The sequence below is a fragment of the Lissotriton vulgaris genome, chromosome 1_1 (assembly GCF_964263255.1).
Source record: "Lissotriton vulgaris chromosome 1_1, aLisVul1.2, whole genome shotgun sequence".
NCBI classification, from domain to species: domain Eukaryota; kingdom Metazoa; phylum Chordata; class Amphibia; order Caudata; family Salamandridae; genus Lissotriton; species Lissotriton vulgaris.
This window is the reverse complement of record NC_141685.1, coordinates 2,077,410,131-2,077,554,309: the sequence shown is the minus strand read 5'-3', so window position 1 is coordinate 2,077,554,309 and position 144,179 is coordinate 2,077,410,131. Positions and strand designations below refer to the sequence as shown.

The window sequence follows — 144,179 nt, the reverse complement described above, 5'->3', positions numbered from 1 at the left end:
CATGCACCCCAGCAGATTCTCACTATCAGGAGATGCAAGGCTCATGACATTACATTTGGTTACCCTACCATGTACAAGTCTTTTTCCATCTTCCACTAATTAGGACAGATTATTTCTCTTTGGGGTCCTGAATGATGAATACTAGACACGGGTTACCCTGACTACCAGTGACGTATCATGACGCTCTCTGGGGCGGAGCTCTGACATACGAAGGAGTTCTGTCGTCTCCTCCCCTCTTTGGGCTCGAACACGAATACACTTACTTATTGTAAACCCCTCGTAATACATATATTGGGTTACCTGACTCTGAGCCACAATAACAGTCTATGCACACCATACAATGAATTCACTCGATCTAATAATTTGATTCTAGAATAATGTGATACTAGCATAATTAAGTAATCACTTCATTACTGGTTATAAAAACGGCCTTGTATTTATGGTTGATGAGTTTGAATAGACCAGAATGTTTTGTATATTTACATCATGGTAACAATATAGATGTTACACCATTACAAAATGGCGACATGTTGAAATACTAACAACAGCTAGCTGATTCTAAAGTCCGTCGTTCATGTCTACAGTAATGTGAGAAATGTAAACATAAAAGATGTGTAGTGTCTGGTGCAATTTGTGTGATCAAGCACACCGTGGAGTGCGAAACGCGTCACGTAGATTTATGAAGAAATAAATCTACCTTTTTAGGATTGACGAGTGGATTGTGTTTTGTACGTCCCTAGCCTGTGTGCTCGTGAGGAACTCCGTTGTTTCAAGAATATTAAAAAGCCCGGCTGCTCCGCCGGTTCGAGCCACCCCTACGGAAGGCGAAGGGTTGCTAGCAGGAGCGGTTTATATTATGAAATATTGAAGGAAAGCAACCTACACAGTCTCTGAGCAAGTCCTAACATCAGGAGTATAACGGAATCCCCAGGATACAGCAAAACGGAACCTACACTTTTCGTGGAGAATACTTCTACGGAGGTAAGCGTTTCTGTTTGCATTAAAAGGAATCGATGATGTGTAAGGACTGAATCCTGTAAACTCCCCGTTCATTTACTCAAGCATTATACGGGGACTGTGTACTACGGGTTTTTTTGGCTCAGAAACATGGGGGAACCCTGCATTTAGCGGGGAGGCATTAGGACACGACAACACGAACCACTCAAAAAGTCCAAGGGTAAACAACCATACTTACCCAGTAACATAAGATGGATGATGAGAAAGAGAGGAGGGAAGCAGCCATGTCGATTTTTGCGAGAGCACCGGGGAAAGCATCAACACTCCCGACACCCATTAGGGCAGATAAAACAATAATGGACAGACTACGCAGATACGAAAAACTACATAAACTTGAAGTCTCGAAATGGTGGGAAGCTACATCATTGCAAGATTACCTGGATAAAAATATGATACCAAGAGGCTTAAGAATATACCTAATACCATCCTACAAACGACAGAGGACGAATGATCTGAGCACAGAGAATGACAATATGATCATAGGAGACATTGACAATTTAGTTGCCATTGATGAACTAACGAATGAAGAGGATGAATTAAATCTAATCAGCGAAGCCAGGAGAATCCTGGATGTCTTAGAAATCCAACACAACCATACAGCGGGCACTAATTTTACACCCAAGTCCACCTTCACTCCCAAAATGAATCATGATAATATAGATTCGTTTCAAGATCAGATGGGTAATGACTTATTTGAACTTAGCAGTCAGAACTGGACTAAAACCAAGAAAAAAGTAAAATTTAATATGACTGTAACGCAGAAGAAAGCCATACAAGATCTAGCCAGTGACCAAAGTATACTCATCAGACCCGCGGATAAAGGCGGGAATATTATCATAATGCCTAGAGAAATGTACATTGCTGAGGCTGAAAGACAATTGTATGATGGTAAAACATACAAGACATCCAATCGCACTGAATATAATGACAGCATTAAAGATATATGGGAAGAACTAGGTGAATGGAGAGACAAGGGTTGGCTTGAATGGGAAGAATTCTGCTATCTCAAAAAAGATTATCCCATTTTACCCATTTTATACCTTCTTCACAAGGTACATAAGTGTGTTCAGAATCCCCCTGGAAGACCGATCATCTCTTCCAGAGGATGTGTACTGGAGAACATCTCACGGTACATCGATCATTTCCTCAGAGATTTTGTCATGGGTCTTCCAACGTATGTGAGAGACACAAAGGATTTCCTTGACAAAATTAATAAAGTGAAGATTGATAAAGATTGCCTCCTAATAACTATGGTTGTAAATGCACTTTACACCATAATTGAACATAACCAGGGGATGGAAGCATGTGCCAGATTTCTGAAAAGGAGAGATATAAGATTTCTGGGACATACTACCATGCTGCTTGACATGATTAAACACTGCCTAGAAAACAATTTCTTCAGCTTTAATGGTGAGATCTTCGTGCAAGGCCATGGTACCGCGATGGGTACTTCCTTTGCGCCGAGCCTGGCGAACCTCTTTATGGGAGCATGGGAGGCAGATATCCACAACGACGCCCAATTCAAAATGGACATCGAGAAAGTCCGATTGTGGCTTTGGTATATAGATGACATTTTTGTCATCTGGACAGGAAACAAAACAGAAGCTGCTGAATTCATCAAGAGATTGAATAATAACACCCGTAACATCACACTCACAAGTAATATCAGTGAAAAAGAGGTGGAATATCTAGATACCAAGGTCTTGATTAAGGAAAATACCATCAAAACAGTACTGTTTAGAAAGAACACAGCAGGTAACTCTCTGCTACACGCAGAGAGTAGTCATCCGGACAATCTGAAATGGAGCATCCCCTACGGGGAACTGCTAAGGGTGAAAAGAAACTGCAGTAACAATCTAGACTACTTAGCAGAAGAAAAAGTGATGACACAAAGATTCCTCAACAGAGGATATCCTATGTGGGTGATCAAAAAAGCGAGTGAAAAGGTGACTGAAACTGAAAGAGATGATTTACTAACTGCAAAATCTAACAAAGAGGAGGATCATTCAGGTATCACTAGAGTTATCCTAACCTACAACGGGAACTCTAAACAAATCCATAAAAGTCTAGTTAAAGACTGGAATTTACTGACATCTGATCCTATAATTGGAGACACTCTACCCAAACGCCCCAGTATAACATACAGAAGAGGACGTACTCTGAGGGGCTTACTAGTACACAATGACATAAGCACTAAGACCATCCCCAGAGGCATTAACTTACAGGGCTTCTATCCATGTGGCCACTGCAAAGCTTGTGCTAATAGCCACATGAAAAAAGAATATTGGAATCCTAGCATCAAAAAGATGCAACTGATCAAACAATTCCTCACATGCACTACTCCGTTTGTGATCTATGCCTTAACCTGTCCTTGCGAATTGATATATATAGGCAGCACGACTCATATGGCTAAAAAAAGAGTATTAGAACATACTCGAGCTATCAGCAACTTAGACCAACAATACCCCATAGCACGCCATTTTGAGAGTCATCATTTTTCAGACCCTAAAAAACTTACCTATTATATACTGGAGCAAGTGAACATTGGCCCGAGAGGAGGTAACCGTCTTATGAAATTAAGACAAAAAGAATCTAAATATATAATATGTCTATGCACTCGTTACCCTAGAGGCCATAACATGGACGAGGAGTATAATGTACATTTGCAAGAATGAATATGAGGGTGTTGCACTAACTGTTTATCTTTTTTCTATGAAATGTATGAGTATAATTCCTCCTATTCTATATGTACTAGCTACAGTTTGACTCTGACTCCTCTCTTCTCTCTCCCTGTTCTCCTACAGATATAAAAAGGGAGGGATGTGTCTAAGATAGAATGACACGATCACCCTAAATCTTTCACTGTGGTCTCCTTCTCTCATCCGTCTGAAACGAAAGTACCAACCCTTTTTAATTTTATAATTTGTGCACTTTATGTCATATTTACGTAAAACATTTGCACCTGGTGGCTATACCTATCAAATACAATGTGGTATATCTGTACATAGATGTTAATCATGCCTTTTTACTATTGTCTGTATTACGAGCCCTAGTCCACTAACCAAGAACGGATAAGTGACATGTCATGTACCCTATTGGCCTATATATTGAGGAGATACAGGTTATTATCTTAATTAAGCATGCACCCCAGCAGATTCTCACTATCAGGAGATGCAAGGCTCATGACATTACATTTGGTTACCCTACCATGTACAAGTCTTTTTCCATCTTCCACTAATTAGGACAGATTATTTCTCTTTGGGGTCCTGAATGATGAATACTAGACACGGGTTACCCTGACTACCAGTGACGTATCATGACGCTCTCTGGGGCGGAGCTCTGACATGCGAAGGAGTTCTATCGTCTCCTCCCCTCTTCGGGCTCGAACACGAATACACTTACTTATAGTAAACCCCTCGTAATACATATATTGGGTTACCTGACTCTGAGCCACAATAACAGTCTACACCATACAATGAATTCACTCGATCTAATAATTTGATTCTAGAATAATGTGATACTAGCATATTTAAGTAATCACTTCATTACTGGTTATAAAAACGGCCTCGTATTTATGTTTGATGAGTTTGAATAGACCAGAATGTTTTGTATATTTACATCATAGTAACAATATAGATGTTACACCATTACAAAATGGCGACATGTTGAAATACTAATAACAGCTATCTGATTCTAAAGTCCGTCGTTCATGTCTACAGTAATGTGAGAAATGTAAACTTAAAAGATGTGTAGTGTCTGGTGCAATTTGTGTGATCAAGCACTCCGTGAAGTGCGAAACGCGTTTCGTAGATTTATGAAGAAATAAATCTACCTTTTTAGGATTGACGAGTGGATTGTGTTTTGTACGTCCCTAGCCAGAGTGCTCGTGAGGAACTCCGTTGTTTCAAGAATATTAAAAAGCCCGGCTGCTCCGCCGGTTCGAGCCACCTCTACGGAAGGCGAAGGGTTTATATTATGAAATATTGAAGGAAAGCAACCTACGCGGTCTCTGAGCAAGTCCTAACATCAGGAGTATAACGGAATCCCCAGGATACAGCAAAACGGAACCTACACTTTTCGTGGAGAATACTTCTACGGAGGTAAGCGTTTCTGTTTGCATTAAAAGGAATCGATGATGTGTAAGGACTGAATCCTGTAACCTCCCCGTTCATTTACTCAAGCATTATACGGGGACTGTGGACTACGGATTTTTTTGGCTCAGAAACATGGGGGAACCCTGCATTTAGCGGGGAGGCATTAGGACACAACAACACGAACCACTCAAAAAGTCCAAGGGTAAACAACCATACTTACCCAGTAACATAAGATGGATGATGAGAAAGAGAGGAGGGAAGCAGCCATGTCCCTTTTTGCAAGAGCACCAGGGAAAGCATCAACTCTCCCGACACCCATTAGGGCAGATAAAACAATAATGGACAGACTACGCAGATACGAAAAACTACATAAACTTGAAGTCTTGAAATGGTAGGAAGATACATCATTGCAAGATTACCTGGATAAAAATATGATACCAAGAGGCTTAAGAATATACTTAATACCATCCTACGATTCATTAGACCCACAAATGCTTGAAGACTGGTCAGAAAATGCTACCAACATTTCCAGGGTAATGATGCAAATCCTCATAAAATATGCATGGGCGGATAGAATTAAAATTAAAAAAGAAATTGAAGAAATAACCGATGAACTGAATAAACATGATGACCAAGGAATAATTACCAAATTTCTAGAAGAAATGAAAAAACGTTTGAAAACTCTAGAAGATGATATTAAAAAGAGAAAACAATACAAATTACACCGAGATTGTGGAGACTATGAATCTGGCAGGATACTTACGCACAGCAAGAAATATGACCATTTATATGAAAACCAGACGCAAACTAACCAGACCACGCATACCAATGATGAAATTGCGACTGAGGAGGAAGACAATATTGACTCACTGACCGACATGTCAGATTTAACTATAAGCACGGAGAGTATCAAATCAACTGATGGAAAAGGACCTAAACAGAATAATTTTTTATTGCAATACCGGCTCATGAAACAGAGCCGGGAAGCCACAAGATCATCAACAAGACTCCAGGAGAAAAATCAAGCACAAGCCCCGAATACAAGAGGAAGACCAAGCAATACCAGACAAAGAGGAGGAAGAAACGCAAACAAAGGAACAAACAGAACAGAAAATCAAATGCCAGTGGGAACAAGAAGGGCACGACGGAAGAAGAAATAATTATGGATGACACACAGGTAAACAAAACTATAATCAACCTATCAGACAGACATATAAGTCAGAAGGACAAGAGAACACTTTGCCTAGGTTTATCATTTTGTACTGCTGTTACTATGAATTATGTTGAAGATAAGATAGCGATTTTTCAAATTCTGTAGAATATTAAAATTGAAGAAATGGCACAAATTGAAACCCAAAAGAAACAAACGACAGCGGACGAATGATCTGAGCACAGAGAATGACAATATGATCATAGGAGACATTGACAATTTAGTTGCCATTGATGAACTAACGAATGAAGAGGATGAATTAAATCTAAGCAGCGAAGCCAGGAGAATCCTGGATGTCTTAGAAATCCAACACAACCATACAGCGGGCACTAATTTTAAACCCAAGTCCACCTTCACTCCCAAAATGAATCATGATAATATAGTTTCGTTTCAAGATCAGATGGGTAATGACTTATTTGAACTTAGCAGGCGGAACTGGACTAAAACCAAGAGAAAAATAAAATTTAATATGACTGTAACTCAGAAGAAAGCCATACAAGATCTAGCCAGTGACCAAAGTATACTCATCAGACCCGCGGATAAAGGCGGGAATATTATCATAATGCCTAGAGAAATGTACATTGCTGAGGCTGAAAGACAATTGTATGATGGTAAAACATACAAGACATCCAATCGCACTGAATATAATGACAGCATTAAAGATATATGGGAAAAACTAGGTGAATGGAGAGACAAGGGTTGGCTTGAATGGGAAGAATTCTGCTATCTCAAAAAAGATGATCCCATTTTACCCATTTTATACTTTCTTCCCAAGGTACATAAGTGTGTTCAGAATCCCCCTGGAAGACCGATCATCTCTTCCAGAGGATGTGTACTGGAGAACATCTCACGGTACATCCATCATTTCCTCAGAGATTTTGTCATGGGTCTTCCAACGTATGTGAGAGACACAAAGGATTTCCTTGACAAAATTAATAAAGTGAAGATTGATAAAGATTGCCTCCTAATCACTATGGATGTAAATGCACTTTACACCATAATTGAACATAACCAGGGGATGGAAGCATGTGCCAGATTTCTGAAAAGGAGAGATATAAGATTTCTGGGACATACTACCATGCTGCTTGACATGATTAAAGACTGCCTAGAAAACAATTTCTTCAGCTTTAATGGTGAGATCTTCGTGCAAGGCCATGGTACCGCGATGGGTACTTCCTTTGCGCCGAGCCTGGCGAACCTCTTTATGGGAGCATGGGAGGCAGATATCCACAACGACGCCCAATTCAAAATGGACTTCGAGAAAGTCCGATTGTGGCTTCGTTATATAGATGACATTTTTGTCATCTGGACAGGAAACAAAACAGAAGCTGCTGAATTCATCAAGAGATTGAATAATAACACCCGTAACATCACACTCACAAGTAATATCAGTGAAAAAGAGGTGGAATATCTAGATACCAAGGTCTTGATTAAGGAAAATACCATCAAAACAGTACTGTTTAGAAAGAACACAGCAGGTAACTCTCTGCTACACGCAGAGAGTAGTCATCCGGACAATCTGAAATGGAGCATCCCCTACGGGGAACTGCTAAGGGTGAAACGAAACTGCAGTAACAATCTAGACTACTTAGCAGAAGAAAAAGTGATGACACAAAGATTCCTCAACAGAGGATATCCTATGTGGGTGATCAAAAAAGCGAGTGAAAAGGTGACTGAAACTAAAAGAGATGATTTACTAACTGCAAAATCTAACAAAGAGGAGGATCATTCAGGTATCACTAGAGTTATCCTAACTGGTAGGGTGTTAAAATATCGATTACAAAAATATAGCTGACATAAATATAGTTGCAAAAATATCGTTTACAAAAATATCGACACCCTATACTTAAACAGGTAAGTACATAAATATCGACTCCAAAATATCGTTGTAATTAATATAGACAAAAAATATCGACTTTTTAAAATAATTAAAATTACATTAAATAATAAATAAATATAAGTACTATTAATAAAATACATTACAATACTTTTTAACTATTTAAAACAAATTTACTACACTTTTTAATTATAAACTTAATAAATGTGGACATATAAATTGATTTTACACAGTACTTTATATAACAATAATACATACGTATAATTAAAATATACAATATATTACTAATTAAAACATTTGATAGCATAGGAGTAAAAATTACTATTCCCACTCCAGAGGGTGCAACAGTAGGGAAAGCATTGGATAGAGTAGGGGTAAAAATTACTATTCCCACTCCAGGGGGTGCAACAGTAGGGAAAGCGTTGGATAGCGTAGGGGTAAAAATTACTATTCCCACTCCAGAGGGTGCAACAGTAGGGAAAGCGTTGGATTGCGTGGGGGTAAAAATTAGTATTCCCACTCCAGGGGGTGCAACAGTAGGGAAAGCGTTGGATAGCGTAGGGGTAAAAATTACTATTCCCACTCCAGGGGGTGCAACAGTAGGGAAAGCATTGGATAGCGTAGGGGTGAAAATTACTATTCCCACTCCAGGGGGTGCAACAGTAGGGAAAGCGTTGGATAGCATAGGGGTAAAAATTACTATTCCCACTCCAGGGGGTGCAACAGTAGGGAAAGCGTTGGATAGCGTAGGGGTAACAATTACTAATTGTATTTAATAATTTATAAAATAACAATAATTATTATTTCTTTTCTAATCATTAATTAAATAATTAATAAATTAAATTGTAATTAATTTACTACATTTTCACTAAAAAATTCCTGTACACACACCTAAAATTAATTAAAAAATTAACATAATTAATTACATAATTATTAATAAATTAACTAATTGAAATCAGTGATGTCATCAGTGATGTCACTGACCATGTCATGAATGATGTAATATGTGACATCATCAGCAGTGGATTGCGGGTGCGCGATATATAGTTAGTGCAACTAACTATATATGGAATTTCAATGGTTTTGTGTGAGTAAAATAAGGTTTTGTAAATGCGAATTCCTAACTATATATGGTCTATAACCTATGGTTTTTTCAGTGAATTTTCAAGGTTTTGTAAATGCTAATTCCTAACTATATATGGTCTATAACCTATGGTTTTTTCAGTGAATTTTCAAGGTTTTGTAAATGCTAATTCCTAACTATATATGGTCTATAGCCTATGGTTTTTTCAGTGAATATATATATATACATACATATATAAACATATATCATCTGTATATCTATATAAATACAAACATAAATGCATGCATACATATACTTATATGCATACAGATGCATGTTATTTACATGAAAGTTGAAAAAACACTAATAAAAGCAAAGCTAAAAAGCCACCTCATTACAAACAGAATGGCTTTAACTTAAACGAGGGCGAGATCTATTGCATTTTCAATGCTTGTTTACTTTGGTTCCATCAAGAAGGCATTCAGATGTGTCACACATTTGCCATAAATTCTGAATGTTAGCACTCTAGTTGCACATTAGATCACTGTAGTAAAGCTACTGCTCACCAGGGACGTCTGCTGCTGGTATTCAAAGTGCATGTTTCAGTCTGCATGTCAGAATTTTTTTAATGAAATAGAAGAGGATTTGAGAAGTCACTCAAAATGATCCCTAATTTTTCTTTCTGAAGCACTAATCATACTTTCTATGGCAAAATTAACCCCCTCATGTTGTTCCTTTTTAAATTGAGTGTTTTCAGACTTACCACTTCATTCCAATCAAGATGGCTTCTGGTGTGCCATACTTTTGTCATAAGTAAGACTGTTAGCGCTCTAGTTGTTCTTTAGAACACTCTGGGACATTCTGTCATTGGGCTATACTTGGGGTACATCTGGGTGATATTTGGGCTACATTTAGGCTGTTTTGTCTCTGGTGGCCATCTTGGGAGACTGTATGTCAGAATTTTTTAATGAAATTGAAGAGGGTTTGAGAAGTCACTCAAAATGTGCCCTAATTTTTCTTTCTGCAGCACTAATCATAATTCATATGGCAAAATATACGCCCTCATTTTGTTCCTTTTTAAATTAAATGTTTTAAGAGTTACAACTTTATTCCAATCAAGATGGCTTCAGGTGTGCCATACCTTTGTAATAAGTAGGACTGTTAGCGCTCTAGTTGTTCTTTAGAACACTCTGGGACATTCTGTCATTGGGCTACATCTGGGTGATATTTGGGCTACATTTGGGCTCTTTTGTCTCTGGTGGCCATTTTGGGAGACTGCATGTCAGAATTCTTTAATGAAATAGAAGAGGATTTGAAAAGTCACTCAAAGTGTGCCCTAATTTTTCTTTCTGCAGCACTAATAATACCTTCTATTGCATAATATACCCCCTCATTTTGTTCCTTTTTAAATTAAATGTTTTAAGAGTTACCACTTTATTCCCATCACGATGGCTCCAGGTGTGCTATACCTTTGTAATAAGTAGGACTGTTAGCGCTCTAGTTGTTCTTTAGAACACTCTGGGACATTCTGTCATTGGGCTATACTTGGGCTACATCTGGGTGATATTTGGGCTACATTTGGGCTCTTTTGTCTCTGGTGGCCATTTTGGGAGACTGCATGTCAGAATGTTTTAATGAAATAGAAAAGGATTTGAGAAGTCACTCAAAATGTGCCCTAATTTTTCATTCTGCAGCACTAATCATACTTTCTATGGCAAAATATAGCCCCTCATGTTGTTTCTTTTTAAATTAAATGTTTTAAGAGTTACCACTTTATTCCAATCAAGATGGCTTCAGGTGTGCCATACCTTTGTAATAAGTAGGACTGTTAGCGCTCTAGTTGTTCTTTAGAACACTCTGGGACATTCTGTCATTGGGCTATACTTGGGCTACATCTGGGTGATATTTGGGCTACATTTGGGCTCTTTTGTCTCTGGTGGCCATTTTGGGAGACTGCATGTCAGAATGTTTTAATGAAATAGAAAAGGATTTGAGAAGTCACTCAAAATGTGCCCTAATTTTTCATTCTGCAGCACTAATCATACTTTCTATGGCAAAATATACCCCCTCATGTTGTTTCTTTTTAAATTAAATGTTTTAAGAGTTACCACTTTATTCCAATCAAGATGGCTTCAGGTGTGCCATACCTTTGTAATAAGTAGGACTGTTAGCGCTCTAGTTGTTCTTTAGAACACTCTAGGAGGCTGCAGTAGAACACAAAGGAATCAACTGACAGTCTCTGTCCTTGTTGGATGTACATGTTTTACTGAGAATGTCAGACTTCATTTTCACATGACTGAGAAACATAATGTGAATTTACAGAAAATATGCTTTCAGTTTAGCTTATAGATCCCCTTCCAAACCACTGTGGGAAAATCATGAGATATTAGTTTTCTTTCAAACAATATTCATGATATCACAGCAGAAGGTTTTTTCACATGGTAAAATCACCTTAGAACCCACCACAATTCCTAAAACGAGTGTGGTACCATCAACAAATGATTTATAATGTAACTAAAGTCCTAAAACCCTCTATTAACTACAATGCTTTTTAATGAGGTGCTATCATGTATATTGGTCCCAAGATGGCTGCCAACACTTCTTGGATGAAGTGCTGACAGCCAATCAGATCAGATGTGTGGTTAGGCTCCGCCCAGATATATATCTTTTTTTGAACCTAAATTACTCAAAATCCACTGGAGCACATATATTGAGACCTAGCAAAGGCACATCGGGCTAACAGTCCCTACAATTTTGCCAAGTTTCGTGCAAATCCATTCAGCCGTTCGAGCTAAAAGTGAGGCCAACCGCCCTATGGAAATTAGCATGGGAAAAACGCGTTTTGGGACCCCCCTTTTTTCTCGGCCCCCCCTTGATGAAACCCCCCCAAATTGTCAGGGGCTGCTCAGAAACAAAATGTTCCATTTTCCTGAAAATGTCAGCCAATTCCGTCCACAAACGGCAAAGTTATTAGACATAGAATTTTCAAAAATCCCATAGAGAAAAAATCCTAACTATATATACCTACTGGCGACCGCCAGTAGGTAATATATATATATATAAACTCCAATTCTGACTTTACCTTTCACGTCAGAAAACACACGAACAACTTCTTACTGGAAAAAAGCCTTTTAATGCAGATTCAAAGGCAACAACTCTACGCGTTTCAGGAGCTCACCTCCCTGACCATGTCATGAGTGATGTAATATGTGACATCATCAGCAGTGTATTGCGGGCACGTGAGTTATAGTTAGTACAACTAACTATAACCAGAGAATTTCAATGATTTTGTACAAGTGACATGTCCAACTAACTATAACACCCCTGAAACCTGAGGTTTTTCAGTGAAATTCTGAGGTTTTTTAAATGCTAATTCCTAACTACAACATGTCTGAAACCTATGGTTTTTTCAGTGAATTTCAAAGGTTTTTTAAATGCTAATTGTTAACTATAACATGTCTGAAACCTATGTTTTTCTCAGTGAATTTTAAAGGATTTGTAAATGACAATTTTTAAATATATTTATTCTTATATTTATTTTTTTGATACTGATTTACAATTTCTTTTTAAACAATTTAGTTTTAGATATTTTATTTTTTAAATTACATTACATTGTGTGGCCCCCTTCCTTTCACTTTTTTTGGGCCCTGGTTGCCAATAGTTTCTATTTTCGAATGTTGACAACCACTTGACAGCCAATTAGCCGTCAGCGCATGATTGGAAGGGTGTGCTTATGGTACGAGGACAATAAGCGGAGTATCCGTATTCAATTTTTTATGGGAAGTGGGCTGCGTGGCCCCCCTCCCATGGCCAATTCCGGGCACCGGGGTCCCCAGCCCCTGGGGCATGGCTAATTATATATTATTATTTTATGTAGGAGGGCTGCAAAGCCCCCCTCCTGAAGCCACTTCAAGGCCCCGGGGACCCCATTCCCTGTGGACTGCCTTTTTCTTTTATTTATTTTGGTCATCTCCGTTGGGGACCGTAGGGCGGTCTCCAATTCCCCAACTGTCTCGCCGGCTTCCTGCGGGAGCCGGTGATCTATCGACATCCAAACTCCATCTATGTATGTACCCCCTAGGAGTTGCCTTCACTTTGTGCATGCATGTTTGTGCGTGTTAATGTTACGCATGTGCACAATGCGTCCCACCCTCTGTCTCTGTACCCCTAACGTATTTCATTTTATTTGCACATGATCAATTACAACATGTCAAATCACAGCTCTCACACCCAGTGACATCATGCTGAACCAATCATCCTTCTGCAAAGCATTTTATAAGCTGCCAACCTTCTTGAACTTTTCCTATTCCACAGTCACAGCCATTGAGAGTGTTCATTTCCACTTCTTCGTAGGTGAGCACTTTTTTTAAGAGTAATTAAATCAATGAATCTGAACAATCTTTAAATAAAGCGTAAGTGCAAATTTATGTTCGATTTGACAATGTTGTTTTTAACCCGCTTTTAACCTGCTTTTTTATATTGTTAAAGTTGACATCGTAACTTTTGTTTCTGAGCAAATCACTTAATCCTTGTGCATTTGTTTAATTTGCCAAGCCCCACGTTGCCGCTCTGCAGCAATGTGCAACGTGCTGTTCAAGCGAATGCAATGTAGTTTTTCTCGTGTAAATAGTGCGTCACGTGTCCCATGCATTACGAAAGTGATGTTTTCGGCAATAGTGTATTTTAGCACGGTCTCCAGCTCTTACACCTCAAATATCTTGCCTTAGTAGGCGATGTTTCTGGGCAAATCACTTAATCCTGCCGACTTTCAATATTTAAGTAGTGCGCCACGTGCTGCTTCCTCCCCATACACTGCACAAGTAATCGATTGGTCAATGTTGTATTTTAGCACGCTCTCCATGTTTTTTAATAACGTTAAACTTGATTTATGGAAAGGGGCGACCACTCGGTCCCCCCGAACGTATGGCAGAGTACCTCGATCCCCCCGGGAAGCCATTTTGGGCGGGAGGCGCGTCTCGGCTGGTATGCCCGAAGCGGCGTAGCCGGGGCGCGCTCTTTCCCGCCCTAGAGTGGGCTGGCCTAGACACTGACGCGGCTGGCCACGCCCTCGGGGCAGGCAGGGGCGGGTTTACGCCCGCCCTGAAGACGGATAAAAAGGGACGCAAGACCGGAAGACATCCTCTTGTTCCTGTGCTCTGAAGCTGCACCTCCTCGCTGCACGTGAGCTCGAGACGGAACGAAGAGCCAATTTTGAGCGTTGTAATCTTTCTTTTTGTCTTACAGATACTCTGTCGGAGAAATGCCCAAGAAAGGCGGAAAGAGAATGACGACCGAACAGATGGTTCGGGTCCTCATGAAGGAGATGACTGAGCTGAAGAAGCGGGTAGCGGAGAGAGACGGGGAAGGGGGGCCGGAGCGTCCGTCGGCTGAAGCAGCTCCGGGAGGAAGAGCCAAGAGGCCAAGGAGGGGACCAGCTGGGGGAGACGCCCCGGTTCCCTGTACCCCGCTCGAAGCACCAACCCCAGTACCTGTGGAGGGGAATCCGATTCCTGTGGTGGTCACCCCGGTGTCCAACGAGGATATGCCGCCCGAGCTGGCAGCACAACTTGCAGCGTGGTTGGGCGACAGTAGTGAGGGCGCCACGGCTGCCGAGGCCCAGGCGCTGATGAAGCAATTACGCGAGAAACGGGATGCAGCCAAGGCGTCCGCGCCGGTTGCAGTTGTTGACAAGCCGCAAGGGACGATTGCGACCGCAGATGCAGCGTCCGGTGCAGGTAAGCGGCCATTGCCGATTGCGAGGGATGAGTCAGCACCCTCTCGTAGAGAAAGGTTGGGTCAACATGTGCCTTTGGCAATTAAGGAGAAGATTTGGGCGGGGGAGTACGTGAACATCTTCTCGTTGCTTGTTGATCATTATGAGGTGGAGCATGTTAAGGGTCAGAAAGATCTTATGCATCCGAGTGTTTGGCGCGCAAAAATGGCCGCCTTTAAAGTAAATGAGACTATCGGCAATTGGGGCAATGCATGGGGAATTTTTACGTCAATCTTGGGGGAACGCAGGCCCGAGTTGCTTTCCGAGTTGCCGACCTATCAGTCAAGAATCATGGGGTACTCGACATCGCACCAGGGTAACCATTGGTTCTGTTACGATAATCTTTTTAGAAAGGCAAAAGAGCATAATAAAAGCTTAACCTGGGATTGTTATGATTCTTTGACATGGGATAAAATGAAGGAGACAGGTATGTTGAAAATGCCATTGGTAGGAAGTAATGTTGGCGAATCCTCCCGCCATTATGGGGGGACGCCCTTTCGGTCAGGTACGAGTACCGACGATTACTCGAGACCTGTCCGCAATACAGGAAAAAGGGGGTTCTGCTTCAATTTCAACAAAGGTAAATGTACCAGGCCCCAGGGATCGTGTAAATTTAAACATGAATGTAGTGGGTGCGGGTCGTCCCATCCTGAGTCCACGTGCAGAGCCAAAACGGGTGATAACAGGGGGAGAGGAGGCGCCAAACAGGTCTAACGTAGTCCGAGGGGCGCCTTTACCTACCCCGATTGATACCTTGGCGATGATTCCCTGGCTCAGTGAATACCCGGATCGTACTTCTGCTGGGGTGCTGCGGAACGGATTTTCGAATGGTTTCCGCATCCCGGTAGGGGACTTTCAGGGCGTGGAGAAGTGTAAAAATCAACTTTCCGTCCTGCAACATACGACCGTGGTTCAGGAAAAGATCCGGAAAGAGGTTACTCGAGGTCGGGTCGCCGGCCCATTTAGTGTACCCCCGGTACAGAATTTTGTTTGTTCTCCTTTAGGGGTGGTCCCCAAGAAGGACCCGGGTGAGTTTCGACTGATTCATAATTTGTCAGCTCCACGTGGTCTTTCTGTAAACGATGCAATAGACCCAGAAGTGTGTTCGGTGCGGTACGCATCCTTCGATGAGGCCGTAGCCATTTTGAATCGCCTGGGGCCCGGGGCGCTGATGGCGAAGTCAGATATCGAGTCAGCGTTCCGGTTGCTCCCGGTACACCCGGACGATCAGCGTCTCCTAGGTTTTATGTTTCAGGGTTATTATTACATGGATAAGTGTATGCCGATGGGGTGCTCTATATCTTGTGCTTATTTCGAGAAATTCAGTAGTTTTCTACAATGGGTCTTCACAAAGAAGACGGGTTTCCAACATGTAATGCATTACCTTGATGATTTTCTGTTCCTTGGGGCAGCCGGGGATCTCGAATGTGGCCGGGCCTTGGCCGAATTTTGTGTATTAATGAAGCAGTTTGGTGTGCCATTGGCACCAGGTAAGACGGTGGGTCCTGCGACTTGCCTCGAGTTTCTGGGGATCGAGTTAGACTCCAGAGAAGGTTGTTTTCGTTTGCCACCTGACAAAGTGTGGAAGTTCAGGGCAGCCCTGCAAGTGTGCCTAAATGGATCTAAAGTTACGCTGCATCAGTTACAGCAGTTGGTGGGACAGTTGAATTTTGCCCTGAGAGTTATACCGATGGCCCGCCCCTTTTCTCGTTCAATTGCCCAAGCTATGGTCGGCCTAAAGGAGGGCCATCATCGCACGAGACTATCGGCTGAGGTCCGCCAGGACGTGCGTATTTGGTTAGCATTTCTGGCGGACTTTAATGGTCGAGTCATCTGGAACAAACCAGCCGTATCCTCGGAAGAGCTGGGGCTATGGACAGATTCTGCAGGTAGCATAGGTTTTGGTGCCATCTTCGGCACAAAATGGTCGGCACAAAGGTGGCCGACATGGTGGCATGACAATGGTCTGACAAGTAATATTGCTTTCCTGGAACTTTTTCCCATTTTGGTGGCCCTGAGAACCTGGCCAGAAGGGTTCAAAGATCACTCTGTGATATTTTGGTCTGACAATATGACCGTGGTCGAGTGCATCAATAGTCAGGCAGCACGATGTAAACTGATTTTAAGACTGCTCAAAGAAATTGTTTTACTGTGTATGCAACTGAATGTGCTGTTCAGAGCAAAACATGTCCCAGGGGTACTGAATCAGGCGGCTGATGCACTGACTCGTTTTCATATGCAGGCTTTCTCGGGTTTCCTTCCCTCAGCGGACCCAGAGCCGGCACCCTTCCCCGAAGCTCTCTGGTCTCTCGGTGCCCCGAACTTCGTCACCTCGTGGGAGAGAGTCTAGCACCACGGACGAAGAAAGCATATGAAGGGGCGTTTAGGTCCTATTTAGCCTTTTTGGGGACTGATAGAGAGAGGCTTTGGGGCCACGAGGAATGGGTAGTGAATTTTCTGATGTCCTTACGTAGGGCTGGGAAATCTGTGGCTACGGCCCAGAGGCATCGTGCTGCTATTTCCTTTGTTGCCAGGGCTCATAGTATCCAGGACCCGACAGCGTCTTTCGTTGTACAGAAAGCGCTGCGTGGGTGGCAACGCCTTGAGGGTCGCAGAGTAGATGAGAGGCGCCCGATAGGTTTGGATAGGTTGGCCCAGTTGTTGGCTACACTCCCTGCCACATGTTCATCTCAGTTTGAGGCGGTGTTGTTCCGAGCCGCTTTTACGCTAGCATTTCACGGGGCGATGCGAGTAAGCGAACTGGTGGCAAGGAACAAACAGGATGTGGCAGGGGGTTTGTGCCAAGAACACGTTCAGATCAGAGGAGAGGCAATGACGGTCTCCTTTGTCAGGTCCAAGACCGATCAAGACGGGATGGGTGACTGCATAATCATACGCAGGATCCCCGGGTCCTCCATGTGCCCGGTAAAGTGTTTAGAAGATTACCTAGCACGAAGGGTGGCATTATGGGGGGGGACCTTGTTGAGACACGCGGACGCCACCCCACTGACGAAGTTTCAGTTTCAACGGGTGCTTGCGATGTCAATTGCCGCTGCGGGCTTGAACCCGGGCGAGTTTGGGACCCATTCCTTTCGGATAGGGGCTGCTACGGAAGCTACAGCCAGGGGTCTTAATGTTGAACAAGTGAAACGAGTGGGGCGTTGGTCCTCCAATTGTTATAAGAGGTATGTGCGGTTGCACATGTTGTAAAGCTGTAATGACGTACTCACGCCTCTTGTTTTTGTTTGGTTTTCAGTTGCGCAAGCCTACGAGGCGGGGCGGACTATGCAGTCGACCCAACACCGGGCCAGCGGTCAGACATCACCGGCTGTGAAAAAGGAGGTGTGGGTCGTGGGCCACTCATACGTGAGGCGTGCCGCGGACGTATTCAAAGCAGGTGACATGATTCACGTAGCTGGGGAATACGGGTACAGGGTGTCCTTCTACGGAAGAGGCGGTCTCTGTATTGACCAGTTTCAAGCATATTTTGAGGATTTGTTAGGGCGGACGAGGTCACCGCCGTCTATAGTCATAGTGCATTTAGGGGGCAATGATTTGGTCACCACCGGTAGACGACTTCTCCTGGAGGCAATGCTTTCCACTGTAAGTTGGTTGGCGAGGAGAGTTCCGGGGTGCACGATTGCGTGGTCCCATATGATCCCACGAAAGGTGTGGCGGGGGGCTATTTCTATTCCTGCTTTGAATCAGTCTGTTAGAAAGCTTAATAACAAAGTGAGTAGGTTGTTCCGTTCCGGGACATTGCATACTATTTCGCATGGCTGTATTAATGATGACAGTATGTATTCGGGGGATGGTGTGCATTTGTCTCGGGTGGGGAATGAGTTACTCATAGGAGACTTCTTAGCATGGTTAAAAACGTTAAAGCATGACCTTTAGGTAGGAGCTTTGTGGGGGGTCCGAATAGCCGGTCAACTATCCGGACCTGTGGCGGTAAGGTCATGATCGGTGAGCAGTAATTGGAAGATCCCTATGAGTGGGCGTCACCCAACACGGATGGGAGCGCTCGGGAGAGGTGGCCTTTGGCCCCTCAACGGGGAGGCGGTCCTGTCTAAGGAGAGGCCGCCGGAAGGAAAGGAAAGGCGGTCAAGGCCCCTTCCTGTGTAGGAGGGGTTACAGCCCCCTCCTGGGGAATTTCCCGGGGCCAGTGACGTCTGCGACGGCAGATGTGGTAAGTTGTGTGGGGTTTGGGGGGAGGTCTACGCTACCTTCTAGATACTCACACGAGTCCTCGAACGACCTTTAAGTGGCGTCGAGTTTATTGGGGCCCCCGTCAAGTCAAGGGAAATTGGTAGTTGCACTTGGGGTACGCCTCAGTGCTGTCGCCCCTCCCAAGTGGGGGGGGTATTTCTGGTTAGGGATCTTGACACCGGTTACGACCTTGCCGTTGGCCCTTAAACGTTAGGATGTACAATTTCATTATTTCAAGAAAATGTTTTGTAGGTTGTTAGTTCGGCTAGGAGAACCTCTGTATTAGAGAATCTGTTAAGGTTAGCCAAACATCGCAATGTGGTTATGAAATTGTACATTAATATGAAACTGTTTAACGTTTAATTTTTTGTTTTAATAAATACGGCCGGGGAGGGTCACTCCCTCCCTCTTCCAAAAACTTCAAGAACTGTTTCCGGTTTCCCTCCTTTGGGGATTGTGTTGAGAGGGGGTGGCGGGTATCTCAGCCATATGGAAAGGGGCGACCACTCGGTCCCCCCGAACGTATGGCAGAGTACCTCGATCCCCCCGGGAAGCCATTTTGGGCGGGAGGCGCGTCTCGGCTGGTATGCCCGAAGCGGCGTAGCCGGGGCGCGCTCTTTCCCGCCCTAGAGTGGGCTGGCCTAGACACTGACGCGGCTGGCCACGCCCTCGGGGCAGGCAGGGGCGGGTTTACGCCCGCCCTGAAGACGGATAAAAAGGGACGCAAGACCGGAAGACATCCTCTTGTTCCTGTGCTCTGAAGCTGCACCTCCTCGCTGCACGTGAGCTCGAGACGGAACGAAGAGCCAATTTTGACCCACCCACCAGCCCCTGAGGACAGCCAGTTGTTTTAAAATAGATCGATAATTCTATTTTCGTTTACAGGTTGTGGTATTATCATGTTGATATTGAGTGTGTAATAAAGTTGGTCGATTTTATGTATGTTTTGTGATTAAAGATATTCGGTTTTTAGTGTCCGTTTATAAGCATGCTTATTCTGGTCATAGTGGCCAATGTATTGTTGGTTTAGTTAGCATTGTCGTATTTATTTTGGTCGGGCGGTAAGGTCATGATCGGTGAGCAGTAATTGGAAGATCCCTATGAGTGGGCGTCACCCAACACGGATGGGAGCGCTCGGGAGAGGTGGCCTTTGGACCCTCAACGGGGAGGCGGTCCTGTCTAAGGAGAGGCCGCCGGAAGGAAAGGAAAGGCGGTCAAGGCCCCTTCCTGTGTAGGAGGGGTTACAGCCCCCTCCTGGGGAATTTCCCGGGGCCAGTGACGTCTGCGACGGCAGATGTGGTAAGTTGTGTGGGGTTTGGGGGGAGGTCTACGCTACCTTCTAGATACTCACACGAGTCCTCGAACAACCTTTAAGTGGCGTCGAGTTTATTGGGGCCCCCGTCAAGTCAAGGGAAATTGGTAGTTGCACTTGGGGTACGCCTCAGTGCTGTCGCCCCTCCCAAGTGGGGGGGGTATTTCTGGTTAGGGATCTTGACACCGGTTACGACCTTGCCGTTGGCCCTTAAACGTTAGGATGTACAATTTCATTATTTCAAGAAAATGTTTTGTAGGTTGTTAGTTCGGCTAGGAGAACCTCTGTATTAGAGAATCTGTTAAGGTTAGCCAAACATCGCAATGTGGTTATGAAATTGTACATTAATATGAAACTGTTTAACGTTTAATTTTTTGTTTTAATAAATACGGCCGGGGAGGGTCACTCCCTCCCTCTTCCAAAAACTTCAAGAACTGTTTCCGGTTTCCCTCCTTTGGGGATTGTGTTGAGAGGGGGTGGCGGGTATCTCAGCCATATTATCCTTTGTTCTGTGCAAATCACTTAATCCTGCTGCGTTTCTTTGATTTGCCAAGCGCCACATGGCCGTTCCAGCAGCAGAGTGCTACATGCTGTTCAAGTTATTGCGATGTAGTTTTTCTCGTGTAAGTAGTGAGTCACCTGCCCCATGCATTGCAAAAGTAATGTTTGGGCAATAGTGTATTTTAGCACGGTTTCCAGCTCTCATACCTCAAACATCTTTCCTTAGTAGGTGATGTTTCTGAGCAAATCACTTAATCCTGCCGCCTTTCATTATTTAAGTAGTGTGCCACGTGCTGCTTCCTCCCCATGCACTGCACATGTAATCAATTGGTCAATGTTGTATTTTAGCACAATGTTCATGTTTTTTAATAACGTTAAACTTGATTTCCTATCCATTGTTCTGTGCAAATCACTTAATCCTGCTGCGTTTCTTTTATTTGCCAAGCGCCACATGGCCGTTCCCGCAGCAGTGTGCTACGTGCTGTTCAAGTTAATGCAATGCAGTTTTTCTCGTGTAAGTAGTGCGTCACCTGCCCCATGCATTGCAAAATAATGTTTTTGGCAATAGTGTACCGTAGCACGGTTTCCAGCTCTTATACCTCAAATATCGTGCCCTGGTAGGCGATGTTTCCGGGCAAATCACTTAATCCTGCTGCCTTTATTTTTTAAGTAGTGCGCCACGTGCTGCTTCCTCCCCATGCACTGCACATGTAATTGATTGGTCAATGTTGTATTTTAGGACGCTCTCCATTTTTTAAAATAATATTAAACTTGATTTCTTATCCTTTGTTCTGTGCAAATCACTTAATCCTGCTGCGTTTATTTAATTTGCCAAGCACCACGTGGCCGTTCCCGCAGCTGTGTGCTACGTAATGTTCAAGTTAATGCAATGTCGTTTTTCTGGTGTAAGTAGTGCGTCACGTGCCCCATGCATTGCAAAAGTAATGTTTTCGGCAATAGTGTAGTGTAACACTGTTTCTGGGCAAGTCACTTAATCCTGCCGCCTTTTATTTTTTAAATAGTGCGCACTTCACATACAAAGTGAAAATGTTGTTTTGAATTTTTTTATTAGAAAACGTGTCTTTTAATTTTCCTTGATGTTTATTTCTCAATTTCTACATCATGGAAGTCCAAAAAGGGTTCTATCAGATCAAGCCCAGGAGCTTGTGAATGAAGTGAGTGATCTATCTCGTCCTAACATTTGTCTAATGCAATGCTATTTCCTATTTTATTCGCCAAATATAATTATACCTATTTTTTTTTTAGGTTAATTGAGAGTTATCTAAGCTTTTACAAATAGAACGTTCTGTAAGTGCAACCTATCACCCACAGACAAATGATTTATATAAGTATACTAATATATAAGCCGTACACAATCACAGAAGAAGAGTTAGTACTTCTGACAAATTGCAAGCAAACAATAACATAGAGGTATTTTTGAGCATAAGTTTACTAGACCATATAGTATTGCCGATATGCAAGAAAAGCTTGTAAAACGAGTCAATAATGCTAGCAAAATGCCTTTACGTAAAACTTATAATTTCGACATGTTGAATCAAAAGGAAATATTTACCATAACCATTTGTATGTCTCTAAAAGGTTTTCCTACAGATATTGAAGCGTCCCGAATATGACCAATGGCAGTTAGTGATAGAATCTAACCAAAGGCAACAGGACACCTACAACTGTGGGTTTTTTTGTATTCTGGTAATGATACTTCCATTATGGATGATTGCTTTTCAACCCCAATCCTATTGATAGCAATTGTTTTTATGTACGTTAAATTAAGCTTCGATATTTACATATACATTTTTAACTTTTTTCAGTTTGAAGAATGTTACATAAGTCAGCAGCCAATTGCCGACCTCATTGTACAAATCTTTCAACTATGGGACAAACTGGTTGCCACAGGCTAATTCAAAATTGCAATGGACCTAATTGAATCATCAGGTTTGACTTTAACATTTCATGATAGAAAATTTATAATACCCTAGCAGTCTCATAAACTTCGGATTATTTTGTACTTTCTATTGTCTTTGAATTTTTTTTATAAAGTCTAACAGGTTAACTTTTAAACAGTAAAGTAAGATTTTTCAATTATGTTTGTGAATTTAAAATCATGTTTCTTATCCTGCCATTTGAAATTGTTTTGAACAGATGTGACTGTCCTATGCACTTGACAGGTAAACCCCTGGAAACATGTAGAAAATATTGCAATATTTACAATATTTACCATTGCTGTTATAATGTGCTAATGTACATCTTTTTTACATTTAGAGTCTGATGAAACTTTCTATATTGTATGCAGCCAAAAAGACTCAAATTTTTGAGAATAACTTTAAGGTAAATACTTTTAATGTTACTAGTCGACGAAGTTCAAAAGTAACGGATATAAGTACTTCGAGGGATTTTAGTGGCAAATAATCTCCAATTTACAGTTTCTCCGGATGGGTCTGATGGAATTACAAGGGTCTTTTTTGAGTTGCATCCTCCATATTGGTTCACTGGCTATACACCCTTCCTAGAAATAGAGTCATTACCACTTTGCCAGTGACTGGACTATATTTAGCATGTAAATTAATTAAAGTTAGCAAAACTAAAAACTATTGACCTGTATACAATCCGAACATAATAACAAATCAATTTTCAGTTTTTTCCCAGCAGACAATATGTTAAGAATGCTGCCGATGGGAGTACATTTCATGCATAGAAACAAATATAACATCCTAGTTACCTTATTCAGATTACAAATGTACGAATTGTATGTATTAATAAAAGTTTCTTTCCATGGTAAAGATGAGTTCGCATTCTAGTTGTAAATTTACATACTCTGCATACTCCTGCCATCTAGTGTTCTGTCCAGATTACGATAAGTAGTATTTCTTTCAAGAAGTTTTTCAAGTTGGGAGTAACGTCACTCCTCTTTTTTTAATTAGTCTGCTTGGGCATCGGCTCCATTGTTACATTCTTTTCACACATGAGGTTCATAATGGAGTAAGTAAGTGTAATATAGAGAAGTGAATGCGTATGTAAAATAAATAATAAAATGAAACAACCACAGGTGTTGGTGGATAGGTAGAAGGGCACATGTGAATCAATATTAAACATTCCAAGAATGGAAGCTGACACTGATAATGCCCTAGGCATTGACCCTGTTTGCAGATTCTTACATAAGTCAACAGCCAATGCTTGATTAGTCAATGCTGTATTTTAGTATGCTCTCCATGTTTTTTTAATAACAAAAAGAATAAAGCTAAAGAAGTCTTTCAGAATGCCTACTGTAAGGCTGTTCTATGATGCAAGCAGACCATAACTGTGGTTAATACAAACTTTAGAATAGCTACATGGTCAAACATGAGACATGTACCAAATTGCCTAAAATAGGTTTACACTTTTTACAATAGCAGTTAAGATGTGCTAATGCACATCTTTTTTACATTTACATTCTATTGAACAGGTCTGCGTTGTCTTCAAACTAAAGGTTCTGACATCAACTCAATTGATGCGTTTTGAGTGAACAAAAACAACAATCGTACTCATTTTATGTTCGACACTATTGCTTCTAAGTGCCCTTTCATAGACCCAGAACTTTTTTCCATGGATTTAGATGCATAATCTTTCCCTTCTGTACAACCATCACTAGTTTGATTTTATCACTCACATACATAAAGTCATCAGTCACTCCTTTGGCAGGCATTAACAATCCTGAATGCTGACTGCTAGATTTTCAAAGAGAGGGTGCCTATACATGAGCAAGAGCCCTCATTAGCTTTCACAATCTATTCTGTCATGGTGTACTGTGATGTACATATTACGTGATATAAAGGAAGCGCAGTAGCGCATGACGTCATATGCATATCGGACGCAGTGGGTGCGCAACTCCCGCGATTTTTGTATTGTTTTTAAATTTATTTATACATATTTAATATAAATATTAAGACAAGAGATTATCTGAATATTGTTTAACTTTATTTCAAAGTACATCAATTTTTAATGTAGCTACGCAGGGTGCATCCTACGCGCACATCATGTAACCTCAAAAAGAGATTTGATTGGTTAATTGCATTTCCAATTGAAGGACCCCACCCTTTTGAATCACTCTTCTTTCAATTTTTTTCAGGGAATGACCTCCTGAGAAGATATGCTGCTCTTTGTTTTTAGGATAACAAATTTACTTAAAGATAATATGGCTGCTAATCCACCATCATCCTCTGATTCAGAGAACTCATCACAGCAAGAATTTCTTTCTAAACCTCCACCAAAGGAAAAATATACCAGCATTGTCTGGAAATTTTTCACCTTTCCACCTTACTTAAAAAAGGAGAATGCAATAAAAGTTATTTGCCGCATATGCAAGACTGTGCTTTCAAGAGGAGACCGCAATAAAAAGTACTTGTGTCGAACTGCAAGTATATGGAAAGACTAGCAGACCAAGATTCGGTCTGTCTGCTACTGCTCCCATATCTGCTTGTGACATTTGTTTCCAATTTGGAAAACTTAGAATTACCTGTATAAAATATGGACGGCTAATAGCATATGGAGAGCAGTCAGTAGATCTTTCCAGCAGACTTAAAGAAGGGCTGGTGTTCTATCCATCTGTGAACCCCTATGTATCTCTGTACCCCCCATGTCATGGGGAGCTGATATAGACAGATTCTGTCTGTCTAATGCTGCTCCTGTATCTCATTGTAACAACTAGTACATTCCATAGTTGAGACATCTGTGTAATGAAGTGGGAAGCTGAGATATACTTGCCACCCCCACGGCTGGTATTCAATCTATCTGTGGACCCCTATGTATCTGTGTATCCCCCTATATCACGGGGGAGCTAATATAGACAGATTCTTTCTGTCTAATGCTGCTCCTGTATCTAATTGTGACAACTAGTACATTCCATAGTTGAGACGTCTGTGTAATGAACAGGAAAGCAAAGATATACTTGCCACCCCCCAGAGCTGGTGTTCTATCCGTCTGTGGACCCCTATGTATCTGTGTACCCCCCTATGTCACGGGGGAGCTGATATAGAAAGGTTCTGTCTGTCTGCTGCTGCTCCTGTATCTGCTTGTGACATTCGTTCCCAATTCGGAAAACTTAGAATGACCCGTATAAAATATGAACGGTTAATAGCATATGGAGAGCAGTCAGTAGATCTTTCCACCAGACTTAAAAAAGGGCTGGTGTAGATCTTTCCACCAGCCCCCCGCGGCTGGTGTTCTATCCATCTGTGGACCCCTATGTATCTGCGTACTCCCCTATATCACGGGAGAGCTGATATAGACAGTTTCTGTCGGTCTAATGCTGCTCCTGTATCTAACTGTGACGACTAGTACATTCCATAGTTGAGATGTCTGTGTAATGAACTTTTTCAAGGCTTCAAAGAAAAGGTGGTCAAATTCAAATATTGCATCTAATTTGATGGATCCAAGCAACAAGAAGTCTGGATACGGTAGTCCAGAACAAGAAATATTGGGGCTTGGTAATGTGAATCACGTCCGCACGTCGGTTTTCTTCATATTCAAAATTCAATAACGAAGCGAAGTAGAATGTTTCCTGTCACAATGGCCTCAGAATCAAGTCTTTATACGTATAGTGCCGAATGCACGCTCTCTTGAGCAGATTGACCTCTTGTTGCTTGGATCCATCAAATTAGATGCGATATTTGAATTTGACCACATTTTCTTAGAAGCCTTGAAAAAGTTGCGAATGGCGACGAAACACGTGTCGGCTGTAGCTGTATCAATGTTGTAACTACAGAACAACTGTCACAAAGATCGCTTGCTGAACAGAATTTACTCCATGAATTTTGTATTCAAATAATTCTGCTGGTTGGGACCAATCAGCTGTTTACTTATTTTGTGTTGTGCTCTTTCTATGTTTCTAAGTTGATTAATATATTAGGAGATATCCGTTATGTATTAGGTGATACTGTGGGTGGCACGGTATGATGACATAGAGCACGCTTTAAAAGAAAGAGGTACAAACAGACTTTAATGCAAACATAGCCGAGGTACTGGCTGTCTGGAATGTTCCACTGCCACCATTTCTTTTTCTATTAACATTGTGACTATGTACATCACCATTGAAATAAAATACTCTATTAAATATCATAAGAACTAGGAACATAGTAAAAAAACTGAATAAAAAAGTTAAAAAGATACAAAAGGTACAGGTAATAGGTGAACAGGACGCGTGCATCATACTTCAGGAGAAACTAGACAGAAAAGTGTCAACAAGATGTATTTTTGATAAATGTCCAGTGCCTGCGCCACATACTTCAGGAGGGAGTAGGCAGAGAAATATCAATGGGAAGTGATTTTGATAAATGACCAGCGCCTGCGCCACATAGCATGCAGAAAACGAGAAACTGAAAATACAACAGGCGTGGAGGTGTCACATTTTAATATTGTAAAGGTCTGATGATAATGTTTGAACCCCTAGTTTCTACACAGTTGGATAGGCCAAAGCTGCCTAAAAGGCTTATAGCATGGGCAAAAGAAAACAACATGGGGCTCAGACTCCTCCTGGACACCACACGCTGGGCATTCTAGTAGCTTAAAATGGGCCCATTTATGGGAAAAAAACCTAAGAGAGAGTGTACCGTGTCTGAATTGTACATAAGGTTTCCTTGCTCCACTAGGTAAGATGTTGTCCAAGAATGGCTCTAATTTGTACTCCTCTTTAATACTAAAAAGCTCTGTGGTTAAAAGACCCAACGTAGAGTGACTGAGGATATCGCCATCTGTTGATTACGATAAAATGTCACCAGGTCAGCGCGTGACAACTCAGCACAGGCAACTTCAGGGTTGCTCCATAAATCCGGATTACCTAGCCTCTTGCTCTCACTTTTTATATAAGCAAAAGACTGGAGTTTTTCAGTCCCAGGAAGGCCCATAAGTTCTTTAGCTTCAGATCTAAAATGCTTCAGCTCTGGTGTTACCCACAGTCTGCGCCACTATATTAGAGGGCGCATGCAAATTTCTTCATCTATTGGTCTACTTCCTAAATCCATTCTCAAAGGGGTAAGGGGAGTACTAACAGGGAGAGCCAATAAAGATCTCAAAAAACAATTTTCTGCCTTGAGAATATATTCAGTCGAGCAGTGTCCCCAAAGTTCCGCCCCATATATTGTAGCTCCCTTTGCTTGTGCTTGGTAGATTTCTACAATGGAGGCAACTGGTTTAGAGGTGGATTCCCTGTGCAATTTTAGGACACCTCCCATAGTCTGTACCAACCTAAGTTTGGCCTTGGCAATCTGGCGACCCTACACCATATTATCTGTCAGGATGACACCCAAATATTCAAATACAGTTACCCTTTCCAGAATGATGCCATTTAAAGTAGGGTTGAGATGGGTGGTCTTTGGTGGATTACAAATCATATACTTCGTCTTTCTGTGTGTTGATCTCCAACCCCCTTTTCTTACAAAAGCTAGCAAAGCTGTCTAGGGCACGCTGTATTCCCATCGGGGATTTTGACAATAGAAGAGTGTCATCAGCAAACATTAATGCCACTACCTGTTCATTTCTTATTTTCGGGGCATCGATGTCTTTAACCCCCATAAGGTGGGCAATTAAGGCATTGATGAAAAGACAAAAAAGTGTTGGGGCCAGCACACACCCCTGTCTCACTCCTCTATTGACCGAAAACCTAGGTGTCAAAACACCCCTTTTGCCACTCTTAAGTTGGGCACAATTTTTTGAGTGAAGTCTCCTGATGATGTCAAGGAGGTAGGTAGGAATCCCCAAATCCGCCAATACCGCCCACAGGATGTCCCGAGGTACCAGATCAAAGGCTGTCTTAAGGTCAACAAAAACTAAGTAGAGGCTGCCACCCTGCACTTTCACCGTTTTCCAGTATAAAAATTGCAGTCTGAGAAGTTGGTCTACGGTGGATGCCTTTTCCCAAATTCCGGCTTGATATGGGCTCAGTATCTCATATTCCTCCATCCAGGTCTGAAGCTGATCGAGGATAATCCGCGCAAAACGTTTTTGTCTAATGTCGATCAAGCTGATCGGACGATAATTTGCAGGGAGTAATGAAGAGCCTTTTTTAAACACTGGTACAATCTCTGCCCCCAACCAGGTTTCAGGTATAGGGGAGCCTTGGAGTATAGCATTAAACAACAGGCAGAAGTATAGAATCCATACTACTGGTTGATCCCTAAAGAGATCCCCGGGCATTTTATCAAGACACGGCGCTTTTATTAATCGCACCTTTCACCTCCAACAATGTTATCCTAGTACCAACATCCGTTTTAATTCTGGGCAGTGTGAAAACATTTTCGAGGCTGTATCGAAAGTCGATACGTTCTTTCTGAGAGATTGTCTGCAATACGGAAGTAACCACTTCAGTCGAATATTACACCCAAAAATGTTCCATACACTTCTCAGGAGCAATATTCGGCTCATCTGCCACTTGGCCACTCCCACTTCTCACTATTGCCCAAAATTCCTGCATATTCCTATTCCCCAAAGCACCTTTTATACTGTCCCATTTACTATTTTCCCAGTGCTGTTTAGCCTCTGTAATAACCTGCTTATACTCCTGCCTCTTGAGTTTTATTTGCCACCTGTCCAGGGCTTTAATTGACTCAATTAATACTGACTGTGCCTTCTTACACTTATGATCAAACCACAATTGGGTCCTCTGGTTCGACCTGGATTTAGTCACTATTGGATTAAGTAAATCTGCCAGGTCAGCCACCAGCCCCGCGTGTAATTTATAGATTTTGTTTTACATCACTTCCTGTCCGTGCTCAATGAGACCACTTACCTCCACAAAAAACATATGAACAACTAAATATAAAGCACTCATTTTATATGGGGACTGTTTTTATCATGGGCCATTTAAGCCTTCTTCTGTCATTAGAGAAAAGCAAAACACTTTCCTTACTAGTTTTTTCCCCGGGGCGATGCCTGTCTCAGGAAGTCTTAGGTTTAAGACCACAGCATTATGATCACTGTAATGGCGTGGAAAAACCTTAAAATCAAGGAGCCAAGACCATGTTCTCGTCTCTACCAAGATATAATCTGATCGGGAGGACTGGCCAAAGCGATTAAACGTGGCATTCCCTTCCTGATCTGAGTGGGCAAGTCCATTACAGGCTCTCAAAGAATGAGCCATAGTTATAGAATTCAATTGGAGAACCAGTGGTGACCAAGCCTTGATAGGAGTGATCTGAAGCTCTGGAATAGACCATTGCTCATCTTCTTCATTAGTAAGTGAATTTCCAATGCCAGGTAAAGGCTCATATTGACAATTAAAATATCCAACAATAATCAAGCTACTCTCTCCAGAGATAGTGGAGATAAAAGTGTCCAGCAGGGCCAAAGTAGGGGATTCTTTCCCCAGCCTAACCGGGCAAAAATAAACATTAATAAAAGTCACCCTTAGTTTAGACAGGAACTTGAGTGTAATGCATTGAAGGTCTATAGTTGGAGTATTAAATTGTATCACCCTACCACCCAAGTGCGAGGTTACCAATATGGATAATCCCCCATAAGGTCTACCCCTTTCTCCTATAGAGGCCATGTTGTTTGTTATATGACGCAAAACCCAGCCTTACAATCTCTTCCCTTGGCCATGTCTCCTGGCAGGCATCATACTGATCTATAATAAAAACCCAATCAGGGCAGGCTAATTTGTTAGATAAGCCTGCCACATTCCAGGACAGAACTTTGAGGTTGTTCACCAGGAAAGGCTCCCCCCCCCTCCCCCCGTCCCGGTGAGACAGAGTGCACAGGGACTGGGCCAACGGGAGAAATAATGCTCTTTCCACCCCTGGTAGATTTATTCTCAGCGTGTAACCCTATAGATTTATAAGAAACCATTAGGGCAGGTCCATCAATATCGAGTAGCCCATTGGACATCTTGCAGAAAGGAATATCCCAATTTTGTATGTCCAATCCAGTCCTGCTCTTCATTGGGAAATGTGGGTAGGCCTGACTAGTATGCAGTGGTGCATCAGGGGCCATTGAGCCAATATTATCTTGTTTAGGGACTTGAGGCCCTCCCAGTCAATCTACATCCTCCAAAATCCCAAATCGATTTGAAACCGGAATATTAAAAGAGGAAGAGTAGTGGGAAGGAGTTATAGGAGTTTTATGAGATTCCATTCACCATCTGCAGCAATCCAAGGCGGTATAGGCTTCACCCACTCTACGGGAGGAGGGATCAAAGAAATCCAGAGTAAACACTCTAATCGCCGTTTGTTGTTCCAGGGTGCAAAAAGGTTGGGTTACTAACCTATGTACAACTTCTGGGTGCTTAAAATTAACAATCACACAGTACCCTTGTATTGTTTTTCTTGTAGGACCCACCCAAGCCACCCTACGAACCATCAGAATCTCACCAGCCCTATTGTAAGGAAATTGTTTGTGTCTTGCCATCCAAAACAAGATCCTATTTCTGAGATCAAGCTGTGATTCCTTCTGCCCGTTCTTAAGTTCAGGGATTCCAACCAAGGTGATTAAATAGGAGGCCGCCACTGGGGGTAAATTTATAGTTGGGAGGGACAATGTTTGAGCTTCTCTGGCTAAAGGGCCACCACCTCCATTCCATTCTTTGGTTTTGGTGCCCATAGCAGCATTACTAGTTAAATGTATCCCTGTACGCTGCATTTGGGCCTCCCTCCCTAGGTGAGGGTTAGATTCTGTCAAAACTTGATGTCCTGATTGAACTTGCCCTTCTAATACAGGAGTGTTCTTTTCTACAACTTTGATATTACAAATTGCATTGTTACAACTAGCTTGGTCTAGGGGCGAGATGATTTCTGTATTTGATTGGGTTTGCCGGGTCTCAGATGAATTCTGGTGAATCGGGGGCCTCATATTTTGACAACTAGATGATGTACTAGGGATGACCTTCTGTTGGGAAATTGCCTGTACTTTATCCACGCTAGCTGCTATCTTTTGAATATAGTCAAAAATAGGAGCAACCTCTTCCTTCACAATGATTCTACATTGGGTAAGAAGATCTAATAGCAATCTTTTGGCCCAAGATGGATAAGGTTGAGCTAACAAGGAAGCATGTTTATTAACCGAGGGTATTCCTAGACTGGGTGTATTTGGTATGCCTTTCGCATTCCCACCCTCTGTCTTTTTTCCCTTGGGGCCCCCACTGTTCCCTTGCTTTCTCTTCCTAGCTTTCCTAGTCACAGCAGCAATACCCTCTCTATTGGTTTTTGTACTAAGTGCAGGAATTTGCACATAGTCATGTAAAGGGGCGCTTTCATATAGAGTAAGTTCAGGGGAATTCATAACATTTACTAGAGTAGGTGATACCAAGGGAGAGAAGTCAGGGGTAATAGATAATCGTCTTTCTGTAAGTTCGATTTCTGAGGTGACTGCCCCAATCGCCTTTTGAACCATTAAATCAATAGCTGTGGGCAAAGTTGGTGAAGGGCGATTTGGCTGTAGACGGGGCCGTTTTGCCACACATTCACATTTCCCCTGAATACGTGCTGTGAGATTTTAGGATTTTTTTACAGGATTTGACTATTTGGTCTTCCGATATCTGGTATTTGAGACCATTTGGCCAAAATTCCTTGGTGTTGAAATTCAATTGTGAGACATTCCCCCTTCTCTTTATATGATATGTGGGTAGCTCGTGCTTAACCCTTTAAAGAAATGTTTCCACAAATGGTATCCAGGCCACATTTGCACACTTTTTTTCCTGCACATTTGGGATGCTACAATTACTCAAGGTTAGTGGATTACCATGGAGGACACTGGGAAAATAATCAAATGTAGCCAACAAAAATTATGGGGGGGGGATGGAGAAAATATGCTGTGCTAGAAGATGTGCCTTTTATTGATCTAAAAACTGTAATAACAAAATTCTCCCAAGAATACACTCCTCCCAACTTTCAGGAAAATCACAGAGTTACAAAAACTGGTTTTGCCCCACTTTTCACAATTTTTTAAGTTGAAGGCTTTTCCAATTTTTGTAATTTCTACCGACTTCCTTTTTGTGGCGGAAACAGAGGTGAAACCCATGGTTGAATCAGAAAAGTTATAACATTTTTAAATGTGAAAAAATTCAGAATATAACTAGGGTCATTTGTGTAGATCACCAATAGCTTTCCCAAATAAACGATTTGTTAAAATCAAAAATTAGTTGAAGAAAGAAGGAAAAAAATTTAAAAAGGTGCCAATACTTTCATCTGTAATTTTTTGCCCTGATGACTGAGCCACAAAAGTAATAGAACATAACGTCCTTTCGACTCTTATGGTCACAGGGATATATTGCGTTTCTTGGGTGTCCAAAAACATGTGAAACCGAATTCAGAGTAATCAGAGAGAGGATGTGGCCTAATGGCTAGGGCGGTCAACCTCAAATCTGGCGAACCAGGTTCAAGTCTCAGCAACAATGTTTAGCATACTGTTAATTTAATCTCCCTGCACCTTACAAAAATTAATGTAAGACAGCTGGTGCTCATGTAAATCACTCTGATAGCTGATGCCTTCGGGTCAAGTTTGCGCTGTATAAAACGTAGAAAAAAACTGAGCTGTAACTTCAAATGATTTTTCATTTTTGTGCCTACCATGCACCTAAAAATTTTGCAAAATATAATGAAAAATTGGCATGGAGAAAACTGATACATCTTTAAATGTGGCCAATATAATGGGTTTAGATGAAATGGTGGTAATTAGTACCACTCTGAATTTGGGGTTGCTCATAAAATCATGTAATTCAGGGGGCACTTTATAAAATGTTTTTTTCTTGTAAACTGACTTAGATTTGGAGGTCACAAATGAGAGAAATTCAATTGATAACAACACATGTTCGATTATTCTGTATTTCCACACTTCTCCTAGTATAATGGTACCCCTTTTTGTGGGGATGGGCATATCGTCCTTGCAAGAGATTGGGTTATTGTTTGACTGGGGAGTGAGCTCTGGTCATGCACCAACCACAATCCTTTTCTGGGTGAGGCACAAACCAACCCTAAATTAACCCTCTGGTAGCTTGGCACAGAACAGTCATTATCAACTTAGAGGCAATGTGTAAAGTAATTGTTCAACACTTCAAACAGTAATAAAGTGAAAAACACCACACAAAAAGGACTTGACATCAATAAGACAAATATAACTTTCTTTAACAAATAAAAGAAGACCTAAACAACAAAAATACAATTAGTAGAATCAGAGATATGCAATTATAAAGATCTTAGTGGAAATAGTGCCAAAAAGTACAAAGCTCCAACTGCAGATATAAGTCTGTGCCGGACCAGAAGAAAGTCACAAGTGCAGGCCAACAAAGATAGAGCTACAGGGACCCAGCTAGGCCAGTTGAACAAAGTACTTTAAATCCTGGTTTGTGAAGCATTGAGAGAATCTGCATCGAAGATGTCTCATGCAGCTGAAGCGATGTATTGGTTCTGAGGCTGCACTGCGAGACCAGCTTCATGGATGCTGATACCATCGATGGGGCTTGCGATGTGAAGTCTGGCATCGAGGATGCGTCGTGCAGTTGGGCAATGCATTAGTTCCAAGGAGCCGCAAGACTGTGATGCAGATTCCAGCATCATCATAGGGGCTGCTATCAATGACAGAAGTGAGGGCCTGCTCCAAGGATGTGTCACACAGCATCAGTTACGATAGGGCTGCGAAAGCAATGCAGGTATTTGTGGCTGGTCCAATCCATGCAACAGTGGCAATGCTGCACATCTGCTCAGGTTTGCATTGCACAGCAGAGGAGATGCTCCAGTCCTGCTGGATCCACAGAGTCTGGGAGAGCACCTTAAGCCCACTTCCAATGTTCCTGAACTGGGATGGTACCACTTAGCAGGACAGACTCACAGATAGCTGAGTCCTGGTGCAGGTGCAAGGTGGAGGTCAACTAGCCCTTGCAGTAACTCTGGGTTCTGGGTTCAAGAGAAGCCGGACCAGTCCTTTTCATTCATGCAAGAGGGCAGCAGGTCAGCACAGATTAGCTCCAGATTAGCAGTCCAGCAGAGTGGCAGTCATTTCAGCAGCACAACAGTCTTTCCTCCTGGCAGAGTAGAGTTAGTGTCTGAGGCTCAGTATTGATACTCAATTGTGCCTTTAAAGTGGGGGAGAATCTTCTAGTGCCATGCCTTTGAAGTGCACATGTGCCCTGCCTTACTAGCACTGGCCCCAAGGCTAACTGCAAGAGGTCTGCAGCCCTTTGAGTAAAGATAGGATACAGCCTATTTAAGTGTAAGTGGGGCAGGGTCCTGCTCCTACCTCCTATCCTCTCACTGATGGCCTCTCCAGTCACACATAAGTTCCATATTGTGTGTGGCTGTCTAGGAGGAATACACAAAACTCCACTGTCAACCACACCCAGGCATGTGACTCAGAGACAGACCAAATGCCAAAAGCAAGAAAATGCCAACTTTCTAAAAATTGTGTTTTCAAAATTACAATGTAAAATCCGACTTGACCATAAGTCAGAATTTTTCATTACAATTCCAGAGACACAAAACTTGAACTAGATACCTGTTCCCATTTGGAAATTACACTTATAAAATATAATATGTTATCTCCAATGTTGTCCTTTGGGAGAGATAGCCCTTGCAGTAGTGAAAAACAAATTCATTTTAAGAGTTTTTCACTACCAGGATATATAATATTACAAACACACATCCTACTTTTTAAATACATTGCATCCTGCCCTCTGGGGTGTACCTGGCCTACCCTTGGGTAACTTTATGTATTAAAAAGGAAGGTTTGGGCCTGGCAAAAGGGTGATTTTGCAAGATCAACATGGCAGTTTAAATACTACACACAAACGCTTCAATGGCAGGCCTGAACCGTGTTTAAAATGATACGTATCTGGGTGGCACAATCAGTGCTGCAGGCCCGCTAGTGACATTTAATTTACAGGCTCTGGGCATGGGCAGAGCCGCTTTACTCTGGACTCACAAGTAAACTATATATGCCTATTGGGTGCAAACCAATTCAACCATATTTTAAGGAAAGAGCACAAGAACTTTAGCACTGTTTAGCAGTGGTAAAGTCCTAAAGCCAGCAAAAACACAAGAGGGCTGAAGGCAAAACGTTATGGGAAAACCAGGCCAACAATGACAGGTCTAACAATTCATAGCTTGAAAGGTCCCAAGTCACAACAAGGAAACGTCAAGATATTTATCCTTTGAAATACATTCATTCTGGTGATGTGAGTAGCTGTGGTATTGGGGTCCAGGCTTGGTTGACATACAAGCAATCCTACCTAGCTTTCTGCTCTCATACTGAGAGGGAGAGCTGACACCATGCTGATAGTGGCTCACTGAGAACCCCTTTTAACCGTGGTGTGCTTTTTCCAGCCAGTGCGGATCTGTAAAGAGCTGTGACTAAAAGGTGAGATGAAGGCAACCATTGTCCTCACCTTACTCTTGTCTAAGAAAACCCAGGGAAGCAGTGGATGGTGATCAGTACGAGCATAGGCGTCAGGACCCACCATCAATTGAGTGTACAAAAAATTAAAAACACCCTACAATCATCTAGTCATCTAACGGCACCACACAAGTAAAAGCCAGCTATCACTAGACAAGTTTCTTTTGTCATTCTATAGTCTATCTTCTATCCATCCATCATTCCATGCATCCTTTCTTCTATTCATCCTTTCAAACTGAGAGCCAATCATCATTTTATTCATCCTTACACTCCTTCATGCCTCCAACAATCCTTTTCAATCTCTCTATCCTTTCACCCATCCATCTATCCATCAATCCTTTCACCCATTCGTCTATCCATCCCTTCACCCATCCATCCATCTATCCTCCAATAATCCTTTCACCCATTCATCTATTAGTTCACCAATTCATGTTTTAACCTTTTCTTTAAAACCTGGCGCCAACTATCCTTTCACCCTTCTACCCAGCTCTCAATATTTACCACAATCAATGCATCAACATATCCATTCACTCTAACATCTATCTGTCCTTCATTATTACATTTGTTCATTGTTACTTCTTCTATCATTTTATCTTCCCTGACATCATCCCTTTTTACTAATCATCTTTCCTTACTTTGTCCACCCTTACCTTCTCCTTATATTCTCCTTTTTAGGTCACCGACTATTGCTAAAGCGATCATGGGGACATTAAGAAAGTTGACCTAGGAATGAATTCCGCCCACTGCATACGATTGGCTTTGAGGTTTGTAACACACACTTTGAGGTTTGTAACACACACTTTCTGGCTTTCTATTGCTGACTTTATTTGCTGTAGGCTGTCTGACCCGAGTTCTTCCTTCCCGTTTCCCAAACGTTGTTTACAAGCTTGCTTTCTGTAAACCGGTCGTTAATACTTGTTCTTATCTTGTCATATTTACTGTGCATTCAATGACAGAGGTTAAATGTCAGGCTGCGTCTTCCAGGGAACTTGGTGTTTATTTTATTTTTCTGACTTCAAAGTGCAAGGATTTATGTGACAATCATGCTGCCTCTGGAGAAGTGCATGAGGAAGGCTTTAGATGTTATTTGGTTTTCTAGCACACATCAAAATGTAAATGTCTGTAAATGAACTGTGCTGACGATCAAACCAATACACTCGGTGGTGACATTTCCACACATTGTTTGTGCACTGTATGCTTTTTATCAGTAAAACAGAATCTGAGTGCAAATGTAATGGAAAATTCAATTGAAGTTATTTTGTCCATAAAGGCAGTATGCTACCATACCATGCATACTCCACAGTACACCCACCCCTCCACTCTTCTCTGCACGACTCCAAGCCACTGCACCCTACACTTCACCATTCTACATTACGCCACTCCACTCTGCATCACTACACTCTTCTCTGCACTACTCCATGCATGTCTACTCAACACCACTGAGCTCAATGTCAAAACACTCTACCCCACACTACTCTACTGTGCACTACTGCACTCTTCGCCACTGCAATCCACACAACAATGCACTCAGCACTTCACTCTACCCTGCAACACTCTACGACACTGCACTCTATGCCAATGCATGCTACACCACTTTACTGAAAACCAATGCACTCTATCCAATCTACTCTGCTCCACTGCACTCTACACCAATAAATTCCATGCCACTGAGCTCTATGGCATTATACTCTGTCACTGCACTATACGCACTCTAATCTATTCTGCACCACTGTTCTGTATGTCACTGCTCTCTATGCCACTCTACACCAATGCAGTCTATGCCTCTCTGCTCTGCTCCACTACACTTTATGCACTCTATTCTGAATCACTGCACTCCATGCCACTCTACTCTGTGCAACTGCTTTCTACACCAATGCACTCCATGTCACTCTACAATACACCATTATACTCTACAAAAGTATACTGTGCAACACTAAACTCTGCCACTCTACTTTATGCCACTCTACTTTAGCCACTGTATGCCACTGAATTCTGTCACTGAATTCTGCATCGGTCCACTCTACCCCACTGCCCTCTATGCCAATCCACTGTAAGCCACTTTAATCTACTCTGCACCACTGCACTCTATGACACTCTACTCATTACCTCTGCACCTTATGCCACTTCCTAATAATCTAAAACAATCTACTCTATGCCACTGAAATCTATATCTCTCTATTTTGCTCTGAGCCATTCCACTCTATGCCACACAAAGCCACTCCACTCTATGCCACCCCCCTCCACTCTATGCCACTCTACTCTACACCATTCCACTCTATGCCACTGCACTGTTTCACTGCACTCTGCAGCAATGCACTCTACATCAATTACTCAAAACCAATACACTCTACGCCACTGCACTCAATGCCAATCTACTCTGCACAACTGCACTGTACACCACTATACTCTACACCATTGCACTCAATGACACTTTTCTCTGCACACCTATACACCTCTATACTCTACACCAAAGCACTCTACACCAATCTGTTGAACATCACTGCACTCTACAACACTCTTCTTCGCAGCACTGCATTCTATGCCACTGAACTCTATGCCACTATAGCCTAAGCCACTCTAGTTTGCACCACTCTACTCTGTGCCAATTTATGCCACTGCCCTAATACTCTGCACCACTCTCTGCCACTCTACTGCACTCTACACCAATGAACTCCACTGCACTCTAAGCTACTCTGTACCACTGCACTTTATCTCACTATACTCTATACCTCTCTACTCAACAGCACTCTACTCCATGCCAGTGCGCTCTACCCCAATCTACTATGTACCACTGCATTCTTCACCACTGCGCTCTACACCACCACAGTCTAGGCTCCTCCACTCTGCATCACTTCACTCTATACCACTCTGCTTCACTCTTCAAAACTGCATTCTACACTGATGCACTGTACGCCACTTCTCTATATCACTCCACTCTACCCTGCCAACTCCACCATATGCCACTTCACTCTACTCTGCAACAATCTACTCTACAACACTGCACTCTATGCCCCTGCACTTTGGGCCACTCTACTACACTCTGTGCAAATCCACTATACGTCACTGCAATCAACGCTGCACAACTCTACGTCACTTTACTCTATGCCACTGCACTCTACTCCACTAATCTATGCCATTGCACTCTCCCCTGCACCACTATACACTATCATGCACCACTCCACTTTACTCTGAAACAATATACTCTAGGCCACTGCACTCTACCCACTCCACACCACTGTACTTTACATTGCACCACTCTATTCCACTGTACTTTATGCTACGCCACTCTGCTCTAAACCACTGCACTCTATGGCAATTCACTCCACACCACTTTACCCAAAACCAATGTACCCTACACCACTGTACCTACGCCAACTACTTTGCACCACTGCACTTCATTCCACTATACAACATTCTACTCTATGCCACTCTACTCTATGCCACTGCACACTATGTCACTCTATACCATTGCACTCTACATCACTGCACTCCATGTCACTCTATTCTATTAACTCTTCTCTACACCACTGAAATTAATGCTGTGCCACTCTACACCACCCTACTCTATGCTACTGCACTCTACCCTGCACTACTATACTCTACTCTACCTTGCACCACTGCACTTTACTCCCAAACAATCTACCCTTTACCACTGCACTCTACGCCACTGCATTCTATGCTGCGTTACTCTACACCTTTGCAATCTAAGCTATGCCACTGTACTCTAAACCACTGCACGCTACACCAGTGCACTCTACACCGCTTTACTCAAAACCAATGTACGCTATACCACTGCACCTAAGTCAACAACATTGCACCACTGCACTTTACGCCTGTTAGACCGCTGCATCTTTTGGTGTTTTTTCCCTGTCTTTTTGCTTTCTGGCCTCCTGTTATTAATGGTACGTTGGACTTCGTATTGTGCTGGTTTAGTGCCCCTGTGCACTTTCTCACTGCTGTTCAGTGTTAAAGTGCAAGTGCTCCTACTGTGGTGTTTCCATGTTGGGCTAATTTCATTTACTGCTAAGTCCCTAGTACAGTGCACTGTGGGTGCCCAGGGCCTGTAAGTCAAATGCTACTAGTGGGCCTGCACCACTGATTGTGCCAGCCACACAAAAAGCCTTTCAAAGGGTTCTCAGACCGGCCACTGTAGTGTCTGCATGCACAGTTGTAAACTGTCATTTTGCCTGGGCAAGTGCACCCACTTGCCATGCCGACACCTTCCCTTTTCTTACACGTAAGGCACCCACAGGTAGGCCCAAGATACCCCCTGAGCAGGGTGCACTGTATGTGAAAGGTAGGACATGTCCTGGTGTGTGTGACATATCCTGATAGTGAACTACTACCAATTTCGTTATTCATTATTTAAAGGCTGTCTGTCACGTACTTTTAGAAAATAATCAGGGGGGGTCAGGCCCATAAGACAGGATCCAGTTAGGGCCATTTATAAATGCAACAAAAAGGGGGGAACCTGGTATCCTAAATAATTCTAGCAATGTGTTTATTGCAACAACCATACTTTATTCTTTAGGTGATTGGGTTATTTATTTACCCTATTTTTTAAACAACTCTTTTTTTTAATTATATAAGGACTTCACATCCTTTGAGTTGAATACATATCCAATGACATTTACATATTTACATACATTTACAATTTACACCACATTTACCACATTTTACAATACCAACAGTTTTCACAAACATCAATATAACACCATTTTTCACAAACATGAATACAACACAAAACCAATGTATCATATACAATCAAAACAACACCACTAGGTTTTCTACAGGGTTCCAAAAATCCAGTAAATTATTTCCTGAATTATACGTGTATCATAGATGTTAGAACCGGCTGTCTCTAGTTGGCAGAGGTATGCACTTCTGACAAATAGGGACACACCTTTTCTAGTCAGGGCAAGGGGATCACACACTTAGATAACCCCTGCTCACCCCCTTGGTAGCTTGGCAAAGCAGACAGGCTTATCTCAGAGGCAGTGCGTTAAGCATTTATGACCACATACAGTAATAAAGTGAATACACTACAAATGGACACGACACAGTACAATTATAAAAATAAGGATTTTTATATAAGGCTTAGCACAAGACAAATATCGACAAAAATATACCACAATCTTAATAAATACTCTTGGCGGAAAAATAATAGTTCAAGTGTAGTTTCTTCTTAGCACAAAGTATTTAGTATCAAAAGCAACTCTTCTTCTTTAAGACACAGTTCTTGGCAACAATGTAACCCACAGGGAGTCACACAACGTCGAGACAAAGTTAATCCAAAGGGTTCGGCGTCAACCGCGAGGAGCGCTACGTCGAGCCCAGAGTCGCACAGACCCCCACAACACAGTACCTTGGAAAAGCGAAGCACACGATGATCAGCGGCGTCGAGATGTCCGGCGTCGTGCCTTCGGCGTCGATCCGGCCTCGGAGTCTGGGCGACCTGCAGCGGCGTCGACAGATGTCAGGCAGGAGCAGTGCTCACGAGGCGAAGCAGGATACGGCGGCGGCGTCGTCGTCGATGTCGATGATGATGTTGCAAGAGTGAGCAGCGCTCACGGCGTCGAGAGGGCACGAAGTCGATGCGATCAGCAGCGGTGCAGACACGAGGTCACTTGGAGCTGGAGCCGAACTCACTACTCACGGGCGTTGCTGCTGGCGTCGATCGGGCCCGGCGGCCGGCGTCGAGGAAGCGGGACACTTTAGAATAAAAACGAGAGACTGTGTGCAGAGGCATTATCATGACAATAATCGCACACGGTCTGTTGTTTTTCTAAACAGATACGCGTGTCAAAAACAAAAGGTGGGCGATCCTAGAGAAACGTTACAAAAATTCTACATTTACGATGAGCCGATAAGGTATGCCGACAACAGCGTTCGTTTCAGGAACAACATAATGATGTGATTGTTTAGAAAGCAGTTTATGATAAAAGGTGTTTTGCTTCCTGTTGTAGATTTGGTCTGGTACTAATAAGGAGACAAACGAGTGCATCCTAATAGCGGCTTCTGCACTTCCTAAAACAAATGAGGTATGTGGATTAAAGCAATACTTTAATTGAAAGAAAGTTGTAATTGCTTTTAGGGTTGCTTCAATGGAATTTCTGTTTAAATAGGTTTGGTCACAGTCGGCCCATCTTTAAATCCAGAGAGCTGCCTAGCCATTCACAATTATTCAAAATCAAACAACGGCAGGTACAATGATAATACGAGTGTAAGACACAATAATAACGAAAGTAAGGTGTAGGTTAAAGAGTGATTATTTGTATTATTTTTATTTTTTTGTAGCTTATTCCAATGTGTCAAAACTAAGAAGCCCTGATGAGAGCTCCTTGAGAATCCGTGTGGCTTGAAACGCGTTGGCAATTATAATTAAGATGGCAATTATATGGCAAACATAAACATATTGCAATTATATATGATACACGTATAATTCAGGAAATAATTGACTGGATTTTTGGTACCCTAAAAGGAAACCTAGTGGTGTCGTTTTGATTGTATATGATACATTGGTTTTGTGTTGTCTTCACGTTTGTGAAAAAATGTGTTATATTGATGTTTGTGAAAACTGTTGGTATTGTAAAATGTGGTAAATGTGGTGTAAATTGTAAATGTATGTAAATATGTAAATGTCATTTGATATGTGTTCAACTCGAAGGATGTGAAGTCTTTATATCATTCCAAAAAAAGAGTTGTTTAAAAAATAGGGTAAATAAATAACCCAATCACCTAAAGAATATAGTGTGGTTGTTGCAATAAATAAATTGCTAGAATGAATTAGGATACCAGATTCCCCCCCTTTTTGTTGCACTTTTAGATAACCATTCTGTGTGCCTTTGCTGATTTGTGTATTGACTGTCTGGTTTTGAAGTGACAGGGGCTGGGGATGTGCATTCACCGTAGACAGTCACAAGTGGGCAGGGTTGAGGTGTGTCCTGGCTTTCCTGGGTGACTCATAGTCGGGTCGAATAGGCCTCGTCCACATTTAGAGTAGTGGGAGGAGTTTTCACGCGCACATGAATAGGCAGTGTCTTCCCTGCCACAATGCTGTCTTCATCTACTGTAGTGAAGCTGGGCCAGAGAAGGAAGAACTGGTCTGTATTGCTCCACTTTATGCCACTGCACTCTATGCTACTCTAGGTCACTGCACTCTATGCCAATGCACTCTACACCATTTTACTCAAAACCAATGCACACTACGCCAATCTACTCTGTACCACTGTACTTTCTGCCACTTCACTCTAGGCCACTCTACTACACTCCAGTCTGCGGCACTGAATTCCAGAATGATGATCTACTCCATTAAATTTTGCTCCGCTGACACTGTATCCCACTCTATGCCACTTCACTCTACAGCACTCTACTCCAGTCTAGGCCATTTTATGATACTACTCCACTCTACGATGCTCTACGCACCCCCCTCTAATCCACTCCATGCCAGTGTACTCCACTCTATTCTATGACACATTACTCCACTCTACTCCAATCCACTCTGCCACTTCACTCAATGATAATTTACTCCGCTCTATGCCACTCTACTCTATAACGCTCGACTCCTTTCTACACTACTCCACTTTGCTCTACACCACTACACGCCACTGTGTGCCATTCCACTCTTTGACACTCTACTCAACTCTGACACTGTACTCCACTCAACTCTATGCCCTTCCACTCTACCACACTCTACTCCCTTCATGACCCTCCACAACACTGTACACTACTCCATGGTCCTGCACATCACTCCTCTCCAAGCCAGTCAGCTCTACTGTACATCTCTCCAAGCCACTCCATAACACTCCACTCAAATTCAGTTTATGACATTCCACTCCACACCACTCTCCTTTACCCCACTAACTTTCAGCCATGCTGGACCGTAGCCTCTCTGGAGCACAACATTGCTAAAACATATTGGCAAAGCCATAGCTCTTCCATAGACAAGACATATTGGCTTTTCTCATGCTTGTTCATTCTACCCTTTTCTCCACATCTTAATTCATCCTTACATGTCTCTCTCCAGCTACTCTTTTTATTTGCTTTTCTTTCTGTTGCTTTTTCTCCATGTTCTTTGTTTCTGTCTTTGTATCTTTAGTTTACACTGCAGCCCTTACTCCCACCTCTCATTCGCTGTGTTGGTATTCCTATAGGGTGTCATGTATGTGTTTGTGTCCGCAGACAGGGCTCATAAGAACTAGTCCAATTTTAGTGTGGATGGGTGATTTTGTCCGATTTTAGGAAACTATAAAACCTTACCAGGTTTTAAGTGAAAAACTTCACCAATCACATCTCTCGATCAATAATCTTTGAGAAATAGTGTGGATTTTCTTGCGGTAGTTCTAGCCATGCCACCTACTTGAAAAGGAGACCCTCACATTTTACACATTCATGGGGTAAAGTTGCATGGGAAAGAGGGGTTTAGGACTGCGAAATCACTTTCTGTGTTTTCCTGAAGTCATTTCCCAAAAATGTCCACTTCTACGTTTAATTGCGAGAGCCAAGGCTTGGTGAACAGCCCCAGAAGTCAGCTCTTGGCTCGCTGATCCAGAGTATACTTCATATTCAAATTCCAACCACAAACAGTCAGCATCTCTCCGTGCGCCTGTCACTCGGAACTTTGTTGTGAGAACTACCAAACATAATGTAATTCGAAATTTAGCCAGAAACGCGCATTTTTAAAAGCGAACACGAAACTATTCGAACAGCTATGTTAACTGAAAAAATCACATACAAAACCCACAAACTAGGGCGCTGTAGTCAGAACAAAATTCCAAACACCTCCGCCCACATTCCCACAAAGAGCTTAGACAAATAACATTGCAAATCAGTTTTGGCTCTCGGTTAGATAAAGAATGCGATTCTCAATCTGCAACACTGCCTCTCTCAACAGTGATTTGTAATGCTGGGCTCTCTGCCAGCCTGACCAGTCAGAAGTGATAAGACGTTGCGAGATCTGTTATGTTACGCAATAACGAGCGCGGATTTGCAAACTAAAGTAGAGGGAGTGATACTCAAAACCCCTGAAACTGAGCTTCATAGCGCCTATTGGAGCCTTTGGCATCGCTGACCGCTAACCCCATGCGTCACGTGAAGAGTCTTAGGCCAGTTCTGGCTTTTCAGCCAGCTGCACCACGACCATGCTTTACTCCTTTGAGTCAACTGCGCTCCAGGAGAGAGGGGTCGAACTGATTGAGAATGAGGAAAAGTGCTGGAGCCAAGAGAGTGTAAAAACTTCCGGGGGGTGGGGACTAATTGTGTGCAGGAGGGAGAGAGGGAAGGAAACTACACTAAGACAGTATTGGCTGAACTGATCAAGGTCCCGAGAGGAGGGAGGAGGACTGGCAGAGAGGTTTATGGGCGGTATCGACAAGGGGGAGGGTGAAGGAGATTATTGTGTACAGTCACTTAATTCACGCGAGGACTCTGAAAACACAAGGTGCGTTTTTGCTGCCGTGCGGGCTGGGGTTCTAGTTGACGCGGTACTGGTCAAGCATAGCGTGATGTCTTATTGTGTTCCTCGCTTCTAAGCACTTACTAGGTTCCTCCGCCCCATGAAATGAAGGGGGAGGATTTAGAAGGAGTGTACTTTCACCCGGGTAAACTTCGACTGCTGCCAGCTAGCTTCACGTGAAAAATAGTTCATTGGTGTCTCTAAATATTTTTTGTCGAGTGGGAGAGAAACCGCCCACCGGTTAGGTTCCGAGCAAGCCCTTGCCCGGGGTGTGTTTTGTGTGATAGATAATGCTCGACCCATTGTATTCAGTTGATCAGAATACTTCATATTCCCACTTCATGCTAGATTTTACGTCTGTTCTGCTCCTTGGGGGTATTTATTTCGAGGCCAGCCTAACCTAGATATGTTTGAACCTTACATAACGTCTTTTCATTAGAATTTTAACACGCTGCCGCCGTCAGTTGGAAAAACGCCAACAAGATGTGCTTAGAAAGTGACTCTAGGCGGATTCCAGTCCCGTTCATCGTGCTGGACTTCTCCCTTTAGACGAACATGACCACACACGTGTCCTGGCACAATCCGTGCTCTGTAGCTGTCGGGTCTTAAAACCCCTATTTTAATATGTAACTGTGCCAACACATTTGTTTTGGTACATTCCCAACTTTTGGAAAAGGGTTCTCAACTTCACGAGCCGAGTTGCTTTAAGCAAAGAGAGAGCTATAGCCCACATGCGCGCCGTTGGTTGGCCTGTTTATGGCGGGGTTGGGTGTGTCTCTATCAATGCATGTCAGTTGAGGAGGGCTTATTCTGAGCTGGGATAAGGAGAGGAGTGGGTATGGGTGTGCACATAAATATGAACTTAATTTGCGTGACGCCGTGGTGGGTGAAATATGTTCATACTAACCCTGGGCGGAGTTGGCGGAGTGGGGCTTCGCGGAGCTACGCGAAGTGGGCGAGAAACTACGCCCACCTCCGCACTCCGCGTAGCCCCACTCCGCAAACACCACCCGGCCGCCAGCCCCGCCACCCGCCTCCCGCCTCCCTCCCGCCCTCCCTAAATACTTTAAATGAAAGGAATAAATTAATTAAAAACGCACTTACCTTGCCGGCCGCTTCCCGCCGCGTCCCCGGGGCTCGCTATCTTCCGTCTTCTTTCGTAATGCGCATGCGCGGGCGGCCGCGCATGCGCATTTCTCACGAGAAAATGCGCATGCGCGGCCGCCCGCGCATGCGCATTACGAAAGAAGACGAAGACGGAAGATAGCGAGCCCCGGGGACGCGGCGGGAAGCGGCCGGCAAGGTAAGTGCGTTTTTAATTAATTTATTCCTTTCATTTAAAGTATTTAGGGAGGGCGGGAGGGAGGCGGGTGGCGGCCAGCTACGCTCCGTTTGCGGAGTGTGCGTAGTGCCGCCTGGCTCCGCCGGCTCCGCAAAATGCGGAGTAGGCGGCACTACGCACACTCCGCAAACGGAGCGTAGCTGGCCGCCCACCCTTAGTTCATACCTGCCAACTTGAATAAGAATCTCACTGTGTGAGGAGGGGCGGGGCCTCGTGCCGAGAAGAACCTGTCGTGATGTGGGGGCCACCGGGGAATATTGTGCAATGGGGGTTACTCGGAGCAATCAAATAGACAACCATGCACATAGCCACAGTACTTGGCCGGAAGCCACGAGCGACCTCCAGCCCTTTATTTATGCTCTCTGGCCACGCCTGGCCAGAGAGCGATACAAAGTGGGATTGTCCTTTCGGGGTGGGCTACCCCGGCAGATAAACTAGACCGCTACATCCCATCCCAAATTCGTCCTTCGAACAAACTAAAGTCTTTAACAATGTTTCAACATACAAAGTCAGCTAGTCTCTTGTTTGGCTGGGTGTTTCGCCTGAGATTGTAGTAATGATGGTTACCTCGATGATCTTGTCGGGGACTTCTCCCACCTTGAGTGGTGGCACCCTCCGGGTGCTCCGGGGAGTCTGGTACTGATGAACTCGCGTTGCGTTGAGGTGGAGCATCTTCCACGATCGTATCCTATACAGCTGATGGCCCCGCATCCCTTCTTGACAGATCTCCTTGCGGGCTGCTGATGAGACTCCTGTTCTTCTTGCGCATGCGCACAGCTGTCGGCAGGTTCATCGGGGCATTCCGCAGCTTGGGAACTGCTCGTGATGCCGGGGTGCGACCGGGATTCCTACCGCATCTGAGGGGTGAGTCCACAAACTTCGCCACGCTTTCTTCTCCTCACCTTCTTGTCTCCGATTACTGGAAGGCGCCGTTCTTCCGCAGGCACACTCGCTGAGAGGCTTGCTCGGCGCTACGGGGTTCTCTGACGTAGAGGTTCACCAGGGCATGTTGTATCCCATTCTTGTCGCCAGTGTCACGATTTGGGGGCCTCCGGGGAATATTGTGGAATGTGGGTTACTCGGAGCAATCAAATAGACAACAACGCACATAGCCACAGTATTTGGCCGGAAGCCACGATTGACCTCCAGCCCTTCATTTATGCTCTCTGTCCACGCCTGGCCAGAGAGTGATACAAAGTGGGATTGTCCTTCCGGGGTGGGCTACCTCGGCAGATAAACTAGACCGCTACAGTACCTACAAGGCACTTTGTATTCCCACCCCAGTGCTGGAAAACCACTATTTACAGTGATTTTTCAGCTCGTTTTCCCTGCCACATGTGATATTGGTTCCTCATCGGAGACCGTGTGAAGGGTGTGTGTCACACAACACCGTATGAGTAGGCAGATATGGTGTGAAGGAGGTGGACTGTAATGCTACCAGTGGTCGAAGTGGGTGGGATCGGCAGAGCACAGCGTGCCCCAACTTCTTTAATTTAATAGGTTCCGTTTCCCAACTTTTTTATATTGCACATGTGCCCCTGGACGGCAGAAATAGCCAATGCCTATAGATAAGACTCCGCATTCATGGGCATTCAGGGACGGGCAGGTGGGCAGAGAAGGAAAAGGACCGCGGCTGTGTGTTCACCAACGTGATGTTTTTTAACCACACTGCTTACGTAAGGATATAAGCAATGGACATTGAAATGGGTAACTTCTGGGCCCTGTAGTTATGTCCTTAACTTTTCAGGCAAAAGCACTCGCTGATTTCTGAATAGTGAGTGTAAAAGCGTTTACTGTAACCATGTTGTGCGTGCTTACATTTCACATCCTTTACTTAATCTTGCATTCCCTATGAGTATTTGCTTTTCCAGGATGTTGTTTCTTTTTTTCTAGGCAGCATACTGCTCTTGTCTAGTGTATATTCTGACTTGAGTTGCATCCAGGTGTTTATAGTGGGGCACAATTGGGTTGTAGTTTTTTTTATTTGGATGTTTTTATTGATTTCATAGTATATAACATGTTACATTAAAATTTCAACAACAAAAGACAAAAAAAGGTCTCGCAAAGAGTGCATTGACATTTCTAATTTTTAACATACAATGAATATGTTACACTGTATTTTTATTTTACATAATTTATCTCCGGCGTTCGCTTACCTACTGGTTGTTTCATACAGCATACAATCCTATCATGTGTACATTGTGTTGGAAGGGGACATGAGTTCAGGCTTAACACCTGATTATGTGGAGCGTAGATGACCAGTGTTTTTGCGGTCTCCACTGTGTGTACCAGGAGTGTGTAATCTCATTGAAATTTGGGTTTTACCTCACATAGTTAAAAGCGGCTGAACCAGGGGAGAGGACGCCGCTTTCAATTGGAGACATTTGTAAATATGTTCTCAGGGGTTGCCAGACATTTTTTGGCAGGCGGTTGAAGTGTGGCATATATGTCACTGGTAATATCACAGTTAACCAGATCCTGCATCCATACCTTGATTGTGGGGTGAGAGGGTGCTCCCCATTAGAAAGATACCTTGCGTTTGGCCAATAGTTAACTAATAGCAGTGTATCTTCGTGCTCCCTTTGGCACTGGGAGGACACGGCCCAGTAGGGCTACTAATGGAGGTTCGATATCTGTCTCTATCATCAATGATAAAATACGGAAAACCTCTTCCCAATACTGCAGTATGGGTACACAATTCCACGCTAAATGTACGAAATCTGCATGTTCTGCAGTGCATCTAGGACAGTTGTGGGGTTTGGTGGGTCAAGTTTAACTAGAAGCTGTGAGTGTAATATGATCAATGTAATTATATGGAGTGTAGTAATTTATGTTGATGATTACTTGAGACTAGTTTAGTTTGCTCACAACAGTAGAACCAGGTTTTGTCGGGCAAAATTAAACCTAAGTCTCTTTCCCAGGCAGCCCTCTGTCCCCGGTCAGTGATGAATTTCCTTCTCATTTCTCCGTGGTAAAGCCTGGATGCCAAGTGAGTGTTATCAGGAGTTCTGACTATCTGTGTTAGCAGAGGAAAGTCCGGGGGTTCAAGGGGGACAGTGGGGATCGCTGACCGAAGTGCGTCATTTAGCCTGTATAGGATAAATCTGGCCATCTGTGTGATGTCATCTCCCTAATGAAATGATGTGCCTGAACGCAAGCCTGTCTCATCGAACATGTCTCTAATTATTTGTATATAACATGTCTGAAGCGTTTTTTGGGTCAGGGCTTCAGTTGTGACAGATAACCATGGACTGTTTGACAGTTGGGAGTGCGTGGGCAAGAGGTGCTCAAAACCAAGACACCGTTGTAGTTTTTCCCACTCCCAGCATGTTGTTTCGATTGTCTGAGACATTTATGGGTAACCCCAGTGGCAGGACTGTTTCCGGTGGGTAGGGATGAATTTGAGAGCTCTCTGGCTTAAGGAATTGGAGTTGTGCATCAGGATGATACCAATGATAAGAGACTTGGCAACTAAATAGTAAAAATAAAAATCTGGGACTCCAAAACCACAGCTTTCATATGGCAAAGTTAAGGTGTGCCAGCCAATCCTGGTGTGTTTTCCTGCCCATATCAGCCGGATAAGTGTGCTGCGAAGGCTATCAAAGAAGGCATTAGTGAGCACGATGGGGATGTTTAAAAACAAATGTAAAAACAGGTTGAGTACCAACATCTTTATTATTGCAATTTTGCCTGCTATGGATAAGGGGAGTTTTATCCATTTTTCAACCAATGTGTTTAGTCAGTCAAGTCAAGTCAAAGAATTTATATAGCACACTACATACCCGGAGGGTCTCAAGGCGCTTAGGGAGGGGAAGAGGATTATCTTATCTATGTGAGGGCCATAATTCAGCCTTATGAATTTATAACTTTGTCGGTGTAAGTAGATACCAAGGTATCGAGGGGCGTCTAAGCTCCACTGGAGAGGGTAGTCTGAAGGTGTTGGAAATATAGCGTATGTCATTGGAGATATATCCACTTTAGACCAATTGATCTTGAGTCCAGACAGCACTCCAAAACGGACCACCTCTCTTAACACCAGTGAGAGGTTTGACATAGATTTTCTGAGGAATAGCATAATATCAGCATAAAGCGAAGCCAATTATGGGCCATGCTGGAACCGTAGCCTTCTAGCCAGGTGGCGTTCCATGTAGATGCTGAACAATAGGATCAATCGCTACTATAAACAATAAAGGCAACAGGGGAAATCCCTGGTGCATTCCTCCGGACAGGGGAAACTGGTCTGTGATGGTGCCATTTGCTCCAAGGTGTGCTGTTGGAGCATCGTATGATAGGTGGACAAGTTCACAAAAGCCCTTGGGGCAACCAAGTTTACTTAGTGTAGCAATTAGGAACGGCCATTCTAGGGAATGAAATGCATTTTCTGCATCCAGTAGGACCTCCTCCTCGGGGAGATCAGGATCAATTTGATTAAGGACTGCAAATACAGTACGCAAATATACTGATATGGATCGGTTAGCGACATACCCAGTTTGTGGCAGGGATAATTATTGTACTGATTAGAAGAGATAGTCGGGTACCCACGCTTTAGCAAGAATTGCATTGTTATAGTTCAGTAGAGATATTGGGCGGTAGGATGAGCAGTGTTTTGGTTGTCTACCGGTCTTCAATAAGAGGGTTATGACGGGCTCTCGTATTGTCAGGGGGAGAACGCTGCATAACAAGGCTTCTGCATATACCTCAAGTAGGGACGGGATTAATTAGTCTTTGTAAAATGCACTGGTAAAGCCATCTTGCCTTGGGACGTGAGTACTGTGTAGGTCCTCGATGGCTTGTGCAATCTCCTTACAAGTGATTGGTCCAGCTAGGAACTGATGCTTTCTTTTCTCCACCCAAACCATTGCGATTTCAGCAAGATAGTCTGTGATGATGTCTATATGGGCATTGGTTTTGTGAGAATATAAGTTGGTGCGTACTGCAGGAATGTATGTGTTATGTCCTTCGGTGATGTTGTTATGGTGCCATCATCAAAGTGGAGGCAGGGGCTCATTGTGACTTAGTATGGGGCGCAGAGGATTAAATAATGTGTGTCCAGGACTTTCTCCCTCGCCATACATTCTTGCTCTGAGATATTTACTTAGGTACTTGACCTTGTGGCGGGCCAAGTCTTGAAATTCCTGAATAAGTGTTGCTCGCCTCCGTAAGTACTCAGCATGTTCTCCCGTAGGCACCTTGGAGTCAAGTGTTTTTAGGGCTTGTTTCACCGGCGTCAGGTCTCTGCGAAAAGAGCAGAGAACTCCAGAGTGTTTTGCTATACAGGCCTCTCTAATAAACGCTTTGAAAGTGTCTCATAGTGTTGAAAAATGCTGCACTGTGCCTGCATTGTGTTAAAAAAATTCAATTATTGCCTCTCAGACTTCAGTGCGGAAGACTTCATCAAGGAAGGCATTTTTGGGGAAGCACCAGGGTGCACGTGGTGGCAAATTGTCTGGCATCTATATAGTGAGTAGTACAGGGGAATGATCAGATAATGTTCTAGGCAAGTGCGAAATCTTTGTGAGTGTATGTGCTAGATCAGGTGTGACAAACCAATAGTATATTTGGGACCAAGTTCCATGTGGCGCAAAATAGGAACGTGTATTTCCTAGTATTTGGATATTTAAGACGCCATGCATCCACTAAGAGATGGGATTGTGTACGTTCAGTGAGTGTGCACAGCGAGTTTGGCATCACAGGGTGAGCTGGGCCAGTTGTACCACCAGCGCATAAGAGACACCAAGTGGACCTTTATCAAGAACAGAATCCACACCAATGCAACAAACGCTAAAGAGCTTTTCAACGTCATACAGCAGTTCACCAAACCCCCCAGCAAAGCCACGGACGTCACACCATACAAGGAACTCTGCAACAAGCTCAGCTCCTACTTCCATTTGAAAATCAAGGCCCTCTATGACCACTTCAATGAACTGACGCAGGACAACACCACCCTCCCACCGCCGACAACAAGACAACCATCACAACCTGGAATCCTGCCACCGTTGAACAAACCACCGTGACCATGAAGAACAATCACTCAGGATCCGCCACAGACCCCTGCGCACCACACATCTACCACAGGGTCGCCGCCACCATCGAAACCGAACTAGGACGGACGATCATTACCTCCTTCAAAGCCCGCATCTTCCCAGACGACTGGAAGCGGGCAGAGGTCAAACCCCTCCTCAAGAAACCCACAGCCGACCCGATGGGCCTGAAAAACTACCAGCCATCTCACTCCTCCTCTTCGCGGCCAAAGTCACTGAGAGACTCGTAAACGTTCAGTTGACTACCTTCATCGAAGAGAACACCATTCTAGACTTCTCCCAGTCCGGACTCAACAGCAACCACAGCACTGAGACTGCCCTCCTCGCCTCCTAATGATGACATCTGCATGCTAATTGACCAGGGTCACACTGCAGCCCTCATCCTTCTAGACCTCTCCACACCCTTCAACACCATCTCACATCGCACTCTTGCAGCCATACTCCACGACACCGGGGTTCGAGCAACCGCACTTCACTGGATCCAATCCTTTCTCTCCAATAGAACCCAGAGAATCAGACTCCCTCCCTTCCTCTCTGAACCAACAGAGATCAACTGCAGAGTACCCCAAGGATCGTCACTCAGCCCCACGCTCTTCTACATGGCCCATCGCCGCCATCGTCAGACAGCATGGGCTCAGCATAGTGTCATACATCGACGACACCCAGCTCATCCTCTCCCTCACATAGAGCACTGAATACAGTAGACTCTGTTTCCAGGAAGGAATGAAGGACGTTGCAGCCTGGATGAAAAATAGCTGCCTGAAGCTTAACTCGGAGAAGACTGAGGTCCTCGGACCCTCCACCTCTGCCTGGGCCAACACCTGGTGGCCCTCTGCCCTCGGGAGTCCACCCATAGACCATGCACGGAACCTCAGCATCATCTTTGATGCCTCCCTCACCATGACCCGCCAGATCAACTCCATGGCCTCCACCAGTTTCAACTGCCTTCGCATCCTCCGCAAGACCTTCAAATTGATACCCCTGAATGCAGTAAGACAGTCACCCACGCACTCATAACCAGCAGACTGGGCTACGGCAACACCCTTTTTGCCAGAATCAACAGAACCCTTCTGCGCAAGCTCCAAACCATCCAGAACACCACAGCCAGACTCATCCTCGTGACCCTACGGCATGAACACATGACCCAATACCTACGAGACCTCCACTGGCTCCCCGTCGAGAAGAGAGTAATCTTCAAACTGCTCACCCACGCCTACAAATTCCTCCACAACATCGGACCCAAATACCTCAACACCAGAGTCTCCTTCCACGTACCCAAAAGGAACCTCTGCTCTGCAGACCTCGCCCTAGCAGAACCCCCTGTATCCTCAAAGCAGAGCAGGTGGAAGAGCCTTCTCCTACAGTCTACACCAGATGCTCCCCCGCCCTGCACACCTTCAGGAAGAACCTCAAGACCTGGCTTTTCGACTCAGCCGGAGCTGCACTCTTCCCCCTCCCCCGCGACCAGCGACTTGAGGCCCTCACGGGTGAGTAGCGCTCTTTTTAAAACCCTGATTGATTGATTAATGGCGAGATTAAAATCTCCACCCATGAGTATAGTGGAAGTATGTAAAGGAGTTAGGTGCGCTGATATATCTTCAAAGGTCTCGGGGGCATCTATGATTGGGGCATAAATATTAACTAATAATATGGGGATGGTGCCCAGTGACCCTGCTACAATCAAATAGCGATCACCAGGATCGACAACTACTTCACTTGCAGGAAATGGTATTGCTTTATGTATGAGAATGCATACCCCTCTGGAATATGTGCTATAGTTAACAAAGAAATGGTTTGTGCCCCAACCTGAGGCGTACTGAGGCATTGTGCTTAGTGCGCAGTGTGTTTACAGGAGGAAGGCCAGCTGCACACCATGTCTGGACAAATATGACAGAACCTGTCGGCCCTTTCGGGAGTTGGAAAGACCTTGCACATTCCGGGACACACATTTTAAAGAAGAGCTGCTAGCACTCATGATAGATGAGGGCATAGGCTGCAGTATTCAGACAAGATGGGAGAGTCGATTATGAAAAAAATGCAGCATTTAGAGCGAGTACAGCGTGTAGCATTCCTATGTCATGAGACCAATAAAGTAAGCTGAACAGAATTGCATGAAAAAACAAGCAGTATGGCATCAAATGTCCCATTACCCCATCCCTCTTCTGGCAGTGTAACAACTACTACCAGAGAATCCCAGCATTCCTATCCTTTTTAGAGAACAAATAAACATTAAAGGGGTCATTCAAGGGGAGAGACAACGCTCAAGTAGTGCACCTAACTGACCATGGGTATGCATATTGCAATTACGACCTATGTCTATGTACCAATAACATAAAATCTAAAAAAAACATACTATTTTAATTTAAAATATTAAATTATTGAAAAATCTTCAAACATAAACTCCAGCGAGTGCAACAGTATGGAAACTGTTAAATAGCAGAGTGGTAAAAATCTTATTCCCACTTCAGTGAGTGCAACAGTAGGGAAAGTGTTGCATTGCAGAGGGGTAAAAATTACTATTCCCATGCCAGTGAGCACAACTTTAGGGAAAGTGTTGGCTATCGGAGGGGTAAAAATTACTATTCCCACTCCAGTGAGTGCAACAGTAGGGAAAGTGTTGGATAGAGGAAGGGTAAAAATTACTATTCCCACTCTAGAGAGTGCAACAGTAGGGAAAGTGCTATATAGCAGAGAGGTAAACATTACTATTCCCACACCAGAGAATGTAACCGTAGGGAAAGTGTTGGATAGTGAAGGGGTAAAAATACTATTCCCACTCCAGTCAGTGCAACATTAGGGAAAGTGCTGGATAGTGGCGATATAAAATGTTCTATTCCCACTCCAATGAGTGCAGCAGTAGGGAAGGTGTTGGATCGTGGAGGGGTAACAATTCATGTTCACAAAATATTACCAACAACAATATGTAAAAAATAAAATAAATGCAAATCATATAAATATGTTAACAATTTAAATATAAATATATTTATATACATTTTTTAAAATAAATATTCTAATGTTAAACAGATCACAAGTACCTACAAATATTATATTAAATCAAAACATGTTTCTTCTAAAAAATAAATATTTTTAATGAGAAATTGTTTAGAAACAAAAACATTAATTACATAAATTAATTTTTTTTATTTTCTACCCTATAACACCACACAATTGACAACCCACATCCAAATTAAAAAATATGAACTTCCATTATAAATATAATTAGTTACCAATTGAGTAATATTTTTAATCAAAAAACAAATTAAAACTCATAAAACACTTTGGGCCAGATGTAGGAGCCGAAATACCGGTCAGTAACGGCCGCTGTCGGCCGTTACCGACCGGTATTTAGTAATTGGCATGTAGGGGCCCTATTTTACCGATTCGGTAAATTTACTGAATCGGTAAATTTACCGAATCGGTAAAATACAGAATCAGTATTTTTACCGATTCGGTAACTTCCTGATGTAGGTGGGACTCTTCTGAGTCCCAATGGCCTTACAGATTCGGTATTTTACCACCCAATCCAATTGGGTGGTAAAATACCAAATCCAGGTGTGCAAGCACATGTGTGCATGCACACCTATGCCATGTGACAGACAGACATGCCCTTAGGGCATGTCTGTATGCCACATGGCACACATGCCAGTATTTGGGGTGCTAGAGGGTGTCAAAGTGACACCCCCTGCACCCTTGCTGGAATCGGTATTTACCGAATCGGTAAATACCGATTCGGTAATGCCCATTGATTCCTATGGGCTTCAATGCTACAGAATCGGTAATTCAATTACCGATTTCACCTACATCTCCCCCCTTCTATTTTACCGATTCATAAATACCGAATCTGTAAAATTCAGTATTTATGAGTCGGTAAAATATACTTACCTACATCTGGCCCTTTACCTCTATAATCCCCACAACCCACAGCTAAAATTAAAGTATAAGAAAATGTATTACAGGATCAAAACGTATACTGATACGAAAATGAATAGTATTTAACAACTAATTGTAAAGTAAGTAAAATTAATTTAATACCCACCCTTTACCCATATGAAAGGAAAACTCACACAAAAAAATATAATCTATAACCCAAATTAAATATCAATTAATTAATATTAATGATCAACTAATTATAAATGAATTACACAAAAATTACTTCCCACCCTTTACCACAATAAGACCCACAGCCCACCCTTAAAATTACACCATTTCGATAGTTAATTTTCAATAAATTAAATAATATTAACTTATAATTATTAATTAAATAAACATAAATTACTTCCTGCCCTTTACCCCAATAAACCCAACAACATTCACATATATTTAATTACAAAATTTCCATAATTAATTTACACCAAATGACTTAATATAATTAAATAAACATGAAATACTTACCAATAATTAACTAAACATAAAATACTTCCCAACCTTTACCCCTATAAACCCCACAACCCGCACCTGTAAAGAATTACACAATTACCATAATTAATTACAAATTAATTAATTTTAATTAACCATTTAATAATTCATTACAAATAAGTTACTTTCTGCAATTAGCACTCTGAAATCTCAAATAATAATAAATAAAAAATAATCATCATAATATTATAGTTAAATTATTTCCCACCCTATTCCCCTATAAACCCAAAGCCCGCTACGGAACCAAAAAACACAAAATTAAATAAAAATAAAAATTATAACACATATATTAAAAAACATAAACAATACTCATACAAAAACATATATCACATGCATTTAGAATATAAACTAAAATACATAACACTAATTGTAAAATCAATATTTTAAACAACAATATTTTTGCAAATTATATCAATGGCTTCTATATTTTTTAAAACCATACTTTTTACCTTAAATGTGATATTCTTGACCACGATATTGTTGCTGGCGAAATTTCCGTGTCACAATATTTTCAACTCGATATTTGCATAAGTCGACATTTCCAATTCGATATTCTGTCTGAATACCACAGTAAACCACACCCTACCCAAATTTGAGAAAACATGGGGAACATGCATGAAACATTTATTCACCACCATCCATGAACTCTCTTGCCAAATATACGTATGTGTCCTGCGCCTCACAGCTAACAATCAAAACAATATTACGTATGAGCATCAACTGTTTTGTTTCTTCCCCCTCTGTGTGATCTAGTCCTCCGCCCATTATTTTCTTCTTGTTCTTATTGTCTCTTCGCCTACCCCTAGATGTAGGGGAAGGATGTTGTAATCTTAAAATTAATTTAAAAAACGATACAACCCTAAAAAATGGTATTGGCTGAAGAAGCTACCTCAAAATGCTGAAGTCAAATTTCCAGTTTTCCTGCAGTGAGTTTTGCCCAGTTGGGTTTTACTCACTTGAAAGTCTATCTGTACACAACTCAGTTCCAGCAAAAGTGATCAGTAAACAATGATCACATTGGTTTTATAAAGCTAACCATATCTAGATTAATGGAATTATTGAGATATTGGCAATATTTGGTAAATACTTTGCCCATACCATAGGCTGGCATAAATCCCAAATATACCCTCTTATGGGTGGGGTACCAACTGCTGGCAGACTGTGGGATGCCTATAGTGGTGGAGGGGTTTAGCTATCTGGGTATATACATTACAAAAGATGTATTACTTGAATGAAACCTCTACCCTGTCCTTGAGAAACTTAAAGGTGATGTCTGAATTTAAATGGGCAAGCATTGACACACTCTACTAGGCAGGGCTGCTCTTTTCAAAATGGTGTCTCTGCCCAGGTTTCACTATGCACTGCAGAACACTGCCCCCAACAGAGTTCTAGCGGACTTTTTAAGACAATAGAGGCTGAAATACAACTGGCATGGGGGACTTCCTCCTCCGATAGCCCTACGTAAATTGACTGGTGGGATATATGACAGGAGAATCGCCCTGCAAGACATTGGGAAATAACATTGGGCCTCCCAACTGGTGACGATTAATGACTGGGTCCACCTGTAACAGATTCAACCTGTGGTGAGAATGTATAGATATATGATGGGAATCTGTAGCTATCCTGCCACACTTTACAGGAATAGTCTTCACGGGATCTGTCCACGCACACCAAGACAGTGGTATCGGTCTGGCAGGATGTGACGCCCTAATCGGGATAGGGAGAAAACTCACTCAAGAGACATGGTAGGAGATAGTGACACACTGGCCTAACTTGGCAGACTAGAGGGCTTTGCTAATTGGGGTTTTATAGGCATCTCCAAGCTTGGCAACCTGTGGGCTGAGGGTGATATGATTCCCCTGGTGACCCTTCAGGTGGAATCGCAGCTAGCAGAGACCAATACTAATCATTACCTACAAGTCTGATGCACTAGCATCCTATATAAAAAAGCGAACGTATCTGACAGACTCCTCACCCCTGGAGAAGAGGCTACTCACATACATCTTGAACAAAAATTGATTTTTGCACTGTCAGTAGTTCAACCGCAAGGGGAGAAATTACAAAACAGAAAACAGACCTCTAAGGTCAGAATAGGTGAGAAATACAGTGAAATAATGACTTTGATTAGAGCCCTAGTTGCAGTCTGCCCTGGTAGATCTCTTCAGTCATAGCGATAGAAACAAAAGACCTCTCCAAACAGAATTAACTTCACTTATTTGCAGCAGCTGCATCTAGAAGATTATTGGGCATGTGCATTTCACTAACTTGCATCTCCTCCCCACTCAACTGGTGACATGCATGGTCAACAACTGCCTGTATGATACAATTGACTGAAGAGTGGGCTAGGTTAGAAAATAAAAAATAAAATGCAATAGAGATGGTCAGTTACTAGTGAAATAATTACATTTTCTGATTATGGAAGGCAAGAACCGTTCTGCCAAGCCTATTCCATATACATCAAGACCCATCAGAACAGTTACCCTTCTTGCATTAACTCCCCATCTCCCTTATACACCGTTGTGGAATGCAACAAGCCATACAAACAGCACTTCAAATTTAAAGTAAACCTCTCCTGATGTGCAGATTAGACATTTTGTTCTAATCTGCTGGGTGCCTCCTTAGCACTGCAAGGCTATGCGCTGGGAGATCCCTTGCCTCCCTCACGCCCCCTTGTGGGGCTACAGGCAGGCTCTCGGATCTGAATCCAGACAGGTGCCTCATTAGCAGTGCAAGGCTGCGATTGCTACAATGCTGGTCGCTGTCATCTGGCCACTCAGAGTCACTGCCTCTAATCCCTGGGGCCCGCTTCCCATGGTGCCGCTGCCTGATGGGGCTTGGATTAGCACTGCAGTGGGCCGCCCTTGTGGGGTTGGAACAGCTGCACTCCAGGCCCTGCTGGAGTGTCCGGGGGCACAGTCGACGTGTGGAAACTTTTGGCACCTAGAGTTGCCTGTGCCACCTAGCTCTTTGGGGAGTGCATTTCTTCTTGCACATCCATACTGAGGCCGGGAGTGCTTTACTCTTTATACCTTATCGAGAAGGTCACAGTATCTTTCCCTTCCTTGATACAGTGTGCACTTTATAAAATTGTTGCTCGAACTTACTGACAGTGTCTCGCTCATCATGAATAGTGCGTGTGATGACTCTGAACTTTGGCTGAAGAGGAGCGGAGACTGTGTCCCTCACTCCCTGTTCAAATTCCATGGAGCCTGTTGTCTGCAAAGAAGAGCACGCATCAGACGAAATTGTGCGCTGCGTGGCGTCAGTGCATATTTATGTGACATGCCTTTTATCGCCAGCTTTTCCACAGTAATGCAGTGCTGTTTATGTGTTGATGATTTAACAAGGAACACTCAGGTGGGCAGACACCAGTAAAACTCCGCCAACTAGCAAAAACTCTGATAACTCTGAGAGGAGCAGAGTTTACCACCCAACCCTAGCACTATAGTGATCTTGGAGTTGAGAGCTTACTGCTATTTCAATAACTTGGCTGAGAAGGGTAGATGAGTGATGGACTGATAGTGAGGTTATCAGGATCTGATCTATGTTTCTTTAAAAGTGGGAGGATCGGGGCGTGGCCGTGCAAGATGGCCGATCGGACATAGACGTTCTCGACTCATGGTACACGCGCTGTTTCAGATCAGATACTGGCGGCTGTCAGTAGCTAGGATCGCCGCAAACGGATCCTACCTTTAGCGGAAGATGTGAGACATCTGCAGACAGAGTTCATTCTTTTGCTTCAGGAGTAGCTGAATCGGCCTCATTCTGCCTCATGCTGTCTCGAGGGGAGAAGCCGGCATCAGCTAAAATGGCGGCCGGAGCCCTGCCGCGACAGGAGACCTCCTTGATTCTCTGATGGAGGTATGGTCTTCGGACTTCACCTATGTGGCGCAGCGACTTGACTTTGGAAACAGTCTGCCCTGGGGTACCTGTGGTGGTTTGCTACTGAGAGCGGCTCGGATCGATGTGTTTTCTACCACGCAAGCCTGACTCTAACATGGCGGCAGAACTCGGCTAAATGACGGCCGGCGCTACCGCTTGACCCCCTGGGCTCGTAGTCTCCCACATCTCCCATATCAAACAGCGTGCCTGGTGATGCAATTCACGGCTCCTCCTCTGCGACTGCTGCGGGACCGGCGACAGCAAGTAACTGCCCTAGGGTCCCTGGATATTGCTCCGCATTGTCAAGCATCTACCCACCTGCACTCGCACTCAGCCTGCACCGCAATGGAGATCCCCTGTACAGTTTCCTTCAATGTTTATGAACCCTGCGCCTGCTGAACGCATCAGCGGCTAGAGGCCTTACGCTGGTGCATACCTACTCTCCCTGAAGCTCTCTCTTTCCCAACTCCTAGCTGAGCAGGGTGCTGACCACGGCCTCCTCCATCTCCGGGGTCGTTACTTTCCTCAGGGCAGTCTTGCTCCCACATAGCGACGTCTGCTCCATTTGGACCCTGTGCAACCTACCTAGCTGGTAACTCGAGGTGGGGCCAACACTGTTCTGGCAGTGCCGCTCCTTAGTGTTCTGTGGGCTCTCTCAATCCACCCTTCACGACGCACTTCAGCCTGGGCCTTGCATACCCTCACGAGCCTGGACAGAACTACAGGGGCCCTTTTGGTTTCATCCATATGCCGCCGATGAAGGTGACGAGCAAGACGCCAAGTAAGGTATCAGACTTCTTCACTACTTCAGACAAACGCCCGACACTTCGAGGAGATGTGGGAAATACAGCCTTGGCCCTAACGAAGGCAGAATTACTGAATATGTTTAAGGACGTTAAAACTGAACTGCACAACGAACTCAGCCAAAATCTCAAATCTTCGATGGAACAATTGCAGACAGACTTAACGGAGTGTTTGACCTCCCTCCAACATGATGTGGACTCTGTGGGCACTAGAGTACTGGACCTGTAGGCACAGCATCAGGAACAAGATCAACTTTCCACTGAATTGCGTGACAATGTCCGTGCACTCAAGGACCAGCTGCACCAGACGCAGCTCAAGGCAGAGGACCTCGAAAATAGAGCACAGAGTGAAAACATACGAGTCGGGGACCTGGAGGAAGACGCGGAGGACCTAGAGGCCTTTATAGAGGGGCTCTTTGCGGAGGTTCTGGGTCCCCAGACCCTTAAAATGAAATTGGACAGGGTCCACCGTGTGGGAAGTGTACAGAACAGCAAGAAGAAGAGACTCTGCGACATCCTGGCGAAATTCCACTTCTATAAAGTTAAGGAGGCAGTACTCCAGGCGGCTAGGACAAAGGGCTCCATCTCTTTCCAAGGTCACTCTTGCACCATCTACCAAGATGTAGCTCCGACTACCCTGGCACTGAGACAGTTGTTCAGACCCGTCACCACTTAGCTGTGAGATGACAAAATCAGATACAGATGGACCTCTCCGTTTGGACTCCGTTTTGAATTTCAGAACAAATGTCGCCACATTACTGACTTAAAGGAAGGTTTGGATCTTCTGGGCCTCCCCTCCGAGCAGTGTGGCCCTACCCCAGGTAAAAATGGAGAGCCTTCCTGAGGCCCAGCGTCAACTTCCGCCTGGTCTGTAGGCTCTCGTAGGGGTCGCCGATGAACTCTTAAAGATCGCACCATGGGATCTGCGTTGTCTATCATCTAAGCCAGAACTGGGTCTCACAGATTTATGAACATTACTGAGGCCGACATCTTTGGATGTAACCAGCGGCAGAGGACAAAAACCTACTCCTAACTGCAATCCCTACTTTCGCACCTCCTCCTGCCTCAGCACCTGGGGCTCCCGTTACCTGTTTAAGATGTGGGGAAGCCATGGACTAATTTGGCTTTATACGTAAAAACAGTGATGTTTCCTTTTTTCCACAGTCAGACAGGTTTGGATTCTGAAATCATAACTACTGTTGGATCTATACTGTTATCTGGGGTCCTGCTTTTTGTTTTATTTTCTATTGCAGATGACCTGCCTTTGTCTTTCTTCCAGGAACGGATCTGTATTATTGCCTACTTTTTAGCCGCACAAAGATGAGTTTTCCTCTGATACTTTTACCGGGATGGGCGTGGATGGGGTCCTCGGACCTGTTTTCCCCTCTGGCCCTTGAGGGGGCATTTTAGCCCCACAGAGGGGACCTAGTAGTGGTTCTTGTATTGCATATCCGTTCCTGTTTGTTTTCTTCTTTTTGGGGGTTAAGGGGCGGGAGCGGGAGGGACATGGTGGCAGCTTTTTAACATTTTACCCTGATGGGCTCTCTGACATTTATATACCTACAGTTGACGCGAGATGGCAGTGCACACCCCTCTGGGACATGGAGGAGCTGATGGGGCTCTCAGAGAAGTGCAGTTTTACCCTCCAGCATAATGCTGATCACTATTGGAACGTTAAAGGTCCTAATTCCCCCCAGAAGCCCCCACAAGGTATGGCAGTACATTATCGATCACCATCTTGATATAGTAGCCTTGCAAGAGACAAGCGCCTTAGACCCAAACACTATCCACTAATTTTTAGGTCCTCAGCCCACATGAAACATTGAGGAGTGGCGATCATGTTCCGTTCTTCCATACAATTCCCCCAATCGGAGTTCACAGTGATAAAGATGACCGCTGGGTTATGGTCAAGGGGTTTCTGAGGGGGAAAATATGCAGCTTTGTAGCAGTATATGCCCCCAACACTGGACCGTTTTCTTACACACACTATTGGGGAAACTACTGGACTTTGTGGAGGGACCAATGGTCCTTATGGGTGACTTCAACCTGACCTGGCAGAAAGAGCTGGATAGCACGCACTCACATCGCTCGGACGTGGGCCCCTTTTCAATGGACACCCAACAGCGCATTCATGACATGGGCCTTCTAGACTCTTGCCACACTTTTTATCCAGGTACACAAGACTACACTTTTTATTCTCATGTCCACCATACATATTCCCAACTTGATTACATTTTTATTAGCCAATCCCTGCAGGGTACCCTGCAAGAGGCCAAGATATTCCCTCTTTCAGTATCAGATAATAGCCTACTTTCCATATGTCTGTCTTGGTGTGGGAACGCTTCAACTACTCCCAGGTGGTACTTCCCGACGTCGCTTGCACAGGACAAGGAATCCTGTGCCAAACCAAGAGAAACCATCACTGAATTTGTTGCTATTAATAAACCAGAGGACACATTGGAGTTTACCACCTGGGAAAGTTTAAGGCAGTCTTATAGGGGAAATGTACTGCCCTTAATTTGGCGTTAAACACGCAAAGTACTAGAGAGAGGGAGCAACTGGAGACAGAGCTGGCTTCTCTTTAACACACTCACAAACTGAATCCCACAAGGCAAACCATCGCAACCTGACAGCGCTCCGAGGTAAACTCCGGGCTATTATAACAATAGGGCGGAATTCACGCACCTCAAACTATGACACTTATATTCCCAACAAGATTGGTAAACATCTTGCTAGGCAGCTAAAAGATAAGCGATAAGTACATAGGTGGCATCCAGGGGTCCTCAGGGGAGCTTACACATAGAGACGAGGACAAAGCTGAGATCTTTGGTTCATTTTACAAAAACCTCTATTCTGGGGAGGGCTTAGTCTCAGATGCCCAACAGGATTATCTCCGAACCTTGCACCTCCCACAGGTGTCTACTGAATGGAACAAGTGACTCACCGCTCCCATTACCCTAGACGATGGTTCTACATACATTTTTTTCAAGTATACAAGCCAAGTACGATCTTCCAAGCAAATGAACTGTCTTCAAGTATAACTTCGCAACTGGGTTTTGACTTTCATTAACTCAGTTGAAGCTGCAAAAATTAATTTTGGGCTGATCTATTTCAGTAAACTAAAGGGAGCTTTAACAACATAGGCTGTTCCAGGGGCGGCTCCTCCATGTGAGCGAAGGAGCGTCACCCCACTGCTTTCTCGCAGTGTGTGAAGCAGAAACATAACATGGCTTAAGTACCATTTATGTTTCTGCTTCTCACACTGCAAGCAAGCAGAAGAAGTGTTTGGCTGGGAGCAGGCTAAAGGGCGGGTCAGGGTGGTATTGGCCAGCCCAATGCTGTGGGCGCTGACTGTTTGGTCCGCCCTAGGGCCGACCAATCCAGTCATGCACACTCTCCCCTTTTCTCAATGTAGGCTGCATGAAGCTTGCATGGAGAAAACGGCCTCCCCAGAGACGCCTTTGCGGGTGGCGTCCCAGCCAATCGCAACGTTGGTTTTGCAGCATTGTGATTGGCTTAGAGGGGGAGAGGGATGCTGCCTGCTTCTGCTTCCTGTGAGCAGAGAGAGCTGATGTGACGCGGGATGGGAGGTGATAGTAAGTTTATTCATTTATTTTTTTATGAAATCAACACCCCCTACCCCCCCCCCCCCGCACCCTCTGCCTCCCGCCCGCTAATCATGCCGGCCGTGACTGCCCTTTTCTGTAGCCGATTTATGTAAAAAAAAGTTCCCTTTGTTGAATTGCAGGGCTCATGTCACAGAGCTGGAAATAGACCTGACAATTACTGACATTTCACTAATCTCTGTAAAAATGCATGCCCTTTTACAAAAAATAAACAGTCACAGCTTCATGTTATTTATATTTTTCAGTTTATATTATACATGGGCTGCAATCCTTGAGTGGTTCCTGAATCCCAATTTTTAAGAAATCTGGTTATTGGTTGAAATTCTGTATGTTCCACTCAGACACCTACCACAATCCTAGTCAGGATGTAGCACAAAAGACAATAAATTATCCTGTGCTTAACCCTGTGGTAGGTAGGCACAAAGCTGTTAGGCATAACTTAGAGGCAATGTATAAAGTATTTAGGCAACACACAAACCACGAGAAACCCTACACAGGAAAAGCCCCAAACCAAGTTAGAAAAGATTTAGTCAATTTTAATAAATAAGCTGGTACCAGAACAAAAAAAATCCAATCAGTAGAACCGACGATATGTGATTTACAGTTTTAGGTAAAACATAGGTCTTAGAAGCACAAAGTGTCAACTGCAGTTATCTGGTCGCACTGTACCAAGACACAGTCACAAATTCAGACCGACCATGATTGAGTGAGGGTTGGATACAGGGACCAAGGAGAATTATACCTTTTATATACCTGAGGAAGGTATTTCCTCACACTGCGTCAATTCCATTCAGGAGCTAGGAGGGCTTGGATGCGAGATCTTGCAGTCGGTTACAATGAGGCAGCTCTTGGAGGACCAGGACTCACTCCAAGCAGAGGCTAGCAGAGGGCCCAGGTAGGTCCAAGTAGGTCAAGTTGCAGCAGGTCACCTGGGCAATTGCAGGGAGGCCTGGGGGTAATGTTTGTTTAATTCAGCATTCCGTTCATCATTTGTTGCTGCAGCAGTTTTTGCCCTAAGTGGGATGGGTATGCCCAGACGTGGGTCCCTTGCTCACTCTGTCACTGGATTTATTCTAGCCTGGCTCATGAGGGGTAAAACCCCGAAACTGGTCCCCAGATGCTTGTTTCCACTCCAGGACTGACCTGGCTTGGCAGTTTGGCGTGTACGGCTCCCATGAGGAGCATTGGCTAGACTGATTTGCATATGGCAGGGTTTAAACTGGAATGGAATGGGGAGCAAATACGATGATTTTACGCCCAGATCTCTGTACTGGGGTGGATGTTTGACATTGTTCATCACTCTGTCCATCAATTGTTCTTTTTACAGGTCCACTTGTAGCATATCATTTAAAGTCACTGAGTTCATATAGTACCATTTACTAGGGACCTACAAGTAATATAAATGGGCCAAATAGGTGGGCGCCAATTTTGCCATATTTAAGGGCGAAGGCACCAGAACTTTGGCACTGGTTAGCAGTGATAAAGTGCACAGTCCTAATCCAACTATAATGAATTCAGCAAAAAAGAGAGGTGAAGGCAAATGGTTTGGGGGAATACAACCCCAAGGATGCCAAGTCTAACAAAGCTAATATTGATTATGCTCAACAATTGAGACTGGAACATTGGGACACATGTTTATAGAATACTCACAGCTATGATATTTGTGGAAGCAAGTTCAGATTAGCTTGAGTTAACTTACTGTTCAGGCATCGGAAATAAGGGTCAAAAACGCAATAAGGTGTTTACCATTATTTTTGAAAGCTACATGTTCTAATATTGATTGCACAGTATTCCTGGAAACTGTAGCATTTTGAAGGCTAATTGCTTTAAAAGAAAGAATTTAGGGGCCGATTACGACAGCATGCGGATCACAACTGCAGGGCCGGCGGGAGCGATCCGCCTGCCATCCTGACTGCAAAGACCCCCGCCATATAATGATGGGTGGGGGGTCCACGGCAGACAGAAAGACCGTCCGCCGCTTTTCCGCCGGTCGAGGAGTCAGCCGGCGGAAAACGGGACTAATATCATGACGGTGTCTGGAAGACACCGCCATCCATATTACAATGCAGGCTGTGATCTCCTTTCCATGGCTGCCTTGTCTCCATGAAAAGGCTGGCAGTTCCAGCTGTTGGGGGCCTGTTGCGGGCCTCCAGGGTGTTGGGAGGATGGGGGGTGCACATGGGGAGCACCTATGGTACCCCCTGTGTTTGCATTTACAATGTGGCAGGCACCAAGCGGTGCCTGTCACATTGTGCATGTGAAAGCATAACATGTATTTTTTACATTACGGTGAGTGCTGCTTGCAGCACGGCCCACTGCAATATGAAATATACAGGATGCACCCGCCACACTGGCGGGCGCATCATAATTCGTATGGCGGGACCGCCGCTACTATGGCGGGCGGTCCCTTTTGCAGCTGCGATGGCGGGTGGACTTTTTCCGCCCACCATCATAACCGGCCCCAATGACCCCTATGTTTGATAAGTGGAAACCTATATGTGGAGCATTGTGGGATGGGAGAGGGGCAATCATTTTAGAAATCGAATATCATAGCAAATTAGCAAAGTTTGAGACTCATATTTTACTAGAATTGTCAATGGGTAGACTAAATCAGGATCCCCCAAAAAGGTTATAAATGTTGGCTAGGCCGGCCCTCGGGGCAGGTGGGATACTTCAAAGCAGTGCTTAATTTTTGAAAAAATTAGTCCCTGGCCCTTGTCAGTAGGCTACTACAACTTGCACAACCCATTGCTCCTGCCAGCACTGCCAATTACAGAACCAACACAACTGCTATCTGTCACTCTCCTCCAAGTGTGACAATTCAGACTATTTCAGGGCCCAAAGCTGCAGGAATGACTTGTGAGGCAGGTATTAACCATTTTAAAGATATATTGTATTAACAAACAACTTTTGTTGTGCTTGTCTCTAAATTAGTTAAACAGCGTCACCATGTGGCAGATTATCATAGGTGCTGGCATTGACAATTAAGTGCCAGTGCTGAGCACCAAAAACCACTAGCTCAAATTAAGCACTGCTTCAAAGGCCATCACACTTAATCTGTTCGAATTGAAATTCAGTTTAGTGGCTACGTATAGATGGATATATTGAGCCCAGTCAGTAATTTATTCAATGCTTTACTATTATGAATTGAGCATCCACCCTGAATAATTTGACGTTGACATGTGAGCTAGGCACTGATGTAGTTACTGTGCTCTTTGGTTGTAGATGATGGAGTGGGGTTATTTGAATATCCAAATGGCTCAGTCCTGGTGTTTGGCTTTTCAATACACTATAGAGAAATTTGAATAAAAATGCTCTGTTTAGGGGTGTGAAAGTTTATATCACTCCTGTTATAGTTGAGGGAATGCTTTCCCCTTTCCTAGAGATTTTGATCTCGAAGTAGGTTGTAAACTCATCACACCATGGCTTTTATTTTGGAATATTTTTGCATTTTCGGGTACTGTGTAGCTCTGGTTTTGAATAACGTGTGATTTGCATTGCACAGACATTTATTGTTTGAGTGATTTCACACAGAGATTGTCTCTGCACGTTCATCTGATGTTAGTACGAGTCAAAAGTGGATCGATCTCTCTCTTCACTGTGGAGGGAGGAAGGGCAATATCTTCTAGCATACTTGTGTAAACTACTGATGTATTCTTGAAAGAGTTGCCATTTTAAGTCATAATACCTGTTAAGGAGGCAGCTATGCCCTTCCGAAAGATAGGGTTTATGTTTCTTGTTGTTTTGGTGGTTCTTGTGACTCCCCTGCTTGGACCCCTGTGTACTACTTTAATGGATGGTGCTCTCTGTTTAGGTGAAGTGAAGTTGAGGAGAAAAGGGAAGTATAGGCTATGAGAACAGTCACCTGAAAACAGGTCAAGACTTTATCTGGTACCTTGTTTGGTAATGATGGATCTCTTGTTATGGGGATTGGATTTGGTGATTTAGACAAGATTGTTACATTAAAAAAGTGCTAGGTAAAGCACATTAACATTTTTATTTCTAAGTATAAGCTGAAATGAGTTTGTATTTTTATTTGTGTAGTTTCAAGAAGTAGGGGAGATTCCTCAACCTCTGCATTGGTAAACCACCTCTCCTTTTCCCAGCCTGCTGCCTTCACCACTCTTACCTCCCTGCTCTAAATTGGACAGCATCCATTTTACCCTGGCGATAAATTGGCAGATTCTCTCAGGGAGATGAGAGTATGGCGCGTCTTCTAAACAGGGCATTGATTACCACCGATCCACATTTCAACAGGCAGTTAAACCCACAATATTTAGCAATGGGTAGAACGATAGTGAGAATCTTCCATACATAATTATTCTGTATCAGCCCCAGAGAATCTAGTGCCTGCCTTCAGGATTAACTATCAACTGAACAAAGTATTGTTCAGTGTGGGTTAGCCCATTTCTTGTTCTTAGCCAATATTTAAATGCATTAGCTATATATCTTTCTCCGGTACTCTGGTATCAAAGAAAGCATATTTGCAGTTGAGCAATGAAACAAACAAACACTTCATGTAGTCGATGTTTTTGAGGCAAAATTATGCTATACATCTTTTTATGCATTATTAAATATCTTAAAAACATACGTATGACTCCATAATACAGTGCATCCATGTGCTAGTGTTGCATACTGTATCAGTTTATCAAGAGATCTGGTCACTAAAAGTTTTAGTAAGGACGTCAGAAGATGGTAATGCACATTTATTATATTGAGCAGAAGTGAATGTGCTCACAAGATGTTTGCTTGATTGTACACAATTTCCATATGCCATGTCTGATTGAGGGATGCCAACCCATGTGTTCTGATTATCCAGCACAGTGTTGAGGCATTGACGGAGGAGCCCAAAAATAATCTTGCCTCAATGTTCAAGGGCCTGTATCTCTCTTTTTTAAATGTTTTATTGTCAACACAAAAGTAAGACATAAAGGCAAATTGTTCAGTTATATGGTTGCATGAATTTTCCTTGTACCAAATAGCAGAGTAAATAAGCATCCCATTTATATATACATTCAAAATATTATAATTTGCCGTTTAGAACAATGATCCCCAGATTGAATTAAATTTGCGCATGAGTTGAACACCCTTCGATTTAGCTAAAGCTTCCTCCATATCATGTATTTGCCTAACTAATACCCACCAGTTCATTACTGTGGGAGCTTTTGACGATATCCAGACCCAAGCTATTGTCAATCTTGTGCAGACAAGCAAAATATTTACAAGATCTTTGTTATCAGACCTCAAATCCCTCCCCCCTCATCAATATTTCCATAACCGTTAGTGGTGTTTAGATCCCCAGTTTTTGCAGCAACATTTGTTCCACCTTCTGCCAAAATAGGGAGAGTTCTCTGCGTGTGACAAACATATGTTGTATGTCTGCCGCATATAGTTCACACCTGGGGTATTTTGTCCTATCGTTAGCCTGATTATTAGATGACCATTTTGCTATTCGATCCGGCGTGTAATTTAATAAACAGATTGTGATTATCTGTCAGCTTATACACAATCTGCATTTTACCGAAATTCATAAAGCTTCCATGATCGTATAGGTCCCCTAGACATGTTACCCCATAATCATTCCAGCGTTTACCCGCCGGATCCGGCGTGTAATTTAATAAACAGATTGTGCAAAACTGTTGCATTTGCAGATTCGAGGAATGTACTAACCTAACCATTTTACTAAGTGCGTGTGATATATTATTAGCTGAAACTGGTGTGCCCATAATTCTAGTCCAACAAGCAGATCGTGTTGGAGTATCCTTCAATCTGTGACCACATAGGCTTTTATATGCTTTACTAATCAGAGACTTTTAATTTTTTTTTTTTTTTTGTATTTTTTTTTTCTTTTTTAAATATATCCTTTATTGAAATCACAGGAGAAAATACAATGACATTAGTACATCATGGTTTCGATCACATCCTGAGGATGTCTGTCATAGTAGCAGGTGCATCACAATTAGCGAGTTGGGTCGTAACATGTAGTTCGGCAATTGCGTGGGGTGACCATTCCCTTCGATTCAGTACAGCGGCATTTTTGCACAATAAAGAAACATGCAGAGTTAACAATTAAACAATGCAGAACAGGGGTGCAAAAAAAAATATATATACATGGAAAAGAGAGGAAAGAGGAGAAAAGAAAAGGGAAGGAGTGCTAGTGGTCGGGAGTTTGGGTGTGCGTCCGGTCGTGTTCTTCACTCTTGGTGTGTGTGTGGCCGCAGGTCGGCGCTAACCAGTGTGCCGCCCGAGCTCGGGCGTCTCGAAGCATTGTTGGTGAGGTTTTACCAGCATTGGGGGGGGGGTGGGTCCGGAGGGGGCCTGTGGTGTGGGGCGCATGGTGGGAGTGTGGCTCCATGCGGGTTCGCCCCGTGTCAGTTATGTCGTGCCTGTGTCAGTGGGCGCTGCGGAGACGCCAGGGGCCTGGGTGGGTGGGTCGCTGCCATGAGTGGTGACGGCACGGTGCGTAGTCGGCGATGCAGTAGGGTCCGACCGGGTGTTTTTGTGCAGGGAGCCCAGCATCGTGTCCCACAGGTCTGCGATCGGGAATTTCCGCAGACCCGCAGTCTCCTCATTGCGCAAAACGGCGCTCTCTGCTTTCGCCCAGTTGTCTAGGGAGGCTCGCCAGTGCGTCAACTGAGGGGGGGTGGACCGCTTCCAATTTTTCGTGATTAGCCGTTTAGCTGTGATTAGGCCCAGGTCCCAGAAGCGTGAGGGGACTTTGTTGTGTTTGGTTCTCTTGTAAACACCCAGAATGCACGCCTCCCATGTGTGCGGAATTTTCTGATCGGTGCAGTGTTCCAGTGTTTGTATCAGTGCCTGCCAGTAAGTCTGGAGGTGTGGACAGCTCCAGAGCATGTGTAGGATATCTGCGCCTGCCAGTGTGCATCTCGGGCAGTTAGCCGTGGCCCCCGGGAAGTATGAGTTGATTTTGTCTGGGGATAGGTACGCGCGATGCAGGATGTAGAATTGTATGATCCGTTGCGTGGAATGTTCCTCGGGCCCGCTAGCGCCATTTCCCACTCCTTCTCCGTCCAATCCCTGCCCCTGTCTGCTACCCACTTGTCTTTCAATGGCTGTAGGCTGTGTTGTGTGTGCGATAGCAATGCGTATGTCAGCCAATGCACCACGTGCGTGCCGTTCCCCATAACATGTAGGTGTTGTATTAATTGGTGTGTGGGTGGTTCTTCCGCTATCGATCTCCACCTACGTGAGTAAGTCAGTACTATGGAGGTGTGCAGCAGGAATTGCCCCGCTGGTAGGCCAGTGTCTTCCGCTAGTGTTGCAAACGGAAGCAGTGCGCCGTCGGCATACAGATCTGCCATGGTGTCTATTCCTGTACGTGACCAATGCTCAAGCGCTGCGTCTGAGACGTTAGTGGAGGCCGTGGGTGTGCCGAGAAGCGGCAGGGCTGGGGCGTATGGCTTTACATGTTTAGTGAGCTTCAGGCTCCTGTTGTAGCATTTGACCGCGACTGCCACGTGCAGTTGTGTCACCCTCCTGCTGGGTGCCAAGGGGTGGAAGAGGGAGTGAATCTGGGCGTGTGTTAGCATGTCCCTGGCCGTGGCCGTGTCAGGCAGGTGCTTGCCCGCCAGCCAGGTCGTCACCCACTGCAACTGCGCCGCCAGGTAGTAGAGTTCTAGGTTTGGGACTGCGAGTCCCCCGTCGGCTACAGGGGCGTAGAGTTTCCTCAAGGCCACTCTAGGTCTCCCGGCATTCCATATCAGGTCCCTGAGCATGGATTCCAGCTCCCTGAATGTGCGAGTACGGACATACGTAGGGATATTGGCAAAATAGTACAAAAGTCTAGGTAGGACGATCATCTTCGAGAGCGTCACCCTACTTGGCACATTTAGCGGGAGCGTCTTCCAGAAAGAGATCTGGGACCTAATGGACGTGATCGCACGTGTGAGGTTACCATCCAGTATGTCCTGGGGCGTCCTATAGATATAAATGCCTAGGTATCTAAACATGGTATGGTGCCATGGCAGCCGTTCCCCTTGGATCACCACTTCAGTATCGGGGACACCTTGGTTGAATGCATACACCCCCGACTTCGCCCAGTTAACCTTGAGGCCCGATATTGCGCCAAAGGACTGGAAGATTTCAGTCAGTTCCTGTGGTATACTGGCGAGGTCCCTGACATATAAGAGCAGATCGTCAGCGTACATTGAAACTATGTGCAGGCCGTCCGCCAGGGGGATACCCCAACGCGCGCCCTTGTCTCGTAAGAACGCCGCCAGGGGTTCTATCGCCAGCGAGAACAACAGGGGGGATAATGGGCAGCCCTGTCTGGTGCCACGCCTAATCCTGATGGTATCAGACATCAGCTTGCCTGTGCGGACACGCACCTCTGGCTGTTTGTATAACAGCCCAACTAGTTCAATGAAGTCGTCGCCTAGGTCAAATTTTCGCAGGACTGCCAGTAAGTAGGGCCATTCGACCGAGTCGAACGCCTTCTCTAAGTCAAGAACCAGGCAGCCCGAGCGTGGCCACGTCGGAACTGCGTAGGTCTGGACACGGAGTAGCCTCCGTATGTTCTGGGAGGTGCATCTGGTGGGCACAAAGCCATTCTGGTCAGCGTGTACCAGTGTTGGCACTGAGGTTGCTAGGCGCCTGGCCAGCGTCGACGCCAAGATCTTATAATCTGTATTGAGCAGCGCCAGCGGCCTGTACGACCCTAGGAGCATGCCATCACGGTCAGGTTTCAGAAGGGACACCAGTGTCGCCTCGTTCATGGGCCGAGGTAGCGTCGAATCTTCGAGCGCCGCCGAGTACACCCGGATGAGTTCCGGGATGAGGATGTCAGAGTAGGCCTTATAATATTCCGCAGGCAGCCTATCGGGGCCAGGGGCTTTGCCGTTGGAGAGTGCGAAGATGGCTTCCCGTATCTCGTCTGCCGCCAGAGGGGCTCCTAGGTCATCACGCTGATCGTCAGTTATGGTAGGCAGTGTTACGTCTTCGAGGTAGGTATCGATAGCCTCTCGTGTGACCAGTAGGCGAGACTGGTATAGGTCGTTGTAGTGCGTCACGAACGCACCGTGTATCTGTGTCTGTGTGTGCGCCACTAGGCCATTGGTCAGGCGGACTGCGGTCACCGTGGGCGAGCGCTCCTCGCGTTGAATGAGCCAAGTTAATAGCTTGCCTGGTTTGTCCCCCTTGTGGTGCGTGCGTGCCGAGTGGGCAGCATAGTTAATGTGCTTCAATCGGTCTAGTAATCTGTTGTGTTTCGCTCGCGCTTCCAGCAGGGTTGTGGTGTCGTCAGTGTTCGCGGCTTGTTCTAGGCGGTGTAGGGTGGATTCTAGGTGTGTGAGGTCTAGTTCCAGTTGACGCCGGGCGCTGGCCTGCGTGCCCAGGCAGTAACCCCGAAGGACTACCTTGAACGCATCCCATTCTACCTGGGGCGACGACGCAGTGCCAGCGTTGTCTTCGAAATATTGCGCTGTTTGGGCAGCTATTGAGTCCCTGAACTGGCCGTCCAGTAGGGCATCTGGCTGCAGCCTCCACGTCGGAACCGGAGGCCGCGGCTGCTCCCAGAGCATGTCCATGACATGGGGATTATGATCAGAATGTGTGCGGCCCATGTAACAAACATCGGCCACGTGTGGTAGCAGGTCGCTGGATATCATGAACCTGTCCACCCTGACGTGTAATGCGTGAGTGCTCGAGTAGAACGAGTAGTGCTGAGTATGCGGGTTGCGGGTGCGCCATGCATCGTGTATATCCCATTGGGCGGCCCATGCACGGAGTGAGCTCGCAGTGTGGGGGGCAGATGAGTTGGGGGGTGGTGGGTGCGAGCGGTCCAGGGCGGTGTCCAATGTGCCATTGTAGTCTCCACCCAGAACCCAGGGGACACCATGCCAGGGGGCCAGAGCGTCTGATAGTTTCGCCAGGAATTCCGCCAACCCAGCGTTAGGTGCGTACACCGAGACCAGTACTAGCGGGTTGCCATCAAGTGTGCCATGGACCGCAACATACCGCCCCTCAGCGTCTATGTGTGTCCCCAGTGTCGTCCAGGGCAGACCCGGTCGCACCCACAGCAGTGTGCCCCTGGCATAGGAAGAGAAGCCCGTGGCGTGTAGCTGCCCACGCCACCTATGTCTCAGCGTAAGCACCTCCGCGTTGCTCAGGTGCGTCTCTTGGAGGAGGGCTATTTGGACGCGGTGTCGCTTCAAGTAAGAGTGAATTTGAAAGCGGCGTGCAGGTGTGTGAATGCCTCGCACGTTCCACGTGCACAACCTAACTGTAGACATAACAGCGACTAGCAAGTGTCCCTCTCCAGGACCCCCTGACCACCCCCATGTGAGCCACTTCCTCCACCCGGCTGACCTCGCTCATCGACCCGCTAGAGCAGATAACAATCGACCGCTGTTGTGTAAACGGGGGAAAAGGGGGAAACTCGGCCAACAAAGTATGCAGCCATGGAACAACTCTAACAATCAGAATACCAAAGGGTCGGATGCAAAACGTGCTCCCGTCCATACTCTCTAGGAGAGCAACAAAGTTTTAAACCTTCTTCAGGGGGGTGGGATTGCTATATGCACAATGTCTCTCAGCAAAGAGTCAATTGTTCTTTCGTGAGTGGGATCGCCTTATCCCGGGGGTGATATGCCAGACCATACCGCCCGGTTAAGCAGGGGACCCCATCAGAGTACATATCAGTCGGCATACTTTACGTGTCTGACGTCTTCTCCGGCCAGTGGAGTCGTTCCCGGGCAGGAAGGGCCTTCAGCTGTGTTACACACAGAGGTTTGCTGCAGCGTGGCCGGTGCTGTCCATACTAGCCAAGGTAGTCCGAAGTTTGTGGAGTGATGTCCGGTCGAGTCCCCGATGCCTGTGAGTCCGATATTCCGTAGATGGCTTCATCGTCGCTCTGAAGGTCTCGCACGCTGCAGCTTGCAGTCTCGCTACGTGCAGGGGATCCGCTGAGCTCCATTACGAGGCGAAGGGCGTCTTGCTTCTCCTTCCTCGAGGCGTCCTCCGGAGGGGAGGGTTGCGGTGTGCCCGTGTCGTCCCGTCGAGGTAGCTGGCGAGGCCTACGCCGTCTTCTGTTGCCACCAGGTTGGCGGCGGGGCGCGGTTCCCGCGCGGTTCTTGGGGACTGTGTCCACCCCACTGTCCAACCAAGCCTCCACGTCCGCGGGCTCGGTGAAGAAGTGAGTGCGCTCTCCCGCTACCACCCGTAGCTTCGGCGGGAACAGCAGGGAATACTGTAGCCCCAGTTGCCTCAGGCGTTTCTTCACGTCGAAGAATGAATGACGGTGGCGTTGTACCTGTATTGTGTAGTCCGGGAAGAACATCACGGTCGCATTATCAATGCGGACTTCATTGAGCTTTCGCGTTTCTCGCAGGATCGTGTCCCTGTCCCGGTAGTTCAGGAGACGGATCAGCATGGGTCTAGGATTGGACCCCGTCGCCAACGGTTTGGTGGGAACTCTGTGTGCCCGTTCAATCACAAAGTGTGGGGACAACGATCCCTCCGGCAGCAGGTCTCTCAGCCACTGTTCCTTGTGCACCTCAGGGGTGCGCCCTTCCCATTTCTCCGGGACCCCCACTAAGCGCACGTTGTTCCGCCGTGCCCTGCCTTCCGCATCTTCTGCCCTGTCCTCGAGAAATTCCACCCTGTTGAGCAGGTCTTGTATCTGTTTATGGGATTGCTCTGCCTGTGGCCTGAGCGTTTGTAGATCACCCTCCAGGGATGTGGTCCGCTCCGACAGTTTCTTATGATCCGCCCGCAGGTGTGTCAAGCCTCCCCAGATGGCCAGGACGCCGGCCAGGAGTACCGACGGTTAGAGCGGTGCTTCATTATCCCCTGAGCCACAGCCAGGTGGGGTGAGGCCATCTGACCTTACATGTTAAGTGCCTTGCACAGACAGTAAGGATACCCAGAACATACAGGTGACTGTTTGCACTTGTTTGTGTGTTTCGAGGGTGATATTTTGTTCACGTGGTGTAGTAGCTTTTATCTCCTTTTCTTTGGTCCTGAAGAAAGCATTTGACAAATCCAGTCATCTATATGCTGAAACTAGTTGACCATTTCTTGTCCCGAGGCTGTCCACATAATTAGACAGTCAGCGGGCGCACTGTTTTTAATATTGGTATGGTAAGCACAATTGAATTAAATCCTTGTTTGGTGCTTATTCTTAACCAATTTTAAACCCACTTATTCTGGTTTTTTTCTTTACACCTTCTTTAGCACTGCACACCCCAGTCCCATCTTTTTACCACTTATTTACATCTAGTGGTATATCACACTGTCATCTCTCAACTCTAGTGAGGATACCCCCTACCACCGGGTTGACCTCCTATGAGAGCTTCATTATTCCCTGACGGGTGGTACAGGTAAAATCCCAAATGATGAAGGGCGGATCCGAATGGTGACTGATGGGTATTTTTCCTCATCCACTGAGAGCTCTCTGTGACTTAACCTGGGTGTAGAGGTGAGTTCTTGCCTGGTTTTCTGGTGGTTGTGGGCATGTTTATCTGAGACCCTCTGGTACCACTGTTGTTTATTGGTGTCAAGTCTGTGGCCACGCTGTCTATCTTTGTGGCTAGGGACGTGCGGGTCAGTTGGATGGACTCCTCCAGTCTCTCCATGGCTGCCAGCATGGTGTCCAGCTTTGCCGCCGTATGGTCCGGGTCGGGGCCCTTCCCCGGTTTGTCCATTTTTCCCTTGGAATTGGAGCCGCCTGCCCCCGCTCCGTTTCGGGTCCTGGGCCCCGTCGCAGCTCGCCCCTGCGGTCCAGTGGCTTGGTGGAGATCGCCTCGCCACGAGCGAACAAGTTGGGAAGTCCCTGGCCTGCCTCTCGTGGTCTGCGTCCAGCCTGGTTGTTGTTTCGCGGTGAGCCTCAGCGTGATTTCAGCTGGCAGGCGGGGGCCGCGTGGGTCCGTCTCAGGGTCCCCCCCGGCAGTGGTCTCGTGCCCAGTTTTGTCCGATGCAGGCCGCCAGTGCGTCAGCTGCATGCAAAGGAGTCACAGGTAGGCCGCAGGGTGAGGCCTGTAACACGTGGCAAAGCCTCGGCCTCGCGTAGCCCACCGGCCGGATCCGGACGTAGCTTGGGCGGCGCCGGCGGGTCGTAGCGCCCGGAGCGGAGGATATGCGCCGATCGCCCTCAGAGTCGGCAGGGAGTCGGAGGATGGAGTCCCGCTGCTGCGCCGTCGGTTTTTGGCCAGTTTCGGATGCGTTTCACCGGATAATTACACCGGGAAGGGGAGCTCGGAACGGAGCTCTACCCCGAGGCGTCCATTCACGTTGCGTGCTTAGCCACGCCCCCATCAGAGACTTTTCATTAAAGTCGTATAGACAGTCCCATATATCTGAGATAAATTCATCTATTTTAAATGGTTAATGAAATAACCATGGATCTGTAGATATGTAAACTGCATATTATCTGTCAGCTTATACACAATCTGCATTTTACCGAAATTCATAAAGCTTCCATGATCGTATAGGTCCCCTAGACATGTTACCCCATAATCATTCCAGCGTTTACCCGCCGGATCATGAAAAATAATTGGCAACCCTGGATTGCACCAAAGGGGAAATTTACCATTCATAAGTGTCAAGCCATATTTGAGAGAAATAGCACACCATATAGTTATGCAATCTTGAACAGTCTTAAATGTAACCCTTTTGTAATAATTCGGGTCATTAGTCCTGAACAAAAACAAATTGCTCTCTGCTACCAACATAAATTTATGATAATAGGCACTCTTCTCACAGTGAATAAAGCTACGGAGGCGACCAAAAAAAGCAGACCAAAAATAAGTTCTAAAATCCAGGAAATCTAGGCCACCATGACTAAAGGGGAGTTTTAACAGATCCTTCGCTTTTCTCGCTTTTTCATAGCCCCAGATCAAACTGCTAAAAATCCCATCTAATCGTTTAAAAAGAGACATAGTCAATTGCAACGGAATAGATCTAAACAGCTACAGAAATGTTGGCAAAATGTTCATTTTTACAATATTTATGCGCCCTATAATACCAATAGGTAGCCTATGCCAGCTCTTAAGTAATTTACCCGTCTCTTTCAGCAGGATTTCGTAATTTAGAGGGATTATTCTTTCGATCTGTGCCGCCATCTTGACTCCCAAATATGTCGAACAAACCCCCTTTATCGGGAGCGCTGATTTATAATTCAGTAGAATCTGAGTTTTTTTGATATTCAGTTTGTACCAAGACATCAAACCGAACTCTAGCGTTTCGTCTGTGATCACTTGCATAGCCCCCCAGGATCCGTTGAGAACACTACAATGTCATCATCATATGCTATGACTTTAAGGGAATTGTCCCCAAGCAAACAGGGAGAAATTAGCTGCTGATTTTGAAGGGGCTAGACTAAGACTCTATATAATGGGCAAATTAAAGTGGTGATAGGGGACACCCTTGCCGGGTGCCCCGAAGAATCGGAAAAGCAATTGATTGTAGACCTGCATACAATATTTTGGCCCTAGGTTTGACATATAAAGCTTTTATTCAAGTAAGATATTGCCTTTAGATGCCAAAGGCGACGAGTGTGGCCCACAAAAAGTCCCGCCCCACTTGGTCGAATGCTTTCTCAGCATCTAACAATATCATACTGAGTGGGATCGACTGTGATTTTGCCACATCAAAAGCAGAGACAGCCATGTTTCCAAACTAATGTTTGCTTGCTCCAAACTAATTGAGTTGGTAATCACTTCAACTATTTTATTGCTAGTTATAGAATCAGCATCAATTTCTGCTTCCAACAGCTCAGCTGACTTCTTCAAGTGCAGGTAGCGCAGGACTGGATTCCCTAGATTCACCGCCTGTTTCACGTTCTCTCCCCCAGCGGCATCAGCCTTCCCTTTCCCCCCTTTGCACCCCCAGGCGTCTCTACACTCACCGGCAAACAACAAGTGGCACCGGTCCCTCTAGCTATTTCTTCTGCGGGGCCGTCTCCGACAGCAGAGGGGACGCCCGTACCCGCAAAGCTGACCCTGAGTTAGTGCAATTCGAAACATGCTGGGCTGCAAGTCGCGCGGCCTCGTAAGAGAGCAGGTAGCAAGGTGTACACCTGAGTCCGATCCTTACTAGCGTCTGCATCCGGTGCTGTAGGATGTTAGCGGGGCCGCTGTCAGGTGAGTCAAATCGAGTCGAGTTTCATGTGAGATGAGTACTGGGCGTGCTGATAGGCTCCGAAGGCTCTAAGCGTCAGCGCTCTCCCCTCTCACTAAACTCCGATGTTCAGCTTCCTGTTTTGTCAGTGCTTTTCTTACCCTTCTCATCCGTTAGCATTACCGTTAGCGTTCCTCCCACATTTAGCAAGCTAAAAGGTGCAGGAGTCACACATTTCTCAGCAGCCACATCGTGTTACAGGTTTCTCAGAGAGGGTGTCAATCTGCCATACAAGGGCCTGTATCTCTACATTAATTAATTTGGTAGTAGGAATTCTGATGAATTCTCTTGCCAATGAGAGGAAGTTGGTGGGTTGGGCGGAGACTAATGCCCTTCCTCTAGAGTACAATGTCCTCGTAAGGAACATATCAATCACATGCTCCTGAGTAGCTCTACTATCCTGAAAATGACCACCCATTAGCATCACATTTGGAGCATATCACCTTGTACATTTGGACGGCCTCCCCTTTGACAGCAATCCATATCCCAGGAAAAGTATCGTAAGATTTCATTACCACATAAGTGTGACCACATGGCTGCAGGATCCCACCTAAGCATGGTTACACAACACCACATGGATTGCAGGAATTCTGCCAAATGTATCCCTCAAAAGAGCATGTCTGTATGTGTACAAGATCCCACATAAGCGCGACTGCAAGACTTCACATGGATTGCAAAACTACTGCCAATTTTATCCCTCAAAGGAGGTCAACTATATTAACTCTTGGATATGGTTCTATTTTCAAAAGGCATCTGCACAGTATCTCAATGTAGTTATTTGACCGTGTGAACTAAGAAGGAGAGACCCTAACCCATCTTGTCAAATCAATTTAGTTCATGGTCAAAAGCGTCTCCTGCAATTGTTTAATCTGTAAAAGTAGGAAATGATAACATTTCTCATTAATAAATACCTTCAGTTTTGCACACCCTTACAAGAAATAAAAACACTAACTGGGTTGGCCAAGTGATAACTTAAGAGTAGCTCTTAGAGTAGACTTAAGACCATTTAATGTATGCAGTAAACCTACACAAATGTATTTACAAATTCCAGATTATCAGCAAAGAACAGGTTCAAAGATATACTCTCCGGCTATCTATTTTGTGGGGAATTATTCTCTTGGCATCATTAAAATCTAGCACAAATTTACTTGTGTTGGTGATGAACTAAAAATGAGGATTTACACCTCCATATCTTGTCTCAACAGGAGACAGTACTGCTTGCATTAACGTGACTTTGCCCTTGTTCTTATACTTATTGGCCAGAAGGGGCTCCAATGTGTCACATCTTAATTCAGTCTTAAGCAGCCAATTTTGTGAAAGATGGTTTTGATATTAATAAATGGTCAAACAAACATAACTTCAAAGTTACTATATTTTGGACTTTATTTTTTTTTCAAATCATGTTTACAATTTAGTAATAATGTTGAGTGATTCAATCTTCTTTATTAATAGTTTATCTGTAAATCATGAAGACCACAACCCTATTTTTATGACAGACTTTCACAACCTAGCTAGCTTTATTGGACGTGAGGAGTGAAAGTTTTTAATATAACTAAAGTATTGTGTGGTAGCATGCTGTCATTTACAGACAGCACGTTACATTGAAATGACCACTACATTTGCACAGAAATTCAGTTTTACTGATAAAACTATATTGCACATATGATAATGTGCGGAAATATTTGTCATTTGTGTATCACCAAGTAAAGTGGCTTGATTTGTTTTGATCCTATTAAAATCTTAATTTCCATCACACTTCTAATTGTAAAAATTGTGCTATATTTTTGCTTTCTCAACTGCTGAATGTCTACAGTTCATTCACAGGTATTTATATTTTGTTGTGTGTTACAAACATGACGTTCTTGAGCCTTTCTTTTCACATTACCTTTACCCCACCAAGATTGTCACATAATTCACGTAACTTTTTTTCTCTGACTGCAAAGTTAAAGGAGTTTGTAAACACAAATCCCCATGTAAAAAAATCAGCAGTATTTGTGAAAAGACATAGCCTGACAATTGACCTCTGTCTGTGAAGCACAGCAAATGTGACAAGATAAATACAGAATTGAAATACCTATTTATTTATTGCTTAGACTGTCATGACTCACCAAAAATCATCTTTTAACCCAACAGTGGGTCACAACCCACAGTTTGGAAACACTGCTGTAGAGAAAAGACATTGAGTTAAGAATTCTCGGGTATGCCCCTGCATACGATCTTTCAAATTGCTATTATAATTGTTGCCCATCAGCAGCATGGAAACATCAACATACATTAGAGGGAGTAAAAAGTACATTTATGCCCACAATCTTGGCTATGTTCACAGAGAATTGTTGGCTTAGTTATTCGGATTGATAGATACATGTATGTTGGATGAACAAGCTAACTGCACCACATATTTTGAGGCTATGGAGAACTGAATTGTCTTCCTAGGAATAAACCTTTTGCCAGGCCCAAACTTTCCTTTTTAATACATATAAGTCACACCTCGGATAGGCCCTCGAGAGTGCAGAGGGTAGGATGCAATGTCTCTAAAAATCATGATATGTACTTTTAGGTTTTACATGCACTGGTATTGAAGAAACTTTAAATTTGGTTTTCTCTACTGCAAGGCCTATATCTTCCATAGAATAACTTTGGGATTCCCTTATTACCTTTTATAAGTTTTAATTTCCAAATGGGAAAATATGACTGGTTCACGTTTGGTGTTTCTTTAATCCTAATTTGAAATCTTTACTTAAGTCAGATTTTAAACTACAGTTCTAAAAATGCCAATTAGCATTTTCTTCCCTAAGCCGATTGGTGCCTGAAGCCTTTCTTTGGTTGCCTGACTGGCTGACGTTGGCAGTTGGGCTATGAGTATTCCTCCTAGACAGCCGCACACAATGAAAGCTTAGGTGTGTCTCAATGGGACATCACTGGCAGGATGGGAGCTAGGAGCTCGGCACAGCCTCACATCTTAATAGGCTGTGTCCTCTCTCAACACAAAGGCACACCCCAATTAGTTGGTATGGAACCACGGGAGGTAGGACATGTGTGCTCTTCAAGGCTTGTCTTTCGAAGACTCTCCCACTTCAAAGGCACCACTGCATATAAATAGAAGACCTCAGGCAGCACCACTTAAGTACACTTCTGGACCTATGGATACTCTGTCAGGAAGAAGGGCTGAACTGCTGCTGAAGGGCGGCCACTCTGCAGGACTGCATTGTACCGAACTACTGCTCTGTTATGCTGATCTACTCCCTGCTGCCCTCTTGTCTGGGTGAGAAAGACTAGACCCGCATTTCCTGATCCCAGAGTGATTCAAGGGCCAGTTGGCTGACCTCCTGATCTTAAGCCTTAGGGATATAATAGGTTTCCAATTCTGGATTCTGCCACCTGTGAGTCTACCCAGCCAAGTGGGCCACTCCAGTTCTGTAGCCTTCGAAGGGGGCCTAAGGTGCTTGCCAGCGGAACCAACACCTCATCTTTGCTGAGCATCGCATTTTCTACCAGAACCAATGCACCCCCGCTGCTGTGTGGATTGGACCAGTTGCAAAAAACATGCTTCAACGCCATATCTGAGACTGACGTTTCACCTACGGAACAGCCACTACGCCACACTTTACCTGTGCATATAATTGCATCTCTTATTGATGAAACTCTGCATCGCAGCTTCACAGCTTATCAGAATCGTTGCATAGCCTCAGCTGCACAACACATCCAAGACACCGGACTTGACAGCGTAAGCTTCATCAACGGGATTCTTGTTGTGGTCGATGTAACAGGAACTCGCGCCGCAGCCTTGGAACCAATGCATCGCCTCGGTTGCGCAATGCATCTTTGAAGCGGATCCACGCAACCAGATGCCCCTAATATCGCTTTTCTGCTTTTTGGCGTGATTTCCCACCATAAACTTTAGAATTCAGTCTCATTGGATTTTTGTTGTTTAGATATTAAACTGAGTTCTATTTGTATGGTGTTTTCACTTTTTTACAGTTTGAAGTATTGCACAAATGCTTTATACTTGTGCAACACTTCAAACAGTACACATTGCCTGTAAGTTAAACCTATCTGCTCTGTGTCCAGGTACCAGAGAGTGAGCACATGTTAATTTAAGGTTTGACTGAACCTTACCCTGACTAGGATTGTGGTTGCTGCATGGCCACGACTCACACCCAAATCGACGACGAACCCAATTTCTAACACTGCTGTTTTTTTAACTCTTCATACTGGGCATTGCTGTGTGGTCTCTAGTTTACGTAGCTTGACCCTAAAACATGTAACTTTGGCTAACTCTCGATTAGCATGTTTAACTTCAAAGTAAGTCCATAGTATATGTTGTAGGAAATACACTAATGGCAAAGAAAATGTAAACGTCACCTGTGGTTTGCAGCACAAATTGTGCCATCTACTAGGCTGGCATAAGAAACATGGATTCAGTCCTACAAATGTACCCTGACTCCTGCAGCTTTCACAACCTGAAGGCAAACTTGCAAATAACTAGTCAGGAAAGAACTCTAATTTCTTTATTAAATGTTATCATCCCTAAGTAGACCTTGTAGCCCACAAGGTAGGGGCCCACTCTGTAAAATTGGTACATGCAACAATGAATGTTGTCATGTACCCACAGTGACTAGCCCCCCAAAACTATTTTCATTGTAAAGGGCTGAAGCTGTTCTGTGAGAAAGACTAGTGCTTGGAAAAAAGTATTACTATGTTATCTCCGGATTTGGACAAGCTACTGGATTCATTTGCACACTATTTAATGTCTATAAAAAATCGATTTCTAAGGGAAGCTAGATTTCGAATAAATATTTAGGAAAATATATGTTTAAAAAGATGTTGTCTGCATGAGGCCTCAGTAGGCTAATCATTCATTTGGTGGCAGATGACCCCGCAGTGATTTCCCTTATTGCAGTGTGACAACAGCCTTCAGAGCAGAAACATTGACTTTGCTGCTTTCACAGGAAGACCTGGGTGAGAGATATGTGACACGTAACAGGTCAGGTAGGACATCTGGTGAAGGTTCGGGAAAAACATTTACATGAAAGGGACCGTGGTGATGTCTGCTCATTTACAGTTAAGTGTAAAGAGAGACCTGGGGAAGAGAAGTTGTTTGTTCTCTACACCCTATTAGCCAGTATCACACCAGCTCATAGGAGGGGGAGCTGGTCCCAAAATTTGTTTGGTTGAGCTGAGGAGGAGGGTAATGCTCAGCTCTCTAAACACACCCCGGGGTGGCACACACACTCATTACAGAGATAGAAAGTTTCTGCCATGTTTGGTTTGCATCAGAATAGTACATTGTGAGATAGACAAAAGGGATGTGCTGAAAAAGTGGGAAGGGGATGAACCTGGGATGTATTTTCTTATTGGCTAGGTAGTGTCCAGGATTCACCCCTACCATTGGCTAGTGAAACATTTAAAGCTGACATCTCACCAATAGCTCATCCGAACGGGTGGAAAAACAGGACAGCCCTTCTGTTTGCGATCTGTGTGGAGAGCTGAATGGCTGAACTTGCTCCCACTTGCACTTAGGACTAAAAAGTGAACTCCAAGGATCGGTTGGCTGAAGTCCTATATGGCAACAGAGTCTCAAAGAGCTGCAAAAGGCCTTTTATCCAGACGTGCCAGTAGCATCTGGACCTGGTCTGGACCCTTGTAGTGTTTTTTGTTGGAGTGGGTCCTAGCCCCTAAGTGCTGTTCCTGAGGTCATAGGAGCATTAAAAGTGGTGAAGAAGACCTTCTCCAGCAACTCTGATTATTTGAGGCTTAGGACATCTTTGGATTTACAAGACCTCTGAGGCACAAGTGAAACCTTGCTGTAAAGATGTCTGATTTCAAAGGGTCTTCTTTAGATACAGCATCAGGCTTGCCTCGCTGGAATTGTTTGAGTTCAATTAAAAACAGAAATAAAAAGAAATATTGACTGGGTGACAGCACAAAAAGTATCCACACAGTGCTAAGATTTCGACTGGCACAGAGTTTTTATTTCTAATGCTCTGAGCGTTTGCCACCAAAACCAACGGCTTCAGCATGGCCTTGTTTAGCGGCTTTCCAGCTTCAGGAGGCTTTGGCAAATATAGCCTTCCAACTTGCCCCACTGGAGGATTTCCTTTCCATTTCCGAGACTAAGGGCCTAATTTAGCGGATGGGGTACTCCATCACAGATACGAAGAGTTTGAAATGGGGGTTTCTAGTTGGCAATGACTTGCACACTGTCAAATTAGGAATTGTTATTTTAGTCAAGGTAGGGGGATTAAACATCTAAGATAACCCCTGCTCACCTCCTTGGTAGCTGAACACAAGCAGTCAGGCTTATCTCCTAGGCAATGTGTAAAGCCGTTGTACATAGACATACTAACTGAGTCCACACCAGTTTAGAAAAATTAACCAATCTTTAAGTAAAATAAGACCAACATGGAAAAAATCTAACACACATAAGCAAAGATATCGCTTTTAAAAGGTTAAGCAAGTTCAGTCCATAGGAAACCATGGATGCGTCACTTTTACCACAAAGTACCTAGAATGCGTCCAAAACAAAGACGGAAAATAGACGCTGGGGAGGTAAGGATGCCGGAAACCAAAAGCGTTGACCAATTCCTTAGTCCCTGAATGATGGAGGCATCAGTTCCTTCTGCACGGCAGGGGAAATGTTGCATCCATTCCTTACAGCAAGGGGAGGTGAATTATCCATTTCCGGACACGCTGCCTCCGGTCTGTACTGCAGGCCTATGGTGATGGAGAACTTGGCGCACAGGTGCAATGCAAATCTGGACGCGCTTGGTCGATGCTGCAGTGAAATAGGCACTATGTCAATTTTCTTGCTGTGAAGCAGGTGATGCATCGATTTCTTCAGTCGCACAGTATGGCATGCGTTGGAGTTGGAGTGGGTGCCAATCTTTTAGCCGCATGGCAGGAGCTGCGTCAATTCTTCATCTGCACAGCAGTGAAGCATTGGTTTTTCAACTGCATGGCATTACTGAGTGCGGAAAAATAGACACTGAAGGTCGATGAATGGATTTCCTTTAGACCTTAGCAGTGAACCACCATCCACTGGTCCAGAACTGGGATTGGCACGACTTGGTAGGTCCGGTCTCACATCAGGGGATGCAGGTGAAGTCTTTGTTGGCCCTGAGACTTCTTAACTGAAGGCAAGCACACACAAACCCTTTGAGAACCTTAGAAGTAGGATACAGAAAGCAAAGTCCAGTCCCTTCACTGTCCAAGATAGAAGCAGCAAGCAGTAGGGCAGTATTACACAGCACAAAGCAGAATGGCAGTTGACCTCCTACAGCTTCTCCAGCCCTTCATTTGGCAGAATCTACTCATAGTCCAGAAGAGTTCTGCAGTTAAGTAATCACAGCTCCAGTACTTTTTTTTTCGTCCTCATACATGCCACCAGAAAATTAATTTCTCTAGATGGGATCTTTCTGTGCCTTCCACACAAATAAAATTGGTTTCCGCCCCTGGATATGTGTGCGGCCTACAGAGTTAATCCAGAGGTAGGCTGTCTTCTTGGCCAAATCACATTTACCTTGATGGACCCAAACAAATACCAGGAAGGACTGGACCACAAACCTCTGGCAAAATCATTGGACCGTTGCTATATCCTCAACCAGGCTTCGAGTACTGACCAGATGTTATTGGCACTTTCTCCACCACAGGCCATATCTGACTTACTGACCAACAAAATATTTTTTAAACATTTGGCAAATCTAGGTGGAGCTACCGACTTCTATTCTCTACCGATTTCCCTTCTAGCGAGAACTATCACGTAGAACAGAAATTGAGAAGACGCATAATTCATAAGATAGCCCGGAGGTACGCCGAAGAAGACCAGTCTGGGGCAACAGGTGATTGGTGATAACAAAACCTCCTCCAAGGAACCACAAACTGCCACCCAGTATCTAATAATCTCCGGGCAATCCATAAACATGTGTAGGTCATCAGCGGCTGGGTGTTTATATCTAGGACAGTAATAGCTGCTACCCTAGATAATTTGGCTGGTGTCTAACATACCCTATAGGCTGTAAACAAATGAGTCCTTCTGAGATTTGCCGGCTTGATTATTCTCTGGGACATAATAAAAGCATCAGTCCAAATTATCTGTAGCTCGTCAACATTCTTGGTTAAAACAGTACCCCAAAGATTTTTAAGTTCAGAGATCAAGCTATCCTTCTCACCAGCAAGTGTCCTGTACCAGAAAGAGACCTCCCTCTTCCAGGCTCCCCCTCTACAGATGGAGTCTGGAATCAGGGTGCCATCTCGGGTGCCCCAAACTTGTCTTGCCCACTGCGCAGACAACTGATAGAACTTAAATCTGGTAAAGTAACCGTTGGTTAAATTCACAAAGGACTCCCAGTCCATCAACCTAATATTTACACATAAGTCGCCCCAAGTTTTTAGCCCAGCTACTTTAAGTGGCTGCGACAGTTGGTCTAGAAGACATTCCGGAGTGCCAGGGGAGTCCCAAATTGGGGCCTGTAGGTTGTAATAAGGTATCCCCAATACTCTCCGGACGTATCCCCAGTTCTTAAGCGCAGCCTGTAAGATCTTAAGGCAAACTCTTTTATAAAACTTTTGGTTGCCGAATTTAAAAAGAAAATGTCCTACACCCTGTGGTTGGTCGTGAAGCAATGCCTGAAAAAGACGGCCCTGTGAAGAGGAGTCCAATTTATTAGCCAGTATCCTGAAATTCTTAAAGTGAAAAGCGTGACAATGTAAAAACAAGTCAGGTAAACCCAGACCGCCAACCTTCAAACCTCCTCAATTTCTTCCAGGCAATCCTGGGCGATTTTGTGGCCCAAATGAACGAGCCGATCTTCCCTTGGAGACAAGCAATATCCGTAGAATCCAATAAAAGCGGAAGCGGGATCGAATTCAAAAGAAATGTTATTTTGGGAAGAATGGTCATTTTGACCAAATTTACTCTCCCGTATATGTTCAGAGGCAGACTTCCCCATCTTAGCGGATGCTTATACACCTCCTTCGCAACTATCTTCCAAAGTAATTTTTGATATATCTCTGTTTTTGGGTGAGATATATTCCCAGATACCTGATTTTTTGTTTAGCCCCCTGTACGGGAATTAGATTGTTCCCACCCATTATATCCGTTTTCTCCCTATTGATCTTTTAGCCGGATACCCTTCTAAATTCCTCCGCCAGTTCAAATAGCAAGGGAATTGCAAGAGCATAGTTAGAAGTATATAGAAGGAGGTCATCCGCATACAACGCCGTTTTAAGTTCCAACCCTCCAAGTTTAAAGGGAGAAATAAGACTATATGCTCTAAGGGAACAAACAAAGGGCTCAATATAAACATCAAACAAAAGGGGGGGCAGGGGACAACCCTGCCTGGTACCTCTAGAAATGTTGAGCCATTCTGATAGGCCTCCATTCGCTAAAACTTTTGTTCGAGGATTCTTATATAGAGATTTGACTCCTTCGATAAAAAGAGAATGGGAAACCGAACCTAGTCATGGTGGCCCAAAGGTACGCCCAATTAACCTAGTCGAAGGCTTTAGCTGCATCGATTGCTATGATGGTAAGTGGCAACCCTCTCTCCTCGGCATAATCGATAGCCCCAATCACCTGAAATGTTAATTCATTAAGTTGCCTCCCAGGAATAAACCCTCTCTGGTCTGGGTGTATAATAGTTTTAATAATTCTAGCTAGTCTAAAAGCCAGTATCACGGAAAAAATCTTCAGATCGGAATTTAATAATGAAATAGGTCTATAAGACTCAATACTTTGCGGGTCCTTATTTTGCTTGTCTATAAATGTTATGGTGGCTTCAGACCAAGAGGGAGGGATACTGTCCCCTGATAGGAAAATCCTATTAAAGAGAGTCTTCAACACCGAGATAACTGTATCAAGATTATCGGAATATAATTCTACTGGCTGCCCATCCGGGCCAGCGGCTCATTTTCTTTAACTGCAGTTGTATCTCGCCTTCCGTAATTTCACTAGCCAGGAAGATCTTATCTGATTCCGATAATTGAGGCAACTCTCTCATGGCTAACCACGCATTATGCTCCTCTGCTCCAAGTCTGAAGTCCTCTTGGTATAACCCCTTCATGAACCCCCTGGCCACCTCCCTGAACCGATCATCCTCTGATATCAATAATCCGGATTCACTCTGAATCAAAGTCTTAATATTATTTCTAATCCTATCGGTCCTAGACTTCCAGGCCAGGAGAGCACCACATTTCTCGCCATATTCAAAATTCTTTAGTTTGCTGGTCTCCCATCTTTCCTTAATAAGTTTATCACTGCTGGCTTTAAATACAGATTGTAATTCCAACAGCTCTTTCTCCAATTTTGGGATACTCTCCCTGGCTGTCAGAGCAGCCCGCTGCAGTTCTAACTCTTTCTCCTTTATAACCTTAAGGTCTTCAGCGTCTTTTTTTTAACAGCTTTCCTCCAACATATTGTTTGAGAGGTCAATAACTCCCTTAAGTAAGCCTCAAAAGACTCCCAAACTACTTGCTCGGTGGAGGAGCCTATATTAAAGTCAGAAAAAAAATAGGTATTCTCTCCTTTAACTCCAATCTTACACATTCATCTAGTAAGAGTGTTCTATCCAGGGTCCACCTAAGCTCTATCGACTTAGACTTAAAACTAATTACCAGTTCCACCACCGAGTGATCTGAGATACCTATTGGGATATAAGAAACTTATACAATATCCGAAAGCATAATATGATCGGCCAAAAAATAATCAATTCTAGAGTACTGCTTATATTTTTTTCTGTAAAATGGGTATTCTCTCTTGTCACCATATTTGGCTCGCCACAAGTCCAGCAGGTTAAAATCTTTCATGATATTCTTTAGTATCAACGCTGTACTAGCAGGAGCACAGTATCTAGCCTTTGAGGTCCAATCCAATTGCTTATCAAAGACCAGATTGAAGTCTCCCCCTAGTATCACAGGAGCAGAATGCTGAAATAGACTTGCCCTCAACTTTAACAAAGGACCAGAATTATCTTCATTCGGACCGTAGTACACTGCAAAGGTGAAAGGAGCCCTACCTATAGAGAGGGCTGCCACCAGCCATCTGCCAGACTGATCGGTGTCCCATTTCAGAATGTTAATCCCCTTATTCACCCTGATAATAATTGCGACACCTCTTGTGCATCCCATCTGCCTAGAACATAAAACCTTCTGGACCCAACCCAATTTAGCAAATACTTGTTCGCACATTTTAGCCTCTAGGTGGGTCTCCTGCAACAAGTACACGTTGGCCTCTGAATTTTTTAAAAATTCACCAATTCTTGATTGTTTTCGATCCCTCCCCAAACCGTTAACATTCCAGGAGAGGAATTTTAAACTAACTAGTGTGTTCATGACCCTGAGCTAGCCCGAGGCTTCCCTAGATCTAGAGTAGTGAAAAAATAGAACAATCTTGCAACATATGAGGACCATTTTTTCTTTTTACCCCCCAGCTATAGACCCTCCCTTCATACCAAGCACTAGTATCGCCTTTAGAAGCCCCTACCGAGGCAACACCGCGCATTGTCACAATCAAGATTAAAGGTCTTCATTAAACAAAAAAAAGGAGGAAGAGGAGGGCGACTATAAACAAAAGCTCCTCAAACCTGCTGTCAATATAAATCAATTATTTCTATATATATCTCTCTATACTATACGTAGAAATGAAACATAATATATATATTGAATGATGAAGATAACATTATTCATATCTATTCATGTATATATATTCCTCTTTTTGAAAAAAATTATCATATATAATTTCCTCTTTAACCACCCCCACGTGCAACTATACCATCAACTTTCTTTTTTTTTCCTTCCTTCCCTTTTTTTAATATTTCCTCCCCATTCTCCCTCCATATTAAAGTTTCCATGTCTTTTCTTCCCCACCTATTATTTCTCCCTCTACCTCCTCGCCCCATTTTCCTGTCCCCCCCCCCCCTTGTAGCCATCCCCTAGTCATCACCCGTGCCCCTTATTTTCTATTTCTGTTTCATCTGGGAGAGGAGGTCATCCACATCTTCTGGTTGACTTCAATTGTACATTTTGTTCCTCGACATAATTATCAAGAGAGCCGGGAACTTCATTTGGACCTGGGCTCCAAGGGATCCTAATTCCGGCATCCTTGATCCCAGCTCCCACTGTCTCTGGGCTGTTCTCCCAACGATATCAGATCGTATTAGATATGGATTGGCCCGGTGATGGAGAGTAGACCTAGTTAAGCACCTACTCAGAATCAGTTCCTTGACGCTATAAGTCTGAAAGTTGACAAGAATCTTCTGGGGAGCCTTCCTGTCCGGATGGAGCCTATAGGGGTCCCTATGCACTCTCTGTATCTCTGCCTCTAGATCTATATCAGGCCGGTCTTTCAAGACCCCATCGCGTTGGAGTTTATATACAAACCCCTTAATATCCTCCATCTCCTCCCCTTCAGGAATCTTCAGAATTCTAAGGTTAATCCTGCGGGATTGCGTCTCTAGTCATTCCAAGTCCATCATAAGAGAGCGATTTTGCATCTTTAAAGCGTCAATATCCTTAGAGTTTCCTACCACGGACTCTGAAAGTGTAGTGATTTTAAGTTCTAGTGATCCCGTCTGAGCTCAGATGTCGTTGAGCCTTGACTCTAAGAGATCGAACTTGTCATGAATACTTTTTTGATTGGTCTCAGAGATTTCAAACTTATTCAAAAGATCCCCTCTTAAGGATTGAAATAAAGAGCCCAACCTATCCCTATCATCATTTGAGCAAGCTGACTGCAACAGTCCACTATGGTCCTGAGTCTTGGCCTGTGGACTAAGCTGGGCCAAAACTTGAATCTGGGGAAAGTTCGAAAGAACTTGATCTACAGCCTGATCTACAGCCTAAGGGGGAGAAGAATCTGGTCTCCCCGGAGGGATCCCAGGACAAAGCGGGGGCAGTGGGGTTACTGGAGCTGAAGGGGAATCGGAAAGGGAATAAGGAGGAATATTGCATGTAGCTGCTAGAGAGCCCGAGGCCAAATTACCAACAGGGTCTTCACCCAGACTATCAGGATTCCCTGCATCCAGCATAGTTTCCAAGGGAGCATAATGATTTTCTAAAACTAGGGGGGTGCCCTAGACTCTTCTGCTGCTATGACCCTCTCTAATACAGGCGGCGGACCCACCTCGGGACCCACCACATGCTCCATAATTTAAAAAAAAGTTTTAAGTGATGGAGTATTCCTCCGAGATAATTGAGGGACTTTGGGACCTCTTGCTCTTTTAGCACCTCCCAAATTTTTCCTCTTTTTACATGGGGTTAGCGGTATCGGCCCCTCTCTCTCCACAGAGTCTAATACCCCCTTTAGCCTCAACTCTTCCTGGGACCTTAGCTGATACCTGTTTTTGTTTTGAGCGAGTGCTGGTATCAACTGTTTCACTGTAGCGCAAAGAGTTTGCTTATGACTGTCCTTTACAAAGATATTCGGCTGATAACCTTGTTTATCAAATACCTGTAAGGCTCCCCCCTCCTCACTCGAGGGGTTAACAATATGAACCACAGAAGAGTCTCGCTCCATGCAGTCCCACAGTTGAGCTTTTTCCCCCTGGAAACTCCATACCGATAGCAAAGCAGAATGTGAGTAATAATGTTGCAACCCACCGTACACTGACCCTCGAAACTGGGAAAGTAGAAGAGCAGCCTGGGCTCTGCACCAGAGACTCCACCGTCGTCCTCCAAACCGAGTTTGTAGCAAGCCTCCTTCCTGGAGCACTCGCCCCACCTCCTGAATGAAGCAGAGACCCATCCGCCTCCCCAAGGTCCTAGCACTGTGGAGCGCCGCCTCTGGACACCATCAGCCACCTCAATCACTATGGAGAAAAGACACGGATTAAGGACATCACCTCGTGGGGGGGGGGAGAACAACCTCCGTCCTCTCACCGGGTAAGGGATGGAAACGCAGCCGCCTTCCCCCTTATACTGCCGGTATTCTCAAACCGCTGTCCGTAACACGCAGTGCCGCCTCAGAGCTCCGCGACCGGCGTCAGCCCACCACCGCCATGTTCCTCATGCTCCATCCTGTGTCGTGTCCAGCTCCAGTACTTATAACAGTTTCTCTCTTTGAAGTTGGAAAATTTCAAAGTAAAGTCTTTGTAGTGCATAGAAACCCTGCCTTTCCATGACCTGAGTCCAGACACACTACAGAGGGGTGGAGACAGCTTTGTGTGGGGACAGGCAAATCCCTATTCAGTTTTCAGTGACAACTCCTTCCACCACTCTAGCTTAGGAAGACCCATCAGTCTGGTGATGGGACATCAGGTTATGCAGGGCACACTTCAGCTCCCTTTGTGTGACTGTCTAGAGTGAACCGCACAATTGTCCCCCTTCCTCAGATGTGGATTCCACAGGCAGGGAGGGGCACAGAATGGTAAACTAAAAAAAAGCCCACTTTCTAAAAGTGTCATTTTCAAACACGCAGTTTATAAAACAACATCACTAAAAGAAGTATTTTTAAAAATGATAACCTATTGGAGTGATAGTCCTTGTAATAGTAAACAACTAAATTGGAAGTAGTTCACACCTCATTACATGTCCTACCTTTCACATACACTGCACCCTGCCCATGGGGCTACCTTGGGTCTTCCTTAGGAGTGCTTTACATGTTGTAAAAGGGGGGGTTTGGGCCAAGCAAGTGGGTGCACTTGCATGGGCGACATGGCAGTTCAAAACTGCACACACAGACACTGCAGTGCTAAGTCAGAGACATGGTTGCAGGGCTACACATGTGAGTAGCACAATCAGTGTTGCAGCCCCACTAGTAGCATTTAAGTTACAGTCCTTGGGCACACACAGTGCACTTTACTAGAGTCTTACCAGTAAGTCAAATAAGCCAATCATGGATAACCAATCAGATTCACAATTTACACAGGGAGCACCGACACTTTAGCACTGATCAACAGTGGTAAAGTGCCCAGAGTGTTAACACTAGCAAAGCCGAAATGCAGCACACAGTAGAAAACACAGGAGCAAAAATACATGGGGAAAAAACGCCAGAATGCCAGGTCTGACATGAAAACATATCCCATTTGCCAAAACCTAAATCAGGCCATAAGTCATAAGGTAAAATCTTTGACACAGTTAGTGTATCAAAATTGCACTTCAAAGCAGTCAGCCTGAAATCATGACTTGGTCCGAGTCAAACATGAGCAGTGACTACTGATTGACACTTTACCTTTTATTGGCACTTTTTGACTTAAGACTTTAAAACTTTATATTGCTGGTTCACCTGATGACATTTTGTTGTTGTCTTGGTGTCATTGTATTCGTTCAATTTGTATCTGTTTCTCTAGATTGGCTTTGGGATTATAACTCTGTTATGCTTTGACTTTGTGGCTGTTTTGTTACAGCTAAATACTTTAAAAATATTCCTAAATTAACCCTGCCTGCTCTATGGTATAGCTACCTGCCATTTGAGTGCAGGTTTAAATTATTGAAACGTTATGCTAAGCTAAATTAACAAGTTTGTGGCCTTATTCATTGTTGTGGGATCCCATCTACCCAAATTAATAATCCACTTTATTTTATTATGCTTTCTTTAAATATCCTCAATATAGCAATGCTTTCTGCTCATGCCTCTCTGCACCCTGTCCCTTGCCCTCATTTTAATACCTATGGGGGTAGAAAATATGCTTTCATGGCTGCAAGGACATGTAATTCCTAGCACCTGCCTTTCTGTTTGGAATAAAATCTTCTTCAATTTAGAAATCATTGGAAACCTTCTTGTGCAGAGACTTTTTGTAGTCATCTCTTTATATAGCAGCATGAGCATTCTTAGTGCCATAATGCCTAAACATAGTGCGCTTTATAAATATTTTACCAGAAACCCTTTTTTATTTCAGTTTATACTCATGCAGTCTGCAATACTTATAAGGGACCACTTTAATGCCCCGGTCAGTCCTTCATTCAAATATAGTCAGAAACTGAAAGCAGAATCTTACAGATTGTGATCTTACACTAGAATTTTATTGTGACTAAAGTTGATGCTCAGTTTTTAGCATGTTGCAAGCAGTAGATAAGAGATTTTACAGAGTTAAGCATTCGTATTAACTGAATAGTGTCTCCAAAAGATGCTGGCTTAGCTATTACTTTCATCGTTCATCCTTTTTTAAATTCAAAATAACAAAGTTCATTTGACCGATCTTCTAAATGTGCTGCCCCTAAAGATTTCTGATCTGACACAGTGTTCATCTGAGCCCAAATTTGGACTTTATTGTGCCTTCATTGGCCTCCCTTAGTCCCTAGTCAGTCAATAATTAACACATTGTGTATTGATAGTGTGCGCCGACATTAACAAACCGAACTCTAGGTACAATTGCGGACGAGGAGTGGCTTTAGTAAGGTAAAATACATATCTTAGAGATGTCCTCATGACTTTCTCTATGTCATTATTTCGTTTGTTCTCAAAGGTGATCACTACCTTGATTGGGCCTCACCGGAGCAAACATTTGAAGCTGAGATGGCTGAAGGACTTATCTATTTTAAATAGAGCCTCCTTGGTTCATAATGTATACAATTGTTTTTATCTTGCCATACCCCCACAAATACTGGTATGAATATTTCTACTTTCTAGTTTATGTTGATAGTTTGCAAGAGTAGGAGTGCTTTTTCTTTCCATACATGATCATTTTTGCATTACTAATATTTATGATTATGTCATTATTTTGGTTGCTATTATTTAAAGTGTCAAGAGATCGTTGTAATCTTATTTCTGTGGCATCTGTGATTGCTAGGTCACCTGCATATTGCAACAATGGTACTTGGAGGAGGCCCAGTTTGGGTGTAAAATTATTTATTTTGCATATAAGCGCCCCTTCCCTCCCTCCGGTCAGCAGTATATAGCTTGTATAAAAGGGAGTATTTAAGGCCTAAAACAGGCACCCATGGCTGATTTTTTCGAGACTCTGGTTCCATTTCTTATTTTAATCCTCACTCATTTGCTCCCTCAGAGCTGATGAATAGCCCTTGGTAATGCACCGGGATACCCCAATCAACCATTTTTCCATCAACGGCCTTCAATTGCTTATATCAGGCGCTGAGCAATAATCCATATAGCAAACATAAAGGCTCTTTACTCTTTTAATTGCTTTCTGGGTGAGAATATTCATTATCATTATATTGTCTGTGATCTCGCGTCACTTCCTGACGCCATAATGGAGAATTGGCAATGTATTGGCCTCCTCAGACCAGCATTCTAACTTGTTCAACATAGTCTTAACATATTGGTTAGTTTCTGTATGGAGGAGGGCAATTGATTCATTTGTTATTTTCACTTTCTTAAAATTGGGATAAGAATAGAAAATGTCCAAGAATTTTGGAGTGTCTGTATGTTGAAATAAATAGGGTTAGAGGACAAGACAAACATTTGGAATCAGATGTGAAGGTATTAATTGGAACATCATTCAGGTCTGGAGTCATGCATGATGTTCTGCTTCAAAATTTACCTTACTATTTTTTCAGTTACTAGGATGGCAAGTATTTGTTTGAACCATAACCCGTTCTTAAGCACTGATCCCCTTTTATTTATAATGCAGATACAAACTTGACCCAGCATCAATGTCCTGCTATAATACATATACAAACTCAACCCTATTCTCTGCACATATTGTGTTAAACTCATGTTTGTAAGATTGGTCAAATAGTCTTGTCCAAGACCAAAACCTCTTTGTATAATTTTGCTTTGTCTTTTTTTATTACATTTTCAAATTGCCGGGCCTCAACTGTCTTTTTTGCCTTGCAAAATATCTTTCCTTTACAGCCTTCTCTTTGCAACTAAAGCAGATCTCAAGTCCTCCTGACCTTTAGATTTCCCAAGTGATCTGGACAGTTCATTACTTCTTTTCTGATACCTCAAATCATTACTATACCAGTTACTATTTATTCGCTGGTTCTGAATTCAGTGTTTTTATGCAGAGAACACTGATGTGTGTCCCTGTCAAAGTTCTTGTTTACCGATGCCTAGGAAAATTAATAAGCAACTTCTCCCAAAGTAACAAAATGTCACACTAAGATAAGGGAAAAAAGTGAATCTGATGATTTTTGTTGTTTACGTTCAGCATAACTCTCTATAGGCCTATGCAACCAGTTAAAGAACGTTTAGGCTTTCAGAGTCACCCAGAAACGTATTTGTTTACAACTTTGTTTTATTTTCCGCCAAAAGAGTTGACTTGTGGAAAATAATCTCTCTCCTTGTGCTCCATTATCCTGAATGTGGTTACCTGACGGAATATGATAATAAGGAGTAACCAGGGTGTAGTTGAGTCATCTTACATTTTACAGAGTATTTTGTTTCTTCTGCATGAATCTCTGGGGAAATTCTTACTTTTTCTGTTCCATTGAGTTAACGTGATACTTGTAGGCCAAAAATGGAGTATATCTTGGTTTCTTCTCCTGAAGATCAAGATCATGTCACAAATCGCATATAAAATATTGAGTTCTTAAGACTATCCAATTAGTAAGTAGTATGGCTGGTTCAAATAAATCATTGAAGTTGCCTGTAAGTATGAAGTTCGCATTTGAATCTTTAGGTAACTGTTGATTAATCTATTTCAAAATGTAGACTGGGTTATCATTTTTCCAAGCTTTTGAGGAGACATTTAAACAATACATTAGTTTAGATCAACCAAAATTTAATGTCTAAAATGTGGGTATAGTCTGATTAACTTGCCACTGACATTACCCTGTATGCTATGTTATGCAGATTTGTAGAGTGCACAATCACCCATGACAGCATCCTGTTCCTGTAGTATAATCGAGTTAAAATGCAGATTGTGAAACCCCCCATAGATGTTTTATAATTGACAATTTGTTTGCAGGTTTTAACAAATCTCTTGGATGCACATTTTATCATACATCTGTATGAAAGATATGATATCATCCTTCCAGTTCATTGTTATGTTTGCTGATAGTAGTGATAATGAATATGTCAGAGTTTCTTTATGCTTATGGTGCATAGGTTTGGAAATGACCTGCTATGTGTAGGTTATAATGGAGTACTATTTTCATGATCAAGAGCACCTGGAATCCAAGTCCAGTTATTAAGGGTTATACAAAGTAATTGTCCTGTAGGATTTGTTCATAGGTACATATCATACATTATAGCTGGTGAATCAAAACTATACTTATTTCCACTACTTCAACCACATTTAATGTGGCATTAGAATGGCAAACAGAAGTCCACTCTTTGTTAGTGCATATTCAGTGCTCATTGTGATGTGAGTATTTACATTGGCCATAAAAGCACAAAAATAATCATCAGTCCAGTGTTTTAGTGCATTAGCAGTGTTATCAATGTGATTCAAATCCAATTGCAACCAGAGATGTGTCAACGTTTCGAGCTGGTTGTTACTTTAAGGTCCTCACCAAGATAATTGTCGTTTGACTCTCTCCCAGCAAGTATTAACAGGTTCCTTTTGTTGTTCGGGGTGCACCTTCAACCAAAGTTGCTTCCAAATGATAAGGTTTATTTGTGTAATATGCCGAGCACCAATATCTGCTATATTGGCTCCTGTATTAGAATGACCAGCAAGGTCATCCCTAACAAAGAGAAGGACACCAGTTGATACTGCTTGAGAGAGACTATTTGAGCCAGGTGACAAGTGTCTAAATGAGACCCTTAAAATACCGAATGGGTCAAAACGTCTATTTGATCTCTACAGAAGTCTTGAAAATACTTACCAATGGGAGATGCTGAATTTCCTCAAAAGAGCTTTTGTTTTTGTTCCTCTGTCAAGCAGGTTAGCAACTCACGTTTGCAAATGTTTTTGCTTTATCTTGTTTTGATTTATGTTCTACTCTAAACAGGTGATGTTTCAATTATTTATTCCACACCTATTTAAAACATATTTGATAATTATGTGAATGGGAAAGGTGTGTGTGGGCAGGTTCTATCCAAACATGGACAGTACCTCGAGAACCTTGTTTCGAACAATCTTGTAAAGCAGCAAATGTACTAGGATGAGGGATTTGGAGATGAAGAGGACTTTTTCTTCATGATTTTTTAAAGTATTTTATTTTTTGTTAAATGAAAAATATGTTACATGTGGTTGATGGTGGAGAATAGTCTTTTAGCCATAACCGCTGCTGGGGGAAACTTTGAAATGGAATTAGCAGAAAGTTAATTGTAATGTGTTTTAGTGGAGATCGCAATCTGTAATGTGCACATGTCTTGTTTAGTTCATTTAGGGCATTTCTATCTGGGAAAGAAATGGCGAAACTTACAGAACTTATTGACAGTGAAGTGTTCCTGGCCTACTCCACCTACGCCACCATCGTCCTTTTAAAAATGATGTTAATGAGCATGTGCACAGCATACTTCAGACTTACGAGAAAGGTAAGCGGGGAGCAAGGTAATTGTGTTATGGAACCAAAAAAAACAAGATATTGTGGGTTTCAGCTTTCAAATGCTGGATTTGTTAAAATAATGAGCTGCAGGTTCTTTTCTTAGCCAGGTGATATTGACTTTAATTTGCCACATTGAGTTTGACGCCAACCCTGATTATGAGGCAGTCTTTCAGATACAATTATTGGTGATACAGCAGTAACTAGAATATCTCTGCTGCTAAAAATGAGCTTATTTTATGAGTAAGTATTGGCAATGATGTGTGCACCGGTTAGTACTGTGCAGCAATAATCATATGTAACAAAGATGGTTGGACATATTAAAATCTGAAGTTTCTTGAAATTATGTTTCCATTTTAACAGTGCAGGGGTCTCTCATTTAGTTATTTGGTGCATTCATAAAGTTCATTCAAATAGTACAAAAATAAATGAGTTTTTTATTTGAGCTATTGCTGCTAACATTACATTAACTGTGGGTTGTTTACCGTAAATGTTGTTCATTTTTTTCTTTTGAAATGGAACAGCTCATGTAGGTTGCCCTGTTAACATTATGTTTTTAAAATATATATATATTCGACAATTGTATGAAGGTACTTGTACAATGCACGCTTTAGTGCAGGGATGCCAATAATTTATTTTGTAATATTGTCTTGCCATTTGAATACAAGTTTCCAAATAAAACCAAACAATTCATAAGAACTAGACTTTTTTCACAAAGTAATAGCTAAATAGTGAAAAGAGAGACATAGGGCCAGATGTATCAAAGGGTTTTGCCCATTCTGTGTCTATGGGGAAATGTGTTGATACATATGGCCCTAAATGAGTTGACCACAATAAAAAGGAGCTTAAAAGAAAAGCGGTTTCATCCTAGAAGTCAAGGTATAAGCATAAGAGTAAGGAGAACAATGCAGTGAAACGTTAGAAACAAATATAGGTTAAAGTGAATGTCAGGACAAGATTTTGTTTGCAATATATCCACAAAAAGCTTTCTCCACTAGTGTTTGTTTGCTTGAACCTGGGCAGAATGCCACACTTGAAAGTCCTCCTCAATTGTAAATCATTTTATGTGAAACAAATAGCTCCCTTTCAAGCAAGCATTGGAAATTATGAATGGGGTGGTGAATGGGGTTGTGGGCAAGAGGCTGGTTTGCACATGGAACATTCCCCTCAGGGAATCAAACTTAGTGCCATATTGCATGAATTCGACTTAACATCGGCGACGAATAAGCTGCTCCCGGAGAAAACTGACATTGTCCCAACATTCATCTGGAGAGGGTGCAAGTCTTTTATTGATTTTACCTTTGTCTCTATGCCATTTTATTCCCTCGTTAAGGCCTTTTCTGTTAAGATGAGGGCCCATAGTGACCACAATCCCATATATATATCAACAGAAGGGCCCGAGTTAACAAGTATACCACGGAGGCCTCGGGCACCCTCTAATAGCCATGGATAGTGGGAGGAGATTAAAGTGGGATCGAATTGCTCCGGAGCATTTTCATGAATCCCTTTTAATGCACTGTCACGAGGAGTTTACCATCTGCCTAGATAGCGTGGCAAACCCAACAGACATTATGGATGCCTTTGGAAGTATTTCCAGCAGCATAGTAAAGCTACTACCGACCCCAGGGGGGTGCCCTATGCATTAAGGACCAAGATGGTTTGACTCTGAATGCACTAGTGCCTTCAGAAAACTGAAACAGGACCTGGGAGTGACACCTCATGACCAGGTGGCTTTTAAGAACCTTCGGAGAGTCCACAAGATTGCACTAGCAAAGCACAAGGCTGCCCTGAAGAAGGAGGTCTGGTCAGAACTAGTAGAGTACAAACTGAAAGCACTGTTAACTGAATGACAGTGTGCCCAAGCAGCACTCCTATGTGAGACTAATTTCTTCTGTATGTTCTCCCACTGTTTTTCCAAAATCCACTGAATGATCACAGTAGACTCTGGGTTAGCTTGAAGTCTCTTATGTTTATCTCAAAAACTTAAATTTTCTTCATTGTTACATCACAATGTTTTTATTCGATTTGATGCGATTCATATGTTATAACGATAAACATGTCATTGTTTTCCAAATTAATTCATTCAATCGCTCCCTATGCATTCCGGGCCACTGCCCTTCATCAGGGGAAATGCATTAAATCTGAGGAAAAAAAAGCAAATGTATATGTGACGCTCACGATTCACTCTGTCGTTTCATTTCTAGAGCACTTTGTGCCTGGCCCAGTCACGCCAGTTTGCTTTGACGGTTTTCACATACACCATGACTTTTTTTCGGGGAGTACAATTGCACTCTGTAATTCTTCTGACCAAGAGGTCAATGTAACAGCTTTTTCAGCTCACGGGTAACTTTTGGGAACATCAAACAGTACCAATTACATTACATGGGAGTTTTTACCTCCGAGTATCACATATACATTTTTTTCCTCAGATTTAATGCATTTCCCCTGTTTCCGGTTGGTATATGTTATAATGTTGGGAGAATGCAGTCAAAAGTAAAACCGTAATGGTGATACGGTCTGGTGATTTTACCGATTTCATGCGGAGGAACGTGTTGTGGACTATGTTGGGTAGGTACATACGCATTAAGGAAGTAGACACATTAAATAGGTATCCTTACACTTGCAAGTTGCGGTTAATGCCCCTATGGATGTTTCCGGAAGCGGTGCTGACCCTGTAATGAAAAGGCAAGTGGCGCATGGGCCATTAAAACCTGTGGGAAAAAGAGTTTCTTACCCGGTCGTTGCCAATTCCTATTGGTCTACTCACAACTTGGTGGATCAGGACCCTTTTGAAACCTGTGCAGCTGCGGCAGGTGTCCGTAGGAACTGGTCCTCGGTCGCTCCGGTGCTTAAGTATCCTTCTTGATGTGGTCATGTGTTCCTCGTGGTTCCTGAGAGTAGCGTCTCTGGAATGAAAATATATAGGAAAGACAACGTATGTGAGGGGGTCCGAGCGTCCGCTGTCATGGTGAGCAGACATGCTCCGATTGTGAGGGTGGATCTACATTTAAGATTAAAGCTACAGATAAAAAGAGAAAAAAAGGGCTAAAATGAAAGGAAGCGCCAGCTGGTCAGCACAGCTTCGGAAACATCCATCGGGGCATTAACTGCCCTCGTAACTCCACACTAGTCACCATACCTTTTTCACACAGGCGCTCACCACCCAGCCTGTGCTTCCTTTCATTTAAGCCCTTTTCTTCTCCTTTTATCTGTAGCTTTAATCTTAAATGCAGACCCACCTTCACAACTGGAGCATGTCTGCTCACCAAGCTCTGATGCCCGCACACGTGTAGTCTTTCCTCTATGTTTTCATTCCAGAGATGCTACTCTCAGGAACCATGAGGAACACATGACCATGCCGAGAAGGATACTTAAGCACCAGCACGACCGAGGACCAGTTCCTACGGACATCCGCTGCAGCTGCACAGGTTGCAAAAGGGTCCTGATCCATTAAGTTGTGAGTAGACCAATAGGAATTGGCAGCGACCGGGTAAGAAACTCTTTTTCCCCCAGATCTTAATGGCCCACGCGCCACTTGCTTTTTCATTACAGGGTCAGCACCACTGCCGGAAACATTCATAGGGGCATTAACTGCAAATTGTAAGTGTAAGGATACCGATTTAATGTGTCCACTTCCTTCATGTGTATGTACCTACCCGACATAGTCCACAACACGGTTCTCCGCATAAATCAATAAAATTCCCAAACCGTATCACCATTACGGTTTCACTTTTTACTGCATTTTTTCGCCATTATAGCATGTACCAACCGGCAAATATGTATTTATGTGATGATGACTTTCAGCATATCATGCTAAGACCTTAAACTGTATGTTTGTTTGTCCTAAATGTTGTGTGTCCAGTAATGCTTGGAGAGGGAATCCCCATCCCACACGTATGGCACCTTAGCGCGTGCATCACAATTTAAATCACACACTCACTTTAAGTGTAGATTTCACCTTCACATAGTTATAGGTCCTGAGGAAAGCCAGTTTTAATGAAAGGCCTGGCTGAAACATGTAGACCGCCCACTGGATGCAGGAGTCCCTAACTGTTACTCCACCTAAATCCACTGCCTTCTTTTTATTGCTATCAGCGGCCCAGACATTAAAAAGAACCCCCCTGGGAACTGGGACCACTGAATAGCTTTTAATCTTCCACTTTTTACATCAGCTCCACTGCACACTCAGTAAAATACCTGCTCCGCTGTAACAAGGCGTTGTAGCACACCTGAGACACATTCAGTGTCACTGGGTGGGCCCGATGATAAAGCATGCCACCAAATAGGTTGGTGGGTGAGGGCTTCATAAGTAAACAAATCGTTTGCCCCGTCTCTTCCCATACAGTCCTGAGTCCTGTACCACATACTAATAGGCTAGCCCTTTCTTGATTACATATAAAACTTGGGATACGGACTAGCTATCTATTCCTCTCTCTCTCCTTGATAATTGAACATTATAGGCAGCGCAGAGCTGCGAGAGCCCTTCTCATACAAACTCAGTAGCCATGGCAGAGAACCAGGGCTTAACCTTCACTGAAAATGACATCAGTGAAAATCTAGCTGACCTCTCTTTTCTGTCAGATTGTAACATTTCAAACACCATATCTCAAACCACAGACTGGGATAGCTTTACAGAGAAAAAGCGCAATCGAATCAGAACCATCCTACATGGCCTTAAATTAACGGAATACCTCCGGACTAACACTGCCCCCAGAGGCCTTCTTGTCACGAATGCCCCGAGGATCTTCCTGGAAGATGCCACCTTTAGGAGAGACTGGGCCCAGATAGCCTGGCACTGCACTAGAGACTGGCTGGTACTTATCATCAAAACAGCCAAACTCCTGTCTGATGCAATGATAGCTGACTTACAAGCCACAAAGAGCCATTTCAAAACAACCGTCACCTCATACAAAAAGAAGTTAGATGACCAAAACAAGGAAATGGCAGACTTTAAGGTGTATCTCACCCAGGCTAAAATTACAAAGTTTCAAAAAGGTCTGAAAAAATTCTCTTATGTCAAAACATATTCTTATACAGATGATAACTACATTGCTCCCAACAAATCTGACAAATCTAATGATCCGTCAGGAGAAAACAGCTCTATATCTAGTGACTCCAGCACTAGTTCATCTAAATCACAGGGAAGAGTACGCCAACAACGCTGGCAACAGCCAAGGCACGGGCCACAACAAGGACCCAACTGCGGACCAACGCCCTTTGCACCGCCACCAAACCCCTACTTCGGCTGGCCCCACATGTACCAAAATGGCCCACCACCTTTTTTTCAGAACAGTTCAAGTCCTCCTTTTTTTAGGACAGGGCGCAAGTCACGCTGCAGGAGAAGAAGCAATCAACAGGTACACTGGGCAAAAGAGGGGAACCCAGTAAGTGGAAACACCCTGAACAAAACACAGGAGCAATAACCAGGAACGAGCGGCGACCAGAAACAATGAACAACCAACAGGAAACTACCCTGGTGTTCAACCTATCCAGCACCCCGCTGTCACCTAAAGAAACGACGGTACTCAACAAGGGTCTATCTTTCGTCCCCACCACCAGACTAGACAAGTTCAAGCTACATGTTGAACTCGCTGAATTTTTCAAGAAGCTCAAATTGAAGGCATTCTTCGAGAAGCCCAAGATAAACGATGACAACACCATCGCCAACACCAATGAGACGGGCCTGAAACTAAAATATTCTTTCACACCTCCGCCCACCAGCGTTCCAGCAGAAATCGTTACCTTCGAACAGGCTGTCTTCCATGACATAGAGAAACTGAGCACCCCCAACACCTACAACAATTTCTCCAAGGCAGATTGAAACACCATCAGAAATCTGCAAGAGAATCCGTCCCTCATCATTAGACCAGCCAACCAGGGTGGAGGGATTGTTCTTCAAGACAAAACAGATTACGACAAGGAATGCCGCAGGCTGCTGACTGATAACCGCAACTACAAACGCCTCAAAAGTGACCCAACCATGACACTACAGACCCCCATCAATACACTGGTGGATGAAGCAAGTGAAGCAGGCCACATATCTAAGCAAGAAGCTGACTACCTGTGTACTAAGAACGCTAAAGTACATTACTTCTATACCATCCCCAAAGTTCACAAAGGGATAACTCGCTTCGGTGCCTGACCTAATCATGGGTTCACACTCTGCAACTCTGGGCATTAAGCTTGCTTAATCTCCACAACGGCCCCCCGCGGCGGGATGCCTGGCTTTCACCTTGGGGATGCCCGTTAGGGGCTATCTCACAGGGAAAAGCCAGGACGGGTTCCCAAGGCAAGCGCCGAGATGTCTCCGGGTAGTCGAGCGCTATATAAGAACATACAAAAAAAAAAAAATAAATAAAAAATAACTCCCCCGCCGGGACGCCCAATTGTCTCCGGGATCAACTCCCTACTATTACCACTGTCTAGATATTGTAACCACTTTCTAAACCCCTTGGTCCAACAAACTCCAACTTATATAAAAAACACAAAACACCTGCTCAACATTATTAAAGACCTTAACTTTGATCCCGCGACCCAACTAATGGTAGGATTAGACATAGAAAGCCTCTACACGAGATTTCCCCATGATAAGAATTAAGAGAGGGATAAGATGATGGTAGGAGAGGCGCCAAAAGTTTACGAGAGTCAGATATAGTTGGAGAACAAAATAGAGATGAGTTCGAAGTGAAATCAAGATTCTCTTGAAATTCAAAGGGGGAGATAAAAGATGTCCCTTTTTGTACCCATGACGGAGTAAAAGTTGGGAGTTCCAAAGAGAGCCATCGGGTAGCTTGTTTTGGAGAGAAAGCAGAATGATATGTTTTGAAATCAGGGAATCTAAGACCTCCTTTGGATTTATCAGTTTTCATGTAAATTAAGGCATTCATCAGAATAAGCACAAATTACATCCACTTTTTTTTATTTTAAGAGCTAAATTAATACCATGCTCTTTTAAGGTAAACCATAATTTATACCAGTAAAAAACGAAGCTGTGCAGCAGCCAAGAGAAAGTTTTATTTCATTAGGTGGTAAGAATATATACCTTTTTCAAATTTTCAAAAGTTAATGACGGTCTGGTCCGTCACTTCTTCGTGCAGAGGACAACGCTCTCTGTGTGCCGCTGGAACGGTGAAGCGGTGCACAGAGAACGTTGCCCTCTGCTCTAAGAAGCGACAGACCAGACTGTCATTAACTTTTGCCCACCTGCCTGACGATTGAGCGGCAGCGTGTTGAATCTATTGCAGTGGAATGGCTGTTCCTGCCATACGTGAGAAACCACTAATAGCTTCCTGACCTCGATGATATACGGATGAGGATTCCCATACCACAAGTTGGTTGCCCTCATTTCACACCTGTCCTAAGGAAGACTCACAGGCCCAGGTGCCACTTGCCCTGATGCCACAAGTCGAGTCGAAACGTCGATGAACACTAATTTGTGCTTATTCTGATGAGTGATTGGTTTGAGGACCACTTTTTCTATACCGTACTGTGCCCAGGTCCACAAACTTGTATTGGGTTAACTCCTTACCTGTAATGGCTTCATGGAAATTAAAGCAATACAAGGATGTTTGCTTTTCTATAGAAATTTTGTTAAGAGAGAGTCACACACTAAATGCTACACATTAACTTGGAAGCATGTATAAGGTGGCAGGTGACATCCTCTAGAACCAATTGAATGTAGGTTACAAGCACACATCGTTTAGATTGATATGCAAACTAATCACTATGATATTTCAAAGAAATGAAACACAAGTAATCATTCTATCGTGTGCTGCCCAGTGTCATAGGGCTGCCTGTCCCTAAGATATCAATGTAACGTGTGTCGGGTACAAAACAGGAACTGTTTAGACCTTACTGAGAGCACAGCATCTATACTGTATTCAAACTATGACATCCTCTGCCAGTTCACACCCTAGCAAGACCTAAACCCACAATGCCCCCCCCCCAATATTTGCTAGAAACAATATAAGTGGATGCAACTATTTAAAAGCAGACCTACTGGCTTGATCAGGGTGCCGCCATATCAATAAAAGCGGAGATATGACATTAGGACCCAATGCAAACAACATCAAAACCTCAGAATGGTACCATTTTACAATGGCAGTCATCAATGTATGCAATAAATCCCTGTCACCTTTGTCAATGACAATAAAGCATTACAATATTTAATATATTGTTAATATGCCTTTTTCATACTTTGTAATGCTGCAAAGTTGTTTTTGAATCCCACAACTAAGATCCATGCACCCCAAAGCCATTAGGCTAAAGGTTTCAACTCTAGAGATTCTTAAAAAGAGTTGAAACTTGTCCCAGGGTCATGAGTGGGATCCCCTCTAAGACAAAGGCAGGGGTGGCTGGCACAGGTAACAGTGGTGGGTTGTTGAGGTGGCAAGGGTGAGTGGGGGAGTCAACAGACAATAGGATGGGGAAAGTACAAAATAAATAATATTAAAACGACCTACCTTGCGCTCGTCGCATCACCGTCGTGATTTCCAAAAAATGCTTTTCCTATAAAAATATGGTCCTAACTATAACTATCAAGTGGCGATCATTATATTTATATTGCCCAGTGGTGATCGCCACTGGATAGATATAGTTTGGTTTGCTAATAACTTTGGCACCATTTGACAAGTCTTCACAAAACTTTCCTAAAGAAAGTTCATCCACCTTTGCCCTCTCCTGGAACGTCGTGGGGTGATATGTCAAGTGGGGTAAGAAAAAAGAGAGGTCCCAAAACGCATTTTACCAGTGTAATTTTCCATTGCAGTAGTGATCAGCGATATCGCTAAAACAGCTGAACGGAATTACACCAAATCTGGCAGAAAACTAGATCTTAGTCCGGAAAGCATGACTTTTCTGATTTGGTGAAAATCCATTCAATATTTTTTGAGAAATTGAGGTCAGCAGATCTAACATATCAAAAGATGTGATCTAATTGGATGCCACCACATCAACAAAGATGTCAGAACTCCGGAACTCAGTCCTCTGTACTGTGAAAGTTAGAAAAAAAAAACATAAAGAGATGCCGGGTATGGATACCCTGCCGCCCCCCCTCCCTCCCCCTCCTCCATACAAAACTCCAAGTCTTCATGGTCTACTTTCAGGTCCACAATGTATTTGTAAGCTGGTCATTCTTGTTTGTAATCATTCAGGCTCTAAATGACATTATCTCCACTTTTTCTATGTAGCACAACTGACCAGTTTACAAGCATAGTGTGGACAGGAGTTTTCTTTGGAACTAGGGTTTAATGGAGAATCATTGCAAATTGGACATTTGACTGCTTTTTGTTGGTAATATGAAAGTGGATTTCTGATAATTAGAATCCCAAAACTTTATTTTGCAGCACAACAATGTAGGGAGACTATTGAAAGAAATCTAATAAAGGAAGGAGAAGGAGTGATTGAAAATAAGACAATCATGTAGCCCTGAGGAAGCAGTATCAAAGACACAAAACATGCGTTGGATGTACCCTGTGAGAATCAGCTGTGTTAAGAAATGATCATCCTTCGATAATATCTAACAAGCAATTGCAACGCCAGTAGCTCTCACCTCTGTAAGAGCTATTGGATCGGCCAATATGTTTTGGCAGTGTTGTACACCAGAGTGGCTGCTGTTAAGCATGGGTAAAAATTAGTGGGGTAAAGGAGAGTGGAGTGGAGTGGAGTGTCGTGAAGTGGAGTAGAAGAGTGGAGTGTTATGGAGTGGTGTAGAGTGACATGGCTTGGAGTCGTGTACAGTAGAGTTAAGTGGCATGGAGAGGAGTGAACCAGAGTGTCATGAAGTAGTGTACAGTGTTGTGGAGTGTTGTGGAAGGAGTAGAGTGGAATGGCGTAGAGTTGAGTGGCGTACAATGGAGTACAGTATCAGAGTTCAGTAGAGTGTCATGAGGTGTTGTGGAGCAGAGTGGAATGTTGTAGCGGGTGTTGCGAATAGTGGAGGAGGATGGAGTAGATTGGCTTAGAGTGGAGTGGCATAGAGTGGAGTAGTGTGTCATAGAATAGAGTGGAGTAAAGTGGGATGGGGTGGCATGGAGAGAGTTGCATAGAGTGGAGTAGTTTCATAGAATGGCATAGAGGGGAGTAAAGGGCTTTAGAGTGGAGTGGCGTGGAGTGGCATAGTGTGGATCAGAGTGTCGGTGGAGCAGAGTTTAATGGATTAGAGTGACATAGAGCGGAGTATTGTGGAGTGGAGTGTTGTAAAGTGTAGTGTAGTAGATTGGCCTAGAGTTAAGTGTTGTAAACTGCAGTGGTGGCATAGGGGCAGTAGCATAGAGTGTATTTGTTTTGTCAAAATTGGTGTAGAGCACATTGGTATAGAGTGCAGTGACGCAGAGTAGAGTAGAATGACTTAGAGTAAAGTGGTCTAGAGTGGAGTGGTTCATAGTGGAGTGAAGTTGTGCAGAGGTGTAGAGCATAGTAGCATAGAGGCCAGTGGAAAAGAGTGGAGTGGAGTAGAGTAGAGTGCTGTGGCATATAGTGCAGTAAAGCAGATTAGAGTGTCAGAGTGCAAGGTCGTAGAGTGCAGGGTCGTAGAGTGGTACAGAGTAGACTTGAGTTTAGAGCAGTGACATAGACTAGAGTGGTACAGAGTAGAACAGAGGGGCATGCAGTGTAGTGACATAGAGAACAGTGGTGTAGAGTGATGTTGCGTGCAATTTCATAGAGTAATATGCTGTAGAGTATGGTGGTGTAAAGTGCAGTGGTGCAAAGTAGTGGGCATAGGTAAGTGGCGTAGGGTTCATTGGGTTTGGGTAAAGTGGTGTAGAGTGAATTGGCATAGAGTGCAGTGGAATAGAGCAGATTGTTTCAAAGTAGAGTGGAGTGGTTCAGGGTAGAGTATAGTTATGCAAGGTAGAGTGTAGTGGTATAAAGTAGTAGCGTAGAGCACAGTAGCATAGATTATAGTGGCATTGAGAAGAGTGGCACAACCTTGATTGTAGTTGCATAGAGTGGAGTGATGCAGAGTGTAGTGATGTAAGGTGCAGTGGCATAGAGTAGATTGTTTCAGAGTAGAGTGAAGTTGGGTAGAGTGAGTAGTGCAGGGTAGAGTGGAGTGGTATAGAGTATCGGCATATAGTGCAGTGTGTAGAGTTTAGTGGTGTAAAGTGCAGTAGAGTTCATTTGTGCAGCGCTATAGAGTGCAGTGGCATAGAAACCGTAAGACAGAGTTGAGTGTCTGGGTCATAGAGTGGTGCAGAGTATACTGTCATAGAGTGCAGTGATGTATAGTAGAGTGTCGTCCCAAGGCCTGGAATAGGATCCCCTCCCTATCAGAGTAGACAGCTCACTCCTCAAATTCCAAAGAAGACTTAAGATCTGGCTTTCCAAATAAACTTCTCTCGGTCAACTCAGTTAACACCTTCTAGAGCGCCTGGATATCCTTCTGGGTGATTAGTGCGACATATAAATCCTTATGAAATAACATAAGATATTTTGTATGAGTTTGGTGATAATCTTAGTTACAAAATTGGTTGTATAAAAGGGTCTGAGCACAAAATGATGTCGAAAAAGGCTGCCATTCATGTCATACCTAAAGTGAGGAATGTGCATTAGGAGTGTATTTCTGAATTGCGAATTCAGTGCACAGCTGGATAATTTGCGTATGCAGGGGATTATCAGGCTCTGGGATGCAGCGGAACAGATTTCTGCTGTTGTTATCACAAGAAAGAAGAAGGTGGGGGAACATAGGATTGTGTGCAGACTTGCACTCCCTTAACAAAAAAAAATAGTTATTGAATCCTCTTACTAAAATACTGGAAATGCCTGTCATGCTGGGAGATACCTAGCACGTTACAAACAAAGATCTGAAAGCTGCATACAATCAGGTACCACTTGAAGTTGGTGTCAAATTATGATCACATATGTTTCATAATTTGGAGTTTCTAAGATCATACAGATGCCATTTTGTTTGGCATTTGAAGCTGGTGTTTCTGAGAAACGTAGGTTTCCTCTGTTTAAGAAAGTCCGGGCGGTGCAGACTTTTAAGGTCGAGATCTTGGTATGTGCTAGATTTGAGTACTTGGGGTGTCCTTATACAGAGGGTTCCGTCGTGTTGAAAGAGAAGTGCTTGTTTATGACGTCATCTATCGGACACATTGCCTTTATGATAAGGATTATGTATGGATCAGTGTTGCACTTTAACAGATGATCAATTGGTGTATTTTTATAAGTCATAATGTGATTGTGTTCTTTATTTAGGCCTTTGCTAACCCCGAAGATGCTGGTGTCCATGCTAAGGGTGAAGGAGCTAAGAAGTTTCTGCGTACTGACCCAGATGTTGAAAGAACGCGCAGGTAACGCAGTCTGATTTTTTGTTTTTGTTTTACTTAAATAGTGAACATTATGCAAAAACAAAACTGAGTGTAGTGGCAAAATATATGTATTATACTGATTTATCATTACACTTCTATATAGTTTAGGTATATTGTATGCATATATATACTATGGTATACCTCAAGTCAACCCTTCTGGGTCAGTTTTAGACGGTGTGCTGGAATCACTGATTCGGGGCTTTGAATTATGGATGCAAATGTGTCTTGTTAAAACCTATGTTTGTGATAATAAATGTTCACTCTGCCTTTTTCCCTGTACAGCACTCCTGCACCTACCGGCAAGGTTCGAACTATATAAATAAAGAGATATAAATTGCATAATTATATAAAACGAAAAGAAGCCCAAAGTCTGCAACTACACAGTTGCTTTATAGTCATAACTTTTATTTAACTCAATTTTCTAAATTTCATATTTTTAGTCTCATGGCTTTCGGAAATGAGTAAATAAAGTGAAATGCTTGCTGCATGCGGCTTCCAATGTTCATAATACTGCTCTTAAATTGAATAGCTATTCAAGGTTCCTTGATGGCATTCCAACGAGGCCATCAGTGGGAAATACGTGTTTTGGGACAGGTGAGCAGGTTCAGAAAAGACTGGAAAATGCATGTTTTAACCTTTAGTCAAGTTTAATGTAAGAGAGCGAAGAGCCTTTCGTAACATGGCGATCTTCGGCATAAATGTGATAAAAGAAGTTGAACGAAGACATGACGTTGCCAAGGGAGGTAGATGTTGTAGATAAAGACAAAGGCCCAAGGACTGAGACTATGGGATGTCCATTTGGAGTGGGTTGGGTGATGATTGATCAGAGAACCAGGAAACTAAGAAGGAGCAGTTAAAGTTGTAAGAAGAGAACCATGCAAGAGTGTCGAGTACAATCACGTGTCAATGAGTCAAATGCAGGTGATGTGAGAAGGAGTATAAATCACGGTATGAACTGGTTGTGATATGCAGACATAATGATGCTGGAGGAATTGGAAAGAGGTGTCTGGTTAAAACGGAGGGCGCAAATGTGATTTTAATGGGGTAAATGTAATTATGAGAGCAAAAGCACCAAGTAGATCCATAAAAGTCTTGGCATTCAGGCCGTGTGTAAAAAAATAAAAATATCACCAGAGAGACAGAATGTTAACTTGACGGAAAATGTGGGGGTAGGGTCCTTATTTCTCTAAGGAATGGTTATCTGAAAGGTGAAAAGCTAATATTTACTCTATGAGCCCAAAACGTTGCACCTTTCAGTCCCCTGGACGCTGGATGTTTTATTGATTAATTAGTAATTTAATTGTTTTGAAAACCAGCCCACTGACTTGGCGAGAGAGTTGCAGCAATTCATAACAGACTGCTGTATGAAATTTCCGGATTGGGGGGGGGGCTGTCCTTTGGATAAGTGACTTCAACATTTTCTTTTGCCCCCTGAGTGGATACCAGGTCTGTGGGGTCACCGAGTGGCATGCCTAACTCACTTTTTACACACCCTGTATGGCATCGCTTTGAACCAGACTGTTATGAAATTCAATCTTCTTTTCAGCTCAGACTTTTAAAAAAAAGGGTGATTCCAGTCTTCCAACCTTTCTTGGTAAAGGCAAGGGCTCTTCAATTGTCTTCATTTTGTTTTCCCCCATTGTATCCCATACATACAGGTGTCCTATATCTTCCCATCTAATAAGACTGTGCCACAGCCCCAATGTCGTCTTTGTAACGTGCCCCGTTCACAAACTGCAAATGCCAAGTTGTCCCCTTGTCCTGGAGTACTCCAAAAATTAGAGTATCAGCCTCAGATGGGAGAAAGGACATAACAGCCAATTTTGCCCAGAAGAAAGATGACGTCATGGCATGTTTATCTGAGGAAGTCCAGCCAGTTGGTTATCAAACCTACGAAAATGAACGCCCACCCTTCCAAATAGTGTAACTCCTCTTGCATCGCAGCACTAAAACAGTTAAAAGAGGCCTTCAAGGCGTCCCCACGTAACATGGATAAGATTAAAATCCTCAGGTCTCTATATAAATCCACTATAGAATCCAGGAAACATTAGGTATGGAAGCAGGCTTGAGATGATTTGCAAGTGGCCTCTGACCTTAGGGACTCAAGAGCTTTCTGGGAAGTTATTAACAGGCTTTACCTCTCAGATGGCAATCAACCAAAAATAGAATGCATCATCCCCGCTGAGGAGTTAGATCTTTACTAAAAATCTTTGATTAAAGATAGACTATCACCCCATCCCATCGCCGAGATTCCTTCCCCCTCTCCTGATGAGACCGTCACCCTTGGCAACTCCTTAGAAGTTAGTGCAACCTCTAGAACAATTTTAATATTATGTGCCAGAAAGGTGCCTGGCCAGATGGGGTGTCTGTTGACATTTTTAGACAGACTCTCTCTATTTCGGCCCCTTTGGTTACAAATCTTTTCCACCCTGGAAGGAGTTCATAATAGTCCCTATTTTAAAAAAAGGAAATAGAAATCATCCCTCATGTTACTGTCCTATCTCCCCTCTGGATTCCTCTGTTTACATCCTAGAGAGGGTAGTTCTCCAAATACTGGAAAACTGAGCAGCTGACAGCAAATTATTCCAGAAGGGTCAATATTGCTTCCGTCCATGGGTAGGTACTGTCGAGCAAACATTAAACCTCTGTTTGATCTCGGGGAAAGATACTCATGCCAGGGAAGGGGCCCTCTTAATGGCCTTTATGAACCTTTCAACCACTTATGATCTAGTTTATAGGGGCAAACTATGGTCTATGATGGGAAAGGCAGAGATTGACCCTGCATTGGCCGACCTATTAAAATGTCTGCACTGTAGATCAAAAGTCCTGGTTCTTTTATATTCAAATAGCTACTGTACCCCTTCCTTCTATTCTAACAAGAGTGTACGACAGGCCTGTATTATAGATCCCTTTTTATTTCTTTTTTTACAAAAATGGTCTTGAGTTGGAGTGGGTGACCAAAAGAAAAGATCTTCCAAGAGGTGGGAACCCCATTCTCCCTGTTTTACTCTACATGGATGACGCAGTTCTAATAGCCTGTGCAGTCAACAGCCTTCAGTTGCTCCTGGATATTTTTAACAATTTTATGGGGGAGTTGTAGTTGAGTGTTTTCATGTGAAGCCCAGTGTAGTTGATAGTTCCAGGACTTTCCCTTATCAAGGAAGGAACAATGCATATTAGAACATTGGAATGCTGAGAGCTCCATTGAAGACAGTGGAGCAGCAACGGCCTATATGAACCAATATAGGCCAGCTGCTCTCAACATTTCAATGTCCTAATTCAGAGAGACTGCCTTTCTCTTTCCCCAGCCTCTCGAAAATATATATATTCACCCAGGAAAGCGAAAGGAAGCGGCCGTACAGGAGGACACACATAGTCTTAACCCTTCCCTTCTCCTGAAGCTCAGTGTCTATGGCTTCAGAAGGAGGGAGGGGTGAATGCTGCTCAGCTCCGGTGTCTCCCTGTCTTGGCTGAACTGCAAAACTTAGTTTAGCCATGACAGGAGAAACCTAGAGCTGTCTTTCACCTGTTTTCACAGCTATTGCTGTGAATGTTTAATAGCCAACAGCAGTGACCATACATGCAGCTGTTAACTGTAGAACATTCACAGCAAGAGCTATAAACAAAAGCTTCAGAGCCAAGGGCTCTGAGAAGCCTTTGATTTTCTAATAATAACATCCTGTCCTCATTGGGAAGAATGTTCTATTAGCTTTATAGCCCACCATAGCTGGGCTATACCACCCATTAAAACCTTGCTCCCTTGTGAAGGGCCTCGCCTTTGGCTCAGGCCTTTAACTCTGGAGCGGGCCTGTAATCCATACTAATATTATAAAGAGAGAGCTCAAACCTTTGAGGCGGATAAGCTCAGGAACCACTGCGCCAATCACAAAACCCAATACAGCATTGGAAAGACGGATTCAGCAGATGGACATAGGCTGTACAGCAGCCCACCATATACATTAGAAGGGTAAAAGCACGTTGTGTGACAAAGTAGTCCTTGAAAGTAGCACCGGCTCTGAGGTGGGCGTGTGCGTACGATTGGAGCATGTGAATAGCGTTCTATCCCTGTGTACACCATCGGGTGACGTATGGAGCATGTGAACAGTGTTCTATCGCGGCGTCTCAGTATGCCGTCGGGTGACGTAGACGCGGCGTGTGGCGTCTCAGTGCATCACCCCTTGTTGTGGATGCAGAGCCCGGGCACGAGAGCCCGGGCACGATGTGCACGGCAGGACGGCAAGAGGCGCATATCGCTGGGGCAGACTGTGAGGCCAGAACTTCAGAGCAGGTAGACACCGGTCGGCGCCTGCACATATCGCTGGGGCGCATTCTAATTGCACACATGTCTGTCATACCCGGACAACGTCGGGACGGGCTGCTAGTGGTATATTAAAGGCAGCTTGTAGTCCATGAGATGGATGTTGCATACATACTTTCTCCACTTGTACGGTCTATTAAATATTCAAGGATGACCGCATGGAGCTGCAGGGATAAAGAGGAAATGTGATAGCGAGCATTCGGTGAGGGGGGCATGCATAATGTAACTAAATATCTTGTTAATTGAGGTCTGACTAAATTATTGCAGACCTGACCTATAAATACACTGATATGTCATGCGTGCGCTTCAGCCTGACTAAGCAATATAGCAGGTTGCTACAATTTAATTCCTTGAATTTCCTTCTGGTGCTTTATGGGGTTCCAGCATCATGCCTGCACTATTTGCACTTGATTTGGCAACCTCAGCTAAAACAAAAATGGCATACCACTTGATGCTAAATTATTTAGCCAGCCTGAAGTTCCCATTGAGTATTGTGTCCCATTTTCGACATTTGAGCACCCCATTATGAGGAAGATAAAATTAGCTAATCATGAAAAGCTTGTAAAGGCTTCTTTAACTTCTCCCCTACACTCTCTAGCAGAAATGTGCCTCTCAAATTCTAGTATACCTACATTCTCCAAACTCCAACTAGCATCCTATAACAGACTCAAAAGCTGAAAGACTCAAAATTGCAGTGGAATCACCTTTTTTCAATCCAAAATATTAATTAGAGCAACTACTCAGGGCTTTCAATAATTTATTTGTGGAACGGCTAACCTATTGAACAAAAGGCCCATACTCACCTGCTGTATCTTTGCCCTGCACCTCATTTTTTGTCTAAATGCTTAATCAGAAACTTTAATATCTGGGTGGATGACATTTCCAATTCACTCTCCCAAAAGGGCCATCTGTTTAGAGCTTACACTCTATATAAACAATGTCCTCTAGCAACCTAGGGCCATATGTATGAAGCTCAAATGGGTTCGCAAACGCCGAAATTCGCAGAATTTTGGCATTTGCAAACTCATTTTCGCTAAATGGTATGAATGAAAGAAATCTGCGTGCAAAATAAGGAATCGCAAAATTTGCGATTCCTTATTTTGCGATTGCATTTAAGGAATCGCAAATTTTGCGATTCCTTAAATGCAATGTAAGAAGCATTAAAAAAATGCAAATTGGCCTTAAGGAATTGCTAATTACCATCAACTTCAAGTTGGTGGTAAATTGAGAATTCCTTGAAAAATGCACTTTTTTGCATTTTTCAAAGTGCAATGTGAAGCACATACATGCCCTTAGAGCATGTATGTGCGCCACATCTGCACCCATGCTAATTTCAGGGGTGCAACAGGGTGTCCTTTGGACACCCTGCACCCTTGAAATTATTCTCAATTTGCTATTCTCAAATTGCGAATGGCAAATTGAGAATAACTTCCCATTCATTCCTATGGGCCTCCTGGCTCATAGAAATGAATGGGAATTTATTCCTTAATTGCAATTCGCAATTTACTAATCCCAATGAAGGAATTTTACGAAATCGCAAAATTATGCGATTTTCTAAATGCCTTCGAATTTGAAAATCTTAAATAGCGATTCCTAAAAAATAACTATTTGAGATTTGCAAATCTGGATGTTGATACATATGGCCCCTAGTCATGAAACTAGTTAATGTTTTCAACTTACACTCTTTATAAACACAATCTTCTCCATTACTTTAATACCAGTGTTATATTGACTCTAATGCCCACCTCATGAGACAAATACTATTGTCCTGCTGTCTCAGGAGCTCAACGCTGTCAAAATATTTGCCTGTTTAATTCTGCCTATCCAACAACACCTCTATTCCTTTCTAAGTCCTCAATGCCATCAAGAGGAAGTTATCCTGACTATCGGCAATGCACGATCCTTAAAGCAAATAAGTGTCAGATCTGCAAAAGCAGGAGGCAACAAATGTTACACCAACATTTGCCATGCAAGGAAAAGACCTGCTTTAGAAAGCTGACGAACATGGCTTTATCTGCCCTCACTGCATAGCATAGGCTCTTTAATTAATAAATCCTGGGAGCAAATAAGACGTAGTGAAAGTCTTGTTTGCAAAGGCCCAGGGAGACCTCTAAAATGAGTATCTCGGAAATCTACAATCCTACACCCTCTCGGGCAATCCCACCAATTCAGCACATGAACTGTACATAATGTAAATTTTCTCGTTCATAAGAATTTACAATCTTTAATATAATTGATTTTGTAAAACCCTCATCATCTTATCTGAGTTTTCCCACTTCACATGGGCAACCCTCTGGCATTGGGTATTTTTTAAAAAAAAGCTCAATCATCCATCATCATATAATAATATTTAATAATAAAAGTCAAACAGCACTGATCCCCAAATATTCATCCAGCTGCAGAGCAATTAATGAACTCCTGTGGTTATTCAAATCTCCAGAACTGTGCCTCTCTCAGCCCACCTGAAAATCAAAAACCTGCTCAGTGATTCTATTACTGGCACCATCATCCTCAATAGAAGGACTGGAACTGCTCATTACCAGGGACCATATCTATGTGGTGACTTTAAACTCCATGACTCTGGTGCAGATTTCAACATTTTGACTGTAACATTTTCCTCTGCGGCCCAAACAAACCAATGTGCATTACTGGGCAATGTCATTTCTGGTGCAAAGCCTGCAGGATTCACTGAAGATTGCCTTGCATTTTTTCTCAGTCTAAAAGAGCTCTTAGGTTTAAGTTCTGGGGTACATCAGGCATAAGCAATATCCCTGATCTTCAACAGTCTCCACTGGCCAAGATTCTTGATAACTTCCAAATTATAATTTGGATACAGCTCGGACTCATTTTAAGTGAGGGTGTCTGACAAATCATTTATGGGGAAAAAGAACACTGTATTGGCAGAATCCTCGCACTTGTGTTTATATGAAGTTTGTACTGGTGAGTTAAATGTATGTTGGTGCTGAATGAGATCTCCCTTCTGGGTCGTGGGAGTCAAATAACAGAATATGGTAGCGTTATTCCTGCAGGTAACGACACTCTCATAGAGCACTCAGAAAATAATGTTCATTAATGTTCAGTTCTTTTTAATAAAGTTTTATTCAAAAGTTTCGTTTTGTTGATAAATCATACTTTCTTCAACGTTATACTCATTTTAACAAATCAAACAATCGAACGCCCAATGCATTTCGGGCAATATGCCCTTCTTCAGGGGCATAGTATTCTGTTGAGGACAAAAACACAACTGTAATGCAATCGTCAAAGCAACAGTATCAAACAAACATTTTTAAATCAGGTCTCTCACTTGAAGTGCCTTATATTCCTTCATAGTGCAATATATTCAATTCAAAACTCAATTTTTGTGGACCCGAGAATCATTTAAGCCTGTGAATTGATAGTGAAAAGTATGTTTAGTGAGTGAAACCATTCTTGTGGCAAAATTAGCTAAAAGTCCATTGTTGTGAATTATAAAGTTATTAGGGAAAAAACAAACGGTATATGGATTGTAATACCTGGGTTGTCGCATCAATTGAATCTTTATAGTGGTATTTTGAAAATCGACCTGTAAATAACCTGTGAAATATACGTGATCACCAATTAGAACTGCGATGGGTGATTACAAAACAGTATCTTGAATTACAATTTCGAAAATTTACATACCGGTATCAATGACCAGCTTGTAGGATATTTACAGAATTGATCGGTCGTTTTTCTAAAATGCAAACTGAAACCCGAAGTTGAATAACGGTATGATTAACAGCTTAGAGATACGCACTTAGCGTGTAGCTGGTCTATAAAAATCTTACAGTAAAGGTGGTGAGATTCAATGGTACGGGTACCGAGGTCCGAACTGGATGCGGACTACATCAGAAAACACGGTGAAAACGACTCACGGAACTGCCGTATTTAACCCGGAAGTTCCATTCATCAAGCAAACGCTTGAAAGTCATGGGCATAGACAACGGACAACTTCATGGAAAGATTGTACCATTCTAAAATGGCGGAACTCCGAATCGGAGTGTGACACGAGTAACGGGCCACAAATATGTAATAATTATGAATTCGGGTCAATAATTCGGGTGAATTGTACCTGAAACGTATAAGTGCAATTATCTACCCTCAAATGCGATAGTCAATACCTTAGAAAAAATAAAAATGGTGGAAAAGAACGTAACAGTTGTTTAGGAAACACAACCTTATAATAATCTGTACATCATGATTGAACATGTCTTACATTATTTAAATAAAACAATTTAGGTCCATACGGTCATTGAGACCTTTTGGTTGACAAGTGTTCAAATACGATATCCAAAACTCTTCTCTCCGCAAGAGGTGTTGTGAATTGTCTCGGCCTGGTAGTGTTGGAACAGTTTCCAAAATCAAAAAGTGAAGTTCACTGGGAGTGTGGTTATTGTTGTTGAAGTGACTTGCCAATGGTGATTTAAGATTCTTTGTTCGAATACTGCTCTTATGTTCGATAATGCGTGTCTTAATTTTACGCTCAGTTTATCCGACGTATGCCAGTCCACAAGGGCATTTGATGAGATATATGACATTACGACTGTCGCATGTAGCCGTTACACGTAAAGGAATGGTGGTGCCTTTACTCGGGTGTTACATTTCTTTTCCCTTAATTATGGCATTACAGTTTCCACAGTTTAAACAGGGGATGGTCCCCTAAACAGTTCTTGTCTTCCCGGTGTCTTTTTGTTCAAAATTTCTTTTATGTTTCTTGATCTTTGGTAGGCAAATCTTGGAGAATGTTGAAAGATGTTATTGAAATCATTTTCCATTGATAGTAAAGGCCAGTTTCTCAATATCGCTCGCTTGATTTTAGCACTTTCGGTTGAATATTTCGAGCCAAACACCATTCTGTCTTGGGTAATTGGTTTAGGTTGTGATTGTAATAGAACCCGTCGGTCTGTTTTGTTCATTTTTGATGTTGCTTCCTCTAGAATATCTCGAGGGTACCCTCGCTCGCTGAATTTATCCATACAAGTTTTAACACTCAGTCTTAGAGATTCATCAGTGGAAGAAATGCGTTTTATTCTTAGTAATTGAGAATACGGCAAATGTCTTTTGAGGGATGGTTGGTGAAAACTGTTGAAATGCAACAGATTGTTGCGATCTGTGGTTTTTGTAAAAACACTGGTATCCAATTTTCCATTGTTTTTTGTGACTTCTACATCCAAAAATGATATTTGTTTGTTTTGTATATTGTGTGTGAATTTTATTCGATCATTTACCAGATTTAGACGTTCTATTGCTTGCAGTAGTGTACCTTTCCAAAGGATGAATATATCGTCGATATATCTCCTATAAAGTATAAGGTTCTCTGTCCAACACTCCTTATTCAAAATGTTATCCAGCTCAAACCGGTACATAAACAAATTTGCATATGCCAGTGCGGCACAATTGCCCATAGATGTTCCAGAGCTTTGAATAAAATATTGGTCTTGCCACGTGAAATAACTGTGATACAGTATGAAGTTCAGTAGTTCCATAATGAATACTTTCAATCCTTCTTCCATATTTGATGTCATTAAAAATGACGCGGTGGCATCCAATCCTAAATTATGGGGGATTGACGTATATAGAGATTGTACATCGATTGTGCACAGAAGCATGTCATTAGTAAACTCAGATTTGTGGTTTTCCAAGATGGTGAGAAAGTGCGTTGTGCCCTTTATGTAGGTTGTCATAGATTGTACTAATGGTTGTAAGTGTTTGTCAATGTACCGTCCAATCGGTTCGTGGATAGAGTTTATTGTTGAGACGATGGGTCTACATGGTGGGTGCGTTGGGTGTTAATGCACCTTAGGTAGCATATATATGTAAGGTATGGATGGATTGGTTTTGATGAGATATTGTTTCTCTTTCTGTCCAATAACCCCCAATTCTACAGTTTTGTCACTGAGATTTACCAGTATTTCCATGAATTGTTTGGTAGGATTTTGATCCACTTTGTAGTAGGTATTGCTGTCGTTTACATGTTCATTGATTCGCTCATTGTAAAATTCGACATCCATGATCACAAGGGCTCCTCCCTTGTCCGCTTGGCGGATGGTGATTTCAGAGTTGTTGGCCAAATTTTTAAGGATGTTTTGCTCCGTTTTGGACAAGTTTGCTCTCTCTAAAAAAGTGTTCCCAGTGTTTTCACTCTCACCAGATGTGGTTGGTTTTTCTTGCGATGGTGTAGCCGTTGTTGTTGGTTTGGGTCGTGGAGGCTGTTTTCTATATTGTGAGTCATCAGATGAAGTTTCGTCAGATGTTCTCCCTGAACTTGGTTTTTGCTGTCTTCTTTTGGCGTATATGTCCGCCCAACTATAAACTTCTCCTAGCTTGTAATCAAGCGTGTCCCTTTTGAATTTCCTAATTTTACGGTCATTGATTTCTTTAGTATATGATTCCAGTTGTTTGTTAATTTCATTTAGCATTTCATCCATTTCCTCCTTGTTTAACATTCCATTCAGTTCATCCTTAAGTTGTTGAGTTTCTGTTATTAAATTTTTAATGAGTTGAGCCAGTTCCTCAATGATTAAAAGGATCAGATCAAGCGAACATTTGTTTAGTATAGCTTGCCAACGTTGTGTGAATTTTGGATTGTTTTTACAAAGTGTTGACTTGAGTGAGATATGTAACCCTCGAGGGATTCTTTGTACTTTGTGATACTTTAAAAGAGTACTTGTGTGTAATTTTTGATTGACTATTTTCTTGGATAGGTAGAGTAATTGTTTGATGTTATTTTGTTTAGATCCTGTTGATGGTAATACTGTTTCACTTTCTTGAATCAAAGAGTAAATACTTGAAAAGAACTGAACATTAATGAACATTATTTTCTGAGTGCTCTATGAGGACGTCGTTTCCTGCAGGAATAACACTACCATATTCTGTTATTTGACTCCCACGACCCAGAAGGGAGATCTCATTCAGCACCAACATACATTTAACTCACCAGTACAAACTTCATATAAACACGAGTGCGAGGATTCTGCCAATACAGTGTTCTTTTTCCCCATTCTGAGTCAACAGAATCACGCACCACCAACAAAAATGCAATACGAAGACGTTTTACTGATGACAAATGAAAAAGCAGATACTCTTAGATTCTCAGAGGAGGACACACAACGTATTTACTCTTTGATTCAAGAAAGTGAAACAGTATTACCATCAACAGGATCTAAACTCCAACGTATTAGACACACAAATCTGTCTACGCAAATTCATGAGGGTATTACGGTTACGACATTTCTTTTCTAATGTTATTCCAATTACTGAAGATCCACCTAAAGACACGCTTATGGGTCTCAGGAGTAAAAGCAAATACATTCCTCCGGTTAGCCACAAGGTGCTGGACGCCTTTGAAAAAATCATTCAAAAAGAAATGGAAAAATCTATAAACAACCAAAATCCAAGTTTAGCAACTTGTCCAAAACGGAGCAAAACATCCTTAAAAATTTGGCCAACAACTCTGATATCACCATCCGCCAAGCGGACAAGGGAGGAGCCCTTGTGATCATGGATGTCGAATTTTACAATGAGCGAATCAATGAACATGTAAACGACAGCAATACCTACTACAAAGTGGATCAAAATCCTACCAAACAATTCATGGAAATACTGGTAAATCTCATTGACAAAACTGTAGAATTGGGGGTTATTGGACAGAGAGAGAAACAATATCACATCAAAATCAATCCTTCCATATCTTACATATATATGCTACCTAAGGTGCATAAACACCCAACGCACCCACCATGTAGACCCATCGTCTCAACAATAAACTCTATTCACGAACCGATTGGACAGTACATTGACAAACACTTACAACCATTAGTACAATCTATGACAACCTACATAAAGGACACAACGCACTTTCTCACCATCTTGGAAAACCACAAATCTGAGTTTACTAATGACATGCTTCTGTGCACAATCGATGTACAATCTCTATATACGTCAATCCCCCATAATTTTGGATTGGATGCCACCGCGTCATTTTTAATGACATCAAATATTGAAGAAGGATTGAAAGTATTCATTATGGAACTACTGAACTTCATACTGTATCACAGTTATTTCACGTGGCAAGACCAATATTTTATTCAAAGCTCTGGAACATCTATGGGCAATTGTGCCGCACCAGCATATGCAAATTTGTTTATGTACCGGTTTGAGCTGGATAACATTTTGAATAAGGAGTGTTGGACAGAGAACCTAATACTTTATAGGAGATATATTGACGATGTACTCATCCTTTGGAAAGGTACACTACCTGAACTACTGCGAGCAATAGAACGTCTAAATCTGGTAAATGATCGAATAAAATTCACACACAATATACAAAACAAACAAATATCATTTTTGGTTGTAGAAGTCACAAAAAACAATGGAAAATTGGATACCAGTGTTTTTACAAAAACCACAGATCGCAACAATCTGTTGCATTTCAACAGTTTTCACCAACCATCCCTCAAAAGACATTTGCCGCATTCTCAATTACTAAGAATAAAACAAATTTCTTCCACTGATGAATCTTTAAGACTGAGTGTTAAAACTTGTATGGATAAATTCAGCGAGCGAGGGTTACCCTCGAGATATTTTAGAGGAAGCAACATCAAAAATGAACAAAACAGACCGACGGTTTCTATTACAATCACAACCTAAACCAATTACCCAAGACAGAATGGTGTTTGTCTCGAAATATTCAACCGAAAGTGCTAAAATCAAGCGAGCGATATTGAGAAACTGGCCTTTACTATCAATGGAAAATGATTTCAATAACATCTTTCAACATTCTCCAAGATTTGCCTACCAAAGATCAAGAAACATAAAAGAAATTTTGAACAAAAAGACCCCGGGAAGACAAGAACTGTTTAAGGGGACCATCCCCTGTTTAAACTGTGGAAACTGTAATGCCATAATTACGGGAAAAGAAATGAAACACCCGAGTTAAGGCACCACCATTCCTTTACGTGTAACGGCTACATGTGACATGTCATATATCTCATCAAATGCCCTTGTGGACTGGCATACGTCGGAAAGATGTAAATGTACAGGAATTTATATAGCGCAAATCACCAACCGGTTTCTATGCGCTTGCTTAGGGAACCCGACCTGGTATTCCCCTTTGAGATAGCCCCGGCAGGGTATCCGCAAGGTGAAAGCCAGGCATCCCGCCGCGAAGGGCCGTTGTGGAGATTAAGCAAGCTATTGCCCAGAGTCGCAGAGTGTGAACCCGTGAATCGAGTAGGCACCGGAGCGAGAATTGTCGAGTCCATGGACATTTTAGGACTCAAGACCCCGCCGAGCCAGGAATTGAACCCTGGTCCCGGGCTGACCTCTGCTTCCAGGTCTGCCTCCTCTAACCAGTGAGCCACACTTCTCCACTGAGCGTAAAATTAAGACACGCATTATCGAACATAAGAGCAGTATTCGAACAAAGAATCTTAAATCACCATTGGCAAGTCACTTCAACAACAATAACCACACTCCCAGTCAACTTTGCTTTTTGATTTTGGAAACTGTTCCAATACTACCAGGCCGAGACAATTCACAACACCTCTTGCGGAGAGAAGTGTTTTGGACATCGTATTTGAACACTTGTCAACCAAAAAGGTCTCAATGACCTTATGGACCTAAATTGTTTTATTTAAATAATGTAAGACATGTTCAATCATGATGTACAGATTATTATAAGGTTGTGTTTCCTAAATAACTGTTACGTTCTTTTCCACCATTTTTATTTTTTCTAAGGTATTGACTATCGCCTTTGAGGGTAGATAATGCCACTTATACGTTTCAGGTACAATTCACCCGAATTATTGACCCGAATTCATAATTATTACATATTTGTGGCCCATTACTCGTGTCACACTCCGATTCGGAGTTCCGCCATTTTAGAATGGTACAATCTTTCCATGAAGTTGTCCGTTGTCTATGCCCATGACTTACAAGCGTTTGCTTGATGAATGGAACTTCCGGGTTAAATACGGCAGTTCCGTGAGTCGTTTTCACCGTGTTTTCTGATGTAGTCCGCATCCAGTTGGGACCTCGGTACCCGTACCGTTGAATCTCACCACCTTTACGGTAAGATTTTTATAGACCAGCTACACGCTAAGTGCGTATCTTTAAGCTGTTAATCATACCGTTATTCAACTTCGGGTTTCATTTTGCATTATAGAAAAACGACCGATCAATTCTGTAAATATCCTACAAGCTGGTCATTGATACCGGTATGTAAATTTTCGAAATTGTAATTCAAGATACTGTTTTGTAATCACCCATCGCAGTTCTAATTGGTGATCACGTATATTTCACAGGTTATTTACAGGTCGATTTTCAAAATACCACTATAATGATTCAATTGATGCAACAACCCAGGTATTACAATCCATATACCGTTTGTTTTTTCCCTAATAACTTTATAATTCACAACAATGGACTTTTAGCTAATTTTGCCACAAGAATGGTTTTACTCACTAAACATACTTTTCACTATCAATTCACAGGCTTAAATGATTCTCGGGTCCACAAAAATTGAGTTTTGAATTGAATATATTGCACTATGAAGGGATATAAGGCACTTCAAGTGAGAGACCTGATTTAAAAATGTTTGTTTGATACTGTTGCTTTGACGATTGCATCACAGTTGTGTTTTTGTCCTCAACAGAATACTATGCCCCTGAAGAAGGGCACATTGCCCGAAATGCATTGGGCGTTTGATTGTTTGATTTGTTAAAATGAGTATAACGTTGAAGAAAGTATGATTTATCAACAAAACGAAACTTTTGAATACAACTTTATTGAAAAGAACTGAACATTAATGAACATTATTTTCTGAGTGCTCTATGAGGACGTCGTTCCCTGCAGGAATAACGCTACCATATTCTGACAAATCATTTAAACACCACCTACCTACGCTACCTCCTCTTCCTTAGGTAAGTAAATCTTCTATGCCTCAATTTAACACAAATCCAAAAAGCTACTTTTCGTTGCCGTAAATACCAATGACTTACAGTTGATATTGTCCATGGACAACACCCCCACCTATTTGTGGTTTATGTTTAATGCCATCCTGCCCTTCAAAGATCAAGTAAAGAAAGGCATCAAGATTGCTTTCTACCAATATACCTAAAGTGGATACTACCACAAATGATCACACTGGTCATGCAGAAGTAATCAATTAACTTGACTACTACTGCAGGGTCTACATGATACTCCACTTCAAAACCCTTACTGAATTGCAGCCCACACAATTGTGCATCTTGTCTTAGCTATAGCTAGTGTTCTGATATATCTCCAGCCAAAATCTCTTTATAACAGCTCTATATCAAACAGAACAAAGAGCCCTACATCAAATTAATTCAAAGTGCTATGTCTTACCCGCATAGCCTAGGAGAATGTGCTCCTGAGTAACAGTTCAACGTTTTCCATTTACATAAACTGACCATAAGCATAATACCAGCCTCCCCAAATATACTGCTTATCTGGAAGATCGTATGCTAGTGCTTTAGTGGTAGATCATTATACGCTTATGGTTCCAGATTCTTGAATTCCTTTGTGCTTTATTTCGTCTCTGGGGTTGACTTCATTCAATGGGGAAGAACAGTTACAATGTGGGTGTTTCTTTTGATGTGGTGATTATAACAATGTTGAGGTCAAAGACTCCCTCCCCATCTACTTTCATCTCTGGTTTTCTTTCTCTCTCCCATTCTCACTTTTAAAATGTTTGTACGTGTATATACATTGTCACTGTGCAAATAAACGATGGAATGAGTTGTTTTGCAGATGTAAATGCATGTTGCCTCTGGATCTCGCAAATATATAAGTGGTAACCGATCACACAGAATGGAGCACAATTTAGTATATTTCACGTATAGGTTGTTCACACCTGTGGAAATGGTTCTTGTGTTTTCAGTAATGACCATATGCATTGATCTTGTATATGAGCCAGATGATAAAAATTGGCAAGCGCTGCATACCCATGCTTGTAGAAGAAGTTGTAGGGAGAATTGCAGTTGTGTGCAATTATCCCATTAAGCCGAAGAAAGGAAATTTCAGACTTTAAGTTCCCGTCTGAATCATCCTTAGTTCAGTTACCAGGGTCTTGGTCTTTGGATAAAAAGCAAATCTCTTTCACAGTGACCTTGCATCATCATAGACGATATGGCTGTTGCTTTAATTCCCATTCCTCTCAAAGTGCCTGATTGCAGAGGTGCCATTATTGTTAGATATTTGTATATGATCAGTCTGTAAGATATTACTGCTTGATTGAAGTATCAGTGTTCAAAGCCCCTTTCAATATTCTTATGTATGAATGACTAGAAGTGGGCAGGGGCAGCTTCTCCGTTTGAGTAAGTAACGCCACCCCACTTATACCTCCCCCCAAAGCCCCATAGATGAAAAATAAAATGGTAATTTGTTACTGTTTTATTTTTCCTACCCTGTCCTGAGCCTAGTGTCAGGACTGTTCGGGACTGCTTCTGAGTGGCAGCAGCAGGGAGAAGGCCAGCCACACATGCACACTTTAAACCTCTTAATCCAGCTGGCTTAAGACAGCTGGGTTCGAGTGTAAGTGCAGGCCTCCAGAGCACTGAGGGGTGCTCAGTGAGGCCACTCCCACCAATCCTGCTTCTGTACTCATGCTGCAGTGCCAGGATTGGGTAGTGGTGTTCCAGCATCCGGTTCCAGTAAAGAAGAGGTTTGGAGGGAGACGTTGCGCCAGGTAAGACGTTTTTGTAAAAAAAATATAAATATATTTCCCATTCTCCTCTCCCCGTAGATGCCAGCTGCCACTGGAATTAGCACGCTGAAATGTTCCTGTATTTTTTATGGAAACATTCTATAGGCTTGCAAGGTCATTTAGACGACCCTGGTAGGCAGACCATTAAGTCAGTGGTGGCAATGGCCTCTGCTCTCCTGGCAGAGGGCCACTTACCAGAGTTAGTGACCCGTGCCTTTCTGGTAGAGAAATGTAAATCCTTTAGTGCAGTCATTGAAGGTAGGAAACAAAGAAACTTGTGTTTGTTTCTCATTCTTGTTTTTCAATAACAAACTTCCAAAGCAATAGTTTGTTATTTAATAACAAAAATAATGGTTGTGAAGCACTGCATCGGGCTCATTTGTGTTTTTTTGTTTGGGCCCACCAGCTTTTTCTCGGATTTCTGAACAGGAAACATATACATTGGAAAGCCTTCCCTAAATATGGCAGACCTACAGACATACTATGGCCCTGTAGAGGACAGGATGACTATCAACGGTTTCCAACAGCAGAGCCCCCTAGGTCTCACTACCGGAAAGCTGGCACTTCTATCCCCAAATGAGATGAGCAATCCATGGGTTGGGGCAGATGCTGGGACTCCCACTCCCCCAAATTCCAAATGAGGACCTTGGTCATATTCAGTCTGTTTTCTAACCACGAAATAAATCCTCTTCCAATTACAGAGATATGATAGTTGGCATGGATAGATTTTAAGATTAAAAAAGAAATCATTTTGATTAACGCGCTGCATTTAATCCAACATTAACTAGCTCTTAATAAGTACTTACCAGCAATGTCCCAAAGGAGGAAAACCCGAGGGGCAGAGTCGGAAAGTAATGTATTCACTAAATGGTCTCTTTTGTAACTTTGTCGGAGAGCATTATATAATGTGTTTAACATTTTTCTTTCTCTGAAAGAAAGTATTTTAATCAACTGTAAGGGTTGAGATACAGAGTGGGGCCATGTACTTGTCATGTTGCAATTTATCAAAGTTACTTGTTTGGCTACCGCAGTGTGTATATAGTCTCTAGTTTAACTGACAGGGCAATTGCTGGCCATCATTTGGGAGCTCGTATTCTGAATAACTATAGGATTTGTTTATAAAATAACAAATGTACATCTGTATATTTGTCCATTTTAGCAGTGCCTGTGCTGACAATCAGTTTTGCAAAGCCGTTTTTGCTCTGTTTATCTTAATACCATTTTCTTCATACTTCTACATATTCCATTGCAACATATCCGATACTTGTTATATGTTTGAAGAACTAATTTTAGAGTTTCTAATTTGAAAAGCCCATTATTTGTCTTATGATTATTGCTTAAAAGTAAATATGACCAACATCTTCCAAAACACATGGGATTTGTCGTAGAAATCCTAGCTTAGCCTCATTACGGAGCTTACACATTATCACCTATTTAGCCAAGAAGTAACCTGTCACTAGTCAGGATCATGAATCCTTGAATGTTCCAAGCAATTTATTCTGAGACTTCAATAAAAAAATATATAGAGAGGTTTCTGTCAGAAATTAGTTGCAATATAAATCTAGTTCTTCATATGATCTCCCGCACAACTACCAATCTAGCTTCAGATCATGGTGCAGCAAATAAATAGCCAACTTATAAATCATCAACAGTGACCCATCCCAACCTTAGACAATGATTTATTTCTGGAACTATCAGCCACCTTTGATACTGCCACCCACAGCCTCTAATGTTAAACGTGATTCACTGGCTACATCCAGTATTGTTTTTCCTCCAACCTATCTAGCCAACACCAATTTTGTCCATGTGGGTCCCTTCAGATCTCAGAGTCTCTTTTGTGTAGCTTATCCTTCACGCACTAATTGAGGTCCTTCATCCCATCTTCAATAGCTTCATAATTCAGCAATATGCTGAAGACGTGCATCTTTAAGTGAAAGTTTCGTTTGTTCCCCACATCCAATGTCTCAAGCACTGCACACTCTTCATCTGGTCCTGGAAGGCCCAGCCCCTTACTGAACCTTAACCTCACCAAGAATGATTTCTTCTATTTAATGGCAACCAACAATAGCTAGTCCTAACCTGGCGCAATGACATTAACTTCAATGACTTTAACTCTCAATGATCATACAGTGCCATGTCACGTTGATTCACCTTCAAGAACACTTTGTGAAGATGACCAAGATGGCGTGGTACCAGCTTTATCTACTAAAACTATTCCTCTTGGAAAACAACATCTGAACTTCAGTACAGCCTCCAAGCAATTTCACACCTGAATTGTAGTAATGCCTTTCTCCATGGCCAATACCACTACACTGGCTTCACCTGGAAAGCATACATTATGGATCTGAAAACTAGGGGAGAGGATGTAGCCTTATGGCTAGAGTGGTCAACCTCGAAGCTGGGGAACTGTGTTTGACTCTTGACAAGGATGCTCAGCAACCTGTGGTGCTGGGTAAAACTCTTAATCTCCCTGTGCCTAACAAAAATGAATGTGTCCATCTGTAACAAAACTGGTGGTCATGTAAAGTGCTCTGATAACCAATGTCTCTGGTCTAGTTCGCGCTATATATAGCTCTAAAAAAAAAAAAGAAATTGAAAAAAAAATACTCAACCACCTCTCCCCTAATTTCATGAAGCACCACTCTGCATTATTTACAAAGCCATCACATGCAGTCCAACACTTGTCTGGTTCATAATATTTAATATCACACCTGTCTTGTTGACAAGCTCATCTATGCACCCACATCTGGTATGGCAGTTCTGCATCCATCAGGACCACTCACCTAATATTTAATTAAGAGCAGAGCTGAATAAATACCTCTCAAAAGAACAGACAATTGTAGTAGAGTAGACAGTCCCTTTCCTATCTCAAACAGCAGCAGAAGCCTTCATATGAAACTCTAACTGATTTTATTGTCTGCTTTTGGCACTTTACACAGTCAGGTGGGTCATCAATGTTTGCACTATTTAAATACCATATAATTACAAATCTACAATAGATGCTCCCTGAATACCCATTTTTTCCCAATGGTCAGCTCAATTATTTTTTGACTAAAGCTGCTGATTGTTTTGACTTTATGCTAATGCTGCTCTGATGCCTAAAACATGTTGAAATTGGCTATTCACCTAATTGGTATATTTCACTTACCTATAGCCCCTTGTAGATTGTACAAAGTGTGCCAGGGCCTGTAAGTTAAATGTCACTAGTGGACTGCAGTCCATGTTGTGTCACCATTGGGGTGACGGTGCAACACATAACTGCAGACCTACCATTGTAGACTGTCAGTGCAGATTTAAAATTGAAAATTCAGCCTGCCAAAACCCTCTTTTTAAATATCAATAAGGCACCACTAGGTAAGGCAAGGTGCATAGTATTAAAAAGTAGGATATCTAGAGGCTAATGCTAAACATGTCCTGACAGTGAGAAGGCCCTAAACGCTACTTTTCCATGGCAGGGTTAGCTGTTCCATAGGAAAGCATTTGGCTCCAAAGACATCTGGGGGACCATGACCAACCTGCCATGTCAAACTGATGAAGGTGCATTGATGCTGGGCAAAAGATTCATATTGCTTCAGCTCATAGCTTTTCTGCAGCAGCCAAACCATTTCAGCGGGAAGACACAGAGAGGCTGTCTGTCCTTGTGGATCCTGTTTGGCTACAACTTTCAGCCATAAAACGCTAGAGGAAACCAAGCTCCAAAATAGTGACTCAGTCCGAAGGGGGATGTCTTCACCAGGCGAAGGCATCAAAAGTATCCAGCTAACAAGGACCTTCCTTGGGCAAAAATTTAAATTTCTCTCATTCCCAGCTTTCCTACCAAGAGTCTTCTGCTTTACAAGGACCTGGTTTCGGTATTCGACCCATGCTCCATCGCAGTCAGGGTTAAATCACGCCTAGGCCCCCACCAAACGCAGCCTGATGATCATGCCAAGTGCGTAAGGCTTTTTGGTGCTATCTTTATTCAAAACCTTTAAAAAGTCTTACCTCCTATTCCCTTCATTAGATTTTTTTCATTTTGGGATCTTTTGTTCATTAGATTATTCTCTAAGTTAATACATTTGGGTAGGATTTTTATTGTGTTGTGTTTTTGTCTTTTTAGCTGTTTTGATCATTCTAAATGCTTTACACATATTCATAAATCAGGTATGTCCGCCCTGTGTCTTAGCTACCCAGGGGTTGAGCTCAGTTATTAATAAAACCTTTACTGGACCTAACAAGAATAATAACAATAATAATTGTTGTGGACCACCATCCACCTCCACTAATAATCCACTTTTTCACACTCCATTTCTCCCAAAATGTGTTCTACCCTCCTCAGGTACAAATCTCTGAATGTTCATACATGCTGGGAAGTGTACTGTACTGAAATACAGAGGTGCTTTTTAAAACTGCTGCAGGAGGGCTGGCCTTTCTTTTGAGGTTTGGCAGGGGCCCCAACACAGGTGGGTGAAGTGTTTTATTGCATAACATGATGGTTGTGTGGGCTTCACTGTAACCTAGTGACCCCTCTCAAAATACACTCTCGGGGCAACTTCCTATTGCAGCCACAATCAGCAACCTTTCTTAAGGCTCTTTGCTCCTGAACCATTAAAATGGCAAGAGGGCAAAGTCAACTTGTTCTACGTGTTCCTTCATTTGCATTGGCCTTTTCTCCCAGGCATATTATGCAATAGCCCTTTAGCAGTGTGAGGGCACAAAATGCCACCCTGTGCAATGTATATTATAGAAAGGGATACACAATCATCTGCACTCCAATCTGTACTACTATAATACTCCGGGTGACTCAAATGAGGCTGCTAATGCCTGCGTCAGCCCTAGAAATCTTTCTTAATCTGGCCTCACACTCGCAGCAACCCAGGTCAATATAGAGTATTTGCTTTTATAAATTAATGGATGACATTTTCTGGTGGATTGCAACGAAGAAAGCAATTAATTTGATTTTAAAGCAATAACTGAATTTATTATCAAGAAACTGAATCAGCACTTTGCACTTCTTTTTGTGTGTATTCGTATGCATTTTCCAAACGTTCTGGTAAAGGTGTGGACCAGAAGCGTTATGGAAGGCGGACTCTATGCATTTTATCACAACAGATTTCGAGAAGTGCTTAAGATCACAATGAAGTCCTTTTGGAAAATCCACCACCTCTACCTGCTATGTGTGGTTACATAGTTGGTGGCAACTCCAGAACGTGTGATGTGGTAGATGGCAGTTGGTTGATGGGGTTAAGAACTAGGAACATATTACATGCACAGGTCATGTCTGAGGTAGTTTGGCTGATGCGGGACATCCATGAAAAGCCGTTGTAGCTGCTCCCGCAAATCAGTAGTGGGGCGGGGAGGGGGGATAGGGGACGGGGGAGGAGGGAGAAGTTAAAAATAAAAAAACACTTACCTGCTGCCAGGCCGCCGGCCGGCTCTCTTCCCTCCTCCTCCCTAGCTTCTGTTGGAACAGGAAGCAGGATGGCTCCCCTTAGCCAATCAAAACACTGCAATGCAGCATTGTGATTGGTCCGAGCACTGTGGTTCGGCGCTCAGATGGGGAATGGAAACCTAGGCATGTTCTCCACCCAAGCAGTAATGCAGCCTGGGTGGAGAACATGCAAAGTGCACATGAATGTTTGGCCGGCCCCAGAGCGCTGGCCAAACAGTCATGAGTAATTAGAAGTGTGCCTTCTCCCCTCTGCGCAGCTTAGCCCCTCCCCACAAACCTGTGCTAGCACAGAAAAATAAAAAGAGAATAACATATTGTTATTATGATTTAAGCTTTTCCTTTTTTGCTTTTCTGAAAGGCAGTGGGGCGATGCACTTCCACCTTAGCAGAGGAGCCGCCCTTGATCAAAAGTGGCAAATGTCCCATCTGCCTAATTTACAGTGCATATAGGTTGTTTATACTGCAATTAGGGCAGCCGGACATCCACACCTTTTTGTCATCTGCCAAACTCTAAATAAGGCCCTAAGCTTACACACTTTCAGTTGTTTCTGGTGCTCTTAGGGTGGACCAATTGTTAAGAAAAATTCATGGGAAGAAATTATGCAGGGTAAGAGAATTTCTTTGCATAATTCATTGCAAGAACATAATCGAAAGTGGTGAAGGTGTTTTTATCATGCCTGTTCCTCCCATATTTGATGCTTCTGTATGTTGTTCGTGTTTTCACCACACTTCATACTTTTCTATATTTTTTAAAACACCAGTTCATGACCAGTATCTCTGAAAGCTGTTCCATCTTTTCTTTAGTGCCTTCAGTCCATTATATTTATGAACACTGAAAAAATACCAATTTATTTTTCCAATAAATATAATGAACTATTACAAAGAGATGAAGGGACAATATACTCGGAATGCAAAGATATGAAAGTAATGTAATGAGAAGGGAAATGGAATATTTTACAAACAACATGATGAGCTTTCTGATTTAGCTGTCAGAAATAAAGAGGGGAAAGCCATTTAAATGAAGCAATCTAACTTGTATCTCATTTAAACCAAGCTACAACCGTTCAGTCTGGGCTTTTTGCAATTCTGTGACCATCTCAATTAACCCAAATGCCTTGTGTGTTTGTGCAGGTGTCACCTGAATGATCTTGAGAATATCGTCCCCTTTGTCGGGATCGGCTTGCTGTATTCTCTGAGCGGGCCGGATTTGTTCACTGCCCTGCTGCACTTCAGGATCTTCGCAGGATCAAGAATCTTCCACTCCATCTCATACCTGGTCCCTCTTCCCCAGCCATGTAGAGGGTTGTCGTTCTTTGCTGGTTTTGGTGTGACTGTTTCTATGGCTTACAGACTGTTAACAACTGGCTTGCACCTGTAATGAATGCCATTTTACTGGATTGTTCAGCTTACTTCGTGCATGTGCGGCATAAGGATTATTACAATATTGCATCAGTTAAAACACCTGCATTTGTATTGATTTTGGGAGCATTATTACTGCACAGTCCAAATCTAAACCTGCTGTCTAACAAATACTACACTATTTAGTGTTGTGTGATTTGTTTATTAATGTGAACCTAGCTTACTCAGGAGAACTGTTTTTCATTATTCCCATGACAGTTTTTCTTCATATACCCTTACTTGATTAGCATGTTTAAAATATGTCCAAATCAATAAAGACATGTAAATGCATTGCATTATGGTTTTCCCTCTTTTATAACTGCTTACAAACAGGTTATCACAGATCATCTATTTGAAACATTGATTTATGGTATTAGAATTTTATTGGAATATAGATCACGGGTAAGAAATATCAAACATAATAAATAAAATAGTAAAATGACCATATTTGAAACAACAATATTAACCTTGTCATAAAATTGGAATATGAAGAACACACTATGATATCACAGAAAGCAAAACATGACAAGTGGTACACAAACCGCGTAAATATGCATTGGCAAAGCCAGCAGATATGATATTTATTTTTACTAGTTGAAGTGTTTGGTAATAGTTTCATGACTTTGTGAGCGTTGCCCCCAGCTGTGCTAGAAAGAAACTCCCATAGTGAAACAACACGTTGAGCTACAAGAGTACAAGAGCTGGGAGTAGTATGCCTTTCCTGAACAGGCTGCGTTCCCAGAGTCAAACTGTCCCCCTCAAGTAAGTGTTGTGGAGGAGAGAGGATATGAACTTAAGAGGTTTCAATATTGGATATTAGATATTTTAGTCAAACTTACAGTATTTTCAAAGCAATATTACTTTGCAACACATCTTTACTGTGTGATAAAAAAAACCTGTAAATGTAAAAAATGGTCATGACAGTAAAACAAATGAACATGCAAGGCCGGTTAGTGAATAGCACTTTGTTTTTTAACAGACTAAAGCATGCAAACATCAACCACCTAGTGAAACAGACAAATCATAAGCTAACAATAAAACTCTTGTGCCAGTGAAGTACATAGAGCAAGCAGCACACATTTTACTTCAGTATAACAAAAGGCTTATTTGAATCCCATCACCAAAACTTAACGGGAACCAAAGTGGAGCTATCCATCCACAGAAGGAAATAGCCTTGATGTACAACTCATTCAACCAGTGGCAAAACATGAAAAATTATTGGGAAAGCTAATTAGGTCTGGCATTGGCCGCCTGCTTTTTGACTTTGGCAATTCATGTTTTGTTTTATCATGGTTTTTGAAAACGGTTTTTGCTGTGAAAGCTTAGGGGCCCTCACAATCTGGAAAAAAAGGCATTATCACAGTAGTCATCGGCACTGAAGTAAACTACTTTGTGTGTGGGTGTGTTGTTTGGGGAAGAGGAACATGCTGCAACTTACAGTGAAGTCTGAAGTCAGTCAATGGCTTAAGTGAGTTGACACAATACCACATGATTCATGCTGGAGTTGGAGAAAGAAAATGTGAATGTCACCAAAGCAACAATGGAGGAAGTCTATATGATAACCTGTAATAGCCATTGTCTTATACACATCATGTTAGTAAAATCAAAAGATCTTGGCTAACACCAGGCCTCAAAGTAAATCATTCTGATGTTGGCTGCGAGTCTCTCGCCTTTATTAATGATTTTTAAAATTCTAATATAAATAGAGAGGAAAGATTGAACAGATAGATAGGCTTGCACGGACCGATAGAGAGGATTGTGTATACAGATAGGGTTGTATAGATAGATATCATTGCATAGATAGATTTGCAAAGACAGATAGATAAGGTTGCAAAAACAGATAAGATTGCAGATGCTGATCTAGATAGAGAGAGTTCCATAGATAGACAGAGAGGTAGATAGACAGATAGAGAAACAGACAGCATATAGTAATATAATACATAGAATTTTGCAATCCATACATCCATAAATAAAAATGCTTCTCTAATTTCTTTATAATTGGCGACTTGCGACACCGTCACGAAATGACATCAGAATTCAACTGTAATAGCTTATTAAAGTTGAGGTCTGATGCCACAATGCCTGCTGCCGGAGGTAGTAGCAGAGGAGAAAGGCAGGTCAGGTCACAGAGCACATTTAAAGCAGCTGTTTAAAGGGACAAAAACACAAAGTTGCTTTTCTTTCATCTGCTCTGTATTTTTGACTTTACAGTGTCAAGCAAAAAGTAGATATTTATGGCAATGTTTATTTTTGGCATTCCTTGGAAATTATAGAAAAGTTGGATTCATTCTGCATGTTTCTGCTGCGGCTTTAAAACAGAAAACTGACTTCTATTCAACTGATTCTAATATATTTTTGTCAACAACCAGCAAAGTATTTTTGATGTGTTCTTCATGTTTGCAATCATGCTCTCTCTTTCATATGGAACAGCCACACACCAATGATTTAAGTGGTTTGTGAGAAAGGTGATGGTGTGATGTATTATAAGGGATAAAGTACCCCCTGCCATACATGATAAGGATATTCCAAGTCACCTTGGAGTTCCATAACCTTATAAAGGAACTCTGCCTTCAGCCTCGTTCCTCTATATGGCTATGGAACTCCTCGCTGACTTGCAATTTCTTTATGTAGGGGGGTACTTTATCCCATGTATAATAGGCAAATGTGCATATAAGCATGAGACACAGGAGCACTGGACGCAAACTAAAAAGCCATAACTGCAAGTCTCAACTAAAATACATTTCAGCATGACCTACGAAGAGGAAAGCTTTATAAACAACAGTTTCAAATGGACACAATTTGTTATGCTGTGAAATAACAGCAGTCAAAAAAGGCCTCCAAAAGGAATTTACAACAACATTAGCACCACACAGGAACTGATAAAGCTGGACTTTGCCCTGTGTACACAAATAACCTTGTAGAAAGTGGCCTGCTGTGAAAAAGGCAACACTAAAGTAATATGTTTTTTTTTTAAACACCAGCACTTGAAGGAACTTCCTGGTGTGATCCTTGTGAAAGAGCAAAATGCATTTACTCAAAGTGAGGTTTCAAGTGGCTGAGGTCAGCTGACCAATTATTCCATGCTATAGGCTGTAATGGGAGGAAGCAAAATGTGAATGACATGACAACAGACCAGTGTATGAAGAAATCTGACTGGAAGCCTCTTTAGGAATATACAATATACATACATTTATAATTAAAAGGTTTTGGCTAACTCCAGATCTAACAAATCATTGTGGGAAAGTCTTCCTTTTTGCCCAGATCATCTTGATTTTTTGACTGATACTGATGGTAACTGACTCTGACTGTGCCCTGGGCTCTGCTAACCTGGCCCAGTGTTCTGATGAAAAAGGTATATGGCATTTAGGTATAATTACAATTGGCAATGACCAGTCCATGTAAGTTCTTAGCATATAATAAGGAAAGGGGGATATAAGCTACCTATAAGTCCCTAGTATATAATAGAGCAAGAGGGTTTAGAGGCACAGTAGATTTCTTTCACTGTAGTGTGCACTACTGTGCTGCCTGCGGTCATTTCTAAAGACCGCGCTGCTTTGCAGACTGTCTTTAAAAGATACGTTATATGCAAATTCGACTTTGGAATAAAAGGTACTTCCAAATTGGTAATCTACCATATTTTTAGATATGTCATCCTCAAGGTCTCCTCTAAATGCCCCAGTGGTGGTGTGCCATGGTACTATAAGCAGGGACATTATAAAATATGTTTTATATACCCTGGCAATGACAACTTGCCACTGCTGAATTTGCCATAACTAGTACAGAAAAAAGTTTTCTGTGAGCCAAAATCCAGACTTCTAGCACCCTTGCTTTATTGATCAGCCTTAACAGGACCAGCCAGGCTGCTGTGATGAGGTGATAAGTGCCCTGCAGAAAGCAGAGGTTTTCTGATGGGGGAGCTCTGCATCTGGAGAGAGCAGCCCAGGTTGGGGCTGGGTAAATCGAACTAGGCTTCAAAGAGAGCAGGACAGTAAGTAATGCCAGCCAGGGTTACCCCCTCTTGGTTTACCCCCAGCCACATGACAGCCCAGGAATGGAATTTGCAGAAGTTCTGGAGTGGAGGTTTAATGGAAATGAGCCACACCAGTAGTTAATTCGTTTAGTCAGTTCTTACTCCAAAGGAGAGGACATCTCCATCATGAATTTTAAAGTGCAATGCTTTGTGGGCCAAGAATATAACAAACTTTGGAGGAAGCTGTCATACTTTTAGGTGGCACCCTGCACCTCATTGGACAGGGGTGCCCCCCTGCTTGTCGCCATAGATAATTGAATAATTATGTGAGAGCTGAATAACAACTCAAGTTTGCTGCCTGTAACTACAAGAAAAGGATGGCATTCCTGGAACCCTGGTCTGAACCACACAAGATTCATTCAATCAGAAGGCTCTTGCAAAGCGTGGCTTGTCTCCCAGGAGGGTCTCCAGGTGCTAGATCCTGCCGTCCTTGCTTGAATAGTCATGTATGGAGCTTATTTCTGAATTGCATAAGTGAATGGCAGGTGCGCAGGTGGAGGGGATTGTTCCAGGCATTGGCAGCGATGTAGGAGAAGGAACGACCTCCGCAGTGGTTCCGACGGATGCTGAGGGTGAGGGCCAGAGCGAAGAAGGAAGAGCAGAGTTCCCTGGTGTGACGATGGAACATAAAACAGTGGTTGAGGTAGGCAGGTCCGAAGTTGTGGAGGGCCTTGTAGGTGTGAGTGAGGAACTTGAAGAGGCATCTTTTCTGTCCAGGGAGTCAGTGGAGGGTTCAGAGGTGGGATGAGGTGCTAGTTCTTCTAGGGAGGTTGACGATGAGTCTTGCTGCAGTGTTCTGGATTGTCTGGAGGTGGTTGAGTAGTCGGTTGGTGGTACAGGCGTAGAGTGCATTGCCGTAGTTGAGGCAGTTGGTGAAACCGGTCTGGGGCACTGTTTTTCTGGTGGGGATCCATCGGAAGATTTTTCAAGAGCATGCGGGGCCTGTGAAAGCAGGAGGAGTGGTTTGTTGGCAGCTCAGGATGATTCAGAGTTTGTGTGTGTGTGGTTGGAGGGTAACGGTGCCGGGCTGTTAATTGTGGTCTACCAGGAGGTGTTCAAGGGGAAGGGGCTGCTACCGAAGATGAGAACCTCTGTCTTATCTTAGTTTAATTTATGGCAGTCGGTCCTCATCCAATTGGTCACTTTGGACATGGTGTTCTGGAAGTTGGCTCTGGGGTGTTGGTGCCATCTGTAAGGGAGAGGATGAGCTGTGTATCATCCGTGTAGAGATGATGCTGAGTCCATGGGTGCTGGCGATATCTGTAAGAGGCGTCATGTACGTGTTGGAGAGGGTGGGGCTAAAGGAGGAGCCCCGGGGGATGCTGCAGATGATGTTCTTGGAGGAGAAAGGAGGTAGATGGATTCTCTGAGTTCACAAAGAGGAAGAAGAGTATCCAGTTGAGAGCATTGTGTTGGATGCCTAGGTGGCGGAGTCTGGTGATGAGGATGTGTGATGGTAGACAGTGTCAAAGGCTGCAGAGAGGCCAAGGAGGATAAGGGCACCTTTTCCCCCTGGTTGAGGAGGCATCTGATGTAATCCGTTGCTATGATCAGTGCAATCTTGGTGATGTAGTTTGGCCCGGAATCCTGATTGGGAGGCATTGAGAAGGTTGTTCTGTTCGAGTTATTCTGTGAGTTGGTGATTGAAGGCTTTTTCCAAGACCTTGGTCGGGAAGGGAAGTAGCGAGATGGGACGGTAATTCTTGAGTGTGCTGGGGTTGGCAGAGGGCTTCTTTAGAAGAGGCTTGGCCTTTGGGTGCTTTCATGCGGCGGGGACGGTGGCTGTAGTGATGGATGAGTTGAGGATCTCTGTGTGGTGGATGCTGATTTCTTCTTTCTCTAGGTTGTAGATGTGGTGACGGCATGGGTCAGAAGAAGAGCCAGAGTGGATTGAGTTCATGATGGTGGTGGTGTCTTGGATCCAGGGCTGTTTCACTTGGAGAGTCGGTTGGTGTGAGCCGTGTAGGTGTGTGCTTGGAGATGGTTGATGTTTGTGGGCTGGGGGTCAAAGTTACTCTAGATGTCTGTGATCTTTTGATGAAAGTGTTCCGCTAGGATGTTGCAGAGAGCCTGAGAGGGATGCATAGCGTTTTCGGTGGCTACTGGGCAGGAGAACTCTCCGGTGAATGTAAAGAGCTCCTTGACATGATTGGCGCTGGCCTCAATGTGGTTGGTGAGGGGAACCTTCTTGGCTTCCCTGTGGTCGCGTAGGTGGTTGCAGAGGGCTGATCTGAAGGTGCTGAGGTCAGAGGGGTTCTTGCTAGAGCACCAGATTCACTCCTGTTTCATGCAGTCATGTTTGAGGATCTGAAGTTTGGGGGTGAACTAGCTGCTGCTTTACGGATCTCTCTCCGGGAGAGTCTTTCAAGGGGGCGATGGTGTGTGTGGTGGCAGAGAACCACTTTTAGAAATTCTGGACTTTGCATTTGAGGTTGTCGGAGAGTGGAGCGTCCATATGGGTTCTGTGACACCGTTCCATGTCCAGAAGGGTTGGTGGGTGGCTGGTCAGCAGTCCTGGGGAGCCAGTGAGGGTAAAGTGG

At 43.2% G+C, this 144,179-nt stretch overlaps 1 protein-coding gene across 3 annotated transcripts; it reads left to right on the top strand.

Moving 5' to 3' along the window:
* The first annotated feature begins 45,636 nt into the window (after window positions 1-45,636).
* Window positions 45,637-137,900, top strand: MGST1 (microsomal glutathione S-transferase 1). 3 transcript variants are annotated; one of them, XM_086920802.1, is made up of 4 exons: window positions 45,637-45,818; window positions 101,242-101,398; window positions 113,605-113,699; window positions 137,343-137,900. In XM_086920802.1, the coding sequence occupies exons 1-4, from the start codon at window positions 45,736-45,738 to the stop codon at window positions 137,587-137,589; spliced, it is 582 nt and encodes a 193-aa protein (XP_086776928.1). In that variant the 5' UTR covers window positions 45,637-45,735; the 3' UTR covers window positions 137,590-137,900. The 3 variants fall into 3 exon arrangements, with proteins under 3 accessions (XP_086776928.1, XP_086776935.1, XP_086776946.1); XM_086920809.1 differs by lacking the exon at window positions 45,637-45,818 and adding an exon at window positions 47,579-48,039; XM_086920820.1 differs by lacking the exon at window positions 45,637-45,818 and adding an exon at window positions 50,102-50,164.
* Window positions 137,901-144,179: the final 6,279 nt, after the last annotated feature.

What these genes read in the sequence shown, in the direction of transcription:
- MGST1 (XM_086920802.1), top strand. Translation starts at nt 45,736, where the DNA reads ATGGGCGGTATCGACAAGGGGGAGGGTGAAGGAGATTATTGTGTACAG. An exon ending in GAGGACTCTGAAAACACAAG is followed by an intron (nt 45,819 to 101,241) that starts GTGCGTTTTTGC and finishes TGTCTTGTTTAG; the next exon opens with TTCATTTAGGGCATTTCTAT. An exon ending in ACTTCAGACTTACGAGAAAG is followed by an intron (nt 101,399 to 113,604) that starts GTAAGCGGGGAG and finishes TTCTTTATTTAG; the next exon opens with GCCTTTGCTAACCCCGAAGA.